Raw genomic sequence first — 129,866 nt, forward strand, 5'->3', positions numbered from 1 at the left:
CCGCCGCCGTCCGGCCTCGCGCCGGGGCTCGGCGCCAAGGCGCCCTCGGGCGGTGCGGGCCGCGGGTGCATGCCGGCGGCGCGGCGCCGGCGCCTCAAGGGCCGGCCGCGGTGCTGCTGCCGGTACGCCGCGCGCGCAGAAGCCCGCCGACCGTTACCCGGCTCTGCGCGGCGGCCGAGGAGCGGCTGTGGCCCGGCGCTCGCGGAGCTGCGTCCCCGCCCGGCTCCCCCGCGAAGGCCTGGGGGACCGGCCGAGCCTTCCCGGGCGGCTCCGCCGCGCGCGCGGGGCGCCCCGAGTCTCGGGGCGGACTTGACCCGGCTGTCTTCCCGGGGCCGTGGCGTGGGGCTGGGGCCTGGCCGACCGGGCTCAGTGAGGGCAGAGGGCTGCAGAGCCAGGCAGGGGGGCCCTCGGGGTCTTCATCGAGTGTGTGTGTGCGCGCGCGCACGCCACTTAGTCGCATCCAGCTCTGCGACCCCATGACTGTAGCCCACCAGGCTGTGGGCTCCTCTGTCCCTGGAATTTTCCAGGCAAGAATACTGGAGTGGGTTCCACTCCCTTCTCCAGGGGGTCTTCCTGATTCAGGGATCCAACCCAGGTCTCCTGCGTTGCAGGTCTCCTGCGTTGCAGGTCTCCTGCGTTGCAGGTCTCCTGCGTTGCAGGTCTCCTGCGTTGCAGGTCTCCTGCGTTGCAGGTCTCCTGCGTTGCAGGCAGTCTCTGCCGTCACCAGGAAAGCCACTGGACCTATACGTCTGAAAGTCGCTCAGTCGTGCCCGACTCTTTGCGACCCAGAGTCGGTATAGCCCGTGGGATTCTACAGGCCAGGATACTGGGGTGGGTAGCGTTCCCTTCTCCAGGGTATCTTCCCGACCCGGGAATCGAATCCGGGTCTCCCGCGTTGCAGGCGGATTCTTTACCAGCTGAGCCACAAGCGAAGTCCATTGAACTTATTAAACTTAGTAAAGGGAACCCTCAGTGAACGAAAATTAGTCAAGAAAACCCTCAGGGAGGTGCAGCCAGGAGACCAGGAGCGGGAGCTCTCTCGCCCTAGGGGGCAGCCTCAATAGCACACCCCACAGGAAGGTGCTGACCTACGCCGCAGGCAGAGGGAGGTTTTCTCCTCGCTCGGCAACCGTTCAGCCAATGAGAGGCAGGGCAGCAAATAAAAAGCCGCCTCACTTCCGGCTCCCGGTTTTCTCCCATGGACCCTTGTTTAGAACAGCCCCGCTCTCATCTATGAAAGGGTTCCTTTTGTTCTCAGCACTTGCTGAAGGTCACCTTTGTTTGTTTTGGATTCCGGTTCTTAACTGTTCCACAATAAACCCACGTTGCTGGTAAAATAACTGGCTGTTTTCTTGTTCCAGGTCAACAGCCAGTTACAAAGCACGATGGAAGAAGGCTAACAGGAAAGAACCATCAACGACAGGCCCCCACGGACAAGCGCATGGCTTCTCCTAGAGGAAGTCACCTACCTCAGTGACTTAGCCGAGAAACCATCCTCACCCTGCAGTCACAGTCTTTCCCAGGGAGATTTCAGTAAAAACAATAACAGCAAAAAAACCCAAACCTCTCACCCTCCTCACTTTTCTCTATAAAATAACCATTCCTCTCCTGTTTGTTGGACTTACATATGGCTTTTGCTATAGCCTGCTGCTGCTGCTGCTGCTGCTGCTGCTAAGTCGCTTCAGTCGTGTCCGACTCTGTGCGACCCCACAGACGGCAGCCCACCAGGCTCCCCCGTCCCTGGGGGAGTGGGTTGCCATTTCCTTCTCCAATGCAAGAAAGTGAAGAATGAAAGTGAAGTCGCTCAGTCGTGTCCGACTCTTCGAGACCCCATGGACTGCAGCCCACCAGGCTGCTGCGTCCATGAGATTTTCCAGGCAAGAGTACTGGAGTGGGGTGCCATTGCCTTCTCCTTGCTATAGCCTGCGTGTCCCAAATTGCAGTTCCTGTGATGTTCCAACGTCCACTTTTGCTGGTGGAATAACCGAGTGCTTATTCTCGGCCAGCAGACTCCGTCGTCTTCAGAATGCAGCCAAGAGCACGGCGCTGCTGTGAGCTTCTTTCCCTCAACACACAGGGCCAGGGAGGCCTGCGCTGCAGAGGGCCGCGCGATTTGGGGCCCCGCCGAGTGGTCTCTGCAGCCCCTCCCTAGGGCTTTCCAGTGCCCAATGCCCACTCTCCCCATGGGGGAACCCATGGCTTCCTGCCATCCCAGCCATGACCTTCCCCAGGAGGGCTCCCCAGCACAGGCCCCTACTGCCCAGCACCTAGGCCTGTCTGCCCCTGACCCAGAGACCTCCCTCCCTCCGCCCCCTCCTCTCTAGGGGCCATCTCTGGGGCCGCTGCAGGTCTCCCACACGCACTCTGCTGGCATTTCCAGACATGCCCTCAGGACTCCTCCCGGCACAACCAGCCACCAGGGAAATGGTGGCATCTGGAGGAGGGTTTGTCATGGTTTCTCACCTTCCCCACCAAGAGAGCTGGTTGAAGGGACAGCTTCTGGACCAGCCCCCAAGGTGCCCGATCCACTGGGTCTTCCCAGCCTCCCTACAACCCTGGGAAAGAGCTGGATGGAGCACAGGGAGGTTCCTGGGCAGCCCAGATTGGGTTCAGCTCAGCCTGCGGGCTCTCGTTTCCGCAGGGCCAGCAGGCTGCAGCCCCTGGACAGATGCAGACCTGGGACACCCCGAGCTGCTCCTGCCACACTCGCTGGTGAGACAAAGCGCTCGCCAGGCCGGGCTGGATCGCAGCACCTTGTGTTGACTGGAAATCCCTGCATTCTGGGAAAACTGAGTTTGTCCATCTTCCAAAACTCAGTTGCTTCAATTAGCAGCTGTCTGAGTGAGAGATGACGGGGGCACGTGGCTCCTAAGGAAGCAGGAGGGAGGTGCTTGTAGCCATGGGACCCCCGACCCACAGGGAGCCTCACCCGGGAGAGGACTCAGCATGACCGGGGTCTCCTGGTCACAGCGTCCTCGCATCGCAGAGGGACAGACATTGCAGATGGCGAGGTGTACCCGGGGCCTCTCTGCGCTGAGCGAAACCTCACGCGAAGGTGTAATTATTTGAAAATAAAAAGGTTTTGTGAAAGCAAGCTGTTTTAATAGTTTACCCAACAAACTCGACTTGGCAGTGAGGAGCCCCTGGGCCGGGCGGGACCCTCAACCTCTCCTCCTCCTTGGTGACCCTCCTCTGCCCAGGCCCTCTGCTCGCCTGGGGAGCAGCTGGGAGAAGGCAAGTAAGGCACAGGTTAGGACTGACGGCAAAGCCTGGATGGAGGCACAGCCGTCCTCTGGGCCCTGGGCCTGGCCCTGACCCCGCCGTCACACCCGGGGAGGGAGGCGTGGACGAGCCACTGGGCCACTCCAAGCCCCTGGGAGGCTCACTGCCACTGAAGCTCCCGGGACAGCACCCTTCCTGGGGGAGTCGGCCGCACGTGGGCTGGAGGAGCAGGGAGGGGCGGGGCGGGCCTGGCCGAGCTGCAGGCCGCACTTAGGACACTCGTCACAGGAGGGGGGGACAGGCGCCCTGCGCTGCTCTCCAGGCGGGAAGCGGGCAGGGCCCAAGCAGCCAAGCCCGTGGAAAGAGACCAGAGGCAGCCGGCTTCTCCCTACCTTGACCAGGCCGAGGGTGTGCAGTGAGGGGCTGTGCCCACTCCTCCCTGGGGGGGCTAAGGAGCGCAGGCACTGTTGTCAGAAGCTCCCTGTAGGCTTGGGGCGGCGGGGGGCGCCCTCCACAGGTCCCACTGTTTTCTGGGGGCTGAGGCTTTGGACGGAACTCGAGAGAACTCTGTCAGGCGTGCAGGCCAAGCTTCCCAGAGAGCCAGCTCTGGACCTGCTGTGGGCCTCAGCCGGGCAGGGAAGGGGCGCCCAGCTGTGACCCCCAGACTCAGCTGCCAGGGAGGGAGGAGCAGCCCCTTCAAACACAGTGCCGTGCAAGGGTTTGGATAAAATGGAAAAAATCCTAAAAAGATACAAATGACCGAAACCGATGCAAGAAGAAATAGAAAACATGAATACATGTCTAAGAGAATTGGGTCAGTGATGCAGCCTCCCCCCAAGAGGAAGCCCAAGCCCCGGCGGCGCTGCTGGGGAAGTCTACCAAACACTCAAAGGAGAATTAGCATCAACACTCACAAACTTCCAGGAAAGAGAAGAGGACAAACACTTTCCAGCTCATTCTATGAGGCCGATATTGACAATACCAAACTGGAACGAGGAATCACTAGAAAACTACAGACCAATATCTCCCATTCAGAGAAATGCAAAAATTCTCTACAAAATGTTAGCTAAAAGAATTCAGCAATATTCAGGAAACACTGTACATTTTGACCATTTTCCCCAGGGATGTAAGCTTGGTTTAACATCCATAAATTGATGTCATACACCATGCCAATAAAGCACCAAAGTGACACAATCGTTTCAATAAATGCAGAAAATAAGCATTTGAAAAATCCAGTACCTATTCACAATTAATACTCTCAACAAACTAGGGAAAGAAGAGAACTTCCTAACCTGGTACAGTTGCCTGCAAGACCCAATAGCTATTATTGTACTTGATAGTGAAAAATCAAATGCTTTCCCTCTGGGATCAGAAGTGAGGCACAGATGTCTGCTCTCACTGTTTCAGTCTTGGAACGAGAGTTTCTGTCTAGTTCATTCTCCCAAGAAAGACACAAACAGCTCCCAGACCAGGAAGGAAGAAAGGAAACCACCTATTAACACACAGACAGCGTGATTCCTACAAAATGCTCGGGAGTTGAGAACAACCAAAACCTACTAGAACTAATAAACAGGTTCAGAAAGCGTAAAACCTACTAGAACTAATAAACAGGTTCAGAAAGCGCACAGACACAAGATCGATGCTCGAAAGTCAGTTTTATTTCCACATGCATATTACTGATGACAGGCTGAAAATAAAGAAATAATTTCATTCAAAATTGCAGCAAAAAAAAAACAGGAATAAATTTAATGAAATAACTGCAAGTTTTTGTACATAACAATCTACAAAACACTGCTGAAAATAAAGATGTTCTAAATATTAATAAGGGATTGAAAGACCCCATTTTTTAAGACTGCAATTGTCTTAATTAACATATAAATGTACTGCAATCTTTATCAAATCTTAGCAGAAATTGACAAGATGATCCTGAATTATATTTGTGATTACAAAGGACCCAGACTAGCCGAAACAACCCTGGAAAAGAATGAAGCTGGAGAACTGACACCAGCTGTGCAGAGTTGCAATTATCAAGACAGCGCGGTCCTGGCACATCAAGGCATGTAGGTCAATGGGGCAGAACCGAGATTTTAGAAGTAGACCCTTACATTCATGGTCAACCAACGTCCGACAAAGACAGTAAGAAAGCTCAGTGATTAAAGGATAGCTTTTTTCAACAAATGGTGCTGGGTCAATCAGATACCTACATAAAATGAATGAATTTGCCCCTGGACTTATGCCACATAAAGGAAAGAGCTCAAAGTGGGTCATAGACCTAAGTGTGAGAACCCAAACTACACAGCTCTTGGATGAAAACGTAAAATAAAATCTTTGTGGCTTTGGATTGGGCAAAGATATTTTAGATATACCAGAGCACAATCAACTACCAAAAAGTTTGGTAACTGGACTTCATCAACATTTAAAAGTCTTGCACGTTAAAGACCACATTAAGAAAATGCAAACACAAGTCACAGACATGGAGAAAATATTAAAAAACATAATATCCGATAAAAGAGCTTTATCTAGAATATAAGATACGTACAACTCAATACGAAGAAGAAAATTAACACAGTTAATATGGGCGACATATTCGAATAAACATTTCTCCAAAGAAAATATACAAAAGGCCAATAAGCACAAGAAGAGATGCTGAACATAGTCATTAAGGAAAATGCTCAATAAAACCACCCTGAGGAACATTTACATTTATCAAAACACTGCACCCAACAGCAGCAAAATGCACAATTTCCTCTAGGTTCACAGAATATTCACCAAGAAGAACCACCTTATGAACCATAAAATAAGTCTCAATATATTTAAGATCATACAACACATGTGCTCTGTAACATATGTGATCAGTAGCAGAAACACATTCAGAGAATTTCCAAATATTTGAAAATTAAACAACAGACTTCTAAATAACCCATAAATCAAAGCAGAAATCACAGGAGAAATTAGGAAAACTATGCAACTTAATGAAAACAAAACACACAGCCTGTCAAAGCATGCAGGATTTGTGGCCTAGTGGGAGCTTTACAGGAAAATGAAAAGTCCTGATTCTTGCTTCAAAACACCTCCTAGACCTGCGTGTGTCTCTTCCTCACGGTGGTGCCGGCATTCTCTCAGCTGCTCAGCACGGAAACTCCGGAGTCATTCTTGGCTCCTGACCTTCTTGTCCCCTGTCTTGCTGCATCTGTATGTCTACACTGGACCACGAATTATCCCAGTAACTTCCTGGGTGGCCACCCCCTTCTGCTCTCAGTATCCACATAGCACCTGGATGGTTCTCTCTAAAAGTTAAACTGAACCATGTCCCTCTCCTGGTCTAATCCTTCCGATCTCACACAGAATTAAGCCGGGCCCCATGAGGGCTCCCCACCTCCACGGCCTCTTTCCTGCCTCCCCTGCTCCAAGCTCTGGCATCCCCGTCCCTGGAACACTCTTTCCTCAGATATTTGCACGGCTTGCTCTCTCATTTCATTCAGAAAAAAATCAACCTGCATTGATTATTTAACCATCCATTGATCAAAACAACAATAAACACGCATTTTGTCTCACAGTTTCCGTCAGGAATTCTGCAGCAGTGTGCAGAATGGCTCAGGCCCCAGGTCCCTCACGAGGTGACACCCAAGACGTGGGCCACGCTCAAAGGCTGGGTGAGTCCGGAGGGCGCCTGGAGTGTCCAAAGGGGTTCACACCCACAGCTGGCGAGTCGGTGCTGGCCACTGGCAGGGGGCCACTGGCAGGAGCGCCTGTCCACACGGGCCTCCCTCGGAGCAGGTGACCCCGGAAGGATGGCACCTGAGCACAGCTGTTCCTCGGACCTCCCCTTGAGAGCCACACGTGTCCCTCTGCCACACCCCTCTCGGAAGCAGTCTGCCAGTCCCACCACATACAAAGAGAGAGACTGGGCACCCTCTGAAGGGGAGCACGTTGAAGACGTCACAGGGGTGCGGAAACCACCCCACGGCCCCATCGAGCTCTGTCCTCCCCTCCTCTCTCCTTCTCCTCAGAGCATGCGACACTGCGGGAAACGGTCTGAGATCCTTATCTGCTTGCCGTGTGCTAGGTCAGGAATCTCACTTTCCCGCTGCTGGGCTCCAGTAACGTAGAGCAGTGCCTGCCGGGCCACGGGAGCCCAGCAAATGTCTGTGGGTGAATGAAATACGGAAGATCCCCTGCAGTAGGACCTGTGGGGACATTGTAACGTCGAGAAGATGCGTGCCTGCACGCTCAGTCGCTCAGTCGTGTCTGACTCTTTGCAATCCCATGGACTGTAGCCCACCAGGCTCCTCTGTCCATGGAATTTTCCAGCAAGAATGCTGGAGCGGGTTGCCATTTCCTCCTCCAGGGAATCTTCCCGACCCAGGGATCAAACCTGCATCTTTTGTGTCTCCTGCACTGGCAGGCAGATTCTTCACCGCTGCACCACCTGGGACACCTGTTGGGAAGACAGGCTTGCCAGAAAGTTAGGGTTTGGAAAGCCAGTGAGGACAGGGACAGGAGGATCTTGTGGGGGCGGCGGGCAGAAGAACCATCTGGACATGGTGTGCGACGGAAATCAGCATGAGGGCAAGCAAGATGGCACCGTGGGGGTCTGCAGCCGTGCTGGTGAGGGCCCTCAGGCTCCCCCAGGTCGAGGACGGAGTCCCAGGGGCCAGGCCTGCAGACGGCCAGCCCCAGCTCCCCAGGCCTGGTCTGGAGGCAGGCCCTTGACTGGCTGCAGGCCAGGAGTCTGGACACAGCACAAACGCTCCACCTGCCTGTCAGCGTCCTCCTGACGGAAGTGTCCACAAGAGACTCAACTTTCAGAGATCGGTTCTCACCCCAGTGACTGATTTGGTCAAAATCCTCGGGGAAAACCCTGAGGCGGGGGGGGGGGGGGGGGGGGGGGGGGGGGGGGGGGGGGTCCTGCTTGAGTCACGTGACTCCCTCTCAGCCAATGGACCAAGGCCAAGGAGGGGCTGTATGTGTGATTGACAGCCCTTGCTAGAGCCCCTGGGTTGGAGTCAGGGAGGAGGGGAAGCAGTTCCCTCCACATGGGGAACCAGGTTGGGCTCCGGTTGAGCCCCAGGCCTGGCGGTGCAGCTGGAGGTTCCCCCTCCTCCCCCTGGATGGACAGGACCTCTCTCCCACTGGAGGCCAGAGGCGGCACCCCAGCATTCCTCTGTCCTGACCACAGACTCTGATGCACCGGACTCAGGGGTCCAGTCCCGGCGGCATCTTGTGTGTCTGTGTGTCTGTGTGAGTCACAGGTGCATTTAATCGCGCCCTAGGGCAGCAGCAGTGCTGTGAGTCAACACCACGTCCCGCGTTCCCACAACCCAGCCAGACTGACGTCCCACTTAAGTGAAGCTGCTTAGTGATGACCGTGAGCAGACGCAGGCCTGGAAGCTCTCAAGCCTTTATTTCACTTTTTTCCCTCTTTCTCTTTCTTCAGCTGCACTTGACCTTCGCGCAGCGCACGGGCTGCTGCTAAGCTCAGGCTCTCGCGGGCTCCGTTGTGTGGTTCCCTCGGGCTTTTCTAGCTGTGGTTCCAGAGCTTTGCTCTGCAGCATGGGCTATGGAACAATCCTTCCCCTGTGTTGGAAGGCAGACTCTTAACCACTGGACCAGCAGGGAAGTCCCAGGCTTTCCTTCTTTTATCAGCGCTCCTGATTTTATAAGCTGCTCTGCTGCTGAGTCACTCAGTCGTGTCCGACTCTCTGTGACCCCATGGACGTAGCCCTCCAGGTTCCTCTGTCCCTGGGATTTTCCAGGCGAGACTGCCAGAACAGATCGCCATTTCCTTCTCCAGTGGATCTTCCCGACCCAGGGATCGAACCCCAGTCTCCCGCGTCTCCTGCACTGCAGGCTCATTCTTTGCCATGAGTGCAAGGAAGCCCATTAACCCCATTCCCGCCCAGATCTCCTGGTAAGCTTAGATATGGTGATCCAAATATTCTTAATAAGGCTTTGACGCATCTTGGCATCTGCTCAGGCAGCCTCAGCCTGCGGCAGGATCTTTCATGGCAAGCAGCAGGGTCGAGCCCTTCTGCAGCTGCACCCCTCTTGCTGGGGGCGTGGAAGAAGCCCAGGAGGTGAAAGGGGGTGCAGAGCCCAGGAGAGACTCAGCATGGGGAAGACTGAGGCCTGTGGCATGCGAGGGCCTCTGGCAGAAGCTTGAATGCCGGCAGCCTGGGGAGGCAGTGCTGGGTTGGCAAACAGGCCTCAAGGGTAAGAGGAGTGCTGGCGGCCGCAGGCAGCACCCATGGGGTGAGTGCTCCAGCCATGGCCACGTTCAAGCTTCCAGCTGTGTGGCGACCAGCCCTGGGCCGGGGAACATGGAGAAATTCTCTTTCTAGGCCCCATAGGAGTCTCTCCAGCACCCCCTCCTGGAGGAGTGCGGTGGGTGGGAGGAGCCAGGCCCCCGGGTGGCTTTGGCCCCTGGTGAATTCCTTTCTCCCTGCACTGACCTGGAGCTGTCGGGGCCACACCAGAGCCAGCGTTGCTGGCGGCCTGTCCCCACGCACCCGTGCAGACTCCAAGCTCTGAGCCACCAGAGGCCACAGACCCTGTGAAGAAGGGACCAGCTCTGGGCCCCTGAGCACATCCCCCAAGCCCTCCTAAGACCACACGGCAGGCTGTGGACCTCAGCCCCAGAACAGAGGGATGTGTGGGTGCAGCTGCAGGCGGGCACGGTAGCCCCCAAGCAATGATTTCCTCGCGTTGAGAGAGAAGGGGACAAGACCGAGAGCATGCCAAGCGCTGCAGCCCTCGCCTTACAGCCAGGGTTCCCATAGTGTCTGTGCTGAGCTGGGGCAGGCCGGTCAGAACAGGGGTGAGGAAGGCAGAGGACGGGGCCAGGACCCTGTCGGGAGGGACTTGGCCCCTCCCCCCTCCACCCCTTAGGACATCGCTTAGGTGTGGGGACCACCCTGCTTTGTCCCCACTGGGGGCTTCTGCGGTTGGGTCTGCAGAATCCTCAGTTGCTATTGGAAACGGTGATGTCACTGGCAGTGGGCGGAGCTTCAGTCATCCTTTGAGTTAGGAAGAAGGAAGCACACCGCGGGGGTTGAGGGGGTTAGGACAAAGAATTGGAATCTTGAGGACTGGAAGGACAGGGTGGTTCTGTCAAGGGGCAGGAGGGGTGCTGGGTGCCAGGAGTGCACCAGGAGAGGGGAGAAGTGTGGAGACAGGGTGTGCACAGGGTCTGCATCAGCAAGGCCTCCTCCCCTCTGGCCCTCCTCCCACCTGCTGCAGACCTGAACCCCTCTGGCATGGCCTCTCCACAGCTGGTTGGGGTTCAGACCCTCAGACTCTCCTGGAAGATGCAGCTCAACATGGGGTGGTCACTGTGATCCCTCCATTCTTCTCAGTTCTCCAGGAGGGAGCCCGAGTCACATGGCCAGGCAGCCAGGGCCTCGCCCCCATTTTTGAGCCTTCTGCCTCCCGCAGGGGCGCGGCTCAGGACCTCTTCGCCGGCCTTGCTTTCCAGCCGGCAGAGTCAGGCCCCGAAATATCACTGACTGCGGGTGAGGACTCGTGCACGCGCGCGCGCACGCACACACACACACACACACTGGCGCGAACACATTCGGTCCTGTTAAAGGACACAGGCGGCCGCCTGCGCTGACACGGACTCTCCTCACCTCCTCACGCTCGACTCCCTACAGGTGCGAGACAGCCTAGGTCTCACAGTCTCAGCGACCCGTCCACACGCGCGCACACACGCGCACACGCGCGCGCGCACAGGCGTCCCCCTCTGGCGCGCGCTCTGAAAATCGCTCTCACGAACGCAGGCGCACAATCTGGCGCGGGAGGCGCCCCCGCTCCCGCTCCGCGTTGGGAAGCGGGGGCGGCAGGAGGCGCAGGCGACGCTAGCCGCGCTCGCCGCTCCGCAGTCGCCGCAGCCGCCGCAGCGTCGGGACCGGGACCAGCGAAGCCCGCGGAGGAGCTGCCGCCGCCGTGTCCTCGCGGCGCGAGGCACCCGGAGCGGCAGCGAGACCCGCTTCAGCACCGCGGACAGCGCCCGCCGCCCGGGCCGCGCTCCAGGGACCCACGCGCTCCGGGGGCTGCCTGGCTGGCCGAAGCCTCGCGGCACGCGTCCCTCTCGCGGGTGTCGCAGAACTAAGGCTCCCGGGGAAGACGCGGCGCCCTCCGTCCGCGGGATCGGGCGCGCGCAGGACGGCCGGGGCTTCCCGCAGGGGATGCGCGGACGGCCCCGTGTTCGCGCCGCCCAGAGCCAGGGCGCTGCCCGGAGCCCATGAGCACCATGCGCCTGCTGACTCTCGCCCTGCTTTTCTCCTGCTCCTTCGCCCGCGCCGCCTGCGACCCCAAGATCGTCAACATCGGTGCGGTGCTGAGCACGCGGAAGCACGAGCAGATGTTCCGCGAGGCTGTGAATCAGGCCAACAAGCGGCATGGCTCCTGGAAGATCCAGCTCAACGCCACCTCCGTCACCCACAAGCCCAACGCCATCCAGATGGCCCTGTCTGTGTGCGAAGACCTCATCTCCAGCCAGGTGCCCGCCCCCCACTCACCGGGCTCACGCGGTGCTGGCCCCTCCCCTCCCCCACCCTTCCCCCCATCCTCCCTGCTTCAGCCTCCTTCCTTGCCGCTGTCCTCGTTTCATTCCATCCTTCCCTCGCCCTCTCGCTCCCCTTGAGAAAGGACCCAGAGGGCTGGTCTCGCCAGCAGCTGAACACCGGGCATCAGCTCTGTGTCAGCCCCAGACCAATCGCCTGTAACCGGGGCTTGCCCTCACCAGGCATCCAGCTGGTGTGTGTGGGCGTGTGGCTGTCTGTTTGGTCACTGTGTATCTGGGTGGTGGCGGGCACCCCAGGCCGCCCACGAGGCGCTGGCCTGGCCACACGCAGGACGCAGGGCTTTAAACCAGATGGGGCCCGGGGCCATCTTTATTCCTTCTTGGAGACCGCCATCCCTTCACCCTCCCCCACCCCCATCCACAGTCCTGCCTGACAGGGGAAGTGGCCCACGTACTGAAGCAGGGTGCTCTCTACGGTGGGGATGGGGACGACCTGTGTGGGAGACACCAGGGCTCAGCGGCTGGCAGCACACACTCCGGGGGGGAGGACACAACTGGCGATTTTGCCTGCGGAGCTGTCCGCCCCCGGCTCCGCACCTGCTGCACCCCAATGAGACAGCCCGATCACTGCAATGCAGCCCTTTATGTAAGAGGCGGACCGACCCTGGGCCAAGTGCTGCTCACACACACTCATCCACGGACACTCATGCTCACATGTGCGCACATATTTATCCACGTTTGTGCACAGAGATGCCTAGACTTAAACTAGCACTCACTCATGCATGTTGGCATGGGGTAACCCACTGCAGACTCATTAACACAGACGCCCAGCCCCACGCATCTCCATGGGCACATGCATTCCTGTGCCAGATAAGTGAACACACGCTCAAGTGTGCACACACATGCACACACACACAAGCAGACACGCCGGGGCATGCTGTACACACACACACCCAGCACACACTCGTGAGCACGGCATAGCCACACACGCACACGCATGCTCGGGCACACACTGACCAGCCATCTCTGGGTGCAGATGGGGTCAGGGAGGGAGAAGGGGTAGGGCCCTTTATGGGGATCCCTCCTCCCACTTACAGTTTTGCTGCCTGTGGGCACCATTCTCCCAGGGATTGCCGGGAGCCGTGGCAACAGCAGTAGCTCTCACTCACTGCCGTACACTGTGGGCCAGGCGTGGGCATGGCAGCCGTCACCCCCACCAGCACACTCCCACCCATCTGCAGAAGCAGAGGGCCCTGTGGCTCAGACAGGGGAAGGCACAAATGGGACAGACAGGGCCTTCCAATCTGAGGGCAGCTCAGAACTACCAGGCCTTCTGCCCCATCTCCCTGCCTTGGAGGTTGAGCCACTGGTCCAGGCGGGAAGTCCAAGCCTCCTTGAGGATGTGGCCAGTGCCCAAGTCAGCACTGTGTCTGGTTCAAACCAAGCGGGGCTCAGCCTGCTGCTGGAAGACATCAGCAAGAGGCCTGGGCCTCTGGGTGGCTCCTTGTCCAGCTTCTCCCACTAGTTCCTAATTCTCGGTCTGTAATTGTCCCTGCAGGCCTTCTGGAGACACCCTCCATCTCTGGAGCATTAGCCTCTGTCCACCTCTGACCCAGGATGGGGGTCAGTGGGGCTCTGGGTGTGGGTCTCCCCAGCCCACAGCGTGGAGGCGTGTACAGCCCCAGACAAGACAAAGACTGGCCTTCGTCCTCCCGTGCAGCTCAGGGCAGCCCCCCAGTGTGAGGGGCAAGAGGGGAGGCCCCGGACAGCAGGAGCATGGGGAGGGGCCTGTCGTCTCTCTGTGTGTCTTCTTAGCCCTTGGAGTCTTGTTTTTAAATTATTTTCTGTTTGGTGGTGCTGGGTCTTAGCTGTGACACTCGGAATCTTTAGTTGCAATATGTGGGATCTGGTTCCCTGACCATGGATTGAACCCAGGCCCCCTGCACTGGGAGTGAAGCCCCAGCCACTGCACCACCAGGGAAGCCCAAGTCCCTGGAGCTTGCCCTCTCTCTGCCTCCAGACGAGGCGCAAGTGCCCCCCAGACACACCCCTGCCTGCCGTGCTCCGCCTCTGCTGCTGCTGGCCAGCCGGCTCTGGGGCAGGGCCTCCCACTCCCAACTCGAGCTGACTGTGTCCCCTGTCCCCGCAGGTCTACGCCATCCTAGTTAGCCACCCACCTACCCCCAACGACCACTTCACACCCACCCCCGTCTCCTACACAGCCGGCTTCTACCGCATCCCCGTCCTGGGGCTGACCACGCGCATGTCCATCTACTCAGACAAGGTAAGCCTGACCGCGGTGCCCCTGTTCGCAGACCCAGGGCTGCCAGCAGCTTCCTGCGGAGGGGGTGCGGGGCATAGGCAGAGGGGCTCAGATCACGGGCTTTGGGCCCCAGATGATATATTCAGGCACACTCACAACTCACACCAGAATACAGTCTCACAGAGACACACAGACTCACCCACATACATGCACACCGGTACACACTCATAGCACTCACACTCACACAAACTCACAGATGCGAACATATCTGTACACTCGCGCCTGTGTGTGCACAGTCACACACAGTCACAAGGCCATTCACCTGCTCTTACATACGCACACACTGATGTTCACACATGTGCTCACACCATCACCCACTCATTCATGCTTGTTTGCACCCTCACATAAAACCACCGTGTTCACTCCCCCACACTCAGGCCCATCACACACTGTGCCAGGCACACACACACTCTCACATGCACACTCACAGTAGCACACACCCGCACACACTCCGGCACACAGCCCACTGACAGGTGACAGGTGCCAAAAGCAAGCCCCGGGGAGCAGCAGAGGCCCTTGTGGGTCACAGGAGGGACAGACGGGACAGCTTCCCCGATAGCAGAGCAGGGGCCCTTGGGAGAGGGGGTTCTCCAGGAGGAGGAGACGCCTAGAGGGGCGGCGCCACCAGGGACCAGTGAGGGTGTAGTTTCCAGGCCCCCCAGAGGACGCAGCTGGAACAGGATTGAACTCGGTGCCGGGCGAGCCGAGGAGGCAGCTGGGGGCTGGTCTGGGGGTTGCGGTCCTCAGGGCTGCCTCGTGGCCCTCGGGCTGGGCATCTGGCCGGAGCCGTCTAACCGTGGAGCAGCAGCTGGGAGAGCAGAGGGGCCCCCGAGTCGGGCTGGCAGGAAACTCGCCCCCGAGCAGTGAGGAGCGGCGCTGGCTCGCACACAGCTCCCCCGCAGCGTCTGCGCCAGCTCTGGCAGGACCAGTCAGCTGGGAGCAAGCGCCACCAAGAGGCCGGGACGGTGGTCGGCCCGCTCCACTTTCCCCTTCAGACCTGGGGCTTCCTGCATGCTCAGCCGCTCCATCGTGTCTGACTCTGCAACCCCGTGGACTGAAGTCTGCCCAGCTCCTCTGTCCATGGGATCCTCCAGGCGAGAACACTGGGGTGGGCCACCTGCAGACAGACTGTGGACGCTGGCTCGGTGTCAGCACAGAGGCAGAGGGCTGGGCTCTTGGGAACCTTCCAGCTCTCCCCATCTTCTCCAGATTCATCCTGTCCGGAGCCCTGAGCTCTAGATAACCCACCTGAATCACAGAGGTCATCTCAGCCAGGCCTGGGGTGTCCAGGGAGGTCAGGGACGACGGCAAAGACAGAGCAGAGTGAGGGGTCCTCTGGGACGACCCCTGTGGGAGGAGGCTCGCGGAGGCCGGGCACCCCTCTTCCTGAGGCTCTGAGAACCACAGCCGCAGCAGAGCCTCCCGAGCTGCTCAGAGGCACTTCCCCCTCAGCGGTGAGTGGAGGGCTCCCTCCTGTGCCTTCCAGCCTCTGCCTTCCGCACCTCTCTGGGCGCCAGGCCCGAAAAGTGCCTCCAAGGAGGACAGCAGCCGGGCGCCCGGGGAGGCCGGGGAGGGGAGCTCTCTCCCAGGCATGATGCGGGCTGTCACGGACTCCCACCCCAGATCCAGACCATGGCCCAGCACGAGGGCACACCTAGCAGCTGGACCTTAGAGCTCCACCCTGATCCTTCCAGAGCAAACCCCTGACCGTATGTGCCCAGAAGGCAGGCCAGGACAGCCCAGGCCAGAGCCAGCCCGACACCCCAGCCACAATGCCCTGCAGCCGTGCCACCTGCCGGAGGACAGACAGAGGCAAAGGGGCATTCTTGAGCCCAGAGGCCAAGGCACGGAGAGGGAGCAGATGAACCCCTGGTTCGGGGTGGTCCCCAGGAGCCCTGCTCCCTGCACAGACGCGGAGGCTCCGCGCTGAGGGGGGCGGAGCCTGCTCAGCCCCTCACCCACAGGCGGCACCCTCAGAGCAGGCAGGGCCAGGGTGAGGGTTAGGGCAACAACCCCCAGCGAGGCCAAGAGACAGGCGCGTAGCCCCAAGAGGGAGGTCTCCTCAGAAAGACGGTTATACGAATTCGAGACGGACCCGTGGGGGTCTCTGAGATGCTGGGCGTCAGCAAGAGCTTTCTGAGCCTGAGTAGCTGAGCTGGGGTGTCTGTGGGGAGGTGGGGGAGTCACCCCAGGAAAAGTTCCACAGACCCCCCGCCCGTCTCAGTCAGGGGGCTGGTGGGCAAGCCGAGCCTGTTTCTCAGATGAGATGATGTGGGGTGTGGGAAGGAGTCGGGGAAGCGAGGCCCCCGGGTCTGGGGTCTGTACGTAGCGATTAGGAGCAGAGACCTGGCGGGGTCTCCGGCCGCTCGCGCTCTGGCGGGGTCTCCGGCCGCGCGCGCCCTGGCGGGGTCTCCAACGCGCGCGCCCTGGCGGGGTCTCCGGCCGCGCGCGCCCTGGCGGGGTCTCCGGCCGCGCGCGCCCTGGCGGGGTCTCCAACGCGCGCGCCCTGGCGGGGTCTCCAACGCGCGCGCCCTGGCGGGGTCTCCAACGCGCGCGCCCTGGCGGGGTCTCCAACGCGCGCGCTCTGGCGGGGTCTCCGGCCGCGCGCCCTGGCGGGTCGCGCCGCCCTGGCGGGGTCTCCAACGCGCGCGCCCTGGCGGGGTCTCCGGCCGCGCGCGCCCTGGCGGGGTCTCCGGCCGCGCGCGCCCTGGCGGGGTCTCCAACGCGCGCGCTCTGGCGGGGTCTCCGGCCGCGCGCCCTGGCGGGGTCTCCGGCCGCGCGCGCCCTGGCGGGGTCTCCAACGCGCGCGCCCTGGCGGGGTCTCCAACGCGCGCGCCCTGGCGGGGTCTCCAACGCGCGCGCCCTGGCGGGGTCTCCAACGCGCGCGCTCTGGCGGGGTCTCCGGCCGCGCGCTCTGGCGGGGTCTCCGGCCGCGCGCCCTGGCGGGGTCTCCGGCCGCGCGCCCTGGCGGGGTCTCCGGCCGCGCGCTCTGGCGGGGTCTCCGGCCGCGCGCCCTGGCGGGTCTCCGGCCGCGCCCTCAGCCCTGCTGTGCCTCGCAGAGCATCCACCTGAGCTTCCTGCGCACCGTGCCGCCCTACTCCCACCAGTCCAGCGTCTGGTTCGAGATGATGCGCGTCTACAGCTGGAACCACGTCATCCTCCTGGTCAGCGACGACCACGAAGGGCGGGCGGCCCAGAAACGCCTGGAGACGCTGCTGGAGGAGCGCGAGTCCAAGGTGAGGCGCGGGCCGGGGCGCGCGCGCAGGAGCAGGAGCGGCGAGCCGCCGCCGTGTCTGTGGCCCGTGTGAACACCCTTCTCTTTCCATCGTGCGTGGTCAGCACCACTCCGTCTGGCGAGCGCCCGCCCCAGCCTGTCCTCGGCTCATTTCACTCGCTTTTGCCATTAGTCGAAATCTCCTTCGTGTCAGTCCCTGCGGGGCGAGGGCAGGACCACCTGGAGCTCCGCAAACACCCCGCCCCGCCCCGCCCCCTCCCCTCCCCCAGCCCGCTCAGGCCCCAGGCTCGGAACTCACTCGGGGCGCCACCTCGCCCCAACGCCGCCCCTAGGGCGTCCCCTCAGTGCGGTGGCCCCACGCGCCGCGTCCCTTGCACAAAGGCTCGGTCCCCTCTGCTGTGACCCCTCCCGTGTCCTCTTGCTGGCCTCACTGCGCAGCTGCCGTCCGCCTAGCCGCTGCCCACCAACCTCACAGAAGCCCTATCCAGGGGTGCCTGCCAGCCCCACTCCCAGTCTTGGCCCTGCCCCTCTTCGGCCCCTTCTCTCCTTCCCGCCCAGGCTCTGGACCCCTCCTGGGGACCAGTTAGGTGCCTGGTTCTAATTGACTGTTCTTGCCCAGCTGACCCCCATCCCTGGGGCGGTGGCAAGACCAGAGTGGTGTTTCTGGGGGTCCAGGTGACCCCCCCATCCCTCGTTGTCCACCCCCACTGCCAGAGGAAGCCCAGGGTCCCGCCTCCACCCAGCCCACAGCCGCGGGTGCTCGGCACCCGGGCTGTGCCCCTCCCGGGTTGGGTGGTGGCCAAACCAGGCAGAGAGGCCCAGGCAGGGGAAGGCCCTGGGAGGCAAGACCCAGGGATGGCGGGCTTACGCGCTGTGTGCAGAGGCGGAGTTGGCTTCAATAAGCTGAGTGCCAACCCAGGTGCCCCAAGGCGCCATAGGGCCTGAAGGGAAGAGCGGGCATCAGCTGGGGGGAAGCAGAGGGCAGACCCAGAGGGCCCTGGGGGTCCTGCTTTAGGGGACGGGCTGAACCTAGGAGGGAGGGCTGGCTCCCAGGGCTGCACCAGGCGAGTGTGTCCCCTCCCTTGGTGGCTGCACGTGTGCCCAGTGCATGCTCACACACACGCTCCCTCCTGCAGGCACGTGCGGTTGCTCCCAAGACCATCCACTCACACTCCCGCTGTCCCAGACTCAGGCCCCAGGGGCCCTCCACCGCCCCCCCCCCCCGGAGGTCCAGCAGGCTCACAAGTGGCGTGTGCCCATGAGCAGGCTCACCCCGAATTCACACTCAGGTGCCTGCACGCACACATGTGCTCAGACGCGCTGACCCTCATCCCGCCCCTGCCGCAGGCTCACTAGGCCGACAAGCGCACGTGGACGCCCGCAGATGCGCCTGTGTCAGGAACGCCCGCCACAGCCGCTCAGTGCCCGCGGGCGGCGGGGCAGGCGCCACGCGCCAGCGAGGGCAGAACCCTGGGCCTCCCAGAGGGCAGAAGGGGTGCTGGGGGAGGGACGCCGCCCCATGCAGGACTCCCGTGGCCGGGGGGGTGCGGCGGGGACCCCATGGCAGGTGCATGGCAGGGTTGGGGGCAGGAGGGGTCCCCAGGGGGTGGGTTTCGCTTGGACGCAGACAGGCCCTCCCTCTCTCCTGAGCTTGACTGTTTCCATGAGCGCAAGTCCACGCAGGCAGGGAGCCTCCGTGGCCCCCGCGCCCCGCATCCCTGCCCCAGCCCGGCCCGGCCCCAGCCCCGCCCTGGCCTAGGTGTTTGCGAGCTCCAGGTACGTGCCCGTCTGCAGACGTGCCGAGGAGGTGGTGTGATTGCTTTAGCGCCGTCATTTTCAACCGTTTATAATCTTCTTCTGTGTCTGCATATTCTCTCTGTGCACATTATTCATCAGAGTAAAAAAAGGAACTATGAAAGCCTCGACCAACTGTCCTATGACCACAAGCGCGGACCCAAGGTATATATGCATGGACGTGCACGCCACCCACGACTAGGGAGCCCCGGCCGGGCGCCTCGGCCACCAGGGCTGCCGTGGGCCCAGCCGCGCCATGCCGCGGCCGAGCAGAGAGGAAGGAGAGCCAGGTCCAGAGCAGGCAGCCTAGGCAGGAGAGGCCGGTGCCGGCCGCCGGGCCCCCGCCCGCAGGCGGCCCGCAGGAGGAGCGGCTCTCTGGGGAGTGCATGTGAATCTCCGGGCCCCCGGGTTTCCTCGCGGAACCCAGGAGGGAGCCCGCCCGCCCGCCTGCAGTCCAGTCCGGGCCGCTCCCGCAGGGCCGGCGGACAGGCCCCGGAGGACCTCCCGAGGTTTTGGAAAAGGCGGCCGTCTCCGCCGTTTCGGATTGCGTTCCAAAACTCTTTCCTGTTTCCTGCCCGCTGCACGCCTCTTTCTGAGTCTCGGTCCACTTCAACTTGCATGCTCAGTGCAAAAGTGAGGCCAGGAATGAGAGGAGGAGAGCGCGGAGTGCAGAGAGCGGGCAGGAGGAGGACGCAGGAAGGCCGGCGCAGCAGGGCAGGCAGCTGGCAGCGCAGGCGGCAGGCGGGCCGCGGCGGCCCTAGGGCGCGGCCTCGGGGATCCTAGCGGCTGCAGCTCGACTCTCGCCCCTGAGGCGCTGTGTCCCCGCCCCGGCCGCCTGCTAACACTCCCGCTCACACTGCAGGCGGAGAAGGTGCTGCAGTTCGACCCGGGGACCAAGAACGTGACGGCGCTGCTGATGGAGGCGCGGGAGCTGGAGGCCCGGGTCATCATCCTCTCCGCCAGGTGAGGCCAGGCTGGGCCGGCCACCCGGCCACCTCGGGGCCAGGCCCAGGGTGTGCCCTGCTGATGCTGGGCTTTGCCTCCCAAACGCCCCCTTCACCACCCCCACGCACACACAGGGCCTTGGGGATGGCAGAGGGATAAGCCCCTGCCCTTAAGAAGGCAGAGGTGGCCTGGGCGGTAGTGGCTGACCGGGGTTCTGGGAGCTGGTCGGGGAGGGGTCCCGGGGAGGGGATGAGGGGCCTGCAGAGAAGGTCCACGGCAGGGAGAGGCCGGGGCCCTGGGGTGGAAGGGTTGGAGCGGCCAGACTAGGCAGCTACGAGAAGGGAACCGGTTAGGGACCTGACCACCTGGCTGCTGCTGGAGGGGCCTGGCCCCACCGTGACCTTGGAGCTGAGCCCCAGTAAAAGCCTCCCTTTGTGCAAATGGCTCGTCCTGTGAAGGGAAGGCCAGGCCACCAGAAATAGGAGACGGAAGCGCCCTGCCCCATGGGACATGGGGGCCTGGGGAGACCTGCCCCACTGTCCGCCTGTCCCAGAAGCTTTGCAGGCTCCAGCAGGGGTGGGGTGCCCTGCCTCCCGTCTCCCCCGGATAGAGCCTGCTCCTTGGGCTGGAAGGCAGTTAGCAAGCACTAATCCCCCACACAGGCACACGCACTCGCACTCACACACATCCACTGAACACACATCACACACATGCTATCTACACGTGTACTATACACACACGTGTGCATGCAACCTGCTTCTCTGTTCTCGTGTACACGTCTGTGCCATATACACAGGACATTCATACACACACACAGGCACACCACCACACACCACACACACGCACTCAGGGACACTCATACGCACACACAGGCACACAGCCACACACCACACACACACACACTCAGAAGATACTCATACACACACAGGCACACCACCACACACCACACACACATACACTCAGGGACACTCATACAAACACAGGCACACCACCACACACCACACACACATGCACTCAGGGACACTCATACAAACACAGGCACACCACCACACACCACACACACACACATAGGCACACAGCCACACACACACACACACACACTCAGGGACACTCATACACGCACACAGGCACACAGCCACACACACACGCACTCAGGGACACTCATACACACACACAGGCACACAGCCACATACACACACACTCACAAGACACTCATACACACACAGTCACACTGCTACACACACACACACGCACTCACACGACACATACGCACACACAGGCACACAGCCACACACACACACTCGCCACTCATACATACACACAGGCACACAGCCACACACACACACTCGCCAGACACTCATACACACACAGTCACACCGACACACACACACACACACACATGCACTCACAGGACATTCATACACATACAAGCACACTGCCACACACCACACACACACACTCAGGGACACTCATACACACACACAGGCACACAGCCACACACACACACACACACACTCACAGGACACTCATATGCACACAGGCACACCACCACACACCACACACACGCCCACTCAGGGACCCTCATACACACACACAGTCACACCGCCACACACACATAGGCACACAGCCACACACACACACACACACGCACTCAGGGACACTCATACAAACACACAGGCACACCACCACACACCACACACACACACATAGGCACACAGCCACACACACACACACACACACTCAGGGACACTCATACACGCACACAGGCACACAGCCACACACACACGCACTCAGGGACACTCATACACACACACAGGCACACAGCCACATACACACACACTCACAAGACACTCATACACACACAGTCACACTGCTACACACACACACACGCACTCACACGACACATACGCACACACAGGCACACAGCCACACACACACACTCGCCACTCATACATACACACAGGCACACAGCCACACACACACTCGCCAGACACTCATACACACACAGTCACACCGCCACACACACACACACACACATGCACTCACAGGACATTCATACACATACAAGCACACTGCCACACACCACACACACACACACTCAGGGACACTCATACACACACACAGGCACACAGCCACACACACACACACACATGCACTCACAGGACACTCATACACACACAGGCATACTGCCACACACCACACACACGCACTCACAGGACACTCATACACACACAGGCACACCGCCACACACCACACACACACACACTCAGGGACACTCATACACACACACAGGCACACCGCCACACACACACACACACATGCACGCACAGGACACTCATACACACACAGGCACACAGCCACACACCACACACACAGACACTCAGGGACACTCATACAAACACACAGGCACACAGGCACACACACACACACACACACACTCAGGGACACTCATACACACACAGGCACACCGCCACTCACCACACACACACACACTCACAGGACACTCATACGCACACAGGCACACCGCCACACACCACACACACACACACTCAGGGACACTCATACACACACAGGCACACCGCCACACACCACACACACACACTCACAAGACACTCATACACACACAGGCACACCGCCACACACCACACACACACACACTCAGGGACACTCATACACACACAGGCACACCACCACACACCACACACACACACACTCAGGGACACTCATACACACACAGGCACACCGCCACACACCACACACACACGCACTTACAAACACGTGCTCACCTAGACACAAGAGCAGACACACCACACCGGCACACGCCCCACACCAGCACACACGTGCTCACAAACATAGACTTGTGTGCCACACACTACCCAGGGCACAGGCCCCACACATGCACATACACGGCCCGTGGAGGCACAGCGTTCACCGACCACACGCCTACCTCTTGAATCCACTCGTGGCCTCTGGATTCAAGCGGGAAGGAACCCCTGCCCTCACACACTGGCCCTCAGAGCAGAGAGGCCAGAGTCCCACTGCAGGGGACCAGCTGGCCGGGCACAGTCTGCCCCTGGAGCCCAGGGATGCCAGCAGGCCCCTGGGCAGGGCCGCTGCCGCCCTAGCTCACCCTGTCCCCCACCCGACCCCCCGGCTCCTCCTCACGAAGCCTGTTGAGAGCATTTTGCAGAGCGACTTCATTAAGCCAGTCTTAACTTTTGAGCAGTTTTCTCTTGAGCATGTCAGAATCTCTAATTTGTTTCCAAAACGTTTTTTTAAAGTAATCCTCCTGAAGTTGTCTTTACGGGATCAGTTATTTCCATAAAACAGTTTGATGTCGATCAGGCTTTTGTCTGCAACTGCTTTACTGAAGGTATCGATTTACACAGACACAAGCATAGGTGTGTGCTCACCACCAGTCCAACCTCACAGACCTGGATGGTGTCAAGCAGACAGGCCCCTCCACCAGGCTTTGGGGGAGCCACGCCCCGACATGCATGCACTGGTGCCACCAGCCGTCTTGGCTGGGTGCAGCCTGAAGCACCTCTCTTTGGGGTTGCGTTCTTGTTTAAAGCAAACATGAACGTTTGCATTTTTCCCTGAGAAAATTGGGGGCTGACTCCTAGGGTCCCTAGGGCTGCCTGGGTTTCCCACATCAGCCGTTGTGAAAATAACGCCCCCCCAAGACCATCTCCCGAACTGCATTGTCTCCCGCTGCCCATGCATTAGAGAAGCAAAGTGTCCGTCATGTCTGGGGTCAAGTTCCACCCTGCAGGGAGAGGAGGTGGGAGTGCCATCAGGCCCAGGGTGCTTGTCCTGACCAGGGGGATCCCATCCCTAGGGGGCGGGGTGCACAGAGGCTCAGCTGTGCGGAAACACAGGAGCTCAGGGCAACGTGTGCCTGCAAGGTGAGGCCTGGGCTCTGTCCTGCCAGGGGCTCTGCCCTGGATGGTAGGGAGAGCACCCAGGGCTGGGCACCCAGAGATGCTTGTTCAGACTCCAAAAGGGAGAGCAGGTGCCCTCAGCGCCCCAGTGGCTTCTGCTGCGATGCTCAGGGCAGCGCCCTGGCATTTGGTCCCAGCAGCATCCAGAAAGATCCCAGCCTCTCAGTTCACACGCTCAGGCATGGAACCAGAGGGGTGTGGCTTGCCCAGGAAGCTGCAGGAGCACGGGCTCAGGGGTGGATTATCAGACACAGACCCCACCCTCCACTTCCCACCGTGCGCCTTGGCTCCTCAGTCCCTGTCCTGCCAGGGATCCTGTTCTGCCTGCCTCACAGGGAGGCTGTGAGAATTAAATAGAAAGGTGCATGGAAAGCATTCAGAATAGTGTCTGGTATGGGTGAGCAAGTTACCCGTCAATAATGGGCCATCACTGCCTGTGTCATGCTAACCCTGTCCACAAGAGCAGGGGGCCAGTAAGAGGCCTCTGGCAAGCTCTGGGGGTCTGGGCCCCACCCCATCACTTCGGGGCTAGTCTTCGGGCCCACGTGCAGTGCCGGCTGGGGGAGGGGCCAGGGTGGGGGCTGCCCCCCATCTCTGCAGTGCCCCCAGGGCTCCCTGCAGACCAGGGGCGGGAGGCAGGGGAAGGCCACACTGTGGAGGGGGACCTGGGAGTCGAGCAGCCGCCGCCGGCCGCGGGTGGGGAGAGCTGGAGTCCTGGCCGTCACCCCGCTCTGCCCCACAGCGAGGACGACGCTGCCACCGTGTACCGCGCAGCCGCGATGCTGAACATGACGGGCTCGGGGTACGTGTGGCTGGTGGGGGAGCGCGAGATCTCGGGGAACGCCCTGCGCTACGCCCCGGACGGTGAGTGCTGGGCTCCGGGGTCCCGGTGGGCAGGCGTCCCCCGCGGGCTCTAAGCCAGCCCTTGCCCCAGGCATCATCGGGCTGCAGCTCATCAACGGCAAGAACGAGTCGGCGCACATCAGCGACGCCGTGGGCGTGGTGGCCCAGGCCGTGCACGAGCTGCTGGAGAAGGAGAACATCACCGACCCGCCGCGGGGCTGCGTGGGCAACACCAACATCTGGAAGACCGGGCCGCTCTTCAAGAGGTGGGCGGGCCAGTGGGCGGGGCCGCCCCTCAGGGTGGGCGGGGACGTTCTCCGAGGTGGGCGGGACCGCTCCGTCTGAGGGGGTGGGACGGCTGTTCCAGAGTGGGCAGGGCCGTTCTCTGTGGTGGGCGGGGCTGTTCTTCAAGAGGTGGGTGGGGCCACTTTCCTGGGTGGGCGTGTCTGATCCGTCTGAGGCGGGAGGGGCCACTCTTCCAGGTGGGCGGGGTCGCCCTGAGGTGGGCGGGGCCGCTCCGTCTGAGGGGGTGGGGCCGCCCGTCTAGGGTGGGCGGGCCACCGTTCCGGAACCCGAAAGAGTCGCTCCAGCCCAGCGTGCTGCGCCTACAGACACAGTCTCCTTCCCCACTCCTCTCTGCCCCCAACCTTGACTCCATCCTCACCTCCATCCCCGCTGTGATAACCATCTGGTCCATTTCCAACACTGACACCATCGCCTCGAATGTCACAGAAGCATGGCTGCCTCCATTGCCCCTGTCCCCACCTTTAAACACTGAAGCCAACGTGAGACCCCACCCCAGTCCCCAGGGTGACTAACAGCCCTGGGGAGGAGGATCCTGCCTCGGGCGGGCACTGGGAGCTTCCTCAGGCCCAGGAGGTCAGACAAAGATTTTGGGGATGGCACCCAATCCTGCTTCCCTGGTGACTCAGGTGGTAAAGAATCCGTCGGCAATGCTGGAGACCTGGGTTCGATCCCTGGGTTGGGAAGATCCCCTGCAGGAGGGCATGGCAACCCACTCCAGTATTCTTGCCTGGAGAATCCCCATGGACAGAGGAGTCTGGAGGGCTACAGTCCCTGGGGTCATGAAGGGTTGGACAGGACTGAGTGACTAAGTACATCCGAGGCTGCCGAGAGCCAAGGTTGGCAAGAGACACAGTGGGTGGCCACAGCAGGGCAGGAGTTAACACAGAGAACCCTGGACACCGCGCCACTAGTGTGGGGAGGCCCAGTCGGTCACCAGCACCCACCCCCAAGTAGCAGGCGCAGAGTCCTGGCCGCGGTGCTCACAGCAGGAGCACACACAGCTGCAGACACGCAGCATATGTGCACACAGGCACACACGTGTGCGTGTAGATTCGGAGAGGCTCACGGAACATCACACCTGTGCCACAGCTACACGCACAGGGCTGCACCCCATACAAAGACCTGGTGTGTGACACATATATGGCCCAGTGGACACGCCACACACATACACACACGCGCGCGCGCGTGTGCACACGCAGGAAGATGAGCCCTCAACCCAGCCTCCTCCACTCACTGGTGAGCGGGCCACCGCGTCCTCCCGGGGCTTCTGCCACCTCACCTGTAAAGCTGTCAGAATCAAACGTCCCAGCCCACAGGAAGCCCTCAAAACAGGGTCCAGAGCCGAGGAGCCGCTTGACTGGCGTGGCTGTGCCGTCTGTCTGGGCTCGCCCTCCAGGCGGCTCTCAGTGAGAGCAGGGAGTGCATCCCTGATGGCCCAACCACACTGCCCTCTCCAGGGTGCTGATGTCTTCCAAGTACGCAGACGGGGTGACCGGCCGCGTGGAGTTCAACGAGGACGGGGACCGGAAGTTCGCCAACTACAGCATCATGAACCTGCAGAACCGCAAGCTGGTGCAAGTGGGCGTCTACAACGGCACGCACGTAGGTGGGGGTCATGAGGGGGTGGGGGCTGGGGCCTTAGGGCCCTGGGGCCGAGACCCCTGCGTGGCCACCTCCATCTCATACTCCCACCCCCAGGTCATTCCCAACGACAGGAAGATCATCTGGCCGGGCGGAGAGACCGAGAAACCGCGCGGCTATCAGATGTCCACCAGGCTGAAGGTGGGGCCCCGCCTCCCTGCCCCGGTCTCCGTGCACCATGGCCTCCATCCTGTGCCGAGGGTGCAGTGAGGGCCCTGAAGTGACTAAAGGTCCTGGGACCAGCCCAGCACCCACTGCACACACCTGGCGCGGCGGAGGCGCTGGGAGAGGCAGTGGGTGCAGGAGAGGAAGCCCAGCCGCCCGGCCCCTCCTGACCCCATCCCGCTTAAGCCTGGGGCAGCCATGTGGACCAGGGCTCCCCTGGGGACAAGGGACAGACCGGTGGTCTTTCTGTGGACTTCAGTACTCTGAGTGCTGAGCCCCAGTCCTGGAGATGATGCCCCCACACTCTTCGTCACTCCTCCAGGTGGTCTCAGCCCACCGCTCACCCTTGGCCTTCCTGGCCTCCTGCTGGGACTGGCTCAGACTGTCCTTCTGAGCCGGGTCTCCCCGCGCTGGCCAGCCCCTCTGTGACTCACTGGGCCTCTGGGAGCCCCTCCCCTGGGACCTCATCTCTCACAGCTTCTCTTCCACGTCCCGACTCTGGTACGCTCCTTCAGGCTCATCCCAGGATGCCTCCCAAGAGTCCCTCCCAGACTGACCCACACCAGGACCAGGCTGGTGCCCGAGCTCACGAAAGGCAAGGAGCCTCACACCGCACTTCTTGTGGTGCCCCCAGGTCCTCTCGTGACCTCCTCTGCTTTCTGAGCTACCCCACCCCATGGTCTCTCACTGGGCCTCTTTGTCTGCACCTGCCCACAGGGCACCCACCCTCTCTATGGGCAGAAGGGATTTCCCCAAGCCAACACTCAGGAAAGACGCCTGGTGTTGAAGAGTCTGAGTGTAAAACAGACAGAACAGATGGCCAAGATGGTCCCCTACAGGCTTCGAGAGCCGGAAGGCCTCTTAGAACTTTTCGTGTGTCGCTTATTTTTTTGCCACTTAACTGTTTATTTTCAACTTAGTTCTCATTGGAGGATAGTTGATTTAGTGTTTGTTTCTTCTGTACAGCAAAGTGACTCAATTATACACACACATATAGCCACTCTTTTTAGGTTCTATCCCCATATGGGTCACTGAGCGCAGTTCGCTGTGCTATGCAGTAGATCTTATTAGCTCTCTATTTTACGTGCAGTGGTGTATGTATATGTCAATTCCAATCTCCCGGTTTATCCCTCCTCTGTCTCACTGATTTTTTTAAAAGCATGAGCATATTACTTGTATAATAGAAATGGCGATGAAAGTTTTAAAGGCAAATAAGCCCCTTCAGGGGCTCCCAGTCCCCTGCCCTTGGGGGAGCTGGTCACCCTGCAGGAGAAGGGGCCTCTCTCACCAACCCCATTCACCTCATAGACTCAACCCCAGCACCATGTCCCCCGGGACCGCTGATCCTGTGCAGTGACTGGCTCAGCTCCTCTGCCTGCGTCTATCCTGCCTACTCCCAGCCTTCAGGGCTCTGAAGGACAGAGAGGAGAGAGTGCCCAGCGTGAGCCCCAAGGAGCCCCTGGATTGAAGAGGCTACGGCAGAGAGGGCAGTGATCGGACAATGACCCACTGCGGGTGGAGGCTGAGGCCAGGAGAAGCTGGAAGAGACAACAAGGGCAGTCCCTGCGTGTCCCTAGTCCTGGGCAGGCTCTGAGTGGACATGCCCCTGTCTTCATGGCAGGGGTGGGGGCAGGGGGTAGGCTCTGGGCTGGGACAGGGAGGTCCTCAGCCTCAAGAAGTCAGAGAGGGGGCTCAGGGCAGACTGGACATCTGGCAGGCTCCACTGACCAAGGGACTGTTCCGTAGGCCAGGACCCGAAGGAAAAATGGCCAAGAGAAGGCACGGTGTTCCAGGAGGCCAGTTGCCCTCTGTGCACTGGGCGAAGCCTTGGGGTCTGGCGCCCCTCCTGGGGGCAGCAGGCTGATTGCTGCCTGAAGCAGCATGGGGTGGGGTGGGGTGGGAAATGTCAGGGATCTGGGGAGGGGGGCTCCAGGGAAGTCTGGGTGCTGAGAAAAGGGCAGCGCCCAGGACAGCCCAGGGCTGGTGGTCCAGGCCTTATGTCCCCTCGTCCCCAGATCGTGACGATCCACCAGGAGCCCTTTGTGTACGTCAAGCCTACGCTGAGCGACGGCACGTGCAAGGAGGAGTTCACCGTCAACGGGGACCCGGTCAAGAAGGTGATCTGCACCGGGCCCAATGACACGTCGCCGGGCAGCCGTGAGTGCGGGGCGGGGGCCAGGGGCACTGGCCTCGGGCGGGCAGGGACCACGTGCCGGCGAGCCCCTCGCTGACCGCACCGCGGCCCCGTTCGCCAGCGCGCCACACTGTGCCTCAGTGCTGCTACGGCTTCTGCATCGATCTGCTCATCAAGCTGGCGCGGACCATGAACTTCACTTATGAGGTTCACCTGGTGGCCGACGGCAAGTTCGGCACGCAGGAGCGGGTAGGAGTGGTCCCTAGGAGCCGGTCCCTAGACCGGGGCCTGCTCCCTGGAGGGTCTTCGGGGGGCGGGGCCTGAGCCTGGGAGGAGTCTGGAGTGGGTGACCCATGAGATGGGTCGGGGCGGGAGCCTGTCTGGGGAGTGGGGTCCGCGGTGTCCGCGTCCCCACCGGCGGGTCGCCCCACAGGTGAACAACAGCAATAAAAAGGAGTGGAACGGGATGATGGGCGAGCTGCTCAGCGGGCAGGCGGACATGATCGTGGCCCCGCTGACCATCAACAACGAGCGCGCGCAGTACATCGAGTTCTCAAAGCCCTTCAAGTACCAGGGCCTGACCATTCTGGTCAAGAAGGTGCGCGAAGGCCCGGCGGGGCGGGGCGGCGTCCCCGGGGGGCGGGGCGGCGTCCCCGGGGGGCGGGGCGGCGTCCCCGGGGGGCGGGGCGGCGTCCCCGGGGGGGCGGGGCGGCGTCCCCGGGGGGCGGGGCGGCGTCCCCGGGGGGCGGGGCGGCGTCCCCGGGGGGCGGGGCGGCGTCCCCGGGGGGCGGGGCGGCGTCCCCGGGGGGCGGGGCGGCGTCCCCGGGGGGCGGGGCGGCGTCCCCGGGGGGCGGGGCGGCGTCCCCGGGGGGCGGGGCGGCGTCCCCGGGGGGCGGGGCGGCGTCCCCGGGGGGCGGGGCGGCGTCCCCGGGGGGCGGGGCGGGGGGGCTGCCCTGACGGCCTGTGGCCCCGCAGGAGATCCCCCGGAGCACGCTGGACTCGTTCATGCAGCCCTTCCAGAGCACGCTGTGGCTGCTGGTGGGGCTGTCTGTGCACGTGGTGGCCGTGATGCTGTACCTGCTGGACCGCTTCAGGTGAGCGCGGCCCGGGCACCAGACTCCTTTACCCGCGGGCGGGCGGGGCGGGCGAGGGCCGGGGCAGGCTGCCCCTCCCGCCCTCTCCCGCCCGCCCTTTGCGCCCCCGCAGCCCCTTCGGCCGGTTCAAAGTGAACAGCGAGGAGGAGGAGGAGGACGCGCTGACCCTGTCTTCGGCGATGTGGTTCTCCTGGGGCGTCCTGCTCAACTCAGGCATCGGGGAAGGTGAGGCGACGCCAGGCCAGGGCCCCAGCCCGCCCCGCCGCCCGCCCCGAGCTGACGGTCCTCTGCCCGCAGGCGCCCCCAGAAGCTTCTCGGCGCGCATCCTGGGCATGGTGTGGGCGGGGTTCGCCATGATCATTGTGGCATCCTACACCGCCAACCTGGCAGCCTTCCTGGTGCTGGACCGGCCGGAAGAGCGCATCACCGGCATCAACGACCCGCGAGTGAGGCCGGGCCCGGCTGGGGGCTGGTGAGGGGGGCGCTCAGCCCCTCCGCTGCGTGGGGTGGGGCGCGGCCGGGGAGCAGCCACGAGCCTGGCTCTCTGACCCCGCAGCTGCGGAATCCCTCGGACAAGTTCATCTACGCGACGGTGAAGCAGAGCTCGGTGGACATCTACTTCCGGCGGCAGGTGGAGCTGAGCACCATGTACCGCCATATGGAGAAACACAACTACGAGAGCGCCGCGGAGGCGATCCAGGCCGTGCGCGACAAGTGAGGGGCGGGGCGGGGCCAGCGAGGGGCGGGGCCATCCAGGCCGTGCGCGACACGTGAGGGGCGGGGCGGGGCCAGCGAGGGGCGGGGCCATCCAGGCCGTGCGCGACACGTGAGGGGCGGGGCGGGGCCAGCGAGGGGCGGGGCCATCCAGGCCGTGCGCGACACGTGAGGGCCGGGCGGGGCACGAGTGAAGGGAGGGCTGGACTGGCTGGGGGCGTCCACACCCACACCCAGTGTCCCGGCCGTGTGGGAACCACGGGGAGGGGACAGACGGTGGGTCCCCAGCTGGCAGGAGGAAGGCTCGCGGGGAGCCAGGGCCACGTGGAAGCGTGACCCCCGTGACCCCGCCCTTGCCCGCAGCAAGCTGCACGCCTTCATCTGGGACTCGGCGGTGCTGGAGTTCGAGGCCTCGCAGAAGTGCGACCTGGTGACCACGGGCGAGCTCTTCTTCCGCTCGGGCTTTGGCATCGGCATGCGCAAGGACAGCCCCTGGAAGCAGAACGTCTCCCTGTCCATCCTCAAGTGAGCTGGCCTCACCCGCCCCCTCTCCGCCCCGCCCCGCTCTGCCCCGCGAGCCCCTCCCGAGGCCCACCCCGCCCTGTCCCGCCCGGGCTCACACGCCTCGTCCATCCAGGTCCCACGAGAACGGCTTCATGGAAGACCTGGACAAGACGTGGGTTCGGTACCAGGAGTGCGATTCGCGCAGCAACGCCCCTGCTACCCTCACCTTCGAGAATATGGCAGGTGGGTCCCCTCCCCCCTCCCCCGTCAAGGCCCCTGCTGAGCCTGGATGGACGCCCCAGGGGGCCGCAGCGGGAGCAGTCACAGCTGAGGCACTGGGTGTCCCCCCCAGGGGTCTTCATGCTGGTGGCTGGGGGCATTGTGGCCGGGATCTTCCTGATCTTCATCGAGATCGCCTATAAACGGCACAAGGACGCCCGGCGGAAGCAGATGCAGCTGGCGTTTGCGGCAGTGAACGTGTGGAGAAAGAACCTGCAGGTAGGGCAGGCCGCCCTCCGAGGCCTGGTGCCCACGGCCCGGCCCGGCCCGGCCCTCCTCCATCCCCGCAGGCGGAAGCGCTGGCTCTGGCTCCCAGGAGCCCAAGTGGCGAGGACTGGAGCTGGGAGCCACAGCCGAGGCCGCAGTGCTGGGGGCCGCCTGTGGGTGGCCGCCTCTGCGAAGCCGGGCTCCGAGCGTCCACCTGGCCCCTCTGTCTCCAGAGTCACCCACCGAGGCCCATTCCGTAGGAAGGCAGACTGAGGCAGGGTAAGACAGGGACCCAGCTGGGTGTAGTGTGTGAGTCCAAGGCGCAGTCCGCCATCCCTCGCCGCCCCACGCCCCTCCAGGGCCCGGTTCCCTGCCGCCCTGCTGTGCTCCATGCAACCGCATTCTGAGCTGGTCAGCCGGCCCTGCTGGGCACCCCAGGCTGCACCCGTGGGGCTTTGCCGGCAGCAGGGGGCGGGCTGCCCACAGCCCACCTGGGCCGGGCTCGTGCCCCACGGGCAGCCCCGGGCTGCCCCAGCTCTTCTCTTCCTCTGGGTGCCTCCCCAGAGCCTGTGTCCTGGGAGGAAGCCGGTGTTGCCGAGAGGGAGGGCCGGGGCCGGGGTCGCCGGTGTCCCCACACCTCTCATCTGCCCACCCTTGCTCTTGGGACCTGGCCGCTGCTCCCAGTGGCGGGCGCAAGGCCCACCTGGCCATCAGACCTGAGGCCAGGGTCCCAGGAGCCGCCTCTGTCTCTTTCTCACTCCAATCCATCTCGCCACCTGCTTTTAGTTCCCTCAGCCCCTTCCTAAATCTCGGTGCGCTTCCTCTGAGGTCAGAGTGCCTGGTGGGGCCTGTGGGGGTGACTCACCCTGTGTTCAGGGGGTTCCTCCTCCTTGGGGCACCGTACAACAAGGGCACCTTGGAGCCAGGGAACCAGGCAGAGCTTCCTGGAAGATAGCCAGCTGAGGACCCCACCCCGCCTCCCCGAACCCAGTCCCAGCACAAGGAAGGTCAGGCCGGAGACCCCGGCAGCAGCAGAGGCCTCCTGCGAGCGTGGGGCCTGTGGCTGGTCCGTCCAGGACAGGGAGGCAGGCAGGAGCGAGGGCCCGCGCGGCCAGCCAGGCTGGGCAGCAGCCCCCAGGAGCAGGCGAGGGCAGGTGTGGCCGCCGCCCTCGGCCGTCTAATCACTTGTGCGTGTTCATTTTAGGATAGAAAGAGTGGTAGAGCAGAGCCCGACCCTAAAAAGAAAGCCACACTTAGGGCTATCACCTCCACCCTGGCCTCCAGCTTCAAGAGACGTAGGTCCTCCAAAGACACGGTAAGGGGAAGAGCGCCCAGTCCCACGTGTCCGACTCTCCCCTCGCCCCCGTGTCTGTGTCCCGTGCGTCAGGCCCGCCCTCGCCATCCCACCATCCGCCTCTGCCCGCGCGGCCCTTCTGCGCTCACCGCTGCCCGCCCGGCACACTAGGGCCTCTCTCGGACTCTGGGCCCCTCTCTCGGCCCTCGCCCGCGGGCCCGCCCGCCGGGTTGTCTTCCCCGTGTGTCTCTGCGTTAGTCTGCCCCCCGTGCCATGACGCCACGCGCCATCTTAAAGCCATGTCATGTTGTTGGTCAGCCAGCCAGCCTCCCCACTCAGGGCTGTGCCCGCAGCCCCGGGCTCGCAGGGCCACCCCGTCCCGGGCTCCTCAGCCGTCAGGAGGCCACACCACCTCCCTGTCGCGCCCGTCCCTCCAGCTTCTCCCAGGGAGAGGCCCACTGCCCTCGCTCCCTCCCTGCGACGTCCGTGGAGGGGAGCCTGTGACGTCCCACCGTCCATCTGTCTGGCTGCCAGCCCTGCCACCCAGACGCCTGTCTCTCGTGCCTCACCAGAGCCATGCCTGTCGCATCCCCTCCGTGTGGTCTCTGTGTGGGCCGGGGCTGGGGGGCCGGGCCCGGCTCCATCTGGGTGGACGGCTGGGGCCTGGAGTTGGCACAGGCCCCTGGCCACAGGGGCCGTCAGATGGGGAACGGGTGGGACCAGAGGCGGCGGCTCCCACCCCAGGCCGAGCAGGGGCCCTGCGGGAGGCGTGCTGGCAGCACCTGGGGGTCTGAGAACGGGGCGGGGGGGTGGCCCCGAAAGCTGTGGCTGGCAAGCCTTGGGCACCGAGGCTCAGGGAGGGGAGACCCCCATGGAGGGGAGCAGTGCTTCAGCACCTGACCCCTAGCCCCTTCAGAGCCTGAGCCAAGGGTTCCCTGCCTTCCCCCTTGGGCAGCCTGTCTCTGTCCCGAGTGTGTGTGCTTGAACCCCAGGCCTCCAAGACTGGCCTAGCCCTGCTGGGAGCGTCCCCAGGTGAGGAGGGCCCGCCCAGGGCCAGCACAGCCCTTAGCCCATCAGCTTCCCTGCGGTTCAGGGGCGGCTTGTCGTCCCGTCCACAAGGAGCCCCCAGTTCACAGGCAGCATCACCCCAGTCTTACGATCCAGGTGGAAGCAGGATTTGTAGCCCCTGCCCACAGCGCAAGGGAAGAGGGGCAGACGCAGGACACACAGGGCGCAGCGCAGAGCCATCCAAGTCCGGGGTGAGGCCACCACCTGCCCCAAAGGGGCCCTCGAGGCCTGGCTACTCCACTGCTAGGGCTCAGCACAGGCAGAGTGGCTGGACAGGGGTGGCCCGAGGGGCAGAGCACAGGCCTGGAGCCCTGCAGCTCGGGAACTGGGTGGGGCCTGAGCCAGGGGCCCCGCCGGGGGCTGGGAGAGCCAGCAAGGACCAGTGGTGGGGCAGCCGGGGAGGGGGCGCCCAGCAGACAGAGCTCTGGGGCCAGGCAGGCGAAAGGAGGGGCAGGAGAGTTACACAGGCAGTGGGCCACTTTCCGAGGGCAACAGAATCCCACCCCCGTCCCCGCCCAGAGCCCACTCACAAGCCCCTTAGCTGGCCTGGGCACAGCTCAGAGACCCTCAGGGTGCCTGTCCCGGGACACGCTCCCAGCAGACTCCTTGCCCGAGCCTCCCCGGGGACCACCCTCCAGGCCAGCTCTGGTGCCACGTGGCATCTGGGGCTGGCCGGCCCTGCAGGGGTGACTGGGGACACTGCCAGCTGGGGGCTGGGCGGGGGAGGGCAGCCCAGCCCCCCCACCGTTTCTAGCTGGGCACCTGCTCGGAGGGAGGCCTGGGTGGGGGGCTCTGTCGGGAGGGGTGGGGTCAGTGCGGCCGCTGAGATGCGCTGCCCCTGTCCCGTGGCTGGTCTGGGCCAGGGCGGCACTGGGCGCTCAGGGCTGGGTCCCTGGTGGCCGGCGGGGCCAGCGGGTATTGATTGTTGGTTCTTATTTATAGAGCACCGGGGGTGGACGCGGCGCTTTGCAAAACCAAAAAGACACAGTGCTGCCGCGACGCGCTGTTGAGAGGGAGGAGGGCCAGCTGCAGATGTGTGCCCGGCATAGGGACAGCTGAGACGCCCTGCCCGCCCTCCTCTGCCCCCTCCCCCGCAGACAGACAGACAGACGGACGGGACAGCGGCCCGGCCCACGCAGAGTCCCGGAGCACGACGGGGGCGGGGGAGGAGCGCCCCCCAGCCTCCCCCAGGCCGCGCCCGCCTGCCCGCCGGTCGGCCGGCCGGCCGGCCCACCCGTCCCGGCCCCGCGCGTGCCCCTGACGGCCGGGCTAACGGGCGCCTTGTCTGTATTTCTATTTTGCAGCAGTACCATCCCACTGATATCACGGGCCCGCTCAACCTCTCAGATCCCTCGGTCAGCACCGTGGTGTGAGGCGCCCGGAGGCGCCCACCCGCCCCGTTAGCCCGGCCAAGGACACTGAGGGGTCGTGCTGCTCGGGAAGGCCTGAGGGAAGCCCGCCTGCCAGAGACTGCCCACCCCGGGCCTCCCGTCCGTCCGTCCGCCCTGCTGCTGGTGGGCAGCCCCTGCTGGACTGAGGCTCGGACGAGAGCCGCTGAGGACGGGCCAGAGCTGAGCTGGCTGGGCAGGGCCTCAGGGCGCTCCGGCAGAGGCAGGGCCCTGGGGTCTCTGAGCGGCAGGGGGAGCAGTTGACTCGGCCCGGCAGAGGGGCTTGGCGCAGAGACTGGAGCCCCATCCTTCCCGGCCACTCCCAGAGCTACGGTGGGCCTTAGCCCGGGCTGGCTGGGCCACCCCTCCCGCGCCCTCGCACCTCACGGCCTCCACCCCACCTCCCCCTTCCTGCCTGTACCCCTTCTCCGCTTCACCCCATCCTCTGAGCTGGCCCTGCCCTTCCTGGACTGCAGACCCTGAACTCCACCCGCTGGCAGCGCCTCCCTGGGGCGCGCTCGGGCTCCCCACTGCTTCCCACCTTCTCCGGACCCTGCGAGGGCTGAGCCTTCTCTTTGCCTCCTCCGCCCGCCGCCCACGGTGGGCTTCGCAGACGCGGGCTCGGGACTAGCCTCAGCCCCGCCGCGTGCAGGCCCGGCCCTTCCGCGTCCGGGCGCGCCTCCCCCGTGCGGCCCGGGCCCTCCACCCCAGGGGCCCGGCGCGCGCCGACCCCCGCCCCGCCCGGTGTGTGCAGTGGTGATGCCAAAAGGAATGTCGCGAAAATTTCGAGCTGAGTCGCTTGTTGACGCCGTCAGGAATGCGGGAGGGGCAGGCGGGTGGGGAGAGGTTCGAGGGCGGCCGCGGCCCCTCAAGCTTGGGCGGCGGTGGCCGCAGGTGAGGCTGGGCCGGGGCCAGGATCCGGCTGCCGCCTCTGCTGGCGGCGGGCGGCGGCGCGGCGGCGGCGGCGGCGGCGGTGGCGAGCGCCGCAGGCAGTGAACGCGGAGCCCAGGGCCAGACAGGCGGCCAGGCTAGCGAGGAAGGAGACGGGCCCGAGAGCATAGACCACGGCCAGATCCTGGGCGGCAAGGGGCCGCGCGCAGTGGCTGAAGGCGGCGTCCGGGAAGGCGGTCAAGGGGCTGAGCGTCAGGCGCCCCGGCGATACGCAAAGCAGCGTCTCGGCCTCTGCGGGACACGGGCGCGGCGTCAGACGGTCGCGGGGGTAGCGGCCCGCCCGGCCCGCCCGCGCCCCCCAGGGCTCACCTGGCGCGTGCCGCGGGTGTCCGCGAAGCCAGGCGCAGAGCGGGCGCAGCGCGCAGCCACAGGTCCAGGGGTTGCCGCGCAGGCGCAGCGTATTGAGAGCCGGCAGGCCAGCCAGGAGCCCGGACGCGAGCGCAGGCAGGTCGTTGTCCTGCAGGCTGAGCGCGCGCAGCAGCGGGAGCGCGCCCAGCGCCGCGGGCTCTAGGCGCGCCAGCCGGTTCTCAGCCAGCGAGAGGGCGCGCAGAGCGCGCAGTGGCGCGAAAGTGCCGGGCAGCAGCCCCTCTAGCTGGTTGGCGCTGAGGTCTAGCTGCTCCAGCGCGCCCAGGCCCCAGAAGGCCCGCGCGTGCACCCAGCGCAGTCCGTTCTCGCGCAGGTCCAGGCGGAGCAGCGCGCCGGCATCCACAAAGGCGCCGGGAGGCAGCGCGTGCACGCGGTTGTGGTTCAGCAGCAGCACGCGGACGCGCCGGTTCAAGCCCCCTGGCACGGCGGGCAGCGCGCGCCCCGAGCAGTTGGCCTGGCCCCCCGGCGCGCACACGCAGGCCTCGGGGCAGTCTAGGGCGCCCGGGGTTCCCCAGGAGGCGGCTGCGGCGGGCGCCTGGGTCCAGACTGGCCACGGCAACAGCAGCAGCAGCAGCTGCGGCGGCGGCGGCCCCCACGAGGGAAAGGAGGGACCCCGCATGGGGACAGTCGTGGAGGTCCGCTGTCCGCGTGTTGCCAGAGCCTGTCCGACCCTGCGGCGGCCGCACAAATATCGACTCTCCGGCCTGAGCACAGGCAGTTCCTGTCCCACGGCTGGTCCTGCGCCTAGGGTGGAGGCTGGGCACACAGCCAAAGGCAGGGCACTGCCAGCCACCTGTCCCAAAGCTCTGAGCTCCACTTGGCTCCGGGCCAGCAGCGCTGTAAAGACCGCGCCCCCTCCTCACCTGTGTGGTGCGCCATCCCGTGACCCCAGGAGGCCTGAGCAACTGGACCACGCCGTCCCCCACAATCTCTCCCCTGCCCAACTCAGCAGCGACACAACGTAGGAGCCAGTGCGCCCTGCTGCGCAGCCCCCTCTGTCTCCACTCAGCAAGTGATCCCAGGGCGCACACAGCAGTCCCCACCTAGCACGGCCCCATCCCCATGGTGGACGGCTGAGGGGCCCCTGAGCCCGCAGTCCAGGAGATGTGGTGGGGGGCGGGGGGAGGGCAGCACTCCTGAGGAAGGGGAGGCAGTCACCTGCCCCCCGCCACAAGGGCTCTCCCGGAACCTCAAGGAAACTCATGGGTGGGGCAGGGCACGCGGCCCAAGTGCTCCAGTCACATGCTGCTTCTCTGGACGCGGGCGAGTCACAGGTCCTGTCTTAGTGTTTTCCCGGGGTGGGGCAGGGGCCGGGGCCTGCAGGCTTCACGGGACAAAGCAGCAGGCAGAGGCAGGGAGGAGCCGGGCTGAGGCATGCAGGAAGGGCAGACACCCAGAGGTGTGGACCCCTGCCCGGAGGGTGGACAGCGCGAGCCTAGAGCGGGCTCCCCAGTGAAGAGAAAGGGGGCGACCAGATGCGTGCAGGGCCCCCCCACCGCGGAGAGCCCCCGAGGGGCCCAGGGAGGACAGCACAGAGTAACTAAATACCGTTTAATTCCCCTCCCCCTAGCGCCCAGAGCCCTACTCAGGTGGGGGGGGCGGCTCCTCCAGAGTCGAGTCCATGGTGATGGTCATGAGGCCATGCTCTTCCAGGGGCTGTATCATGGGGACCGCCGTGTCGGGGTCCATGAGGTGAGACTCCACGTGCACCGTGCGCAGATCCATATGGTCTTCCTGCAGCCCGAAGTGCCCCACCATCCTGCGCAACACGGCCCGGGTCAGGCCGGCTGCAGGCCACCCCGACCACCTAGGCCTCCACCTCCCAGGCAGCGGCCACCTCCCAGGGCGCAGCTCACCCTTGGGGCCCTCCCCTGGGAGGAGGAGGACTCACTCACCTGCTGTCCATGTGTGCAGGGCACGTTTCACTGGGGTGGGGGGACAAAGGTGAGGCGTGAGTCTGTGAACAGCTCAGCTGGCCTCCAGGCACCCAGAGGTGCCTCCCTCCACCTCTCCCCACCCCAGTCTGGGAGACATCCTTCCCAAGCCCTCCTGCTGACCTCACCCGGTGAGACCGGGAGCCTGGGGGAACAGCCTAACCCACAGTCCCCACCCCCCCACCAGTCGGCCCTGGGATTCACGCACCCCTTGGCTCGAATGACACCAACGGCCACGATGACCAGGGCGCAGAAGCAGCTAGCGCTGATGCCTGCCAGCACCACCAGCAGGGCGATGAGGGCCTCGCGGCTGAGGCCAAGGCTGCACTCGCAGTAGCCTCCAGCTGCAGAGACACGGCCCGGGCGGCCAAGGGCCCGCGTCACCCGCCAGTGGCTGACCCCTGAACCCCGCCCCCATGGCCCCCGGGCCTGGCTGGGGGAGGCCGCACCTGCAGCAGGGATGAGCAAAAGGGACAGACATACGAGGCCGAGGGGACCGCCGAGCAGGCAGGAGTCGGGCTGGGGACAGGCGGCCATGTCCAGCCCCCGGCCCGCCGCACGCCTCTGGCTGGAGCTCGGCAGAAGGCGCTGACCTCACAATGGAGCTGTGAGGCAGGGAGGGCGGGGGCAGGGCCTGTCCTGGAGCTTCGCTGCCCTGGGCATTGGGGGCCTTGGGGAGCCCCAGGCAGGAGGCTCCAGGATGGACAGGGCTGGTAGGGCGGCCTGGAGTGCCCCGGCCAGATCTGAGGCAGGGCGGCGGCAGGGCTGCCCTGGCCTTGGGGGAGGACCACTTCACCTGAAGCAGTACCACCTGTACTTGTGCCCCTGGGGGCAGGGAGGTGGCGGCCTGGAAAGCCAGAGGTCCACAGTGGGCAAGCCCCAGCCTCCATTTGTCGGGATGAGGGCTGCAGCAGCTTGGTGGCGAGAGGCTGGCCTGGGGTGCAGCTGCCTAGTGTCCCCACACTCCCCCCAAGACTGAGACAGGCAGGAGGCCTGGGCCTGGACCCGGCAGCGTTTGCAGAACACCCTCGAGGAGCAGGCGGCTCTGAAACCACTATGACAGCGTCGGGAGCTCTGGGTTAGTTGTGTTGTTAGTTAGAACTCATGGCCAGCTCTGCGGTCTGTTCCCCGTGTGACCTTCCCGCACACCAGGCAAGTGCGGCTCGCGGGAGCTCAAGGTTAACCTCAGCCCTTTCCCTCTTCCCCTAAGGACCTGCCAAGCAAACTCAGGCAGCAGGAGGAAATACCTGTCCCACACCTGACCCTTCAGGGCACTGGGGGCTGGAGCCAACCCCTGGTCACCGGACCCTCGCATGGTGCCGCCTCCTGGATGCGGCTCCTGGCACACCTCTGCACCCGATGAGTGAGGCAGCGGCTTGAGGTGCTAGGTCTCACCACACTCGCCCACACACTGAGGCCAGAGGGACTTGGGGCAGGTGTGTCCACACCCAGGGGCTGGCAATGCCACCCTGCCAGGCAGGTCCAGCCGGTTTCACCCAGGCTAGGAGAATGAGGACAGGCCAGGCCCAGTGCCAGGCAGGAAGTCCTCTTCCCGTGACCACAGCACAGACCCCCGGCAGGCCAAGTCCAAGGGGCACACCTGCCGGCCTCTCAGCATCCACAGACCACTCAGGCTCTGTGAGGCCCTCCACATCTTCCTTCAAACCCCACCCCAGGGCGTAAGGAGTCCTAGAGTGAGCTCCTGGTGGCCTGGCAGTCGGGACTCTGGGTGCCCCGCCATGGCTGGGGTTTGGTCCCTGGTCGGGGAACCGAGACCCCAGATGGCCCTCGGTGCGGCCAAAAAAAAGAAGAGTCCCGGAAGCAGAGCCAGCACTGGGGCCCTCGAGCAGAGCAGGGCAGGCGGGGGCGCTGGGGTGCAGATCGAGGGAGCCGGGGGGCCGGGAGGCCCTGCGGAGGGGGGTGGGCGGAGCAGACACTTGTCCTGAAAGGGGCCTTTGTCACCTGGCGGGGGGGGCACTGTCACCAGGCTTGAGCGGGTCCAGCCAAACAAGCTGGATGAATGAAGGTTGGGCTGCGGTGCCCATGGTGCTTAGCACAGCTTGAAGGCCTCAGGCCTGGCACCAACACCCACCCCACCGCCTCCTGGGAGCTGGGGCGAGGCCAGTGCTGGGCCCCCAGAGTGGCTGGACAGGGCCTGTGCACAGCCCTGGGGGCAGCTGGCTCCCTGGGCCCGGCCTCTCCCTCGGGGGAACTGCCAGGCTCCCGGGCGTCCCCAACCACACCTCAGGCGTGGGAGGGATGGGTTTTTCAGGAAGCACGCCTCACTGTCAGCCCCCAGCACTGACTGCTGGGCCACAGCAGGGACGCAGGCAGCCACTTGTGCTGCAGACGCGACGGGCCGCCTGTCTGCTCACTTGCCTCTCACGTTCTAACACCACACTGGGCCCGCAAAGGAGCCCTGGGGCTCTCAGCCCAGCACTGGGGGGCTGGACCCTCAGGTAGAGTAGAGGGAGGGGAACCAGAGTTCTCCCAAGGGCCAGAGGGGTGAGGCCAGGGCTGGGGGGCCCTTGGGTGGAGATCCAGGAGGTCTGCTTCCCAGGTGGCTGGCCCCTCGTTGGCTGGAGCCACGAGCCTGACGTGGGTTTTCGCTAGCCACGGTGACTGGACACTCACGTGCCGGGACTCCTCCCGGCCTGGAGCCCACACAGGGGTGCAGCCCCACCTGCTGGGGGGCCCCGCTCCGCCCGGATGTGGGGAGGCCAGTGTGCAGAACTGGGGCACACGCCCACCCTGGGGCCACAGAGCCGACACGACACGGAGGGTGAAGAACCATCTTTACTCGCATTCTGGAGGGCGGGCCAGGCCCGGCGGCGGCTCAGCCACAACTCTTGGGCAGGCGGTAGACGCCGGCGGAGTAGACGAGCTGCTGGTCGCGCACCTTCCTCTGCAGGAAGCCCTGGAGCTCCTGCAGGTCGATCTCGGCCAGCGCGGGGCCGGAGACCACGAACATGCGCAGCATGCTGAAAATGCGCTCCAGCGACAGGCTCTCCAGATTGGTCAGCATGGCCTGGATGTACGTCCAGAAAAGCTGCGGGAACCGCCGCGGTCAGGCCGCCCCGCCCCGGCGCCCCGCCCCCGGCGCCCCGCCCCGCCCCCGGCGCCCCACCCCCGCGGCGGGCAGGGCGCACCAGCAGCTCCTCCTCCTTCTGGTCGGCTTGCGAGGCCAGGCCCGAGTCGCTCTCGTCGTCGCTGTCGACCAGCACCATGTTGTCCCGGTCCTGCGGCCGCTCTTCCTCCACTACCGAGAAGGTGCCGGCCGGCTCCTCGCGCAGCACGCCCTGCTGCAGCCACACGGACAGGCGGCGCCGCAGCAGCGCGGCCGGCATCTTCACCGCCTCACTCAGCTCCTCCAGGCCCCAGCTGGCTGCGGGCAGGCGGCGGGGCGTGGGCGGGCGAGCTCCGCCGTGCCCCTCACGGGCCCAGCTCAGAGGGGCTGGGGGCGGGGAGCCGCCCGGGCCCGCCTTCCCTCCTCGGGAGACAGGCCGTGTTCTCCTGGGGGTGTGGCCGAAGCGGGGTGGGGCGCAGCTGGGGAGCTCACCTTGGTCCTGGAAATACAGCAAGACCACAGCCTGCACCGGGGTCACCGCCACGGACAGGGTGCGGTCAGCCAGCTCCACGTCCATTGTCACCAAGCCCAGGGTGTACTTCCAGCTGAGCGTCCGCATGGCCTGGGGAGGACAGGGTCAGCGCGGGCCGTTCGGCGGGTCCCGCTGAACCAGGCTTTACAGCCTGGGACCAGGCGGGAAAGGGCTCCCATCCCGACCCAGCGGGTAACAGGTGCAGTGGCAGCCAAACCAGCGCCCGGTGGGCTCCCAGCTCCCGCCCTCAGCCAGCAGCAGCCAGCAGCCAGGCCACGTGTCCCTCCGAGACACGCCCACTTCTTGATCCCAGGACCTCAGACCATGACCTGCCCTGTGGATGTCCGTAGGGAAGACAAGGTCTGGGAGCGACGCGGACCCTAACCTAGTAGACCAGTGTACCTGTCAGAGGGTGGGTGGTACGCAGACACGGGAAGCAGAGCGGGGCTGGAAGACGGGGGAGGGACTCCTCTGCAGCCTCCAGGAGGCCCGCAGCCCCGCCCAGCCCTCCACCACAGACCCGGCCTGCAGGGCCAGGAGCAGGTCGTACCACTCTGCCACCTGGCGAGCAGGCTTTGTCACGGCCACCGCGGAGCGGCGGTGGACTTCAGTTCGGGCGGAGCGTGACGCTGGAGCAAGCACCTTTCCCAGAAACGTGCCTGTGGCTGCGGCGCTGGGGGAGGGGAGGACTTGGAACCTTCTGAGCTGCGTGCTCGTGAAAGCTGGGGTTGCCCTGGGGAGATGACCGGGGGAAACCCGACCCCAAGGCCCCTTCTGGTGAGGCCTGTCGCAGCGCCGCTGGACATGACTGCAAGGCAACCGCTGAAGGAGCAGCAGAGACGAGCTCCGCTGGGGCGAGCAGGGCTGGAGGGAGGTGCGGGGTGCTGGGCTGAGATTTCACGTGAAGCGTAGGAGGAGCAGCCTGCAGCTTCCTCACTGCTCGTGTGAATCGAGGGGGAAACCGAGGAGGGCCGGCGAGCCCAAAGGAGCGCACCACTCCACGCACTCTGTGGCAGAGCCCACGGGGCCCGAGAGGTGAGCTGTGTCAAAGCCACATCAGCCAGCCAGTCCCGGGACTGGCATGGGGGGCCCAGGAGAGGAGTGGGCGCCCTGGTCCGGGCACTGGACGCTGAGACCTGCATGGATGCCCACACAGGCTTAGGCCTCAGCAGCAGGGCAGGGGTGCTGGCCTGGGTCCCTAAAGGCAGCTTGTCAAGGTGCGGTCACGCGGAGCGGGGCCTGGGGTCCTCGGAGGAAGAGGGGACTCTGCACACAGACCCTGGGAGAGGCCGGGTAACGCGAGCCAGGGCCAGAGTGGCGCACCACAGCCAGGAGCCACCGCGAGGCCAGAGGCCCCTCCCGGAGCCTGTGGAGGGGCACGCCCTGCTGACACCCTGACCTGAGTTTCTGCTGGCATCACAGATGCTCAACAGCTGCTGCAACTCAGAAAATGGCTGTCATGTTCAAGGCACCTGTCTGTCATCTTTGTTACGGCCGCCACCGGGGACACTGGTAGGGTGACTCTGGGCCAAGCGCTGCTCCCGAGTAATGCAGCCCCCACGGCTCTGAAGGGGGCATGACGCTGAAGCTCTCCACAGTCGGCAGCTGGCCAGGTCCTAACCAGGCGCTGTGGCTCGGAACCGTGACCTTCTCAACCCCAACTCGGGTCTGCAGCAGAGGCCATGGCCACCCCCGCGTGTGCGGCGCTGGCCTCGGGCAGGAGACCCGCTGCGGGGAGCAGAAGCCCCCCAGGCGCCCCAGCACCCAGCTGGAGGACGCACCAACCTGAGAAGGGGGCCGTGTCTGAGTCCACCTTCAGACCCAGGGGGACGCCCCAGAGGAAGCTGGCAGGGCCTCTCCTGACAGGCGCGCTGGGTCACAGAGGGAGGCTGGGGAGGGCCCCTCAGATGTCTTTAGCCAGGAAGGGGTGTGTGGGGCTGAGGCGGGGAGTACAGGCAGGCTCCAGGACCCCGCCCCCCGCCGCCCTCCCCTGGCTCTGGAAGGAAGCCCCTAGGATCAGCTCTCCGGCGCCAAGCCTCTCCCCACTCAGGACCTCACATCCTCAGCCTTAACCCAGCCCGCCCCAGCACCGGCTCACAGCAAACCCAGAGGAGCCGCCGAACACCCCAAGAGAAGCCAGGAGACCCCCTGGAGACGCCCATGGAGGGGACACAGCGGGTGTCCTGGGCCGAGCACCGATACCAGTGCAGGGTTCTGAGAACAGGCGGGCGGGCGCTGCAGACGCAGCTCAGGGTCAAGGCTCGCGCCAGCACCGTCAGGCCCCGCAGAGCGTGGAGCGTGCGCACACGCCCAGACGGCACGTGTGCACAGGCGGACTCCCGGGAGAGCGCAGAGGGCGTGGAGCCCAGAGCACAGATGCAGGACTCGCCAAGGCGCCCGCAGCCCCAGCAGCGCAGCCCTACCTTCAGCTTCTCATACTTCCGGCAGTAGACCTCCAGGGCCTCCCTAATGTCCTCAGGGACCTCCAGCTTCTCATCCTTGAAGGGCGGCCAGAACTCGCTGGACAGGATGACGGCATAGACTCCGAAGGGTGGCTGCTCCTCAGCGGGCCGCTTCTCGTCCTCCTCCCGGATGTTGGCGTTGATGCGGCGTGAGTCCGCCATGTCCTGGGGAAACGGGCCTCCTGAGGGTCTGGGCGGGGGCGGGGACCAGGTGGCTGCGTGGGGCCCGGGCGCCCACCTTGAGCATGACCTCACAGAAGTGCATCGGGGCCTCGCCAAAGCGCAGCTTCAGCAGCTCCACGTTGCGGATCTCCCTGCAAGGATGCGTCTCTGAGGGGTTCAGCACCCCCGCCCCAGGCAGCCCCTACAGGGCAACACCCCCTGCCCTGCGCCGTCCCCAGAGCAGGGACGTCCCTAGCCCGGGAGGCCAGGCGGCAGCCCTGGGAGCAGCCACCCCCAGATGTCTTTAGCCAGGAAGGGGCGTGCGGGGCTGAGGCAGGGAGCACAGGCGGGCTCCAGGGCCCCGCCCCCCCGCCGCCCTCCCCTGGCTCTGGAAGGAAGCCCCTAGGATCAGCTCTCCGGCGCCGAGCCTCTCCCCACTCAGGACCTCAGGTCCTCAGCCTTAACCCTGTGCTCCGGTTCTCCGGCCGTCCCCAGGCACCCGGGGCAGTGGTCAAGCACCGGCCGGCCCCTGCCGGGCCGGGGACCGTGCTCGTCTCCGCTGTGCCCCGGGGCTGACAGAGCCCCGGGGCTGACAGAGGCCTGCTGCCCCGAGCCAGGGCCACGCCTCCCCTGGGCGCAGGGCGCGCCCGCAGGCCTCACCGCTCGGGGCTGAAGCTGAGCTGGTGCAGCAAGCGATCGGCCAGCAGCGAGCGGTACTCGTTGATGAAGAGGTCCTTGCTGCCGTAGATGCTGACCAGCAGGCCGATGATGTCTGAGGAGCGCCGCTGGGAGCTGGACTTCCCTGGAGGCCAGGCACACGGGCGCCTCAGACACGGAGGTGGCGCCGTCTGTGCCGAGCAGCCCGCCCACTGCACCCCTGCGTGAGGCCTGGCTCTGGGTCCCTGGTGCGGATGTGCAGAAACGTGCCCCTCCTCCAGCGGAAGCAGCAGGGCCAGGGGGTGGGGGGCAGTGGGGCAGGCAGGGCACCCCTTAGGGCTCTGATGGGGGCCACCACCCACATGGGCCCAGCCAGCCAGAGGGAGCACCCTGGGGAACCAGGCCAGGTCGGGCACTGACCAAGGACCTCCTCAGGCTCGAGCACGTGTCGCGACAACCCGAACTCTGACCCGACCGGGCCCCCCGCGACCCCAGGCCTCGCAGAGCTGCCCAACGCTGACCTGGATCCGCGTCCACGGGGTCGGGGACCCAGTCCTCCGGCTCGCCAGAGTCATCCTCACTGTCCTGCCCGGTCTCCAGGCTTGCAGGGTCCGTCTTGGACAGCTCAACAGCCAAGTCCCCCGTCCCATCCGAGTCCCCGGTCAGCCCCGCCACGATCTGCCGCACTGTATCCTCCCGCGTCCTGGTGGACACAAGTCCTCGCTGCCTGCTCCAGCTGACCCCGTGACCCCACCGACCCCCACAGGCAGCACCCACCAGTCACATGCTAAAGGCAAGGCCATCCGACTCCACTGCCACCCCCCAAAATTAAAAAGCCACCGTTTTCTGCATCAGGGGCTGAGACGACAAGACAGATCCGGACCAGGCCATGCAGGGCCAGGGGTCAGCAGGCTCAAGTCTCTACTGCCCCAGGGGCTCCTGGTCGGCTGCGCTCCCTGGCCAACAGTCAAGAGGCTCTGTTCCTCGGGGTGGAAAGGCCAACACAAGACCCACCCTTCCCATCAGCCCTGGGCCAGCTCGCAATGAGGCAAAGCTGAGCCTGTGCATCTGTCTGTGCTAACCTGGCCCTGGGCCTGCATACGGGTGCGGTGGCCCTGGGCTGCAGGCCCACAGCCAGCACCGGCAAAAGGAAGGTGCCCAGCTTGGGCTGCCCGACCTGGGAGGACACCTGGTGCCCAGGGGACCACGTCCTTTCACTCCACCAAGGCCTACAGGGGGCTCAGCAGCACAAGTGGGGCTGGGGGCCCTGAGGGTTCCCTCAGCTGCCCCGCGCTCACCGCAGGTACCGGCGAATGGGCTCACAGGCCACCTCCAGGACAACCATGGACGGGTCCAGCACGCGCAGCGCCTTGATGGCGGAGATGTACAGGGTGATGATGTCACACGTGTTCACGCCTGCGGTTGGGACAGGAGACCCCGAGCAACACGGTGACACGGAGACAGACACCCCGGTCGGGCGACCCACAGGCCCCACTGCGGCGGCACCCCGAGACCCCGTGACCTGAGGCACTGCCCCCTCAACCCGTACTGAAGAGCGGCTCTGTCCTCACAGGGCGGGGCAGAACCCCACCCGCCAAGGGCCGCAGAAAAGGCTCCTAACCCCTCCCAGGCTCTACCTGGGTGGAGCAGCCGCGTCTCCAGGGCAGCCTTGAGGGACACAAGCAGCTGCGGCCTCTGGTCTGTCCTCTCCAGGCAGTACTTGAGGTCTTCCACAGCGGGCCTCGAGTCCGGGAAGTCTGTGGGGAGAGGCTGACCCTGGCATGCGCACACGTGGTGCGCCCACAGACAGCTGGAGGGAGGCCTGGAGGGTGAGCGGCCACACCTCCACAGGCTACAGGGAGAGACCCTGCCCGGGGCCTGCTGTGGCCCCTGTGCTCTCAGAGGCCCGCACCCTTGAGCACAGCCACCCTGAGGGGCAGATGGGCGGAGCAGAGCCCAAGGGCCAGGGCAGAGCTGGGGGCAGATTCAGCGCCTCTCCTGCCCAATGCGGATGCGGGGTGGGGCCCGGCTGTGCTCCAGACGCGGGGGTCCTGGGCTGCGGGCAGGGGCGAGGGCAGGGGCCCCCGGCGAGCGGGCTGACCTCGGATGATGCTGAAGAGCTCCTCGATGCGCAGGCCGGCATAGATGCGGTAGAAGAACCTCTGCACGTGGCACCGCCAGCGCCGCAGCGTGGCGCCCGGCTCCGGGGACGCGGGCCTGCTGGGGCCGTCCTGCAGGAACACCTTGCCCAGCCAGCCAACCACTCTCTCGATCCACTGTCAGGAGAGCACAGCTGTGGGGCTCCAGGGCCCAAGCCCAGAGCAGGCGTGCAGCTACCTGCCGCGGGCTGGCCCTTGGGAACCCCAGGGACCTGTCCCAGACCAAGAGCACAGTGAAATCAGCAGATGGGGGCCTGAAGAGGCCTCCCAGGGCCTACCCCATGCACACCAGCACCAGGCTCATCTCTGACCACAGCAGCTCTCACAGGGCGCTGCGTCTGAGTGGACGGACACACCCTGGGGACCGGCCACCCAGCCACCGGCAAGACGGCCGGTACGGTCTGCTGCCTGGGGACAGCACAGCTATCCCCGGGCCTCCAGGCGCGCTACAGCCCACTTCGGGGACCCTTGCACTGAACACCACCCCCGCCCTCAGCATTGCAGCGCACACGCGTCCTCAGGAGGCAGGTGGCAGGATGCAGCGGAGTGGGGAGGGTGGGAAGTGAGGCAGGCTCAGAGCCCCACGGTTGGGCCCGGCTCTCCCACAATGCTGTGCAGCACAGGGCAGCCCCCAGGCCACGCCCCAACAGCATGGACGCCCCAAGGCCCCGAGCTGGGACAGCCCAGACCTGGGGGCTGCCTCTGGCCATGTGGCCCTGCACAGATCTCAGGAAGCATGTCAGGCTCTTCCTCGCTGGCGCCAGGGTGGGCCCAGGATGCCCAGCCTCCACCCAGCACCAAGACAGCTTCAGTCACCAGCAGCATCCTGATTCACCCAGGTCACCACACTCTGCCCACTTCTAAAGCCAAGGCACCTAGTCACTTTTGCCAGCAGCCTCTTCTCGTCCGCGGGAGGGGCCTCACCTTGTGGAACTCGCGCAGGAAGGAGCGTTCGTACTCGCCCCGACAACGGTCCTCCATCCGCTCCCGGGTCACCTGGTGCAGGGTGCTGGTCACAGCCTCCGCGCTGACCCGCTCCAGCAGACTGAGCTTGTGCCTGGAGGAGAGCCCCGCCCACGTCGCACGCAGCGCACGCACCCGCCGCGCACCCTCAGCACAGCCTCCTGCAGCCCTCCCGCTGGGGCAAAACCGCCCCGGGGAACTCAAGGCAAAGCCGCTGAGATGGCAGCACCGGTAAGGCACCTCCCGCTCTCCCCAAGGGGTCAGCACCTCTGGCTACTGGGGCCAAGGCCTCGTCCACCTCCTAACAATGGCCCTCAAACAATAGCTGGAGATATCACTACTCCGGCCACGTGAACACAGATGTAGCAGTCTCTGCTTCTCAGTGCTGATCCTGACCCATGATGGCAGAAAAGCCCAAGAGAACCAAGCTTCTGGGGAGCACGCCACACCGTCAGCCCAGTGAGAAGACTCTGACGGCTGCGCAGCCGCCACTCCATTCACACTGACAGTCATCACAAGGGGCCACAGAACGTCCCAAGCGGTCCAGGGGTTAAGAATCCTCCCAAAGCAGAGGAGACAGGTTCAATTCCTGGTCAGGGAACTAAGATCCCACGTGTCGCGGGGCAACCAAGTGCACACTGCAGCCCAGCGAAGGCCCCGTGCGCCACAGTCCAGACCCGACGCAGCCACGCCAGCAACAGGCGAACAGGTATTTCATACAAGCAGCATCCAGAGAGCCGGGGACCCGCACGACAGGACCTGGGTCTGACAACAGAATCCTTCCCTCCTCACAAGGCTAGAAAGGCCATCAGTTTGCCCAGCATGCTGGTCTAATCTCTGACTTGCTCTACAGAGAAGAGATAGCAAGCGTATCTTTCTCAATTCCAAGACAAACATCATTCCACTTCCGAGAGCCTACAATAGGCACAGCAGAATTCTGCACAGCCCGGGAAAGTAGAATCAAGCAGTCTTAGCGTAAGCAGAGTACAAAGGTGAATTCACCTGAGCCAGGGTGAATAACAGACGCACCTAGACAAGGACAAGAGGCATAAACTCATAGAAGACACATATCCTGAGAACCCTTGGGAACCAGGGCGAGCGGCAGAGACCACCCCCAGCCAGCTCACCAGCTCTCTGCAGGGGCCGGCGGGACCCAGAGGGGCAAGCAGGAGCCAGGAGGGACAGGGACACAGGACACGCAGGCCAAGTACTCACAGGACCTGGCTGAGCTGGTGGAACTGCTCCAACGCTTGGCGGCACCAGCACTGCTGTTTGTCACTGCCGCACCCCGCGCACAGCGGGCTCTGCAGAAGGCGGTAGTACCGGCGGCGGGCATACCTGCTGTCCAATTCCCCCTCCAGTTCCGGGTCTGTGCCTCCTTCCCCTTTTCTCTTACTCTGCATGTAAACTCTCAAGAAGCGCCCGTAGAGGCGCTGGATCATCTCCTGAAAAGCTCTGGGAGTGGAAAAGAACAGGACGCCCCGCAACGTGGTGTGGACCTTCTCCCGAAGCCCCTGAGCACCGGTGCCCATCAGCAAGCCCAGGCGAGTCCATTTCTCCAGGAGCTCTAGACTACGCAGGTAGGGATCCAGGCGGCTCTCCAGCAGACCGAAAGCATCGAGGAGCAACAGAAGGCACTGGGGCTCGTCCGCACAGTTCTCGCGCTGAGAGATGGCATTCCAGAACTCGAGGGAGATGTTGGCCTGCAGGTCGGTCTGCAGCACCTCTACGAACCACTCCTCCAGGACCGAGTGCAGACCGTGGCCCCTGAGCACCTCCACCGCCGCCCGGAGCTCCTCCTCTTTTGGAGGGACGGCACCGCTGGTTCGAGAGGATGCCTGCAGTACAGAAAACCATGAGAAGGGGACGCAGCGCGGAGGCGGAGAGGGTGGAGACAGGTGAGAAAAAGCGGGAAAGGGACAGCGCGGATGGAAGGCCACGGGAACCCCGCCGCCCTTCCTCGCAGGGACGCAGGCCCACGCGAGGGAAGGGCTGCGGAACACGCAGGGAAGCCAGGACGGGCGCCGGCGGGCTCGGGGCCCCGGGCACCCCGCGCCGGCCCGTCGCCCCATCTCGGGCCTCACCAGTCCCAGCGCGGCCGGAGGCACCAGCCCGGTGCTCACGGTGTTCCAGGCCGCCAGCAGCTCCTGCGCAGGCCCCGAGTCACGGCCCGCCTCCGTCGCCGCCGCCATCTGCGCCCACCAGCTCTCAGAGCCGCTCGGCGAGGCGCGCCGCGATGACGCCAAATTGGGCGCGCGCGCGCGACGATGACGCACACGGTGCGCGGCGAGAGGCGCAGGGGCGGTGACGCGACCGGGGGCGGGGCGAGCGGAGATCGTGCGCAGGCGCCGAGGGGGGCTGCGGCGGCGGTTGGGGCGGCGGGGCCCGGCGGCGACCATGACCCAGCAGGGCGCGGCGCTGCAGAATTACAACAACGAGCTGGTCAAGTGTGAGTGGCCGCGCGGCGAGGCCGGCGGGCAGGCTGGGAGGGCGGCGGGGTCGCCGGCCTGCGGGCCCGGGCCGGCGCTGGCCCGCCGCGCGCGGCTGTTCCGGCCGGAGCGGCCCGGACGCCGGGCGGAGCCGCGGAGTGGCCGCCCCGAGAGCCGGCCTCTATGGCGCGAGCAGGGTGCGGGGGCCTGGGCGCGCTCAGCCGCACAGACAGCACGGGGGCTCGCGCGGGGCCTCCTGAGACGGCGGACGCCCTGGGCCGCCGGCCGCCGGCCTGGTCTGGGCGCCCGGGCCTTCGCTGGCCGCTCGCCTCGCGCGCTGGGGCCGGCGCTCCCGTGCCCACCGCGGCCCCCGGCGCCCACCGCGCCCGCTCCCCGCTCGCCGCAGGCATCGAGGAGCTGTGCCAGAAGCGGGAGGAGCTGTGCCGGCAGATACAGCAGGAGGAGGAGGAGAAGCAGAGGCTGCAGAACGAGGTCAGGCAGCTGACGGAGAAGCTGGCCCGAGTCAACGAGAACCTGGCGCGCAAGATCGCCTCTCGGAACGAGTTCGATCGGACCATCGCGGAGACGGAAGCCGCCTACCTCAAGGTGGGGCTCGGGGTCCGGGTGCTGGCCCCGGGGCGCCTAGACAGGTCGTCGGCCCCCGTGGAGTGACAGCGCGGCCTGGGTCCTACTGTTGGCGTCATGTCGCCGTGTCGCTGGCTCCAGACTGAGCAGCAGCGGGAGCGGGAGCCGACCGGGGCCTGGATTCCCAGGGTGTGAGCAGTGGGCTTTGGGCTATACTCAGAGGGGAGCAGGGTCCGGCGTAGGAGAGGGCGCCGGGCTGTGGCAACTTTCCGACGGGGCGGGGGCGGGGGTGGGGGGGGTGGGGTGGGGGAAGAGTGTTAACTGGCTGGCGTCTCTGTCCGCAGATCCTGGAGAGCTCGCAGACTCTGCTTAGTGTCCTGAAGCGAGAAGCGGGGAACCTGACGAAGGCTACAGCCTCAGAGCAGAAGAGCAGTGGAGGCAAAGAGAGCTGATGAGGCCGCGGGTGGGGGTCCTGCCTGTGGCTCAGCGCCCCCCGAAAGCCTGTCTTTAAAGCACCTTTGTTCTTCAGGGAAGCAGCTTTCTCCGTTTGTTGTCTTCGGTGCCGAGAGGGGCAACTGCCAAGCTTCAGTGGCTCTGGGTGACAGGATGGCCCTGGGTGTAGCCCACCCAGTGGGGGGGTCCTAGTCCTGCACTCACGCAGGCTCTGGGGAGTGTAGCTCTGCAGGGCCCCCACACCACCCGGGCTGCAGGGAAGGCCTGCTTCTAAACTTAGCAGGGCGGGAGTCCCCAGACTTCCTTCCTCAGCTGGTAGGTGCCCAGGCAAGTGGAGGAGGGGCTGGGGCCCTTCTTCACCTCAGAGCTTGCCCTGGAGGCCTGTGACTGTCAATAAAGTTTGTCTTTGTAAAGATCCATGCCACCCTGCTGCCTGTGTAGTGTGGGGCTGCCAGATGCAAACCGCACACACACACACCCGCCCCCCCCCCCCCCCCCCCGCCCCCCTGCCCAAGTCAGAACACAGAACTCTGGCCCGGCTGTCATATGGTTCCTTGTGAAGGAGAGAAGAGGGCCTGGAGTGACTTTCCCTGTGTCCAGCCTTGTTGGGGTAGAGGTAAGGGTGCCCCTGAGCGTTTCCTGTGACCTCTGCCACACCCGCTTCCTCTGAGCCTAGCACATAGCCCACACTGCACTGAAGGTGCCGCTGCTCCTGGCCTCTAGCATAAGGTCGGGTCTAGGGAGCCTTCTTGGTCCTTAGAGCCCTGGGAAGAGCTGCACTCCAGCCCAGTGACTCCGAACGCTGCGGGGCAGCACAGCACCCATGCTTCCCACTCTCTCTGGTCACGAGTGGCGTCTGTGCAGCCTGGGGCCCAGCCATCCCTCCTGAGTCTTCTGGGCCCATCTCCTTGGCCTATCAGCCCCGCTGGGGTCCTCACAACTGCTGTCTCTTGAGGTTGGGCAGATTGGGAAGCGTGTGTCAGTTGAAAAGGTCTACAGAAGTCTGGGCCCACCCCTTCCAGGAAAACACCTTCCTCCCTCCCAAGCCTGGCCAGGTGGCATTTCTCCTGGGCTTGACGTTCCAAGAGGAAAAGACATGCCTTCAAGGGCTGGATTGTGAATGGCCTGGCTCCACACAGGCAGCCAGTCCAGCCGGGAGCCGCTCCTGTTCTTGTCACCTCTTGGCAGTTTTCCCTGCTAGCGGGACCCCAAGCGAGTGGTCAGCTTGCCATGGCCTTTCTGCAGGCCCTAGTAGGTCCGGGAACTTTCCAGTCTAATCAAGCAGCGAGGCTCCCTGCCCTGCCCTTCTGTCCACCCCCAGCCCTTTGCCCTTCAGGAAAGCCTTCAGACCCGACAGCTATAGTGCCCCCGCTCCCAGGCCTGTAGGATTCCAGCCCCTAGAAAGCTTGCCTGGCGTCCCGCCTCCCACCACAGCTCTCGCTGACCTGCTTCTGGGGGGCAGGGGGAGCCCTAGAGACCAGGGGTATGCACAGGGCAGACCCTCGCCCAGCCAAAGCATGGCTGGGAGGGGAAGCAGGGCAATGAGGGCCACGGGTGGGGAGGAGCCTGGGCCACACTACGCGGTGTGGGGCATTATTCAGGGCCACCTCCCTGGGCACACACGCCACGATGGTCCTCCACCCGACCCCAGGTGGGCGGCCTCCGCCACGCTGCCTCGATGTAGCCTCACGGACCGCACCTCGATACGCCCTCTCCCCAGCCCAGGACCGCGCAGGAAGGTGGAGGCAGCTCATCCGGTGTCGTTTATTGGGTCCGTCATCAGAGGCAGGGAGGCGTGCCGATCACCAGAAACAGTGGCTGATGTGGGGGTGCGGGTGGGGAGATCCAAGTCCCACCGGCCTCCACCCGGACACAACTGACGGCAGGAGCAGCCCTCCCCACAGGCAGTGCCTGCAAACCAGGATCGGGAGTCCCGGGCACCCCAGGCTCGGGCCCTGAGCACCAGCCTGCTCGTGAGGCCCCAGGCAGGGCGAGCAGGACGTGGGTGGGCAGAGCCCGGCAGGCCGCAGGGCGCGCAACCCCCGGACACCGGGGGCTCAGCCTTGGCCATGCTGGTCAGGGGGTGGGAGGTCAGAAGTAGAGGGCTGGCTCGCTTCGGAAGTCCGAGAGGTCGTTCTGACTGGCGGGTGTGAGCTGAGAGAGGGGTGTGGAGGCAGTCAAGGGCACGCCCAGGCGTTAGAGCCCCCATCTTGCCCACCTTCCCTGGGCGCCCATCCACCACCTGTCCCTGCTCACCATGACCTCCTTGGACGGGGCCTCCTCCGCACTCGGAGCCCGCTCCAGCACCTGCTCCGGCCACTTGCTGAAAGCCACGGAGTGCTTCGGCGTGTAGCTGGACAAGCCTGCAGGCCGAATGGGTGGACATATGGCTGCAGTCCCACGGCCTGGGCCGCCCCACCCCATCCTGCCTGCCCGCCCTGACAGGCACTCACCGGAGCTGCCGTCTGGCAGCCGTGGGCTCTCAGGCCCCACGCTGCTCACGAACGTGGCCCGGGGCAGGAACAGCGTGAGGGGCTTCTCCGCTGCACCATCAGGGCCGTAAGCCTCCGCGTCCTCCGCTGCGTCCTCCTCCTCCTCCTCCTCTGCCTCCGCCTCCTGCAGGGAGCTTTCAGGGGGGTACTCAAACGTGGTCTGCAGGCTCTTGTCGTTGAAGGAGATCTTCATCTGGGGGCAGGCGGCGCGTCAGCGAAGGCCCTACTGCGGGCCTTGGGGGTCCTCTAGCTGGACGGAGCTGGGTGCAGGGGGCCCCCAGGGTGCAGTGGGGATGTCAGACCAGAGCAGGAGCCCAGCACTCCATCGCCCTCACGGTGGGGGCTGCCCCTCATCAGAGAAGACCCTCCACCTGGACCCTCAGGCCGCGGTGTCTGCCTGTAGCCTGGGCCCTGCCCCTCCCTTCCTGTCCCCTCCCACCCCAGGGTCCCCTCACTCCTAGTGACCATTGGTCCCAAGGCCCAGACCCCAGCCAGCACCAGGAGCCCTAAGGCAGGGGGTCTCCAGATCCCTCCAAGGCGGTCCCCAGGGTCGCAGGTCTGCCTCCCGAGGGAGTCAGGGCACCAGCCACATCTCTCAGCCTGACACTCGCCAGCAGGAACAGGTCCAGCTGAGGCCACACCCGGGAGCCCACCTCTGTGCTTCCAGCAAGCCCCTCCTGTCGGCTGGGGCCTTCCTCCAGGCCTGCGTTCACAGCCCAGCTTGCCAGGCACCGGGATGATCCTACCCGCCCTGCTCAGCACAGACCACCACGGCTGGGCCAGGGCCTGGCACGCCCACAACCAGGCCCCCAAGGGCCCACATGAGCTCAGGCAGCCGCTCTGCGCCAGGCCCAGGAAGGGGCACCGGGGGCTGTCACCGTTCTGCAGAGCGAGGCGGCCGGAAGCTGTGCCGGGCAGGGCCAGTGGCCCTCTTCTCTCACTCGGCCTGCCCACACGGTCTTCACCTGCCCTGTCCGCTCGACAGGCCCCAGGAGTCTATGCTGGGGAAAGTCCTCTGCTTTCCACCCACAGGCCTCGGAGCCCAGACTGTGCTGCGGGTGGGGAGGGCCCGTGGGGTCTGGACCCTCCCTCTCCGGGGCCCAGGGCCAGGCCCCCACCGCCTGCTCATGGGCTCAGCCGGCCAGGCGGGGTGGTAATGAATACGGGAGCCGCCTGCCCGCAGCAGATGTGAGCAGCCCTACAGGAGCTCGAAATATTAAACTCCAGGGCACAGGACACCACAGCCAGCTCAAGTTCCTCCTCCTCCCCTGGAAGGAGCCAAAGAGGCAGCCAGGCCCCCGGGCGAAGAACCTTGGGCCTGGGGACAGCGGAGAGCAGGGGAGGGTCTCAGAAGAGCTGGGCTCACGGTCCTGGGCAGCAGAGGGCCCAGCCTTGGGGGACATGCGCAGGGCTGCCCAGGAGCAGCCGGCACTGCCCTGCTGAGCCAGGGTCCTGCCACCTCCCATGGGCACACACAGCTGTGGGCAGCCTTGCCTGCCTCTGCCCGGCCCGCAGGCACAGACGAGCGGTCAGGGAGATGGGCATACCATCACCAGGGCCAGGCAAAAGTGGGATCGAGGTGCTCGTCCCGAGACAGAACTCCATCCCTGGGGATGGAGTCAACTGGCCACCCCCCATCCACCGCCCCGGGAACTGGCCCTCTGAGACCTGCGGCCAAAGACCCCAGGAGGAGCCCAAGGCAGGAAGGGGCTTCCGGCACAGGGGTCACCCAGCCCAGGCCCGCAGGGAGCGTGCCCCTGGATACACAGCGCTGTCCCGAGGACCCCAGGCCCTCTGCGCCCATCCCCCGCCACTGGGGACAAGGACGGGCTCGCTGCCAGGGCCCAGCGGATTAGCACGCTCTCATTAGTCCGCGTGACCAGCTGCAAGCAGGACACCAAGGGGGCTGGGCGCAAACAGGCCCTGAGCCTGGCACGGCCTGGCCAGGCAGCGGCCGGGCGGGAGGGGTGGGCCCACAGGCCTGCCTCAGCCAGCTGGGGCACGCAGGAGGTCACGTCCCACCTCCCTTCAGTCCCCAGGCTCCACGTGAGCTCAGGTCTGTGGGTCACAGGACGCCCTGTGACTTGTGCGCTGGTGGGACCTGTCTCCAGACCCGAGGAGAACAGAAGGAGCAGGGGCTGCAGCCAGAGGCACCTGCACAAGCCTGGTCAGCTGACCGGCGGGGACTTTGCCCCAGGTCGCCAGCAGGTGGGTCCTGGCTCCGCCCACTTCACCCTCACCGCAGCCCGTCCGGCATGCCCAGCTGGTTACTGGAGAGTGTCCACCCTGCACTCTGGGCTGGGAGTGGGCTCCAGCAGTCCCAGCCGGGGGTGAGCACCCACCCCACTCCGTACCCCTGCACCCACCATCTCCCACTCAGCCCAAGCTCCAGGGGGCCACAGGACCACCCCACAAGGCCCCAGAGGAGTTCCCACGACGGCTCAGGTGGGATGCCCTGAGTTAAGGGCAGCCCCACCCCCACCTACCCCCCTCCCCGCCATCAGTGAGGAAGCTGAGAGGAGGGACCGGGCCTGCTCCAGCGGTCCCGGGCTCTAGAAAGACCCGAGGACCAGAGGGGTGGGTGGCCGGGGGCTTGGGCATGGAGGCTCAAGCCCTGTGGGCATCGTGCTGGGCTGGGTGGGTGATGGGCAGGTGAGGAGGGCAGAGGGGAGGGGAGGAGCTGCCAGACGGGCACCTCCCAGGGGAGAGGCCCACAGTGCAAACCCGGAGAGCCTAGGGCTGGGGCAGGGCGAGAGGGGCGTGGCCGCCCCCTCCCCTAGCAGCCAGGGAGAGGAAGGGTATCTGTGCTTCTGCCCAGAAATAACTAACTGGGGGCCATGTGCGCCCCCCGGGCACGGCTGCAGGGTGCGCAGCTGGCTGGGCGCCCACGCCCATGTGAGGAGCTGCGCCTCCCTGTCCCTCGGAAGAGGCGGCGGTCTAGCCCCCACCCCACCCAGGAGGCCCCCGATGTCCTGCTGGACTCCAGACCCCCACATCCCTGGACCGTGGGGTGGGAGGGGACCGGGAGGGTGATGAAGCCCCAGGCTGGCTGGAATGGGCACAGGGGCCGTGGGACCACAGGGGGCGGCCATGGCCGGAGTGGCCCGGGTCACTGTGAAGGGCTGGGCGGCCCCACGCCTCCGTCCCACCCAACGGGCGTTCCGCTCTTCCTGGAAAGGGCAGCTGGTGCTCGCCCAGGCATAAACCACTCCCAGCAGCTCGTGCTGCTATGGCAGGGCCCTAGCCAGGCTGCTCACCATCCATCTGGACCCCCTACCCCTGAGGCTGGCACCAGGACAGAGACCAGGCTGGTCCGAGGGCCAGGCCAGGCCGGGGCCTTCTTCCTCTCGAAACTTCCTGGCGTCCTTCTCACCCCCACTCAGCCACTGGTGACCCCCACAGCCCTGCCCCGGCTTTGGGCTGCAGCCCTTCAGGCCCAGGAGACAGCAGAAGGCTCCCAGCGTGACGGCCGTGGGGCCATGGGGCTGGGACGGGGGCTCAGCAGAGAGCTCCGCGGCCTCCAGTGCCCTCAGGCCCACCCTCCGCATGGCAGGGTGGGAGCTACCGCCTCCACCGCCCGAGGCCAGCAGGGGAAAGGAGCCTCCAGCAGCAGTTGGGGCCAAGGGTCAGGACGCAGGAGCTGACGAGGGAGGGAACAGGCACGGGCGTGGGGCCGTGACCGTGGCTGCCGGACGCGAACAGAGGGTGAGGCGAGGTCAGGCGGGCAGGACGGGGCAGGGGCGGGGGGCGCCGGAAGCGCGGCGGGGGATAGGCGCGGCCTGACCGGGCAGATGGAGCGGCAGGAGAGGGTGGCGCAGGGAGTGACGCAGTGCCAAGGCCGACCCTGAGGCAGGAAGGCCAAAGGAAGCGGACGGGCGAGGTGCCGCGCCCAATTAGACAGCGCCAGCAGCACGGCGGGCGAGGGGGCTCCAGGACGCCAGCATGCCACCGCCCCCCACGGCCCCAACCACGGAGGCGAAGGGCAGAGGCAGCCTCAGGACGAGCAGAGGAGGAGAGGGCGTCAGCCCACGGCACCTGCTGACCACAGTCATGTGGAGCTGGCCTTGGAATCCGCCCCGGGGTCACACACTGCTGCCGAGACGACCAGGAAGAATCTGAGGAACGTCTTCCTGTGCCCAGAGGGTGTCAGGCCTCCCCAGTGAGGGCAGCCTTTTCCTCACTCCCCAGCAGCTCAGCCCAGGCTCGGACCAGCCTGTCAACCCTCACTCAAAGCCAAGTCCTGCTAAGCATGAAGCCAGTATGCTCTCTGGGGAGCTGCGCAGGAGTCCCACCCCATCCAAATCAAAGGGCTTCCTGCCCCTTCCCACTTCCACCCTGGCCCCGGCTACCTGCACAGGCCAGGACCCGAAGAACATGCCAGGCCACTCCTCAAACCTAGGGCCCACCTGGGACAGGACTGCCCAGCCAATTCCAGAGAGAGCCACGAGAGTCAACAAGAAGACACAGCCCTGGCTAGACCCACAGTCCCCACCAGCCTCTCAATGTACAGAGCCCCTGGGTCCCCAGGATCCCACTGGAACCCGTGCCAGGGACTCCCCCAGCCCAGACTCTCCTGGAGCATGCACAGCCACCGGCCCCCTCTGGTCCACGTAGACGCCATCCTGCACCCAGCCCAGGTGTCCTGAGAACAGGCCACGTGCTACACGCACAGATCTGTGACCTGCCACCTCTCCCCCTCCCTGCTGGGGACCCTGCTCCCCGCCACTCACCTTCTTTCTTGAGGAGCCAGCCTTGGTGAGACAGGACTTCTGCAGGGCCAGATAGCCACCGATCACCTCGATCTCGTGCACGGTGGGGTAGCGCTTCTTCGGCGAGGTCCCCACGGCAGCAGGGGGCTCTGAAACTCTGCCTGGCTCCTCTTCCTCAGCCTCCCTTGGCCTGGCCACGCCATTGGCCTGGACGGCCCCTGGCTTCCTCTTAGGCACCACTGTGAAGGTGTTGCCACCCCGACGCTGGAGCTCTGACAAGTGCCCAGGCCTGGTCGGATGTGGGTGGTACTGGGGAGGCGCGCCAGCCCCGGAGCAGGGCAGTTTGGCTTCTTGGGGAACCTCGTCCTCCGAGTCCACCTCATCAATGAAAGTGATGGGCAGCCCTGGCCGCCCAGGCTCCCTGCCACTGTTGGCCAAGCCAGGAGTCTGGAAGCCCTGGGCAGGCTCAGCTTCAGTGGCGGCCCGTGGAGACGGCGGTGGTGAGGGCGGCCTCTGCCACCTGATGGCAGGGTCCACAAGGGCAGTGGCGGGTGCGGGGCTGCCCCCCTCCTCGATCCTGGAGGGGCTCCTCCCCGCTGCAGACACATCATCCACTCCAGGCACCTGCTGGGCTTCAGGCTCCGGGTGCTGGGAGGCCCAGCCAACTTCTTCCTCTGGAGGCGCCATGGACCGCCTTCCTTCCCCAGGAGGAGCCCCAGAGGTCTTGCGCCTGGGGATGACTACGAAAGAGTTTGGAGAGTTCACTCGAAGGCTGGCCAGAGCCCGGGCCTGGAGATCCCCAGCAGGGATCCTGCCCATGTCTGGCTTGGGGGCTGGCTGGATCTCGAAGGAGTCATTGGCGCTGGCGGCCGCGGAGACCCGCTGGCGCTGGCTGGGAGTGGCACTGGAAGGGCTGAGCGTGGGCAGGGCCGGAGCCGCGGCTGGAGTGGCACTGGGGGTCCCCTGGCTGGGGGACTGGTGGGCGGGGGCCTCCCCCGACTCCACCTTTGGCTTCCACTCGCCTGGCCCAGGCGCGGAGCCCTCAAAGCCCTTGGCAGCGCCGGCCCGGGACTCTGGGGCCGCGGGCCCGTTGGGGAGTGGGCGAGTGCCCGCGCTATGGCGCAGGCCCCGCGGGTGGACAGTGAAGGAGTTGCTGCTGGTCTTGTGCAAGAAGTCGCTGCGCCGGGGCCTGGGGCCAAGGCCTGAGCCGCAGCGCTCCGGATCGGACTGGAAGCAGGCGGCGCGCTCGCCCACGCGCGGAACGGCCGGGCCCGGAGAGGGCGGCGGCGTGGGGCGGACGCGCTCCGGGCTCCCGCGGCGGCGCGGCGCGGCCGGCGGGTCGAACTTCTGGAGCAGGCGGCTGACGCGGCCGGGCGGCAGCGATGCCTCGTACACAAGCACCTCCGCGGCTCGGATGCGGGCGGTCCCGCCAGGACCGAGGCCCGGGCTGGGCGCGGGCGCGGGCGCGGGCGGAAAGCCGGGCGCCGACTCGATGATGAGGATGTTGTCGGCTCGGATGGTGCGCACTCCGGGCACGCAGCAGTACAGCTCCAGCAGCTGCTCCGCGGGCCGCGCTCCGGGCCCCGCCACGCCCGCGCCCCCGCCGCGCCGCGCCCCGTGCCGCCGCTCCGACTCGAGCCGCATGAACGGGTTTTCGCGCAGCGGGCCCAGGCTCTCGGCCAGCACCAGCGGCTCGGTCTCCGGCCCCGCGGTCTCCGTCGCGCCCGCCCCAGCGACCAGCGCCGCGCCCCCGCCCAAGGCCGCCAGCTTAGCCCGCTTTCGCTCGAGGATCTCTCGCTTCCAGGCAGGCATCGCGGCGCGGGGCGCTGGGCCCGGCCGCCCCAAGCCGGCCATGCTGCAGAGCGGCCGCCGGAGCCAGCGCGCGCCGGGGACTGCGGCCGCCGCCCGCCGCCGGCCTTCGCGCAGCGGCCCCACCCCCGGGCCGCCGCCCATTGGGGGAGAGGCCCGTTCAGGCCCGCCCCCGCCCCGCGGCCCCACCTATGGCAGGGAGGGTAGCCGACCACGCTGATTGGAGAGCGTTCTCGCCGCCCCCGCCCTCCCGCCGACCTCAGTGGTCAGCGCCCCGCACCGGAGTGGGCCCCTATTGGGGAGGCCCCCTGGGACGCGCCCGTGACGCCTCACGCCCCTCAAGGGAGGCCCACACTTCCGCCTTTGCTCCCGAGGCCGGCCGCGCTCGGAAGGCGGGGCCAGGAGGGGGCGGGTTCTGCCCCTCAGGCAGTCCGGACCCCCGGCCCCGCGTCGCGGCTGACCTTGGCTGCGCTTGGTCTGTCCGCCTGTTATCCCGCGGAAAGCGCGGTGGAAGAAGGGCCAACCCAGGACTGGAAGGCTGTCTCGCTCCCGTGAGCGGCGCGCCGGTTGTACGCCAGCCCCCTTCTTCCTGGCCCAGGTGCCTATGGGTCCAAGGACCGCCCACCTGCGGTCCTCGGTCTCCTTCGGGACTTAGTGGAGACAGCAACGGCTGGAGCCCCACCCAGTGCTGAGTAACCGGTTTCTCAGGAATCTCTGATTTTTGCTGGCCCCTAGAATCCACTATTGTTGCCCAGACAAGTAGTGGAAACTATCCACCCTTGGTCATCCAGAGCCCACCAAACACGGATGGGAGTGTGGAAGCCCATAACGCACACAAGCAGGCCCACAGCAGTCCAAGGCACACAGGGCAATAACAGCCGGGGCACATTCCATTCACCTGATGAACCGCCCAGTCCCAACACTGACTTTGAGGGCACACCTTCTCCGTGTACTTGCCATGAGGAAGTTCACTGCCCCGGGAGGGCTGCACAAAGTTCACCACATTCTTTCAGGCCCTGCTGGAGCCAAGGAGAGACGGACAAATTGGGGGCATGGGCAAGGACAAGTGTCACCTGCCTTTCCAGCACCTGCCTACAGTCAGCAGATGTTCACAAACGACACTCCTGCCTCCCACTACACTCACTTTTCAGAGACAAGGCTCCAAGAGCACCTGGGCCTCTGCAAAGACCGGGGCAGGTTTCAGCCCCAGGGCCCTTCTCCACTTGTGTCCCGTGGCAGTCTGCAGCTATCACTACAATAACTGTAACTGCCCAGTCTATCCAGCTGGAGAAAAGAAACTGGATTTCAGCCTTCCAGAGCTCAAGTGTTCCTTCAGGACTCTCCTCAAATCACCTTCCCCAAAGGAAGCTGAACATTCTCGCACTCATCCCTCGTAGGCCGACAGGATCACCTGATCCCGAACTGCCAGAATCCAACAGGGCAATGACAGAAGACACAGACTAAGAGCAACATTAAGAGGAGAGCCACCCCCAAGGGTCAGCTTGCATCTGGTTTTGACACAGGTTATGCCGATGCTGGGCAGGAGTTGTTTCTGTGGCTGTGGCACAAACTAGACCAGCCTCCAACTCAAGCATCTCAGTGGCTCAGGCCGTGCAGCAGCCATCCTAGGAAAAGGGTCCTGAAGCTGTTTCACTAGAACAAGAGTCCAGAAAACATGTTCTGTAAAGGGCGAGACAGGGAATAATTTAGTCCAGTGGTTCTTACTAGGAACAGCTTTGTCCCCCAGGAGATGTGGCAATGTCTGGAGACACTGGGCTGTCACAAGTGAGGGGTGCTCCTGGCATCTGGTAAGGGGAGGTCAGGGGTGCCACTGAACACTCTATGATGCCCAGGACAGCCTCTCCCTGCACGCACACAAACAAAAGTGATCTGACCCAAAGGCCAACCGTGCCCAGATCACAAGCCCCGTACACCACAGGCCACACTCACTCTCTGCCATGGTGTCTTCACAACCCTTTGAAAATGCAAGTTATTTTTAGCTGAGGGGCAGTACAAACACGGGCCCCGTGTCATAGCCTGCTGACTCCTGCTCTGCAGTTCAGTGAGGCCTACAAGGCCTCTGATGGCACACGCCTGTTAGCCCTCAAAGTGGGCCCACCCCCAGGGTGTCTTCACTCTGGCTCCCAGGCAGGGAGCAGGGATGCTCCGAGGGAACTACGCTGCCATCCAACCAGAAGGCTCGAGCCAACTTCCAGCCCTCTCTCACCACCTCAGCTCTGTGACCACACACACCACACAGCAGGGAGTGGCTCAGCATTGACCCTCAAAAGGTCAGGCAACCACCGTGTGTTTCAGCAAAACACTCTCTTACTTTATTTTCATCTCAGCAAATGTTTTCATTTGGCACCTAACTGGCATCAAACCAAAGCCCTCAGGGTGACAAGCGTGGGCTGAGACCAACTGCAAACTTCCCATGTGTAGGTCTCAATGCCCATTCGCATCAGAACACCTGTTCCTCTCTGGTCCCTCAGAGTGGCCTCAACGTCTCAGGTGCACTAACACTGCCGGCCACAAGGTGGTGGAAAAGCTGGGATAGGAAGCCAAGCAGTGCCTTGAAAGCAAGTTCTTTTCTCAGGTGACAGATCTCCGGATAGGGTCCGGGTCACGCTGATTTAACATCCTCCTGTCTGCCTGGGTTGGAATGAAGAAAAAGCTATCCTCCGCAGTGCCACTGGGGAGAAGACACAAGCCGGTTTACACTTTTTAGAGCTCAAGCATCTAAGAAAGTCTAGTCTGGGGAGATGGGGACAGCAAGCGCTCAGGTCAGCACTGCTCGCCAGGGCATATCCCGAGTCCAGCTTTGCAGCCTTTGCACACGGCGTACTTTGCCAGGATCCATGAAAATACTCAACAGCCCATGAGGATATTTTACTTATATGCAGTTTCTGTCAGGAGTTCAGGATTGTCTGGCCTTCTCAGGATCCTTCTCGGGATCTCAGTTCAAGACTAGCTAATCAAAGCATGAAGTAAGAGAAAATACACTTTAAGAATCAAGGCTTCTCCTTTTAGCCCAGCTGAGGGAACAATTTCAGACACGACTGATCGAAAACCAGGCACGCAGCAGGGCACAAGCTGGCCCTCAGACTCAAGATTTCTCTGGTGCGGCAGACACGGGGACTCCGTGTGGGCCCCAGCACTCCAGCCTATCTCTTCTGCGAGGCTAGTTGACCCGGCAGGCGCGGATCATGAGCAGCTGCAGGAGAATGAAGGCCGGAGACGTGATCAGGCCGAACCAAAGCTCTCGCGTTTGCTCCACCAACTTCTGGCACAACAGCATCTCGAAGACGAACTTGAGGCTGAGAACTGTGAGGACCCAGAAAAGGCGGAGCACGGCCAGCCGCTTCTCTCCATCCTGGAAGAGTCGCACGGAGACGATGGTGGTGAAGTAGGTGCTGAGCCCGTCAGCAGCGAAGAAGGGCACAAAGACGTTCCACCAGGAGAGGCCAGGAGCCAGGCCGTCCACACGCAGGGCTAGCAGCACAGAGAACACCAACAGGGCCAGCAGGTGCACGAAGATCTCGAAGGTGGCGAAGCCCAGCCACTGCACCAGCTCCCGGAGCGAGAAGAGCATCGCGCCGGTTGGGCGCGGGCCGGGGTCCGGCCGAGCGTCCCAGCTGCCGAGCTACGCGGCCGCGCCCTCCTAGCCTCGCTGGCGCCCGCCGCTGCCGCCGCCGCGGCCAACGAGAGGCAGCAAGCGGCCCCACCTGCCCCTGCCTTCGGCCCCGTCGCGCGGCCGACCCCCCGGCCCCGACCCGGGACCCCTCACAGACCACCCGCCGACGCCCGCCACGCTCGGACGCCATGCCCCGCCGGGCGCGGCCCTAGGGCGTCACTTCCGGCCGACGCCAGAAGCCGGAAGTTGGAGCCGGTCGCGGGGGCCCGGGGCGGCGGCGGGTGCTGCGGGTCACGTCAGGATTGCGGGGTTCCCCGGGGTCAGCCCATGCCGAGCGCACGACTCCTGGTGCTCTTCGGCAGCCAAACGGGCACAGCCCAGGATGTGTCGGAGAGGCTGGGCCGCGAGGCCAGGCGCCGGCAGCTCAGCTGCCGGGTGGAAGCCCTGGACTCCTACCCCGTGGTGAGGGCTCCTCGGACCTCGGCGGGGGTACCCGGCGGGCTTGGGGCGCCGGCCCCCGAAGCGCTCGACCCCAGGGGGCTGCGTTTCGTCTGAGAGCGGGCCCTTCCATTACGGCAGATTTAGGGGCCGGGAACGCTTGGGAGCAGCGGCCAGTTTAACGCATGGAGACAGGGGAGCGGTAGCCGAGGAGCCTGAAGGAGAAGGCAGGCCGGCCGCTCGCGAGCGCTGAGTCCCTTTGCCCCATTCCTCTGAGAGAAGGAGGGGAGCCAGGCTGCTGGGAGGATGCCTGGCCATTACAGCCCGAGGCCTTACATGTGTGTCTTTTTGTTGAGGTGAATCTGATTAATGAGCCCGTGGTGATATTTGTTTGTGCAACTGCAGGCCAAGGAGACCCCCCGGACAACATGAAGGTAAGGCTGACCTGAGGTGCGCTCAGGAGCTCAGCTCCCTGCCCTTGGCCCGCACCCTGGTTTCGTTGCCTGGAAAGACTTGAGAAGCACAGTGGATAATTGTTCTCCTGTGGATTTGGGAGGAGATCTCTGGGTGGAGCGGGGAGCTCTGGGTGTCCTTCCTAATAAACTCTGGACCGCTTTAACTTTTCATGTTTTTTCCAGGGCTGTATATAAATCTGGTATGGGTCTTGTGTGTATTTCAAAGCTCAGCTTCAGGGAACATTCTTCCATTCTTTGACCATCTTTTGAGCACACATTGTATTCCAAGTATAATCTCATGCTGTGGATCCAGCTATGAACCCAGTAGTCACATTTCTACCCTCGTGAAACTCAGAACAGCAAAAGCAAATGTTTAATGGGCAGTTACAATGTCAAAAAAATGCACACTGCAAGAGAAAGTGCTTGATGTTTAATGGGAGCATTAATAAGGGCTGCCCCCTCAATCTGGAGGTTCAGGGAGAGCTTTCTAGAAGAAAAGAGGCTAGGCTAAGTCTTGAAGGATAAGTGGGGGCTAGCCAGGCACCAGGCAAGAGGGAGCAGCCTCTGCAGAGGAGAAAAAGAGCCCAGCCATGGAAGAGTGGAAAGCGGTTCAGGATGGTCGAACCAAGGAATGAATCAGGCTTGGAGGGAAAAAGAGCGGGCAGCCAGGTTGGATCCCAAAGAGGTCAACAGCCACAGGGAGGCAGAAGGATTTGAAACGAAGGGCCGTGGAACCCGTGGGGTGATGCAGTCACGTGTGTATTCCAGCAAAACCAGCCCTTGTCTGCAGGGGGAGCAGGCTGCAGGAGAGCCGGAACGGGGGTGGGGGTGGGGGTGGGGGTGGGGGTGGGGGTGGGGGTGGGGGTGGGGGTGGGGGTGGGAGGTGGGCACAGTGCAGCCCAGAGCCTGAGGCTTGGGGCAGGATGGTGGCAGAGCAGAGAGGGGCAGACGCCCTCCAGAGGTGCTAAGAAGGTAGAGTTGATTGAACATGCAATCGTGGAATCTATTTCAAAGATGAGAAAGAAGATAGAGTTAAGACAGAGATTTGAGCCTAGCTACTAGGATGGATGATGGTTCCACGCACAGAAGCAAGAGAATCGGGAGGGTGAGGTGCCCGGATGTTGTCCAGGTGGAGATGCGCAGTCGGCCTGGAGCTCCAATGAGGATCCTTAGTGGAGGCACGTTTTGCAGTGGCCAAAATATGGAGGCGAGAGGAAGGAGGTGCCTCCCTCCCCCAGGACGGGCTGCCCTTAAACACAAAGCCAGTGAGGAGCAGCAAAGAGGCCCCGCCAGCGAGAAGGGGGAGTGGACCGTCTCCAGGGCCAAGGGCAGAAGGGTGACTGTCTCCAGAGGGTGGTCTCTGGTGCTCAAAGCTGCAAGGAGTTGAAGTGAGGTCAGCACAGGGATGGCTGGCAACCTCAGGCACGGAAGCGTTTAAGGATGTCTGCACGTGAGACGACTCAAAAACGCTTATGCTGTGGGGGGTTAAGGGATTAAACAGAATAGCTGTGAGAGAGAAACCCAGGCCTGTATAAATGCTGGTAGGTGCAAAAGGCAGAAGATTGAGAATAGGCTTGGAGTGGGCACACCATTACAGGAGGCGGCGCAGGAGAGGAGGCAGGTCTGGGGAGATCAGGGCAGGAGGCGTGTGGTGGGTGCCAGAAACCAGGGTGTGGAAGGGGTGGGGGATAGAGACCCCCGTGGGGCCAGCTGGGCAGAGGTCCTGACTTTGCCGCAGAAATAATAGCATGAGCGTGGAGACGGTCACACCGGCATGAGGGTGGTTACCGGAGGGCCAGATGCCAGGATGGACACCACGGAGGCAGTCAGGATGGGGCCCTCCTGACCCAGCACGGCACAGGAGCAGGGGACCCCAGCCTCCTGGTCGCCATCGGACACTGGCCGGGCAGGCCCCTCTCTTGGCCAAGAAACCCACTGGTGACAGGCCTGAGCTTGAGGTTTTCTGTCATCTGAAGCACAGATAGACCACAAAAAACGACCACGTGCTCAAGGAAAGACCGCTGCGAAGGACGGGGACCAGGAGAAGCACACGCGGAACCAGAGGAACAGGCAGAGCAGAGCTCCCATCTGTGAGGGGTGGGCGAGCCGGCGCCCTGGGGCCAGAAAGCAAGCCTGGGCAGAGCAGGAGCTGAGGAGACCACCTTAAAATGATCCCAGATCAGAAGATAACGCTGAGAAATTCTCCCAGAAACCATAGCAAAGTTAGGGAACAAGAAAGATGACATCAGGAGCCCGAGATTTTCCCAGCAGCCCCGCAGCAGGAAGGAGACTGGTGAGAGAATCACCGCGGAAAGTGTCAACAGGGCTGAAGGCTGGATCTCGGGCCAACAAGCCCACCATGTGCCCAGGAAGGGCCGGCAGGGCGTGAACCGGGCCCCCACTGACACCTGACTCGTGTGGGTTTCAGCTGTTGGGCATGCAGAGTGCCCAGGCATCTGGGATCAGAGCAGGCCACAGAGAGACACTGGCTTCCCAGCAGCGACCACCCAGCTGGACCATCTCAGAGCAAACTTTCAGGGGCCTGGAGAAGACAGCTTCAACCTGAAGTGAGCCCCACTGTCTGCCGGCAGTGCAAGGGGAAACCTGGCATTTTCACACCGAAGCTGTGAGAATCGCATCTTCCCTGGACCCTTTCTCAGGAAGTACCTGAGGCTTTCCATAGCCTTCAGGAGACAAGGTCTAAGCAGGAGATCTCAGAAGCGCCTCTGGGCCTGCGGGAAGGCCAGGCCAAGACCTGGAATGGGAGGCACTCCCGCACAAGCTGCCCAGTGGTGACCCTGTGGTCAGGGAAGGAGAGGGACTCGGGCTCCGACCTGGGGGCCACCTGGGATGAGTGGCAGCATGGAGGCGAGGGTGCCCCGGGGGAGGGGAACAGTGTGGAACCTGGGCTGGCTCCACGGGGGCAGGGAACGGACACGGAGCAGCCTGATGGCCGGTAGCTCCAGGCCCAGGAGGGAAGATCCCACTGAGTGGGGAACCCAGACCAGAGAGGGGTCTCAGGGTCTGCCGTGCTGGCCCAGAGCCTCTGTGGCTGTGAGGCCCGAGGCGGGGCTGAGAGCTGCCGGGGCCGTGCTGCCCGCATGCTGGGGGGGGAGGGGGGCGAGCCGGCAGCTGCCCTGCTGGTGACAGCCCCACCTGGCGCCCCCGGCCCTCTGCAGGGAGCACTGGAGCCCAGCTCCAGCACTGCTGCCAGGGCGGCTTTCTTCGGCTTTACCATTTTCTGCCTTTGCCCAACTCATTCACTGCTACGGTAGAACGAGAAGCGGTCTTGTAACAAAAGCGTTGCTTAGGAGAGCAGAGCCCTGGGGAGGCCTGGGCCCTGGGGAGGCCTGGCCCGGTGGCTGGGAGAGGCCCTGAGCACCCCTCTCCCACTGCAGAGTTTCTGGAGGTTCATCTTCCGGAGGAGCCTGCCGTCAACCGCCCTCCGTCAGATGGACTTTGCTGTGCTGGGTCTTGGGGACTCGTCTTACGCCAAGTGAGTGAGGGAGGGTGGGCCTGTCCCCTGCGTCCACACAGTGGCCTGGCGGAGGGGTGCGTGACCTAGCCCCCAGGGCACCCCCTTGAGGCCGTGGCCCTGGCCACGCTTCCTGGCCCCACAGACACTCCTTGGTGACACCTTCTCCGTGGCCAGAAGCCCTGGGCGTGAAGGATAGGCTGGTTCATGCAGGAAGTGAGCAGGACAGCCGGGGCGGGGAGGGGGCTGGCTGGGGCCACACCTGAGACACGGTCCAGGCAGGAACTGGTGTCCAGAGCCAGACTCCAGGGCCTGAGCCAGCGTCCTCTGTCAACATGTGACATAGGGCAACAAGGGAGCCCGGCTCACCCCGCCTTCATAAGCAGCCTTCGGGGAGGGGTTTGAGCTTACGACGAGCGCGGAGAGCAGGCAGGGTGCAAAGAGCCCGGCCCCGGGAGCCATCCGTGGCCACCGCTGCCTGCCTCCGCTTTGCTTTCTCTCACCATTTTCACGACATGTCTGTGTCCTGAGCGGAGTGCCGTCGCTTTGCACTATTTCCCAGGGAAGTTCTGAGGGCTTTGTGTTCAGGGCCACACACGGCGTGGGGCTCCTGCAACATTACAACTCCTAACTCTTCAGCTCGGAGCTGAGGGAGGGGTCGCTGGGTACAGATGCCTCCAGAGCCAAATGCAGCCCGGCGCCCGGACCTGTCCGGGTGAAAAGGACGGAAAGTGGGTGGCCTGTGACCCTCGCCTGGGAAGGGTCTGGGGGCTTTGTTTACTGCAAACGTAGACGTCTGTTCCCACTGCCGGGCACACCCACGGGGGGGGTGAGAGACCCTTCTGTCCTTCAGGGAGCCAGCAAAGGAGCCTGCGGGGCCTTGGGAGCCCCCACCCTGTGCAGCCCACTGGGCGTGTTCCTCCCGCCTGTGCGGGGCCGGGGCCAGCACCAGCTCTGTCTTCTCTGTAGGTTCAACTTCGTGGCCAAGAAGCTGCACCGCCGGCTGCTGCAGCTTGGAGGCAGCGCCCTCCTGCCCGTGTGCCTGGGTGATGACCAGCACGAGCTGGGGTGAGTGGGTTGCGGGGTGGGGGTACCCTCCTGCGGGCCCAGCTGGGAGCAGGGTCGCCAGAGGGGTGTGTACCTGCTCTCTGCAGGCCCGACGCCGCCATCGACCCCTGGCTGCAGGATCTGTGGGAGAAGGTGCTGGGGCCGCACCCTGTGCCTCTGAACCTCGACCTGAGCCCTCCTGGAGTCCCGTAAGTGTAGCCTTGGGGTGGCACCCACCCGCACGGCAGACCTGGCCAGCGGTCTGAGAGTGTCTGCCCTTTCACAGTTGGCCCTCCAAGTTCACCCTGCAGTTCCTCAAGGACACCCCCACCTCGGGCCCTGAGGAGCTGTGTGTGGCCGGAACAGACCCTCAGGGGCCCCCTTCAGAGCTCCAGCCGTTCCTGGCGCCCATGGTCAGCAATCAGAGGGTCACGGGGCCCTCGCACTTTCAGGACGTGCGGCTGATTGAGTTCGACATCTCGGGCTCTGGGATGAGGTGCGGGTCGGCGCCGGGGGCCCGTGGAGGGGCTGCGCGGGAGCCCCAGTCCAGGGTTGAGCTGCTCTTCTGAAGTGGGTGCACGTCAGGGCCGAGAGCAGGGACGACAGCTGGGGAGGCAGAACCCCTCTGTCCAGGGGCCCCTAGCCTCCCTGGCCGCTTGCCTCCTTCCTCTGCAGCTTCCTGGAGCCCCCAGTGTCCTCACCCCGCAGGCGGGCCCCTCCCCAGGTCCTGGCTGTTCTTCCCCCACAGCTTTGCAGCTGGCGACGTGGTGCTGATCCAGCCCGAGAACACGGCCAGCCACGTCCAGCAATTCTGCCAGGCGCTGGGCCTGGACCCCGAGCAGCACTTCACACTGCAGCCCCGGGAGCTGGGTGAGCCCCCGAGGCCGCGGCACTCGCACTGTGCGCTCCCCCACGCCCCCCGGTGCCCGGTCCCCCTGTGCCCGCCCCCCACAGCGTCCCATCCCCTGCAGGCGTCACCTGCCCCGCGCGGCTGCCCCAGCCCTGCTCCATACGGCGTCTCGTGTCCCAGTACCTGGACATTGCCAGTGTCCCCCGCCGCTCCTTCTTTGAACTCCTGGCCTGTCTCTCCCCCCACGAGCTGGAGCGGGAGAAGCTGCGGGAGTTCAGCTCTGCACAGGGCCAGGAGGAGCTTTGCGAGTACTGCACCCGGCCCCGCAGGACGGCCCTGGAGGTGGGCAGGGGCCGGGGAGGGCCTGGCCCCACGGGAGGGGCCTGGAGGTGGGCAGGGGCCGGGGGAGGGCAGGGGCCGGGGAGGGCCTGGCCCCACGGGACGGGCCTGGAGGTGGGCAGGGGCTGGCGAGTGGGCCTGGGCGCCCTGCTGCAGTGCGTGTGGCCCTGCCAGCCGCGGCTGCCCTGCCGCTGCCCCCCCAGGTGCTAGGCGACTTCCCCCACACGGCTGCTGCCATCCCCCCAGACTACCTGCTGGACCTGCTGCCCCTGATCCGGCCCCGGGCCTTCTCCATCGCCTCCTCTCTGCGGGTGAGAGAGGAGGGCCAGTCTCAGCGGCGGGGGTGGGGTGGAGGGGTGGCAGGGAGCCAGGCAGGGGGCCCACGGGGCAGGCTGCCTACTGTCCCGTCCCCCAGGCCCACCCCTCGCGGCTGCAGATCCTGGTGGCCGTGGTGCAGTACCGGACCCGCCTCCGGGAGCCCCGCCGCGGCCTCTGCTCCAGCTGGCTGGCGTCCCTGGACCCTGTGCAAGGTGACCCTGGCTCTTTGGGGTGGGGGGATGGGCCCTGGGCCTGGGAGCCTCTTCAAGCCGCCTCCTTCACGCCATAGGACCTGTCCGGGTGCCCCTGTGGGTGCGGTCTGGGGGCCTGACGTTCCCAAAGACTCCAGACGTACCTGTGATCATGGTGGGGCCCGGCACCGGCGTAGCCCCCTTCCGAGCAGCCATCCAGGAGCGAGTGGCCCAGGGCGAGACTGGTGAGCAGAGTCTGGGGTGGGGAGGCGGCCAGCTGAGCTCCGCGGGTGCAGGCCCAGGCTCAGGCTCCTGCTCCCCACCCCCTCCCCCCAGGAAATGTGCTGTTCTTCGGCTGCCGCCGGCGGGACCAGGACTTCTACTGGGAGGCCGAGTGGGAACAGCTGCAGGCGAGGGGCTGCCTAACTCTGGTCACGGCCTTCTCCCGGGAGCAGGTGTGTGTGCAGGGGCGGGGAGGGGCACGGGCCGGGGCGCCCAGGGTGCAGGCTCAGAGCGCCCCCCGCCCCCCGCCCCGCAGGAGCAGAAGGTCTACGTGCAGCACCGGCTCCAGGCATTCGGGCCGCTGGTGTGGGAGCTGCTGGACGGCCGGGGCGCCCACTTCTACCTGGCAGGGTGAGCCTGGGCCGAGGGTGGTTGGAGGGATGGGCCCCGTGGGGACCCCAGCTGTGCTGAGCGCTGTCCTGCCTGCCCTTCCAGCAACGCCAAGTACATGCCGGCCGATGTGTGCGACACCTTGCTGTCCATCTTCCGGGAGGAGGGCGGGCTCTCTGGCCCCGATGCGACCGCCTACCTTGCCCAGCTGCAGCGGACACTGCGTTTCCAGACTGAGACGTGGGCCTGAAGGGCCATCCTGCTGTTGGCCGCAGCCACCCTGCCCGACGCTCTCTGGGGGCCGTTGTTGGCTCTCACCCTGTCTCCCAGCTGGGAGGGTGGTCAACTCGCCTGCACAGACCCCAGCAGAAGGAGGCCCTGGGCAGCACACACCTGCCCGCTCAGTTCCAGGAAAGCCTCAGCAATAAACGCCGGGCTCTTGGTGGCCGCTTCCTACCTGCTCTTCCTTGTGTGGGAGTGGGCCTCGGGCGGTGGGTGGTCCAGAGCGGGTCTGGATGGAACAGCCCCCTCCACTGGGCACGGGCACCGTGGCTCAGCCCACACTCCGGTGCGTGAGTCTGATGCGGGTGCCGGCCATTTGCCCACCTTGTGTAGACTCTGCCCTTGCCCTGAGGGAGGGCCAAGCAGGAAAGGCACCCGGCCAGGCTGGTGTTGACCATTCCTTACCAGCTCAGGGTACAGCTGCCCAGGGCCCTCAGGAGAGAGGGAGGGGGCGTGGCCTGGGTTGGAGGGAAGGGGTGTGGCTCAGGCTGGTGGGGAGGGAGGTCTGACTGGCGTCCCCACCCCTGGGTGGGGAATTCCTGTTGGAGGAGTTGGACTGGCCTGCCCACAAGGCCACCGCCTAGAATCCAGCTGGCCGTCCCTGGCTGACACAGGGACTGCCTTGCCCACGGCTGGGCTTGGGCAGATCCTGTCGGAGACGGCACACTGGGCCCAGGAGCCGGCAGGGGCACGGGGACCCAAGTGAAGTTTCCTCGAGTGGGGCCCGGAGCCAGAAGGAGGCGGCGGTTGCTGCAAGGTCAGTGCCAGAGCCTGCCCCGGCTGTGGAGGACCACGCTGACCTTCAAGGCCCCAGCCACCCCTCTGCCACCCTGGGGTCCCCACCCACCCATCCCGGGCCCTGCCCTGGAGGCACCGCCCCTGAACTGTGCCCTGGGGTCCCTGCTGGTGGCCCTGCTGGCCGCAGCTCTGGGTTCACCAGTCGGCCTCTGGGCCCCGAGCACGTGGACCCACTGCACCAAGTGCTGGTAGAGGATGGGCCGGGCAGCGGGGCCCTTGGGGAGCCCGAGGGTGCCAGGACGCCGGACAGTGAGCCCCTGCTGGGGGCCGCGGCCCCGCCCTGGTCCAGCCGCACGGAGAACGAGGAGGTGCAGCAGGAGGCGGAGGAGTGCCCCGTCTGCACAGAGCCCTACGGGCCGGGGCAGCAGCGCCGGGCCCTGCTGAACTGCGGCCATGGCCTCTGCACCGGCTGTCTGCACCGGCTGCTGGGTGCCGCCCCCGGCGACCTGGGCCACGCACGCTGCCCGCTGTGTCGCCAGAAAACCCCCGTGCTTGAGTGGGAGATCTGCCGGCTGCAGGAGGAGCTGCTGCGGGCGGACAGGGCCCCGCGCCCCGCGCCCCCCACCCCGCCCCTGCCTGCCCGCCGCGGCCGCGGGCCCTGGGCCTCCCTGGAGCACCGCTACCAGCTGCGCTTCCTGCCGGAGGCCCTGGGCGGCCGAGGCTGCCTGCCCTTCCTGCCCTGCCCGCCCTGCCTGGGTGCCTGGCTCTGGGCCCTGCGGGGACACGGGCCCTGCGCCCGCCGCCTGGCACTGCTGAGCCTGCTGGCACTCGAGCTGCTCGGCCTGCTGCTCGTCTTCGCCCCGCTCATGCTGCTGGGGCTGCTCTTCGTGCTGCTGGGCGGCTCCCGCCGCTGATGGCCACACGCCTGCAGCCGGCACGGCCTGGGCCCGGGCCTGGGCCAGCCGCGGCTGCCGACCGACAGGAGGCCTCGGTGCCAAGGCCCGCTGACCAGGACTGAAGAACCCAGGGCTGACCAGGGCGCTAGCCTTCATCCCGGGGCCTGGACAGGGCTGCCCTGGAACCTGCGTTCATCCTGACCCAGCCCGAGACACCTACTGCCCAGACACGAGCCGCCTGTGCCCAGCACAGCACTGGAGGAGGGCCGTGGCCAGGGCTCTGAGAGCCCCTCGCTGGACAGGCCCCACCCCGCTGCTGGGCCTCCCACCCGGCCGTTCTGCAGGAGGGGGCGCCATGGACCCAAGTGTTCCCTGAAGGTCAGACAGCCTGGGGGCCCCCTGCCGCACAGGCCCAGCCCACAAAGGGCCGCCTCAGAAGCCCGGCGGCCCCTAGCAGGCTGGGTGTCAGCACACACCCCTCCACTTCAAGGGCCCAGGGCCCCACCGGGTCCTGCAGCCAGAGAGAGACCACCAACTGGGCGCTGTCCTCCCGACCCCGCCGCACTGCTCCTCCCTGAGCCTGCAGCCTGCGCCTGATGGACACTGTCACAGCCCTGCCTCGCGGGTTCGTCGGTACAAGGGGCAGCTCTCAATAAAAAGACGCTGGGACTGATGCTGTCGTTCCTGCACCCCCTCCCCTCTACCCTTCCTTCACCAGCTGGGCGACAGTCCCTTCCTCAGATGCAGTCGCCCAGTACCGGACAGGAGGCCCTCAGGCCCTGTACCCCACTGTGGTTGCAGCCAGCTTTTGTCCCAGCCCCAGCTCAGACGGGCCCCCGGGCTGTGCCCACAGCGCCTCAGGGAGTCAGGCGGGCTCCGCGGCCCAGGTGGGCTGCCTCGTGCCCCCGGCTGCACTCACACCCAGGGCCCAGCGCAGAGAAGGTGCCCTCCCATGCCCTCCCTTTGTCCAGCCAGCCCTGCTCCGCCCAGCTGCTCCCACAGGCCTGCCCGGAGCACACAGGTGGCTCACACACGCACACACAGGCCCCGCCTGGGCCCCACTGAGCAGAGCAGGCTGACCCCCAGTATCTGGCCTCGCTCCGGTTGCTCAGCCTGGACCCCACCAGGGCTGCCGCTCTGCGTGCCCACTCCCCCCCGGGCCCGGGCCTGTGAGCAGGCCTCGGCTCCGGTGCAGGGCACGAGGTGCAGGCTTTGGCAAACAGTTTTAATGGCAGAGTTGGCTGCAGCGACAATGCCACGTGGGTGGGGCCAGAAGCTGTGGTGGGCAAGGGGTTAGCGGGCAACAGGGCAGGGCCAGATCCCTGAAGCAGCAGTGAGCAGGGACCGGCGGGCAGTGGCGAGCGGGCGGGCGCTACATGATGGAGCAGGCAGACAGCGGGTTCCGCGCATGGCACGTGCACGCAGCCCCGCAGTACTGCCGGAAGGTCTGGTAGCAGCTGCCCTCGGGCTCACCACCCCACTGGCCACCCGACGGGGCGGTCAGCGCCTCGGGCGGCAGGCGGCTCAGGATGGACGTGTTGATGGCCAGCGCGGCCAGGCCGTAGTCAGTGAAGAGCACAGTCTCACGGCGGCAGGTGGGACAGGAGATGAACTTGTACTTGGGGCAGGACTCATAGAGGATCTGTAGGCACTGCTCGCACACGGAGTGCAGGCAGGACAGCACGCGGGGCCGCCGCTGCGTGGCGTTGTACGTGTGCCCGCACGTCGGGCACTCCAGAGGCTCCCCCGGGGCCGCGGCCACCGCTGCCGCAGGGGCCCCTGGGGCCGCAGGGCCGGGCCGCATCACGTACTGGTTCACGATGACCTCGTCCGCCGGCGCCCCCCGGGGGAAGCCCAGCTCAGCGCTGCCCTTGGGGGGCCGCCGTGGCAGGGGCGGGGTGCAGGGCGCCCCTTCCAGGGCGGGCATGTCCCCCCCACAGGCCTGGTTGACGATGATCTCTGTGTCTGAGGGCCAGGCTCGCTTGGGCGCGAGGGCCGGGGCAGGCCGGGGCGCAGGCGGGAAGCAGGGGGCGGCCGCCTGCAGCTCAGGGAACTTCTCAGGGTGGACCATCTTCATGGCCTCCATCTTGAGGATGACATGCGGGCCCTTCAGGCAGGACATGAGGAAGCCTGGCCAGCCACCGCCCGCCTCGGGCCCCGGGTCAGCCGGCATCCGGCTGTCTCCAGTCAGACTGGGTGCTCGGGTGGCGGGGGGAGTTGGGTGGGGCCGGGGGGGCAGCGAGGGGACAGCATCCTGGCTGCCCTGTGGACTCCTGGAGGAGGCGGGCAAAAGCTTGGGGGGAAGGGCCCCCCCCAGCGGCCACTGTGGCTTCTCAGGTCCGGTCCGCGGGGGAGGAGGAAGGGGTGGGGGAGGAGGAGAGGGGCAGGGGGGTGTGGGCGGTTGCCCTGGGCCGGGGGTCGGGCCCAGGGGCTCACCCAGGGTCTCTGGCCTCTGAGGCTGGCCAGGGGGCGTTGCAGGAGGTCCCCCTGCAGCCGAGATCAGCCGTTCCGGGGCCCGGACATCCGGGCAGGCAGGGGCTAGGTGGGCCCCATGGCTCCAGGACAGGGCGCCCAGGGAAGGCAGCTAGCCTGAGCGCTGGCCGCCAAAGGACCCGGGCGGCAAGCTCGGGGTTGGCGGCGGAAGCACAGGAGAGGCCGGGGCTGGGCCGGAGCTGCAGGTGAGAGACGGCGTGAGGTCAGCACCTGGGCCCACCCTCACCGCGCACAAAAGACAGGGCGCCCGACCTCTGACCCCGACCCTCGACAGACTCGGAACCCAGCCCCTTCCGTAGCCCCTCGCGCCCGAGGCCCGACCTCTGCCCAGCAGTGGAGGCAGGCGAGCGAAGACCCCGCGCTGTCCCGCCCCGCCCGCACTCACCTGCCCCAGCCTGGCGTTCCCGGGCCGGGCCGCGCGCCGCCGCCTCCGCAGAGGTTGTCTCAAAGGCAGGCCTGGATGCGGCGCCCGAGCCTTGGCTCGGCGGCAACGAAGGCTCCGGCGGCGACCTCGGGCGATGGCCGGGCCGCGGCGGCTCCCGGGGGCGTGGGGCGCGGGCGCGGGGCTCGGCGCGGCGGCGGCGGCGGCGGCGGCAGGTGCGTGCGGAGCGTGGCGCGCTCTGCGGCGGAGGCGCGGGGACCGCAGTGCGCGCGGCGCCCGCAGCGCCACCCCCCGTCTGGGGACCCGCGCGGGGTCCGCGGGGCGGGGCCAGTCTCTCTGCCGCCCCTCGATCCGCCGCGGGCCTGGCGCCCGCTCTGGGGGTCGTCCTCCCCCTCCCCCCGCGGGCCCCGTGGGAGTCGGGATCCCCACGGCAGGCCGCCTCGCGTCTTCCCCACCTCCGGCCCCGCCTGCTGACCCTGGGTCCTGGTCAAGCCCCCTGCCCCGATTCTGGAAGGGAAGGAGTACCCTGAGATCTCACAATACCAGAGGAAGGAAGGGGAGAGGGAGCCCTAGGGTGGTCCCAGGAAAGCAGGCCCCGGGGCCCCACCGTCAGGCAGAGTCTCTGGAGGACTGCCTTCCCCTCGGCCCCTAGAGAATGCCTCCGGGCTGTTCCGGCTCACAGGTGCCCAGCTCAGGCCGGCTGAGGGCAGAAGAGGGTGAGCAGCGGTGGGCAAGTGTGCATCGAAGGAGTGGACGATGGAGGAACCCTGGCTGGGAGAGTGCTTCAAGGACAGGACGCTGGGACACATGGGTGGTGTGAGGGGTGCGCAGCAGGTCAGACCGATGGCAGGACAGGCCCCACGGGGCAGCTCACCGAGGACACGCACCTACACGGATGGGCGGGGAGGCCTTTCCGGCACCCTAGCAGGTCAGCAGGTGCCAGGCCATCAGACAGCTGTGGGCTAACCCGACCCCACCCAGCAAGGCCCCATTCCTTTCAGCTGCTTCCTCGCCAGACTTCCCTGCCCCCCCAGGACACACCCTCTGCCTGTGAGGAGCTGTCAGGTGAGAGGGAGGGCAGGGAACTGGAGCGGCCTGGGCCTCCAGAGTGCCTTTCCTTAACCTGCCATAGCCACGGCGTGGCTTGCCAGCGTTCCTTTGACCAGCACTGGGCCCTGCTTCTGACCCTGGACAGACCCAGCCCCTCTAGCCACAGCTGCTCTGCTCTGTTACAGGCCAGAGTGCCCCTGGCTATAGACCTAAGCCCAGCTCCTGCAGGGCAGCAGAGCCCAGCGCGGTCGGCATTCCTGATGAAGGGCCCCGCGTGGGCAGGAGGCCGGAAAGGCGTTCTGGGCCCACAGGCCCAACTTTCTCTCTCTGAGGCCTCAGGCTAGTGCCTCCCCTTCAGCGTCACCCACCACTCGAGTGTGAGAGCTGTGCACGTGAGCAGGTGCCCAAGGGAGGGGCAGCGAGGGGCCCTGGCCCGAAGGCCGGGACACTGAGGCAGCCTCGGCCGGGGGCGGGGCTCAGGGTCCAGCCTGGGCAGCTGCTCTACTCAGGCCCCTCCTGCCCCATCTCGAGGCCCCGCCCTGCCCGGGCCCGGAAGCTCAGCGCCGGGGCGGCCCAAGCCCGGGTCTGGCGGGAAGGGGCCCGCTGACCCCGAGCCTGGTCTTTGGGAAAACCCTCGAGCGCGGAGGCTTCTGGGACTACAGTCCGCACCCGCCGCCCGCTCCCTTCCAGGCCAGGTTTGCGCACGCGCCGGCCCCCGCCCCTCCGCCGCGGCGGACGCTGCGGGGCGGCGGGCGGCGCCCGCGGGGCCTGCGCGGTGGGCCTGCGCCGTCGGCCCCCGATTCCGGCTCTGGCCCCGTTCCCCCCGCATCCCGTGCCGCATCGGTAGAGTTTGTGCCCAGACCGGTCTGACTGGCCCCACACCGGCCGCGCGGGTCCGCTGGCCTCTGGACCGCGTCTGATTGGACCCCCCCCCCCTTCCCGGAGGCGCCCCCTGCCCCCGAGCGCGAAGGACGAGGGGTGCGGGCCCGGCCGCCCCAGGCGGAGCTCGCCAGCGCCAGGCCCTGCGCCGAGAGCGCACGTCCGCTGTGACCCCGCACACAGCGACCCCAGGGCGTGGCAGGCGCCAGGCGCCACCTAGGACAGGAAGCTGGGGGAGGTGGGAGGGCCGAGGATGCGGCCCCTGAGAGACGGGGGGTTGTCCACAGGCCCCCCCCCCGCGACCAGAGCAAAACTAGTTTCAGAAATGAGCAGGAAACGCCACTTGTGTATGAAACTCATGTTGCCAGTAGTGAGATAAGTAAGTTTTATCGGCAAAGGTATGCAAACCAAACATCTTTCATCAGTTAGAAACACAGTAAGCCTCCGAGCAGAGCAGCGTGCTCAGTAATGCCCTGGTCTCTGCCTGCGGGCAAGAGGCTCAGGTCACCGTGCAGCCCTCTCCCTCTGCTTCAAAGCGGTGGTTTTGAGACTGTGGGTGACGCCCAGGCCCCAGATCATCTGCGGGCCTGACCCAGGCTCCTGTCCTGCATTCCGTTGACCTGCCGGCTCCCGGAGGGCCTGGACATGCCCCAGATGGGTCAAGGCTGAATCAGCCAGGCTGGCAGGGTCCCCGGGAGCCCAGGCCTGGCCACCGCCCATCCAGGAAAGGAAAGGTGGGTGGCCGCTGTGCTGCAGGATTGGGGCCTCCTGGCATCTTGGGCACCCTGTCTTTGAGCCCCGCCCGAGGCCCCGCCCCTCCCCAGGAGGAAAAAGTCAGCTACTGGAGGCTCAGCTCACAGGCGCAAGGACCTGGGCAAGAGGACAGCTCGCCGCCACCGCAGCTCCAGGTGGGTCCTGGGCTGAGGGACTTCCCCACCCGCGGTTAGACCAGCCTAGCTGTGTCTCCCGGCCCCCGCCCCACTTCCAGCTCCATCACAGGGCCCTGCCACTCAGGGAGGGTGGCGGACACCTGGGGACAGCTGAGAGATGCTGGCCCTCATGGCCCCTATACTCTGCCATCTTGCACACACACACACACAGGCCTTGCACACTCAGGCGCTTCCACAACCTGGCTTACCTGGGGATGCAGCTGCTGCCCTCCCCGGAGCTGACTTTGTCTCCTTGCTCACCTTTGCCAGCAGGGCCATGGACCCCCATGAGACACTCGTCAAGAACCCGTATGCCCACATAAGCATCCCGAGGGCTCACCTGCGGCCTGAGCTGGGGCAGCAGCTGAAGGCGGGCTCATCCTCCGCAGAGTCACAGCCTCTGCCGATGAGCTCCTGCACCCTGGAGCCTCTGGAGGAGGCCCCAGGGCCCAAGGGCGCCAAGGAGGCTGCCTCCGTCCGGGGCCAGCCAGCCTGTCAGCAGCCCTGCAAGCCCTGTGGCAGCGGGCAGCGCCCGGCAGGACTGGCCTACGCCGGCCCGCCGCCCGTGGGGCGCGGCGACGACATTGCCCATCACTGCTGGTGCTGCCCCTGCTGCTCCTGCTGCCACTGCCCCCGCTTCTGCCGCTGCCACAGCTGCTGCTGCGTCGTCTCCTAGCCCGGCCCCCGCTGGCCCCGAGGCCTGGCGCCGCCAGCCGGCCTCCGCTCAGGTGGCCATGGCCAGGGCCTGGACAGTTGGGACCGCCACTGTGGCGTCGTCACGGGCACTGGCTGCTCCCCTCCCTGGACAGCTGCACCCAACCCACCGGGAAGGCTGACGTCGGCCCAGGCCCCTGGAATGGAGCCCTGGGCACTGCCCGTGCTGGGGGCACCCTTGACCGCCTCTTCGAGGCCCAGGCCCAAGCAATAAAGCTGTGCGAGCTCCATCCTGGACACTTCTTCCTTGCCACTGTCCCCTTGGGGAGGGTCCCAGGCTAAATGCCGCCAGAGACCGCCAGCCTCTGTGGGACAGTCACGGGCGGGGCAGCCCCAGGACAACCTGACCTGCGGCCTCAGCTTGGCCCGTGGGCTGGACAGGAAGGCCAGTTGGGGGCAAGTTAGACAGCAGGAGGATGCTGTGCGTGGAACAGGGTGCTGAGCCCGAGACAAGCCTCCCGGAGGAGGGCCCAGTTGGCAGCACGGTGGCGGGTGGGACCAGCGCGGGCAGGTTTCCGGGGGTGGGAGCCCGGGGCCCAGCACCTGGCCCGGCCCACCCGTGAGTCACTGCCCTGCCTGTGTGTCTTTCTGGTTTCCCACAGATCACCCTGGTCCCTGGCATCTGCCATGCGCTGTTCACCACTGTCCTGCCTCTGGGGCCCAGGCTCTGTAGCGGTGGGCAGACAGTGCTGGGCCAGACCCGTCCCCCAGCTGTCTGGGCAGCACGGCATGCCTGGGTGGGAGGCCGGGGGTGCTAAGCCCCTCGGGCCTGGGGTGAGGCAGGAAAGCGCGTGTGCCGGGGTAGCGTCCAGGCCAGCACCAGGTGCCTTGATGTTTCCGGGATGGGGCAGACAGCTGGAGGAGGCGAGCTGGCCTCGCAGGATGGACGGGTCCCGGTGACAGCCCTCCCCTGACCCCTGGTGACTGGCCGCGTGGCAGGACCGGTCTCTGGGTGTGGGCAGACATGTCATTGGCCTGACTACATGGGGACTCAGACATGCCAGGTTCCCGGCCCCTGCCCCTGGCTGGCCCCCACAGGAAGATGACCCCACCCGGGGCGGCCACAGAAACCCGTCCAACCAGCCCAGGAGGCCGAGGACTGCCAGGGTGGTGGGAGTGAGGAGGGGCCCTCTGGCCCTTGGCCTCCTCCAGCGGGGGAGGTTCTGGGGTCTGACCCCCTCCCAGCCCTCCCTGACACACCCCATCCTGCTATGCCACCAGGCTGGCCCTGGGGCCTTGGCCAGGTGTATGCCAGGGGGAGGTGGCCTCTGAAGGGGCGCCAGGGGCTTTCCACAGCACCCTGCGCCTGGGGGTTTCTGGGTGGTCTCTCCACTCCTGTGCTTGCGGGCCTCCTCGTGGGGCTAGCTTGTGATGGAAATGCCGAGGGGACAAAAAGACACTGTGACAGTTCAGCACGGACATACACGCAGTGGCTGAGCCACGGAGTGGGGGGCCCCTCGGGGCTCTGAGCTTGTGGGGGTCCTGGCAGGTTTCCTGGAGGAACCGAGTGCTGAAGAGCCCGCAGCACCCAGGTGGGAGCCAGAAAGCTTTCCTGTGGTGAGTGGCGGTCAAGTGTGAGTGGGCACAGGGCCGGGTCGCGAGGCAGGAAGCTGGGCTGCGCTGCGCAGCGTCGGGGGGTGGAGCAGGGGCGTCTCCAGCCCAGTTGGTGGTGTTGGTGGATCCAGTTGCAAGCGCTTTGAGGCTGAAAGGGGAGCCCACGCAGCCCACAGCCACCACCTGCCTCCCCGCTGACTGGTCCATGTTCAGCCAGTAACGTGAGCCCCAGGAAGGGAGCCCCAGGCGCCCCGGGTCCCCCCAGCCCGCCCCTGGCCACCCTCGTTCTGGACACAGCCACCTGGCAGAGCAGATGCAGGTAAGACAGACCTGGGGCTCGAGCAAGTGGCTGGGGGGTGGGTACGAGCCTGGGAGGGTGCCCGAGGGCCACCGAGACCGGGCCGCAGGCCAGGGCGCTGCCCGACCGGCAGTCACGAGGACTGAGGCTGTGCCCAGGTCCTGGTGTCGGCCAGCCCCACGGGCCACTGCCCACCTTTCAGGCCTGCAGAGGTGCTCCGTATCCCTCCCCAGGATGCTGCTGCCAGAGGGGCACTCAGCCTCTGAAGAGGCCTCGGCCACTGGGCCCCAGCACGGTGACTGCGTCGTCTGCTACTCGGCCTATGACCTCGCCGGGCACCTGCCCCGCCGCCTCTATTGCGGCCACACTGTCTGCCAGGCGTGCGTGCGGCGGCTGGCTGCACCGGCCCCCGAGCAGCGCTGGGTCCCCTGCCCGCAGTGCCGCCAGAGCACGCCCGTGCCCCGTGGAGGGGTGGCCATGCTGGACCTCGACCTGGCCGCCTTCCTGGCCATCAGGGCCCGGCGGGGGCCGTCTCGCCTGGAGCCGCATCCTCCCGGGCCCCGCAAGGGCAGCCCCACTGTTACTCAGCAACCGGCCAGGCTCCTCCCCGCGTCGGGCCCCCTGCCCCGCTTCCCCCAGCCCGGAGGCTGCTGCCTGGCCTGCCGCAGCCTCTGCTGGGATCCCCCAGGCAGCCCCCAGCTCTGAGCGTTGCTTGGTGCCGCCCCTCGGAAGGGAGCCTTGGCCTGCAGCACGAGGCACAGGCTTCCCGAAACAGCCCCGTGTTCTTGCCCCGGGGCCACCGTCTAAGGTGGTGAGCTGTGCCCACAGCGCTGTGCACCTCTGCAGGAGCTGGAATCCAGGCCAGGCCCCAGGCCCCACGGGGGTCTCTGTGCCCTGCGGGGGCGCTGCTGTCAGAGTCCCGCGAGCCCAGCGCAGGTCTGGATGCAGCTCAGAGGCAGCTCCTGCAACCGTCTGGGGGCCAGTGTCCGGGCCAGGGCTGCAGGCTGGGGGGCAGGCCCAGCAGAGGCCACTCCTGGCCTGCTGGGGGAGGGCCCCTCCTTATAGAGCCCTGAGCCCAGCTGGAGGGTCTCTGCCTTCACCCTCTGTGAAGCCCACCCGCTCACTGCCCCCAGCTCCCGGTGTGTCAGGTGCTGTTTGGGGAGGACAAGCATGGTGGCTGCTGCTGCTGTAGGTGTGCAAGGAACTCCAGGCCAGGGGGTGACTGCTGAGGGGCGCTCACGACAGCCGGCCCATCCCCGGGCCTGTGGCATCCTCTGCCTCCCGGGGGCGGCCACACAGACCCTCAGAGGGACCAGAGACAGACCCCACCGGTCTGACTGCCGCACGCCTACCTGCCCCCCGCGGGAAGGGGCTGTCGCTCAGGACCCCTGGAAGGGCCGAGGGGCCTGCCCCAGCCGTGGGGGGCAGGACGGGAGGGACAGGCCAGAGAATGTGCTGAGAGGACAGTCGGAAAGTTCCTCCTTCCTGGGGACAAAGTCCCCCAGCCCCGGCGGTTGGTGGACAGCAGGCAGGGGCTCGAGGCAGCAGCCGGCTGGGGCGGGGCTGGCCCCCCCCCGTGGGGCTGCTCACCCTCCCCACATACCCGGAGTGAGAAGGGGCCCGACTCCAGAAAGAGGCACCTGTGAATGAGGGGGCCGGACCAGCTGGGGAGAGAACCGGGTGGGCTCGGGTGCTGGGCTGAGCAGCAGTGTGGCCTGGAGTGGGAGAAGGCAGGGACGCCTGTGACTGTGACCGTTGCTGGCCCCCTCTGGGGCTGCGCCGCTGGGTGGGAGCTCTGCCAGGCCAGCCCTGAACTGGGTGACCTCAGGGGTTGCTGCCCTCCCCGCCCACCTGGTGCAAAGAGCTTCCTTCTGGCCACGTGACCGCGGCAGGACAGGCACAAGAAGGCCTGCAGAGATGAAAGCAGCCTTCCCGGGGGGTCCCCAGGACGGCAGGCCAGAGTGCCAGCATCCTGCCTGCCACAGGCGGCCAGCATGCAGCATCCTGCCATGTCCCTCAGGCGTCCACGTGCGGGAGCCCAGCTCTGGGGGCCGGCTGCCCAGCCCTGCTCACCCCTGGGTGACGGTGGGGCCTGGAAGAGGCCGGCACCCAGGGCTGCGATGGTACCCCTGGGGGGCCCTTGGCTGCTGGGTAAACATTAATGGGCTCAGTACACGGCAGGTCATGTGCGCGCCCAGCCGATCTTTGACCTGCAGCTGCTCTCGGCCCGTGTCTCCTCCCCGAAGGTGCCCCTCACTGCCCACACAGGTAGGAGCTTCTAGAACTAGGCGGGGGCCCAGGACACTGGGGTCAGGGCCCAGGGCTTAGCGCCCACCTCACTCTCCAGCAGCTGAGGTTGAGAGACCAGTTTGGGGGCAGCCAGAGGGAGGGGTTGCCGCAGGCTCCCCAGGACCCAGACCCTGGGGGTCCAGGCCCAGCAGGCTGAGGAGGGAGCCTTGAGGTGGGGTGGGGCGTCAAGCCTCTTGTCCTGCTCCCCATCACTGGGAATGGGCCCTTATCAAGTGGAGACGTTGCTGTTTGGTACCAAATGCCAAAGTCTAAGCTGTGACCGTCTGCAGTGGTCTCTGTGACACCCAATAGGAGACGCACCGGAGTCCTGGCCACTTCAGGCTACGCCATAGCACCCTGGGTCACCCACCAGCCCTTCCTCCAGCCAGAATCAGCAGCAAGCCAGGGCTTCCTCCACTCTGTCCCCCCAAACCGGACTGAGCTCACCTAACAGCCACCTGGGGTCACTGTAGCCATCCCCCTGCAGAAGGAGGAAGGGGGGACCGCTGAGGCCAACAGCAGGTGGGAAGGGGGGACGGTGGGAAGGTCTCAGGCCAGGACACCCCAAGAGCTGGCGGGCAGGGGGCAGCGTTGAACTGCCCTTCTCCCCGGCAGATCTGGGTTTGGGCCTGGGTCTGTTCCTGCTTGAAATCCATGCCGCATCCCCTCACCGGTGGCCCGGCCCCTCCCGCTCCTCTGGACACAGTTGGCCTGGTGGACCAGAGGCTGGGAAGCGCAGGTACCAGAGACCCAGGGTCCCAACCTCCACCGGCGTCCCTGCCCACCCACCTGGCCCCTGACTCATCACACTGGGGAAGCTGGGAGAGGGGCACCAGCCGGTCCCCAGGAGAGCCCACGGCCAGACCCTTCCTTCCCGCTGCCATCCCTCACCCCAAGCCCCTGTGCTGCGGGGCTGAAGGTGTCCAGAAGGTCCCTGGCCCTAGCTGACCCCGACCCCTGCAGGGATCTCTGGTTCTGCCTCCATCCTGGAAGACAGAGACATGGACCCCTGGGCCCTCCCTCAGCTGAAGGACCCCGGACAGGCCTGGAGAGGTAGGTTTGGAGGTGGCGGGTAGTCGGTCCAGCACGGCTCCACCTTGCCGGGTGTGAGTCTGGAGAGGGTTCTTAAGGAGAGAGCGAGGAGGGGCTTTGCTCCAACAGGCCCCCACGGAAGCGCACCGCAGACCCCAACCAGGGCACCCGGCCCTTCAGCAGGACGGCTGCCCGCCGCGCTGGCCCTCCTCCTCCATCCTGTGGGCAGTCAGGCTCCCAGGAGACCCCAGAGGGCTGTCGGCCTAAGCATTCTGCCAAGGGACAGACAAGGGGGATTGGGGCCCTGCCCCGGGAATAGGGAGAAAAGGAAGGGGCCTGGGAGGGGTGCACGGGAGGGGTGCACGGGAGGGCGGGACCCGCCAAGGACCGCCCTGCCCTGTGTCCTCAGAGCTCAGTGCGGCCGGCAGGGCGCTGCGGGTGCTCACCGGCTTCCTCAAGGCCTGCGGGCTGCTGGGTGGCCTCTACCTCTTCATCTGCTCCCTGGACGTCCTCAGCTCCGCCTTCCAGCTGCTAGGCAGTGAGTGACCCGCCAGGTGGCTGCGGGCTGCTGCCCAGCCCGGCCTCCCCAGCCTCAGGACACCTGTCTCCCGGGCGCAGGCAAAGTAACCGGAGACATCTTCAAGGATAATGTGGTGCTGTCCAACCCTGTAGCAGGACTGGTCATTGGTGTGCTGGTCACTGTCTTGGTGCAGAGCTCCAGCACATCCTCTTCCATCGTGGTCAGCATGGTGGCCTCCAAGCGTGAGTGCCCTTCCCCTCCTGGGATGGTGGGGGGGTGGCGGCGGCTAGCTGACACAGCGCCCCCACAGTGCTGACCGTCCGGGCCTCTGTGCCCATCATCATGGGTGTCAATGTGGGCACATCCATCACCAGCACCCTGGTCTCGATGGCACAGTCGGGGGACCGGGACGAGTTTCGGAGGTGAGCGGGGTAAGGGGCAGGCAGGGCCCGGGGTGGCAATCCGGGTGGTGGCCAAGGCCGGCACCCAGCTGCCTCTGTGTGACCCCAGAGCCTTCGGCGGCTCGGCTGTGCATGGCATCTTCAACTGGCTCACGGCGCTGGTTCTGCTGCCGCTGGAGAGTGCTGCAGCCCCCCTGGAGAGGCTCAGCGCGCTGATCCTGGGTGCCGCCAACCTGCAGCCCGGGCGGCACGCGCCCGACATCCTCAAGGTGCTGACCCGGCCGCTCACACACCTCATCGTGCAGGTGAGGCGGCTCGCTCCTTTCTGGCAGGACCCACAGGCCAGGGCCTTGCTGGAAGGGCTTTGCTGGGGAGACCAGTCTGGGCCCAGGGTCGGGTGGGGCAAGCACGGTGGACCTGGCTGCAGTCCTCCGAGCCCCAGGCCAGTCCTGAGGAACTGACGCCAGTCCCGGATCCTCTGTTCCCAGCTGGACGCTGATGTCCTTATGGGCAGTGCTACGGGCAACGCCACCAACCGGAGCCTTATTAAGCGATGGTGCGGCACCAGGGAGCAGACGGTGAGGCGCCGCTGATCCCTCACCCCAGACCCACTGAATTACCCGGCCCCGCCTGCTCTGAGCCCGTCCTGAGCCCCACCACCTTGTCTTCCCAGGCCGCGGGGAACAGCAGCCACTGCGGAGCGGCGGCGGGGGGCCCCTGCCCTGGGAAGAACGGCTCTGCGTCTGAAGGGCCCGTGCCCTGTGAGGCCCGGTCCCGCGCGCCCCCGCCGCCCCGCGCGCCCCCGCCGCCCCGCGCGCCCCCGCCGCCCCGCGCGCTCCCGCCGCCCCCGCGCCCCCCGCCGCCCCCGCCGCCCCGCGCGCCCCCCGCCGCCCCGCGCGCCCCCGCGCCCCCCGCGCGCCCCGCGCGCCCCCGCGCCCCCCGCCCGCCCCGCGCGCCCCCGCGCGCCCCCGCGCGCCCCCGCGCCCCCCGCCCGCCGCGCTTGCCCCCGCCGCCCCGCGCGCCCCCCGCCGCCCCGCGCGCCCCCGCGCCCCCCGCCCGCCGCGCTTGCCCCCGCCGCCCCGCGCGCCCCCCGCCGCCCCGCGCGCCCCCGCGCCCCCGCGCCCCCCGCCCGCCCCGCGCGCCCCCGCGCCCCCCCGCCCGCCCCGCGCGCCCCCGCGCCCCCCGCCGCCCCCGCCGCCCCGCGCGCCCCCGCCCGCCCCGCGCGCCCCCGCCGCCCCGCGCGCCCCCGCCGCCCCGCGCGCCCCCGCCGCCCCGCGCTGGCCGCGGCTCACCTGCCCCCGCCCTGCCCCAGGCCGCCACCTGTTCGCCGGCACGGCGCTCGCGGACCTGGCCGTGGGCCTCATCCTGCTGGCCGCCTCCCTGCTCGTGCTCTGCTCCTGCCTCGTCCTCATTGTCAAGCTGCTCAACTCCACTCTGCGGGGCCGCGTCGCCCAGGCCGTGAGGACGGTCATCAACGCTGGTGCGGCGGGAAGCGGGGCCGCCGCGGAGGTGGGGGCGGGGAAGCGGGGCTCGGGGTCAATGGGTCTCGCTTCGCAGACTTCCCCCGCCCATTTGGCTGGCTCAGTGGCTACCTGGCCATGCTCGTGGGCGCCGGCCTGACCTTCGTGCTCCAGAGCAGCAGCGTCTTCACTGCAGCCATCGTGCCGCTCATCGGTGAGCAGAGCCGGCAGCACCTGGGGGGTGGGCTCAGAGCCTGTGATGACCCCCGGCTCCCCCAGATGTCGGGGTGACCAGCCTGGAGCGAGCATCCCCTCTCTTCCCGGGTGGGTGGGGGGTGGGCTCAGGGCCCGTGATGACCCCCGGCTCCCCCAGGGGTCGGGGTGATCAGCCTGGAGCGAGCGTCCCCTCTCTTCCCGGGTGGGTGGGGGGTGGGCTCAGGGCCCGTGATGACCCCCGGCTCCCCCAGGGGTCGGGGTGATCAGCCTGGAGCGAGCGTACCCTCTCTTCCTGGGTTCCAACACTGGCACCACCACCACGGCCCTGCTGGCAGCTCTGGCCAGCCCCTCGGACATGCTGCTCAGCGCTGTCCAGGTACCGCCCTCCGGCACCCTCCCCGGCCTGCAGGCCCCTCCACTCCCAGTGTGGGGTGGGGCTTCCGCTCTGGGTCAGACCCCCTCCTGTCCAGTCCTGTAGGCTGGTGGTGGGACGTGTGTCCTGGGGCCTCAGGCCTCGGCTCTCCTGGACTCCACCTCTGGCTGCCCACTCAAGCCCACAGCCTCGCCTCCTGGGACCCCAAGGGCCCTGTGGGACTCCTCGGGGTCCCAGGCCTTCCCCTCTTCCCCTGCAACCTCGTCATTTCCAGGACCCTGTAGCCCCAGGCCTTCTTCCCGGTTCCAGCTGGCGGCTCTCCTGAGGGGCCACTGTGGCCTCAAGCCCCTCCATCTCACCACCTCTGGGATGCCCTCCACCCCCCAGCAGCCTAAACGGCACAGGTCCCCACTTGGACAACTCCCCAATCTCCCTCCGTGCACTCCTACCCAGTCCCAATTCTGCCTCCAGGACGCCTCCCGCCAGCCCCCCAGCTCTGAGCCCCACGCCCAGTCCCATCCAGTCCCCCTGGTTCTCTACAGGTTGCCCCTTGGGCCCCACTGCCTCCATCCCAGCGCCCTCATAGGTGCGGCTCTGGAAGGCCTGGATCTCACTGGGCTGCTGCCCACAAGAAGAGATGAACCCCAGCGCTCCCCAACTCCCACCTGCTCTCTTGCCTTGGCTCCATCTCTGTCCATTTAGAACCTCCCAGTGCAGGGCCCTGATCCCCCTCCTCCAGGAAGCCCTCCGGAATGCACCCACCACAGCGACTCCTCAACTTCTCCAGCAACCCCTGGAGAGAGTGGTGTTCCCTCCATGTGTAGCCCTGCAACTCCTCCTCGCAGGAGCCAGGCCAGAACCTGGGGCTGAGTGGCTAAGCCCACTGAGGAATGAGCATGAGTAGGGTCGCCGTGGATGAAGCATGGGCAAGTGAAGCCGGCTCAGGGGAAGGTGGAATCCACAGGGCTATCAGAGACACAGTTACCACATGGCAACGCCGCACTGGGCTCCCAACCTGCAAGGCACAGTGGGGTGTGGGGAGAGCATGCCCACCACAGTGGCCATCTCAGACAGACCTGGACGCCTCCCCTTTCTGCCAGGACGGGGAGGAGCATGGCTCCCACGGAGCCCAGGCTCCTGAGCCCCACCCGCCCATCCTCCCTCCCTCCAGGTCGCTCTCATCCACTTCTTCTTCAACCTGGCGGGCATCCTGCTGTGGTACATGGTGCCCATCCTCCGGCTGCCCATCCCGCTGGCCAAGCACTTTGGGAACCTGACCGCCAGCTACCGCTGGGTGGCCATCGCCTACCTGCTGCTGTGCTTCCTGGTGCTGCCACTGGCCGCCTTTGGGCTCTCCCTGGCGGGGGGCGCAGTGCTGGCTGCGGTCGGGGCACCCCTGGTAGTGCTGCTGCTCCTCTCCGCCCTGGTCACCGTCCTGCAGCGGCACCGGCCCGCCTGGCTGCCCCGCCGCCTGCGCTCCTGGGCCTGGCTGCCCCTCTGGCTCCGCTCTCTGGAGCCCTGGGACCTCCTGGTGAGACGCTGCTGCCCCTGCAAGGCCTGCAGCCCCCCTCAGGCTGTGGCCAAGGAGGCCCACTGTTACGAGAACCCCCAGGTTCTGGCCTCCCAGCAGTTGTGAAGGGTGGACGTGCCTCACCCGCTCGCCCCGCTGGCCTCTGGCGGCCCAGGGGGATCCCAGTAGCTGCGGACTTCTGAGTCACCTGGGTTGCCTTCTTTGCAAATAAAAAAAGCCTGTACCCAAGTGTGGGCCGTCTTCTCTCCCCAATCCGGGGCTGCATGGGGAGGGCCCCCCTCGACACCCAACTTCCCTCCACCCCACCTTCGACCCCAAACTTTCCCCACCCCCCCCCCACCCCGCCCGGTAGGGAGCTGGGGGTGGGGCAGTGCCTTTGCCGCCCCCCAGCGGACACTCGGGGGCCAGCGCCGAGCCCGAGTAGGAGCTGGAAGTCCCCGGAGGTGCGGCCAAACAGCCGAAGCCCGAGCTGTGACTCTCTCCACGGCCGCCGGCGGCAGAAGGCCCTGAGTGCGGCCGATCCGGAGCGGGGAGACCCCGCAGCAAGAAGCTCGGAGTCCAGGGAGGCTGGACGCGCCCGGGGCCTTCCCTGTGGTGCAGGGAGGGAGGGCGGACGCGCGGGCAGCTCCGGCGCCCTGCAGCCCCTGTCGGCGGTCGGCCTGGAGGGCGTCACGTGGCCGCTGCGGGGCCCCGAATTCCGCAGGTGCGTCGCGGAGTGGGGGGGCACGGGTGAGGACCGGGTGGCCCCGAGGCGCCCCGCTCCCCCGCGTCCCCGCCCTCCTCCCGCGGCGCGGCGCCCACCGCTGCGGGGCACGGGGATGCGGGGGCGGCGCGGGGCGGCGGGTCGGGGGCGCAGAGCCGGCGGGCCAGTGCGCGGTTACCCATGTCCGCCGGCCTGCACCGGGGCGGCCAGGGGCGCCACCCCGCCGTCCTGGGCAGAGCAGGTGCTCAGTGCCCCCACCCCAGGAAGTGGGTCCTGCCCGCTACGCCCGGCGCAGGTCGCCCCTGGAGGCAGCACCTAGGTAAAACGTCTCTGGGCCAGGTGCCCACCCGGGGCTGACTCCCCTCCCCCTCCCCCAGCCCCCCCCCTGCCCGCGCCGCGGGTTTCCACATAGGAAGGCTTTTGTCTGGAGCCCGGCGCTGGTAACCTGACCCCGCTCCGGCTCAGGGCTGCCCCCAACAGCAGCCGGACCCTGTGCCGCCACAGCCCTGAGAGGAGAGCGTTGGCAGATCCAGTCTCTCCCCCAGAACTCGGGCGCCTTGGTGTGCCCATGTGGGGGGGAGGTGGGACCCGCGTGGGGGCGGGGGTGGGAGTGTGGGGGGGTGGGGGTGGGTTGCCTGTTTCTCGGTTTGCAGCTGCGACCAGTGATCACCTTCTGATCCAGGGATGCTGCCCCGAAGATGGGGGCCACCTTCCTTCCCAGCCCCCCAGGTGTGCCTAGCCAAACCCGATAGGGGGACAGGTGTGAATGTTCAGGAAGATGAGACCGGGACCCCAGAACCAATTCCTGTCCACAGTGGCATCCTCTCACTCGGGTTCTCACAGACCCCCCTTCCCGTGTCCCCCAGCCCCTCTCAGCTCCATGTCTCCTGTCCTCCCAACAGGCCTCTAGGTCTCCTGAGCCTGGGGCTCACCCTGGCCTCTGGAGGAGCGAGCCGCCTGCTCTGAGACCCACAAGGGGCCTCGTGGGAACAAGACCCCTGGGGCAGGTCCATGTACCTGTTTTTGGCTTCCTCCCACTTTTGTGACCTCAGGACACACCTGCCCTTCTGACATCAGCCTGACTCCCATGGAAGTCCCTGAGGAGGGGCTGGGCCTGGCTGTTTCCCCAGGGACACAGTGGGGGAGGGGGCTCGCCCTCCCAGTGGTGGGAAGGCAGTGAGAAGGGAAGCAAGTACCCAGTGCGTGCACCTCTCCTTCCGGGGGCGGGTGAGGCCGCCCACAAAGGCTGACTGCTGGGTCCTTTGAGGCCATGAACCAGGCGGTAATGCAGCCTCCCGCTGGGACCATGGCCACCGGTAAACAGAGCTGTCGCTGAGGACGCCTTCAACAGCTGCAGGCTCGGGCGGGAGGGCCAGGTGCCCGGCACTCCCACAGCCCCCGCCCACTCTGCCTTGCGTCCCGCTGGGCCACAGAGCCCCACTGGGCCCAGACCTCCCCCCAGCCTGGACCCCGTGGCTCACTGGAGCCCACCTCCACCCTGCGGCAGGAACACCCTTGGTCAAGGGTGGGGACCTGCAGGGCCTCCCCCCCCCTGCCCTGTGCAGCAGTGCCAACTGTGGTCCTTGGCCGAGGCCCACGGGCAGGCCTGCCGCCTTGTTTCCGGCCAGTGTTCACTTTGGGAGAGTGAGGTGGGCAACCTGGTGCCGCGAGGGGCCCTGGGGCTCACACCTGGGGGGTGACACAACTGTTTTGTTACCTGTAAAGCAGGGGTGCCACGCTGAACTCCCGGCCTTGCGGGCACTGGTCACAGGAAGCAGAGACTTCTGCCAGTGGGGGTCTCAGCCCAGGGTGGGGGGCGAGGAGGGCAGGCTCTGACAAACATTTCAAAGTGCCCCAGCTCACTGGCTCCCTTGGAGCAAAGTCTGAGCTTTTCCTTTTCTCGCTGATCCGTGACGACTCGGTGCAGCCTCCCTGCTGCAGTGCAGGGCCTCGCAGGCCTGCTTGGGCAGCTAAGCTACTTTGCAGAGCTAGATGCCAGGCAGGGACCCTGCACACACGACAAGCCACTGCCTGTGGCCAGCACCAGCCGGGCCCACCTTCCTGGACTGGTGCAGGGGAAGGGGCTGGCCCCCTAGGCCCTTCAGGAACTATTACTTTGACATGCTGACTCACGCTTCAGGTCAGGTTCAGGACTGCAGCTGCAGACCACTCTCAGGGTATGGAAAGACTCATCCCTATGCCAGTGTGCTATCTCCCAACCGCTTCACCCCCAGATTAAGTATACCGTGAAGTGCCCTAAATGCTGCAGCACGCCAGGAAACGGCGGTGTCATGAAGTACACGGTGAAGAGCAAGCACAATCTCTCTAGGTAGAAATGACCAGGGGTTGCCCACAATATCCATGGGCTGGAGAGCAAAGGAGGGTAAGAACCTCACTGAGAAAACCAGAATCGAGAGAGGACCCGTGGCCACAGCGAGAGAGACTGTCCATGGCGAACATCACGAAAATATAATGCAAGCGTACTGTTTTTAAAATGATTGATTACAAGTGTGACTACATGCAAGTTAACTGTTTTTTTTTTCATAAGTTGTTTTTTTTTTCCCCTCCAAACAAAATTCAAGGAAAAGTACAAGCATTTGTTCAGCCAGGTGTACCTATCTGTGGTTGCCCAGAGACCTGGGCGCGGCCCTCGTGTCTCCACGCGGGTCTGTGAGCTCCTGGGGCCAAGGCACCAAGGCAACAGGCGCCAGGCCAGCGCGGTCTCCACAACAAGCTGCAAGCCGCTGCCGGGCAGGGCCCCGTCCTGCCCCGCCCGCCCCGCGCCCACCTCTCTCCAGCCGGGCGCCGCGGCCCCACGCGCTCGCCCACCTGCCCACGACCCGTGCGGGCCTGAGGACCGAGGAAGGGGGCAGGCGGCCTCCAAAGCTCAGGGGGCGGACCAGGCGCCGCCGCCCCTCGGCCCCCGATCCCCGAAGGAGTCCGTGTGAACGGCGCCGAGCCCCTCCTCCGCTCCAAGACTCCGCAAGATGAGCCTGGCCGCCCTCTAAAAGGCGCACAGCGAGGCCTGTGCCCGCGCGAGGGCCACGGGGCGCGCCCCGCCCGCCTGCCCGCGGCTCGGCCGGCCCCCGCAGCGCCCCGCCCGCGCCCGCGCCCCGCCCGCGCCGGTCCCCGCGGCACTGCGGCGGTTACCAGGACGCCGGCCCCGCCAGCCAATAGCGGAAGGCTGTCGGCGTGCTCTGCGGAGCCAGCCAATGGGAGCACAAATCAATCATTTGAAACAGCCAATGGTCAGAAGACCGCAGAGCGAGGGGGGGACTTGGATAGGGAGTGAAGAAGCCGCGACGGACCAATAAAGGGCGAGCGGCGTCGCGAAGGCGGGCCCTGGGCAGCCCGATTGACGGGATTACAGCCAATCAAACGAGGCCGCTTGCCAGCCTCGCTCTGGACGCCCAATAAGAGGCTGGCGGGGGCGGGCGCGGCGGGTATATAAGCGCCGGCGCAGCGTCGGTTGTAGCACTCTGCGCGCCCGCATTTAGGCTTTCGCTCGGCTCTTTCCTCCGCAGCCGCCCCCGCTGCAGCCGCCGCCGCCGCCATGAGGGAGATCGTGCACCTGCAGGCCGGCCAGTGCGGCAACCAGATCGGCGCCAAGGTGAGCGGGGACGTCTGGGCCGGCGCGGGTCCTCCGGGCGGGGCGGGCTGGCGGCGGGAAAGATGGCGGCATCCGGCGGGCGGCGCCCCCGCATTGCGGCCCCTCGCGGCGCCGCACCCGGGGTCAGGGCGGCGGGCAGCGGCTGGGGTCGGTGGGGACGGCCGGGCGGCGGGGGAAGGGAAGGCCGGGCCGCGCCGCGCCGTCCGGGGCGGGGTCGGCTCCGGGCACCTCCGGCGTGACTCAGCCCTGGACCGGCCCGCCCGCGTCTCCCGTAGTTTTGGGAGGTGATCAGCGACGAGCATGGCATCGATCCTACCGGCACCTACCACGGGGATAGCGACCTGCAGCTGGAGCGAATCAACGTGTACTACAACGAGGCCACCGGTGAGACCCCGCGCCCCTTCCCCACCCCCATGCCGCCCCGCGGCCCTCCCCTCGCTGACGCCCTCCCGCCCCCCAGGTGGCAAGTATGTGCCCCGCGCTGTGCTCGTGGACCTGGAGCCGGGCACCATGGACTCTGTGCGCTCGGGGCCTTTCGGGCAGATCTTCAGGCCGGACAACTTTGTCTTCGGTGAGCCGCGGATCGGGGTGGGTGGCGGCTGATAGACAGGACGGCGCAAAGGTCAGGGGGTGCCCAGTGTCGCCATCTTCAGGACTCGCAGAGCCGAAGTTCTGATCCACTCTGTATCCTCAGTAGAAGCGGGGTTCCAGGACGCCCTCCTCCTCTCGAGAGTTATTCAATCCCCTCACCTAAAGCGGCTTTGCCGAGAAGGCCCAGCTGTCTGCCTGCCGGGAAGGAGCAGGCAGATGTAATCTCCCTGCCGGGAAGGCTGAGCTGGAGGCAGTGGCAGCTCGTCTGCTCTTGGGAGTTGGCAGAGGCTGCCCGTGGGAGGGGCTGGTTTGTTGTTTAACCATGTTAGCGTGACACCTTGGTGTTTTTTCGGCTACGTCGCTACCGTATCCGTCTGGGGGCCTGTCTGCTACACCTGTGGGGTGGGTTTTGTGTGTCATCCACACGGTGTGTTGTTTGGCCTTTTTGGCACGAGTGATCAGTGGTGAGCACACGCCTGGCTGAGTAGCAACCGGCTGCCCTCTCTTGCAGGTCAGAGCGGTGCCGGGAACAACTGGGCCAAGGGACACTACACGGAAGGGGCGGAGCTCGTCGATTCGGTGCTGGATGTTGTGAGGAAGGAGGCGGAGAGCTGTGACTGCCTGCAGGGCTTCCAGCTGACCCACTCCTTGGGTGGGGGGACTGGGTCTGGGATGGGCACCCTCCTCATCAGCAAGATTCGGGAGGAGTATCCAGACAGGATCATGAACACCTTCAGCGTGGTGCCCTCGCCCAAAGTGTCGGACACCGTCGTGGAGCCCTACAACGCCACCCTCTCAGTCCACCAGCTCGTAGAGAACACAGATGAGACCTACTGCATCGACAACGAGGCGCTGTACGACATCTGTTTCCGCACCCTGAAGCTGACCACCCCCACCTACGGGGACCTGAACCACCTGGTGTCGGCCACCATGAGCGGGGTCACCACCTGCCTGCGCTTCCCAGGCCAGCTCAATGCCGACCTGCGGAAGCTGGCTGTCAACATGGTCCCCTTCCCGCGCCTGCACTTCTTCATGCCCGGCTTTGCCCCGCTAACAAGCCGGGGCAGCCAGCAGTACCGGGCACTGACAGTGCCTGAGCTCACCCAGCAAATGTTCGACGCCAAGAACATGATGGCTGCCTGCGACCCGCGCCACGGCCGATACCTGACCGTGGCCGCTGTCTTCCGGGGCCGCATGTCCATGAAGGAGGTGGACGAGCAGATGCTCAACGTGCAGAACAAGAACAGCAGCTACTTCGTGGAGTGGATCCCCAACAACGTGAAGACGGCCGTGTGCGACATCCCGCCCCGCGGCCTGAAGATGTCAGCCACCTTCATCGGCAACAGCACGGCCATCCAGGAGCTGTTCAAGCGCATCTCGGAGCAGTTCACGGCCATGTTCCGGCGCAAGGCCTTCCTGCACTGGTACACGGGCGAGGGCATGGACGAGATGGAGTTCACCGAGGCCGAGAGCAACATGAACGACCTGGTGTCTGAGTACCAGCAGTACCAGGACGCCACGGCTGAGGAGGAGGGCGAGTTCGAGGAGGAGGCGGAGGAGGAGGTGGCCTAGAGCGGCCGGAGCCAGAAGGCTGAGGCCGTGGGAACTCTTTATTCACTCACAGCCCGCTCTGATAGTCTGTCTCACTGTGTGTGTGTTCTTTCCTGTCTCGGCATCGCGTGCTGTACAGCCACCGCCATTAAAGCGTTTTCATAGTGTTGGGCCGCGCCTCTCCAGTTCCTTCCGATAGGCCCTGCGGGTGCTGTTGCCGAAGGTCAGTGCGTAGTTGTCCTGCATGGCTGTGAGGGGGATGCTGCTGCTGAGCCCCTGGGCTCATTGCACGCATGGGGAACACGCAGGGCTGCTGCGGGGGCCGGGGGCTGCCTCCCAGAGGTGGGCCCAGCCTGTGCACAGGAAACCCCCAGGAGGCCAGCGTGTGGTCTGCAGGCACTTGGCCTTTTGGCTTTTAGTCAGGGTTGTCAGTGAGCCCCTTCTGCACTGGGGAAGGGGAGGCACTGAGGGAATTTTGGCTTATCCTGTCCCAGGGGAACCGTGCCTGAGGTTAGGCCTGGCTAAGAGGGCCCAGCCCCTGGCCCCGCCCCACAGTGGCCTGTCACCACGACGTCTCCCAGGAGGCGCCCCCGGCACTCACATGGTATGAAGCCCATGTAGAAAGGGATCAGGCCCTGGCTTCTGTAGACGGCGTTGCTGGGCCAGTGTGTGCTGGGCAGCCTCTCGCCCAGGGCACAGATGGGATTTCTGAGCAGAAACTGGGGAGACAGGCAGGTCAGCGCTGCCATGTCCTGCCTCCCCAGCTGGAAACCACAGAGCAGAATGTCCCGGGGGCGTGTGGCTGGCATTCTGGGAAGTGAGTGGCTCGGGTCTTCCCTTCCCACAACACTCCAGACCTGGGAGCCAAGACCTAGTCAGAAGGAAATGGCTTGGGAGGGGGGCGGAGCGGAGGGGATAGCTTCTCTGGGCAGAGCTTCCTCCAGGGAAGCCAGAGGGTGGACACGGCCTTGCTCACCCAGGGGTGGTGTCCACACACCTGGTTCTTGTCGAACTCATCCATAGCCTGTGTGACCCCATCGCGATAATTCATCCCCATCACCCAGGCAAACCGAGGGACAAAGCCTGCGTAACCTGGGGAAGGAGGAGATCAGGGTCCCCTGCAGGTCCCCACTTGCCCCGGGGGTCTCAAGGCAGTCTGTGTAGGCTCCTCCCTCTTTCTAAAGAGGAGTGGGCCCTCAGGGCGCCCACCCTTGGGAAAGGCCCAGGGGCAGCCTCACTTGCTCTCCCCCAGGCCCTTGGGGCCTTGGTGGGGAGGGCACGCACCTGAGATGGCCTTGCGCTGGATCAGCTGGGGGTGGTCTAGCTGGGGCAGCCTGTGGAACCTGCCCACGTCGAGTGTCTCCTGCCAGTGGGCGAGGGGTGGTGACTCATCCCTCCTGCAGTGGTACAGCTGAAATGGGGAGGCGCAGGTCACCGCCCAGCCCCTGCCCAGGTCTGGCTGGGGTGGGGCCTGGTGCCCATGTTCCCGGGGTGTCCCTCAGTTACCTGGTACTGCCCGGGGGCCTTGCAGGCAGGGGCGGTGCTCTTCCAGACCTCTTCCCCTAATGCCAGCCGCAGCCCCGGGTGTCCAAGGTCCCTGGAGTCCCCCTTCCTGCCCGGGGGGCAGGGGGCGTAGGGAGAATAGGGCATGAAGCCTGCAGGCAGTGGGACTTGCCTGGATACATTCTCACCCCCCAGGGACCCCTGGGCATCCGCCTCCTGGGGTGGGAACTGGCCCAGCATCTCAAAGTTCTTGTAGGGCTTCAGACCTGTGTGGGACAGGGCAGCCTTGAGCCACAGCAGGCAGGAGGGCATCCTGGGGCATGGCGGGGCCGGGGCTGGGGGCGTGGGCGGCTCACCAGTGTAGTGGGGTACGTAGGGCTCGGTCAGGTCACGGCAGGGCACAGACGGTGGCTTGGGCTCGCTGAAGTCCTCGATGAACCTGGGCTTGGCGATGGGGGCCAGCACGGAGCAGGGGCTCTTCTGCACGCTGGGGTCTGTGAGCAGCTGCGCCGTGGTGCGCCCATAGGTGTCCCCCACCCGGTAGCGCAGCTGCGGGTAGAAGCCGGCATAGCTGCAGAGGCGAGAGGGCGAGGCCGGGCCCCACCAGCATGTGTGGATCTGGCCTGCTGGCCTCAGACGAGAGCCTCCACCTGCCTGCAGAGCGGGGTCACGGCAGCCCCACCACCTGGGGCTCCTGGGGCTTGAGTGGGCCGCTCAGGCCAAGCACCGCGAATAGGCCTGGCCCGCGGGAGGGGAGCTGCGTCGTCCTCCCCACCGTCTGCGGGCCATCCGCCAGCCATTTTCCAACAAGGGGCGGAAAGAGAGAATAGGGAGCTCTGCCCGCCAAAACGTCGCAGGGAGGAGACGGGCTGGGCCTTGGGCTGAGGCACACGGGAGCCGGCAGGATCCCGGGAAGGTGTGGGAGGACGCTGCTGGTGGGGGAGGTTCAGGCCTGTGGGGAAGTGGTGTGGGCGCCACGGCTAAGCCCCGAGGAGTGGCCTGTGTGCCAGCAAGGGGTGTGTCTTTTTAAAACTTGCCTGGGGGCACAGTGCAGGGGCTTGGGCTCAACCCCTGGTCTGGGAAGATTCCATGAGCCACGGAGCAACCCACAGGCACGGAGCCTGCCTGCTGCAGCTCCTTGAAGGCTGTGCGCCTGGAGCCCGTGCTCCGCCAGACAGCACTGCGCTGAGCAGCCAGCCGGGCACTGCCGCAGAGCGGGGCCTCCGCTCGCCACGGCCAGGGAGAGCCCGTGCCCAGAGACCCAGCGCAGCCACAGGTAGCAGATGCCAACATACATATAGAAAATAAAATCTATCAAGACACCTGGCTCAAGTGGATGCAGGTCAGTCAGCGAGCTGAGCGAGGCTGAGCCTGAAGGTCAGGGCCTCTTCAGTGTCCCCGGAGTTGACTCTGTTCTTACTAGCCTTTTTTGGCGTGTGGTCCGAGTGTCTGTCAGTGTGCACACTGTGCGTCAGCAAGGAGGCCCATTTCTGTTTATCTTTGGTCACGCTTTGTGGCAGGCAGGATCCTAGTTCCCCCACCAGGGATCGAACCTGTGCCCCCTGCAGTGGAAGCTCAGTGTCTTAACCGCTGGACCCCCAGAGAACTCCCCATTTCTGTTTTTGATGTGGGGACACTAGCAAGGCGGCCTGAAGGCCATGCCTGTCAGTTCACCCCAGGTGCTCATCTCCTCTTTATCTTTTTATTTTTTCATGTTTTGGGGGCACAGGGCATGCAAGGTCCTCGTTTCCAGGACAGGGGTCGAATCCTTGCTCCCTGTGGTGGAAGCAGAGTCTAACCCCTGGATGGCCAGGGCTGTCCCAGCTCAGCTCTTTAAAGCGGGACACACTCTGGAGGGAGAGGCCAGTGCACCCAGCTGTCACGCCGTCCCCAGCCTCTGCTCTCCGCAGACGTGCGCCCACCTGGCAAGGCTGCACCGGTAGGGCGGGCTGGCCAGGCCCCCGCAAACCTGCCCTGGCTTTCCTGACTGGCCTGCAGCCTCACCCCACTCCCCAGGCACCCCGGTTCCCAGCTCCTGCCCAAGGACCAACCCCCCCCACCAGCCCAGCCCCGCTCTGGCCTCAGCTTCCTGGAGACACAGCTCTGGGGTCCCCTGACGCCCCAGCCATGCTCCGCCGACCCCGGGGACCCCAGGCCCGCCCCAGGGCCGTGGTGCTTACCCAGGGATGTAGTGAGGTTCTGGCGAGAAGAGGTTGTGCTTCTGAGTGGCCGTCATCACGCCTCGGTTCTGCGGGGCTGCCTCCAGCCCCGCGCCTGCGCCTGCCACCTTCCAGAGAGGAGCCCTGTTGCCTGGCAACCATTGTGAGGAGGACTGACTGCTGAGTCGCCCTGCCTGCAGCACTGGTGAGCACTCCCGCCTCAAGGCGGGGCCACAGGCTGGGGCTGTCACACTGGGGAGCCCCCTGGGTAGAGAGGGGCAGGCCCCGGCCAGGACGCTCACAACCCGCAGGAGGCCGGGAGCCTGGTGAAAAGCAGCCCCTCGGGGTGAGGCTAAGTGAGCCCCCTCCTCGTGCACGAGGCGCTGGCCACTCTGGAGGCACCGCCGCGAGGTTCAGCAAGCGAGCCTTCTGAGCCAGGGGGCCACTGGGACCCTGTCCTCGGGGGTCTTTGCTCTGGAGCTGGCACTGCTCTTTAAGTCACCAAGTCCAATTCTTTGCGACCCCAGGAACTGTAGCCCACAGGCTCCTCTGTCTGTGGGACTTCCTCAGGCAAGAGGACTGGAAAGGGTTGTCATTTCCTTCTCCAGGGGGTCTTCCCGACCCAGGGGTCGAACCCATGTCTCCTGATCTGTCACTATTTTCCATTTAAAACAAATCCTGATTTTTTGGGGGGGGTGTGTGTAGGGAGGACTTCCTAAGCGTAAAAATGAAGACAGGTAGCATAAAGAGGACGGTTAGCAGGTTCAAGCACATGTCAAACAACAGAATAATCAATACTAAGAGACAGGTGACAGAGTGGGGGAAGTGTCTGCAGCAAGTGCTGTGTGCAGATACGGTATCGGTAGAAACAAGCTCCCAAAGCAAACCCATGAGAAGTTAACACCCAACAGAAAAGCCCGTGAAGCGTGCCCACAGTGAGGACAGAGCCTCAGTTAAACGAGTGAGGGCGCTGGCGGCCTGACCTCACCAGCACAGAGACCACCTCTCACGTGGGGACGCCGGCGGCCGGGCTTTGACCCGCTGCTTCCACTCGGTCCCGAGGAGACGGCCCGCGGAGCACAGGTGTGCGTGTCATCCGCCGAGGCAGGGTTCTTCCCGGGGAACCCGAGCTGCTCCCCAGGGAGCAACCTTGGAGCAGGCGGGGAGCCCCTCGCCCTGATTAAAGGTGTGTTTCCTCAAGCGAGTCGCTACCACTACCGACAGGAGCGCCAGGCGGGCCCGGCGGCGCCGGATCGGGGGGCCTTGGACAGGGAGAGACGGGCGTGCATGGGGGACTGGGGGATGGGACATCCTTGGCTGCGCTGCCCGGGTGAGGCCAAGGCCGGGGAGGGGGGCGGGTCAGCTGGTCGGCTCCGAAAGGCACTGCGGCGGCCTGGCGCCCACCTGGACTCCCGCTCACCCGGCCTCACCGTGCCTTCGCGTTTCAGCCTCAGCAGCCCTTGTGTCTGTGATGACGTCCAGGCTCTGTGTCCCCCAGAGGACAGTGTCCCCCAGCCTCACCTGAGCCGCCAGGCCTGCCTCCCCCTTCCCTGGGGAGTCCCCTCTGCCCTCCCCCATGTCTCCTTCGGCTGGCCCTGCAGGCTCAGCAGCCCACAGCCCCCGCCTCCCTCTCCACCCTCTGCCAGGGCCTCAGTCCTTCCTGAGCACTATTAGAGTGGGCCCCAGAGCCCCGGGAGACCCAGAAGTCCAGGAGATCAGACGGGTTGGAACAAGAAAGGGGAGGAGGGAGAGAGGGCAGTGGAGGTGAGAGTCACTGGGGCCTGCTGGCTGTGGCTGAACCCAGGCCAACCCACCGTGTGGGTCAGCGGAGGGGTCACTTCTGGGCTGGACAGTGCTTCCCAGGGGGTCCCTGGCAACGGGGGACCCATGTCCAGTCGGTGAGGTCACAGAGCCCTGTGATGTCCCTAGGGGAGGGGAGCCAGAGGCCCTGATAATGAATTTTGACCAGAAGGCGGTGAAATTCCTGGCAAATTTTCACATCAATGGAGGCAGACACTGGACCCATGGCTCCCTGAAGCAGAAACCACCTGTGACTTCCCAGTAACTGCCCGCGCGGTGGGCTGGCTGGGGGGCAGTGGCCTGGGCGGCCCTCCGGCTGCGTGGACGGTGGCTGCTCGTGTCTCCCGCAGGCTCAATGCTGCTGCGGTGTTGTCAGGCCTGGAGCTAGGGCTGGGGGCCGCCTGGGAGGAGACGTGGCCCCCAGCGGTGCAGGAGCTCCAGGTGGGGCTCAGGACGCAAGCCAGCCCCCTCCCGGAGCCCCTCACTTGGAACCTGAGGGAGCTGTGTAAGTGAGGGCTCGGGCTCCCCAGCCCCGGGCCGGTCGGGGGAGCAGGCGGGACGGGTGGGGGCCGCTGGGAGGACCCAGGCCCAGGGCTTGTTCCGCCAGTGCTGGAGCAACGCCCGCCTATCCTGACCGACCTGCATGTTCCCGGCCCCACCAAGTATCAGGTGCCAGACGCATCGCTGCGAGAGTCCTCCCCACACCCCCACTTCAGCATCGGCCGCAGGCACCCCACCCATGGTGCGTGCCCCTCCCCCCGCCCCCCACCGCCCGCCCTCTCACCTGGAGAGGGACCCTGGCCATAGGCGCCCCTGTGGCCCTGTCCCCACTGCAGAGGGCGGTGGCCGCAGGGCGTGGCAGACCGTGTGGTTCCAGAGTGAAAGCCCCTTCACCCAGAAAGCTGACTTCAACCGAGAACAGAAGGTGGGGGCTGGCCTGGCAGGTCCTGGGCGGGGTGGACCCCCCCGAGGGGCAGGCCTGCATCAGCCGCATCTCCCCACAGTGGCCATCACCTGCCGACTATCAGCTGCCCAGCCCGCCTGCCTGCCCAGCCTTCAGCTTCAGGGGCCGCCCTGCCTCCAGGCCACCTGAAGCCCGAGCCCGCCAGGGGGTGCTGCAGGGCTGGGGCGCAGGGCCCGGGACCCAGCCCCTCCTGCAGGCCCCTCCGCCCACAGGGGAAGAGACGGGCCCTGGCCCCAGCACCTACAACATCCTTCCGGGCTGCCGTCTGAAGGGCCCGTGCCCACCCGCCTTCTCCATGGGCCGCTCGCCCCTGCTGGCCTCCTGGCTGGGCTCCTGTAAGGTGGGGGGGAGGCGGGGGGGCGGGAGGGGTGGGCCTGGGTGGGAGGGGTGGGCGCAGTGACTGCACCCGCCTCCCCTCTGCAGCCTGCACCCCAGGCCCGGCCGCCTACGACGTGGAGGACTGCTACAGCTCACGGTTCCCCTCGGCACCTGGGGTGGTCATCCAAGGCGTGCGGAGGCCCAAGCGCCACGATACTGGCCCCTTCTGTGCGCTCTAGAGCCCGCGGGGTACGCCGGGTCGGCACATGAAACCCTGCCCCCCGGGGCCTTGCTGGGCCTCCCTCTGGAACTCAGTGCCCCCACCCCCGGCCTGGGCTTCTGACTCTCTGGGCACTTCTGATCCACGCTCCTGACCAGCCAACCCCTCTGAGCTGTGGACGAGGAGGGCCCATCCCCTTGCTATATACCGAGGTGCTGTTGGTTCGTCCGAGTTGTGTGTGCTTGGCGACCACTGGCCCTTCCCCTGAACCGTCCTGCAGAGTGGCCCGCAGCGGACCTGCTGCGTCTGCTGTCCCCTGGCCAGGTCCCCTTCTCTTTCCCTTCAGTGCTCTCTTCTCTAGAGTGGCTGGGGTTGCAGCCTGAGCCTGGTGGGAGGGGTCTCTGGGCCGTGTGGACGCCCCCACCTAGCTGTGCCAGCCAGTGGAGGGATCCAGCTGCTGGTCTTCCTAAGGGTCGGGCTGCTTGCCGAGCTGAGGAGTCAACTGTTGGGGTGGAGGTGGGAGTCAGCTGCCGTCCTGAGGTGGGGTCAGCCTGCTCCCCAGCCAGGGAAGGCCCAGAGGACCTGCTCATTAGGGCCTGGCTCCACTTCTCCCTGCAGCTGCCCAAAGACCCTGTGAGCACAGCCAGGGTCGTGCAGACCAGGCTGCAGCCAACAGATGCCCTGGGCTTCACCGTGAGGCCCTGCCTCACCCACAGCAGTGGCCTGGCATGGGCTCTCATCGCCACCGCCCTGCCCTCCTGCCCAGGGGTCGGCCCCACGCCTGCCTCCCTGCAGGGGCCTCCTGCAGTTTGAGGTGGCTCCTGTCCCCGCACCAGCTCCTCCAGGGGCCTCCCCGTGTCCCCGAAGCCCTTGGCCAGACCCCTCCTCTGTCTCTTCTGTCCAAGCTCAACCCTTTCAACAGGCACCGCGAGAGCTACCCCCACGGTGCTGGCATCATCCCTCTCCACAGGGAAGCCAAGAACAAGGGAGCATGAGCGCCATGCACCTGGGACCTCCCCCAGCACCAAACCAGCTGTGGGTCGAGCCTCAGCACCCTGGGAATCAGAACGGTGGGACTGCAGGCTGTGGCCCTGGGCCCTGGGCTGACCAGCAGCCCAGAGGGCAACAGAGTCAGAGCAGTGGCACCCGGCCCGAGGTCAGGCACGAGGAGCCCTGCTCACAGGTGCGCCGCCAGCAGCTCCTAGGACTCCAAGCCGGGAGAGGGACCAGCAGGCAGGACCGAGCAACGCCCCAGCTGGGCTGGGGAGGGCGGGCTTCTGGGGCAAGGCTTTCGAGGGTGAGCCAGAGTTTGCTGGGCGGCAGGAAGGGGATTTCTGGCAGAGCAAACCTTGGAAGCAAAGGCACATGGAAATGGAGCAGATGTTACATCTGGTGCGGCCAAGCTTGGGAGGGCGCAAGGCTGATGGGACGGGAGGGGGCTGTGTGCGAGTCCGGGGGCTTGCACGCTCAGTGAGGGAGCCCGCGGAGGCTCCAGAGCAGGCAGTGTCTCCCGCCCTCGACGGGCTTCTTGTGTTGCCAGGGGGGCTGTTGAGCGGGGCTGGACCTTAGCCTGAGGGCCTGGCACTTCGGGTTAGTCAGGGGGTTAGATGCTCAAGGCAATGAGAGGACAGCCACCGCTGGCGCACTGTCACTGCGTGCCCAGGCCTCTGCTAGGCACGTCCTGCTTTGAGGCACTTCCCATTAGTTTGGTCTTCGTGACAGCTCTGCGGCGCGGGCTTCAGCAGGTTGGACAGGGAGGAAACCACATTCCAGGATGAGGGTCCTGTGGGCGCTAAGGTCAGCAAAAGGGTTTCTCATGATTATTAAAACGCAGATCCTGCGAGCCGCAAAGACCCGGCACAACCAAATCAATATTAAACGAAAGCCACTTGGCGGTACAGTGGCTAAGACTCCACACCTCTAACGCGGAGGGGCGCGAGCTTAGCTCCCCCGCGCGGCCCAAGGCCCAAGACTTCCTCAGTAGAACGCGCCCGCTGAAGCATCGGTCCTGAATCTCCTGGAGCGGGCCAACCCGCCGGCGGCACGGGCGCCCGGCGTTCCAGCCCGGCGCGCGCCCGCTTCCCCGGGGCCGCTCGCCGACGGCGTCCCGCGCGGCGACCGGAAGCCGGGCCCGGGCGGCCGGGCGGGGCCGCGCAGGAGGGCGCGGCGGGCCCGGGGGGCGGCGCTTCGCCGGCGGCCCGTGCGTCCCCCGGGCCCCGCCTTCGCGCGGTCTCTGCGGGGCGCGGGACGCGGCGCTCCTCCCGGGAACCCCTGCGCGACGTCGGCGGCGTTTCCGGGGAGCCCGCTGGCGGGCGGACCTGGCGGCGCGGAGCGGAAGCGGGCGGCTGCAGGGCGAGCGGAGCGGCGCCGCGGGCGGGCCTGGCCGAGCTGGAGGGCGCCGGGGAGCGGAGCGCCGGCGGCCCCCGCGGCCCGGGCGAGAGGACCGCTGCAGGGCCCGTGGCGAGCGCGGCGGCGCCGGGGGAGCGCGGCGGGGATGGCGCGCCGGGCCGGGTGGGGACCGGGGCCTCGGCCCTGTTTGCGGGGCTGCAGGACCTGGGTGTGGCCAACGGCGAGGACCTAAAGGAGACGCTGACCAACTGCACGGAGCCGCTCAAGGCCATCGAGCAGTTCCAGGTGGGGCTGGCGCGAGGGGCCGGGCGGGCAGGCGCGCGTGTGAAGCGGGCGTATCCGTCTGCTCCGCGGCGCAGAGGGGCCGGACACGCCGAGCTCGGGCCGCTTCGACGGCCGGCGGGCGGCTCCCAGCGTCTGCTGCCACAGCCGGCGCGGCGCAGACACCCTTCTGTCTGCCTCTTCGAGCGCTCGGGTCAGCCAGGGCGCCTGACCACGAGCGGCTGCGGCTGAGGTCTCTCTTGCCGCCCCGAGGAAGCAACGCCGACCTCTGCTTCCTTAGACAGAGAACGGCGTGCTGCTGCCCTCCCTGCAGTCGGCCTTGCCTTTCTTGGACCTGCACGGGACGCCGCGGCTGGAGTTCCACCAGTCGGTTTTTGATGAGCTTCGGGACAAGCTGCTGGAGCGTGTGTCAGCCATCGCTTCAGAGGGGAAGGCCGAGGAAAGGTCAGTGAGACAGGCAGCCCCCTCCCCAGCCAGGAACCCCCAGTTAGCAGCGCTCACCTCCCCATGGCTACACAGCCATCCTGAAAAAGGGGCCGCCGGTGACGCCGGTGGCACTGCCAGTCTGGGGACCCGCAGGTGGCTGCTTCCTCAGTAATGGGAGTTTTCCCAGGTATAAGAAACTGGAGGACCTGCTGGAGAAGAGCTTTTCTCTGGTGAAGATGCCGTCTCTGCAGCCGGTGGTGATGTGTGTCATGAAACACTTGCCCAAGGTAACAGCTGCCTGGCTGGCTCCCTCCGGGGAGGGCTCCTGAGCTGCCTGTCCCTGTAGAGACAGCTTCGGAGCACGGTTCCCTGCGCTGGCTTCTCCCTGAGCCAAGCTGACCCTGAAGCTTGGCATGTGCTCCGGGCTGTGAAGCCCTTTCTGGGGAAAAGCTGTCTGAGGTTCCTGCCCACGCCGTGGCCTGGGGGCCCGGTCCCAGGTGTCCCCATCAGTTGGGCTGGGATGGGTGTGGTCTCTGCCGTGGCGGTGCTGAGGCCTGGTTGTCTCGAGGGAGACTGCCAGGGCAGGGTGCTGCTGACGGTGGCCTGTCGATCATGGAGGTCCCTGAGAAGAAGCTGAAGCTGGTGATGGCCGACAGGGAGCTGTACCGGGCCTGCGCCGTGGAGGTCAAGCGGCAGATCTGGCAGGACAACCAGGCGCTCTTCGGCGACGAGGTCTCCCCGCTGCTGAAGCAGTACATCGTGGAGAAGGAGAGCGCGCTCTTCAGCACGGAGCTCTCCGTCCTGCACAACTTTTTCAGCCCTTCCCCCAAGACCCGGCGCCAGGGTGAGGTGAGGCGGGGCAGGGCTGTGTGCGGGCCTCCCTGGCCAGCCCCCTCCCGCCCCCATGAATGCCCGCCTGTCTGCTCTCGGAGGCCTGGGCTTGTCTGTGGGGCTGGCAAGGGGCATCGCAGCACCCTCCCTACACGTGGATTTTTCTGTCTTTTCTGTGTACTTTGCGCTGGGTGGCTTGGCTGACCTTTTCGGCCAGCTCTCTGTCTGCTCTCAGCCTTGAGTTCTTCCTGTGTCTGTTTCTGATTCGTTTGCTGCTGCACGAATGTGTTTTGGGCACTGACTCATTGCCACGGGTGCCTGGACTCTTCAGTGACCCCAGAGATCAGGGCACCTCCTGGGCTCCTCAGGCTCCCGAGGGGTGGACCCCACACATTAGATGTCACACGTCGGTCACAGAGAGAAGGCGGGAGCAGGGCGGCCGCAGCAGGCCCGACCCGACGTGGAGTCTGGGGCCCGGGCTGACGCCCTCTCAGAGGAGCCTCGGTGCCTGACGGTTCACCGTCCTCCAAACCAGAGTCGCTGCCCCCCAGCGTGAGCTGGCGTCCTGCGGGTCGGGGGTGAGGGGGCAGGGGGCGGGCGGGGTGTGAGGCCTGGCGTCCCGGCAGGTGGTGCAGAGGCTGACGCGGATGGTGGGGCGCAACGTGAAGCTGTACGACATGGTCCTGCAGTTCCTGCGCACGCTCTTCCTGCGCACCCGCAACGTGCACTACTGCACGCTGCGCGCCGAGCTGCTGATGTCGCTGCACGACCTGGACGTCGGCGACATCTGCTCCGTGGACCCCTGCCACAAGGTGGGCGCCCCTGGGCCCCCTCCTGCCCTGGGACGCTGTGGTCCCGGCCCCCAGCGGGGGGACCCAGTGTCGGGGCCCTCGACCCCGGGCCCACTGCCCTGTGGCGCCACCCCCCCCCCCCCCCCCCACCGGCTGCAGGGTCTGTCTGTCCACAGCATCCGGGCCAGCCCCACCGCCCTGCTTTCCTGGGGTCTGTCTCCCCCCTGCTCCAGAGCCCTCGTGGTGAGCTCTGTGTTCTGGAACAGGCCTTTCCGCACTGCCCTGTCCTGACGTGGACGCGGTGTGACCCCCCACGGCGTCCCTAGGGGCTTCGTGGTGTTAGACACTCTGACCTGGCACTGCCCACTGTGCAGTGGGGACCCCGGGAAGGCCCGTTTCAGAACACAAACACTTGGCCTCTTTCTCGCACTGCCCGGCCTCTGGAGACGTGGGTCCTTGGGCCTGTTTGCTTTGTGCAGTCCTGTTCCTCACGCCGAGCGGGTCCTTGGTGACATGCGATGGGGGTCCCTGGCTCAGCCCAGGCTTGAGCGCTCAGGCAGTGGGGTGAGCTGCCTGCAGGCGCGGTCTCTGGCCGAGCCCTGACCCTGCCTTCTCCCCGCAGTTCACCTGGTGCCTGGACGCTTGCATCCGAGAGCGGTTTGTGGACAGCAAGAGGGCCCGCGAGCTGCAGGGCTTCCTTGACGGAGTGAAGAAGGGGCAGGAGCAAGTCCTGGGGTGAGGGTCCGCTTGGTGTGGGTGTCTGTCCGCGGGCGTCCGCCCGAGCCCGCCGTGGCCGCCATCGGGAGCGGTGTTTTTTCCCGTGTGTTTTAGGGGGACTGAGAGGCCTGGCTGCTGGGGTGAGGCTGTGGTGTCTCAGCCGGGCCGGGCACCTGAGCTGGCCTGCCTGTGAGCAGACAGGCCTGCTGAGTCCAGAGGTGGCAGTCTGGCTACCGGCAAGGTGCTGTCTGGGTGGCCCCTGTCCCCGGTCTGGGATCGGGCTTGAAAGAACCTGACTGAATTTGTGGAGCCTGGATCAGAACCTTGACCAAAATGAGACCTCAATTTTTTTAAAAAACTTTGGTCTTTCAGTTTATTGAGCACGTTAAGGGAAAGTTGTGAGCCGTGAGCTTTTAGAAAGGGGGCCAGCGTGGGGTGACGTGGTCCGCAGGAAGGGCTGGCTCCCGGGCCAGTGGCTGTGCGGGCTGCGAGCCGCCCTGGCTGACGCTGTGGGCGTGTCCTCACAGGGACCTGTCCATGATCCTGTGCGACCCCTTCGCCATCAACACCCTGTCCCTGAGTACCGTCAAGCACCTGCAGGAGCTGGTGGGCCAGGAGGTGCTGCCCAGGGTGAGTGCGCCCGGCCAGCCGCACGCTGCCTCGGGGCGTGTGTGGGGGTGACCCTGGGGTGAGCCCACACCCCCTCCGGGCAGACGGCGCGTGGGCCTGAGCCCTGGGGGGGTGCGGTCAGGGCAGGACGCTGGGCGAGCTGCCGAGGCCTGCGTTTCCCTGCAGGACAGCCCGGACCTCCTCTTGCTGCTCCGGCTGCTGGCGCTGGGCCAGGGCGCGTGGGACATGATCGACAGCCAGGTCTTCAAGGAGCCCAAGATGGTAACAGGGTCAGGCGGGCTCCTCCGTGAGGGGCCCTGGGGTGGGGCTTGGGGGCGCCGGGCCTGCGGCTGGGGGGTGGCCGGAGGCTGGGGTCTGGGGCGGCCTGCCGTGCGACAGCTCCAGGGCCTGCGCCCCAGGAGGTGGAGCTGGTCACCAGGTTCCTGCCCATGCTCATGTCCTTCGTGGTGGACGACCACACGTTCAACGTGGATCAGAAGCTCCCAGCCGAGGAGAAGGCCCCGGTCACATACCCAAACACGCTGCCGGAGAGCTTCACCAAGTATGGCTGCGGGCGTGGCAGGGGAGGGCCCTGGCCCGCGGGGCCGCTCGGGGTCTGACGGCTCTGGGGCACAGGTTCCTGCAGGAGCAGCGCATGGCCTGCGAGGTGGGGCTGTACTACGTGCTGCACATCACCAAGCAGAGGAACAAGAACGCGCTGCTGCGCCTGCTGCCGGGGCTCGGTGAGTGTGCGGGCGTGGGACGCCGCCGTCCTCCCCAGACGCCCTCTGCCCCCGCCACAGCCTGCGCTCCCCAAGAGCCGGTGCCGTCTTTCCCAACGGGCGAGGGGCCCGGAGCCTCCCAAGCCCTTAGACCAGGGTGAGAGCTCCCCACTGAGGTGGCGGAGAGGCTTCTGGGAACCTTGCTCTGCACGCTGGAGGGGCCCTGCAAGCCAGGAAGGCTGGGGGCATCCGGGGGCCCTTCAGGAGCCAGCTGCAGGCTGAGCCAGGGTGCGGGCGCCAGTCGGGGGCACCCAGCCTGCCCAGCACACAGCAGATGCAGGGCCTCTGCTGGCTCAGTCCTGTCGGGGTGTTGTGGCTTCTGGAGAGGGCGTGACACTGCGCGCTCAGCGTGCACGTGGCCACTGGCGGGTCTAATGCTGCGAGTTGCTTCCAGGCTTTTCTTTATGGAGGAGACTGCTTGTCGTGGCTGTCAGTTTTTATACAGCCACCACCCAACTGATGAACGGGAACTTAATTAACTCTTACACTTCTGGGAGCCGGCTGTCTACACTGGGTCTCTCAGGGCTAAAGCAGGTGTGGGTGGGGCTTGCTCCTCTTGGAGGCCCCGGAGAAGACCCTTCTTGTCCCCTCCAGCTCCCAGAAACCCCGTCCTTGGCCCTGGCCCCTTGGCAGCTCATCCGCCCAGCTTCTCCCGTTCCCGTATCTTTGGCTCTGACCTGGCCCTCTCGCCGTCCACCTCTCTCTCTTAAGGGGCCTGCCTGGGGCACGGTGGACCAACTTTCCCCGCAGGGCCCATACCCCAGGGGGGCAAGTTTGCCGGCTCCAGGATCAGCATGGGGAGTTCTCCAGGGCGGGGGAGTTCTTGGCTGGGAGCCTTCCAGGGGCACGGTTCTAGGAACTTGGGTTGACCAAGTTCTTCCTGCTCATTTGGGAACTGTTGTGTCTTTCTTGTTGAATCGCGTGTGTGTGGATGTGGGATATCCTGGAGGTGGAGTCTCAGCATCGCCCGCCTGATGGACCGGGTGCAGGTCTGATCCCACCCGCTGGGCGGGTGCGGGTCTCCAGTTCTGGAGAGGAAGCTGCTGCTTTGTTACTGCAAGGTTCTAGTAAAAATGGGTGTCGGTATTTAAAAATTCCCTTTGCTTTTAAACGTTTTTTTTGGTGGGAGTCTTTTATGAACTCAAGTGCAGGCTAGTGAAGCCCAAGGCCCATTGCCCACCTGCAGGGGGCTCTGTGTGTGGCTTCCGTCCCCTCAGTGACGGGCGGGACAGAGCCTGGACCCCAGCAGACCAGATCGGAATAGCCCAGCAGGTGTCCTGATGGGACGTGGACTCTCAAAGCCGTGACTGTGGCGCGGTTAGTCGGGGTCCAGGCTCTGATGGTTTCCCCTGTTGTCGCGTGATGTTTTCGTGCAGATGGTCTGTTCGGATCAGGAGTCAGACAGGGGCCTTCCTTCAGCTCACTTCTGCTGCCCCTCAGGTCTTGGGGTCTGCAGGGCTTCATGGGGCGTGTCGGGGGATCCAGGGCACCTGTTCCCTGGCGGTGGCTTTGCTGGCCACGTCCCTCGGCACGCTAACCACGTGCCCACCTCAGTGTCTTGTGAGCCAGGCGAGGCTGTGGAGACCTGCGTCAGCTGTGGCGGGTGGGGTGGGGGGTCCGCCTCGGCACTGTGTGTCTGCTGGAGCCCACTTCACCCCAGTCCCCTTGGCCGCTGGGCGGAACCCCAGCGACAGGATCTTGTCCCCTCCCCACCTCACCCTGGGACCTTCCCTGTTAGGCCCAGGCCCGCCGGACGCCCCCAGCACTTGCCTGCCTGCCTGGGTCGGTTCAGGCTCAGGCCCGGCCGGGGAGGTGGGGGCAGCTGGGGGACGCCTGCTGTGCTTGCAGTGGAGACCTTCGGCGATCTGGCGTTCGGGGACATTTTCCTGCACCTGCTCACGGGCAGCCTGGCCCTGCTGGCTGACGAGTTCGCTCTGGAGGACTTCTGCAACAGCCTCTTCGACGGCTTCCTCCTCACCGCCTCCCCAAGGTGCGTTCTCTCGGTCCTGTCCTTGGCCACTGGTAGAGGGGTGGGGTGGGGTGGGGGGCGGGGCCTCTGGGCCGGGGGCGGGGCCCGTGGGCCGCCCGCCGCCCGCCTGCTCCTCCCCCAGGAAGGAGAGCGTGCAGCGGCACGCCCTGCGGCTCTTGCTGCACCTGCACCACCGGGTGGCCCCGTCCAAGCTGGAGGCGCTGCAGAAGGCGCTGGAGCCCACAGGCCAGGTGTGTCCCCCACGCCTGCCTGCGCCCTCGGGTTGCGCTGCCTGTGCTGGCCCGACCCTGCGCATGGGCGTGTCCCCGTGCTGGCCTGCCCGTGTGTGTGTGGGGGTGTGTGTGCGCGCACGCACACACACACACACACGTGCCCTGGGCCTCCCCCGCAGAGCGGAGAGGCAGTGAAGGAGCTGTATTCCCAGCTTGGAGAGAAGCTCGAGCAGCTGGACCACCGGAAGCCTAGCCCAGCCCAGGCCGCAGAGACGCCAGCCCTGGAGCTGCCCCTGCCCGCTGTGCCTGCCCCTGCTGTGCTCTGAGGCTCTGCTTGGGACCGCTCAGGGCGGGCAGGGCCCCTGGTGGGGTGTGGCCCTGGTCATTCTGGAGAGGCTCCGCATTCCTGCCCGAGCAGACCCTCTCCTGGAGGCGCGTAGGCCGTTCCTGGGATGGGGTGCGGGCTGAGCGAGACCCTGGGGCCTCCTGTGGGCAGGGCATCCCTGCTCTGCACCTCACAGCCTTGCCCTGAACTGGGTCTTGGGTGGTGTACACCTCCTGTGTGGGGCCTCACGTTCCCGCTGGTCTCCGGTCCCCAGCCCTGCTCCAGGCCTCCCCGGCCCTCCCACTCCCATGCCGCGGAGAGCTGCCTGGTTGGTCCTCCTCGAGTCGGAGGCTTCCGCTGCTGTTGGGCAGACAGACGGGCCAGGCCATAGCTGGGACTGGGAAAAAGTCACCAGTTTTCCCAGGGGTGGGGTGGGGCCTGAGCCCCACAGGGAAGAGGGCAGGCCAGGATGGTTGGCACCACCGATTGGCAGAATCACACAATTTGCTGGCAGGGCCGTCTGCAGACAAAGCCTAGCTCTCTCTAAGGAGCTCCTGCCCCTGCCCCCAGCCCCGGGGAGCAGGCATTAGGAAGACCCAGCGCCGCCCCCACCCCGCTGCCTCCGCTTGCCCTTGGAGCACACGGCCAGGCTGGGGTCAGCTGCGGCTCACACTGCGAGTTCACTCTTGTAAATAAAAGGTGTTTCGGTAAATCCAGCAGCTGAGCGGTTCCTGTGCACACAGGTGTGGCGGCAGCGCGGGCCAGTGAGAGCTTTCCTGGAGTGTTTGTCTCCCCGGGGACGGCCGTGATGCCTGGCCCCCGGGGGACAGCAGCTATGGATGGTGGGGCCGGGGCCTGGCGGCACTGGGGGCTACAGGACTCGAGAGGGTTGGCCCTGGAGGCCCTTTGCTGAGGGTCAGGCTGTGTGGAGGCCACTGTGATGTTGACAGGTGTGCTCTGTGGGGCGGGGAGGCAAGGCCTGGGGGTCAGGAGGAGCCCAAGTGTCTAATGAGTGAATGGGGAAGGGGTGTGGGAGGGACAGGCTGGGGTGTCACCGAGTGGGAGTGGGGGGCCATGCCAGGCGCCCCTCACAGGTGCAGGGTTCTCAGGGAGGAGGAAGGTCTGGGCTTCGGGCACCGGATCCATTCCGGCTGTGGCTTTTCCTGCAGGAAGCAGGGAGCTAGGTCCTGGGCAGGAAGTCAGGACAGGTCACCGAGGAGGGAAGGGAAGGAACTGGGCCCGGGGAGGGGCGAGCGCCCAGGCGGGGCCCACGTGACCCACCTGAGGCTCGCAGTCAGTGTGGACAGACAGGCCAGCGGGGCCAGGCTCCTGCCCCAACAGAGGGACCAGGGACCGGACAAGAGAGTGGGTGGCGTCCTGCTGGCTGGGGGCTTGGTGGGTAGAGGGCACGATCTGCAAGGACTGGGTGGGGGGCTGCAGGAAGGAGGAGGCCCAAGTGGGCAGGTGGGAGGGCGCAGCTGAGCTCAGGGACCCTCAGGGCTGCGAGGTTCCTGAGGCTTGACCGGGCAGGGTGGCGGGAGGCTGGGGGCTGGGAGGTCTGGTCTGAGGAAGGGAGTGTCCACGCAGAAACTCGGGGAGGAGAGGAGCACGTGAGAGGTGGGGGCTCTGCCCACTTCCAGGCCAGCCGTTTGGGAATCTTAGCGCCACACTGGACTGGCAGAGGGGTCAGGGTGGGCAGCAAGGTGAGGAGGGGTCTGCAGAGACCAGGTTAGAGACGAGGACCCGAATTCTGGGCTGGGTGGGGCGTGGGCTGGAGGAGGGGTGGGAGTACCTCCTAGGGAGGGTGCAGTGGTGTGGGGTGGGGGGTGAAGGGGAGACGTCCCCATGGAGGCGGGGGAGAGTGCAGGGGGCAGAGGGAAGAGGCCTTAAGGGCTCAGGTTCACCCTTGACCCGGCCGCGGTGGGCCCTCCAAGGCCTGACTTTACTCCTGCCGCACCCCATACCCCCTCCTTACCCCCGTGGGGGGGTTCTGGACCCCAGAAGTTTTGGCAGACCTGGCCGCACTCCTCCCTATCCCCCCCCCAATCTTTTTCTGCATCTGCCCTTCAAGCCTCCTGCCCTCCCCTCAGGCAGAAGTGTGGAGACTACAGGAAGCCTGAAGATCCTGAAGCCCCACGCCCAGCAGAGGCCTGAACGGATCACAAACACCCTTCCGTCCTGTCCCCCTGAGTGGGGGCCACATGGGGGACGCCCAAGGGGTGCCCGGGCCCCTGGCTCAGCGCAGAGGCAGCAGGCTGGTGACGGGCAGGTCCGAGGCTGGGGCAGGGTGTGGAGCAGCCCTGGCTTCTCAGTGAGGCTGCCTGAGGGCGCAGACACGCAGACATGCAGGGCCGTCTTCTGGGCACGGCGGAACCCCCAGCCCATGACCGATACTTCCCTGAATGCAGGTTGTGCAAGGAGGCGGAGGGAAGCTAGGGAGAGGGGAGGGGTGGTGCGCTGGGCAGAGGGACCCGTGTGGAGGAGCAAAGACAGGGAGGATGAGGGGTGGTGGGCAGGACAGGATGGGGGGCTCAGGTCCGCCAGCGCCCGTGGTACACAGCTGGGTTAGGGTTAGGGGGCACTACTGGTTAGCAGACCCGCCCCGGGTGGCCTGCAGACACAAGCTCCTGAGCAGAGGGCGCTTCAGGCTGGCCAGCCTGCTCTGGCAGGGCCGAGTCTCCACCTGCCAACTCTTGGCCCAAGTTTTTGCTGAATCTGCTCTCCCGCTGGGGCCGGAGCCAGTGCGGGCTTTCTCCCCAGTCCTAGGGCTTCTGTCCCAGTCTGTGCTGCCCTGTCTCGGGGAGGGGGGGGGACTCTAGGCTGGGGTACAGGGGACGAAGGCAGAGATGAGTGGGGACAATGGAGCTCGGGTCCTGGCAGAAGAGGGGGAAGAAAGGGAATGAACCCTGTTTTGCGGGGCCCCTGGACTGGGCTTGGGGGAGCAGAAGAGGGAGAGGACCCCCCACCCCCTCCGCTCGTGCGAACAGGTGGCCTGGACACACCCATCCCCCTCACCACGGGCCCTGGGGTGTCAGATGCAGGAGGTGTCCCTGGGGAGCTTGGGGTCCATGGCCCCAGGGGAGGGGAGGTGCATCCTGGGGGTGTCCTGGGCTGGGCAGAGTGAGGTGGTCTGGGAGGGCTGCAGGGCCGAGGAGGGTAGGTGACCCACCGGCGGGGGACCTGGGCAAGCCCGCCAGGCCTCCCCTCTGGCGCCGCCGTCCAGCCTAAGTCCCGCCCGCGCCGCACCCCTGACTCACTTCCTTTGCAAAGAAGCGGAAACCTCCCCAGGGCTTTCTCCAGTCCGGACGCTCCCAGGGTGCCCGCAGGTGTCGCTGACCGGGTGAGGCCCCTCACCCCGCCCTGACCTGCGCAGGGAAGCCGGCGCAGTCGGCTTCCTGAGTGGCAGGCCCCAGCCTCGGGCGTGGGCAGGCGTGCCGGTCTGGGGGCCAGTGAGAGCCTGATCTGACGCAGCTGCAGGTACTGGGGTGGGCCAGGGCATCACCCGCCCTTCTCCAGCTGTCTCCTCATGGACCATCTCTCCTTCTCCGAGTTTTGTCTTTCTGTCCATCTTTTCACCACCCCGCGACCACCACGCTTTAGGAGCTCCCCACCGCACCCCCCCCCCCCCCCCGCCCCCTCCATTCGTGTGTCCACCGGAGGGATGTTGGGAGGATCCTCGTTTGGGGCTGGGAGGCCTGGGCTCAGCTCGGGAACGGAGCTCGAGAGCAATCTGGAGAGAAGTCCCCCCCACACCCCCGGAGCCCAGGGTTCTTGTGTGGGACACCTACGAGCTCCGGGGTCTCGGACCTCTGCTCGCCTTGGCCCCTTCTAGGGGCCCGGCAGGCGAGCGGCGGCAGGGGCGGGGCCGGCCTTGACCCTGCTTTACCCCTAGTTGGCGCCTGGCCGGCAGGAACTCCTCCTCCAGGAAGCCCGGGCGGCCTGCCGGCCGATAAACTGCGCCCCCCACCCCCACCCCGCGCAGGCACTTCCTCAAGGCCCGAGGCTGTTTATGCGAGGACCCGAGAGATTTGCATTGGGGCCCCGCGGGGAGGCGTTTCCTGGGCTGAGGCTGGTCCCGGTCTCCAGGCAGCAGGCCGCCCTCCGGGGGCCTCGCGGCGGGGGTGAGATCCCGAGGGAGGGTCCCAGTCGGCCAGGCGGAAGTCTGCAGACCATCCCGCCTTCCTGTTGCAGGGAGGGCGACCTGCATGCCAAGCGCCGCCCCTGCACCATGCACCGCGGCCAGTCCAGCCCGGAGCCCCCGGCCCCGGTCGCCCCCAGCCCGAGCGTGATCGCCCCGGTGCGCGCCGTCGTCCGCCTGCGCCACCAAGTGCGCCTCCTGCGCAAGCGGCGGCCGCCCCCGCCGGCCGTGGCGCCGGACCCCGGGGCTGCGGCGCCGCGCGTCCACCAGGAGCAGCCGCAGTTCTTCACCTTCGACGGGCCGGTCGAGCGGGCGTCGAGACCCGCGCGGAAGCGGCGCCGGCGCAGTCGCCTGGTGCTGTACCCCGAGACCTCGCGCAAGTTCGGGCCGCGCGCCGAGCGCCAGAGCCGCGCCCAGCGCTGCCTGCTGTTGCTTGTGGCCATCGTGGGCTTCCAGGTGCTCAACGCCATTGAGAACCTGGACGACAACGCGCTGCGGTATGACCTCGACGGGCTGGAGAAGACGCTGCAGCGCGCCGTGTTCGGGCAGCCGGCGGCCGTGGGCCGCCTCGTGGCTCTGCTGCGGGACTACCTTGCCACGCACGTGCACAGCCGCCCGCTGCTCCTGGCGCTGCACGGGCCCAGCGGCGTGGGCAAGAGCCACGTGGGCCGTCTGCTGGCGCGCCACTTCCGCGCGGTGCTGGAGGACGGCGCGCTCGTGCTGCAGTACCACGCGCGCCACCACTGCCCCGCGCCGCGCGCCGCCGCCGGCTGCCGCGAGGAGCTGGCGCGGCGCGTGGCCGACGTGCTGGCGCGGGCCGAGGCGGAGGAGAAGACCCCGCTCCTGGTGCTGGACGACGCGGAGTTGCTGCCGCCGGCGCTGCTGGACGAGCTTCACGGCCTCCTGCAGCCGCAGCGGCCGCCGCGCTTCCACAACGCCGTCTACGTGCTGCTCAGCGGCGCGGGCGGCGCTGAGGTCACGCGCTTCGTGCTGCAGAACGCGTCCCGCGCGGGGCGCGCCGACGGGGCGGAGGAGCTGCGCGCGGCCGAGGAGGAGCTGCGCTCCAGCCTGCACACACTGCTGGTCCGCCAGCACCCGCTGTGGGAGGCCGCGGCCATCGTGCCCTTCCTGCTGCTGGACAAGCGGGACGTGGTCAACTGCTTCCGGGACGAGATGGCCGGGGAGGGCTTCTTCCCCGAGCAGGCCCGCGCCGAGCTGCTGGCCGCGCAGCTCAGCTACTACCGCGTGGCCGGCCGCGAGTTCGCCGTCACCGGCTGCAAGCAGGTGGTGGCCGCGGTCAACCTCTTGTAGCGCAGGCGCGCCTGGACACGGTGGCTCACTGCGGGCACCACGGGACATCGCTGTGGCCGTGGTCGTTGGAGGGTGGGGACTGCGGGTTTGCTGTGGCCTGTGAGGCCCGAATAAATCTGTCCGCAGCGGCCTGCCACCGGCTCACGCTGGGACCTGGAGTGGGGGGCCGGGCCGGGTCAGTTCTGACCTCTTCTGCCAGTGCCAAGCCCCTCAGCCCCCATCTGCCACCTGCTGGTCCATAACTCAGCCTGCATCTCCAACGCCAGTGTGTCCCCTGAGGCCCACACCCCAGGAGTGGGCCATCTGTCCCTGTGGTCTAGTGGACGGATGGCCACAGACAGCGAGCAGCCCCCCGAGGGTCTCACAGTGGTCCCCGCAGAGCTGGATATGAGCACGACTCCAGAGCACCTGCAGCGGCCACACCCGCACTCGCGCGCACGGACCCCCCACCCCACCCCACCCCACCCCACCTTCCTGGCCGCTTCCCTGGCAGGACCACCTGGGCCGGCCTGGACTTCTTATGGCCTCCTGGGCCCAGGGGCTCCCCGAGAGGAAAAGGGCTGGGTGGGCGCTCCACCCAATGAGCTGATCCAGGGGAGCCCCCTGAATGCTCCAGAAGGGGTGTGACCCAAGTAGGCGGGGGGCCCATGTGGGAGGTCCTGCCCACCCCGCCGCCCCGCCGGCTCCAGGGTGCGGGACTCCTGGGAGGCCTCTAACAGAGCCCCCTCCCTGGTGCCCAGTGTGCCCCAGGACTGGGGCCGGGCCTCATGTCTGCCGTCCTGGCTGCTGCCAGCCTGGTGCCTCCCCAGCCCTAGGCCCTCCAGGCTCCAGCCTCGGAGCTGGGGCAAGACTGCAGGAGCCTCGGTGGCTCCTAGGGGAGGGGGCGGTGAGCGCTGAACTTGGGGCACCTCCTATGCTGGGTTCCCAAGGGGGCCGGCGTGGTGGTTTCAGCGCTGCTCCTTGATGGGCACAGGGTCAGCCTGGAGCAGCCCCCTGGGAGGAAGGTGCAACCCGGGAGGCAGGGGTCCTGGAATGCAACTGGGGAGCAGCAGCGACCCAAGAAGGGGGCCGGGGAGGGGGCGGGGGTGCTGCCAGCAGGAAGGGGGCTGTGCCAGGGGCTCCAGACCCCACCTCCGCACTCAGCCTGGCCCCTGCCCTCATGAGACCTCAAGGCCCACAGGGGCTGATACCTCTAGAGCCCCTGACAGGTCCCTCCCTGAGGGTCCCCCAGGGTCAGAGCCCCTTCCTTCACCCGCCCTCTTCGTGGTGGTCAGCTGCAGACGGTGCGCCGTCTGTCCAGGAGGGGATGGGGACCCTCCAGGCAGAGGGAAGTGGCCGGCCTGTCCAGCCAGCACGCAGACCCTGGGCCCCAGCAGGAAGGGATGGGGAGGGAGCACGTCCTGCCCCGAAAGGCCCCTCCTCCCAGCTCCGGGGCTCCCGGGGACGCCCAGACTACAAGCTGGTTCTAAACTGGAGCCGGACCTGGAGGCATCCAGTTGGACACACCCGGAAGAGCGGGCTGCCAGGTGATGGTGCTGTGGCCGCCGTGCTTGCCCTTTGATTTTCTCTCTGGGTCTCTACTTCCCCAGAGCCTTTCAACCATTTCAGGAAGAGGGGTTTGCCGTTGCAGACACCTGCTTGCTCAGCAGGTAGTGATCACAGGCACGCGTTTATCCAAAACCACTGTGGCCGATGGGTTAGTGACCGTGGCTGAGCCGAGACTGCCTTGGAGTCGGCTAACTCTCCTAGCGTCCAGGAGGGATTCCTGATCATACGTTTGCTGGAGCTCACTCCTGTCCACGGGAGCAAGGGTCTCCCTACAGAGGGAAACCGAAAGGGACGTCGCTCAGTCGTGTCCGACTCGGCGGCCCCGTGGACTGTAGCCTACCAGGCCCCTCCGTCCATGGGGTTTCCCAGGCAGGAGCACTGGAGGGGGGTGCCATTTCCTTCTCCAGGGGTTCTTCCCGACCCAGGGATCAAGCCTGGGTCTCCCACATTGCAGGCAGATGCTTTACCGTCTGACAGGGAAAGGTGTACAGCAACGTGAATCAGTCACACACACACACGTTCACTGGTGCTCACTTCCGTCCGCGGGAGGGAGGGTCGTCCTGCAGAGACAGAGGCGGAATCTCAGCTCCGTCCAGGCGCTCAGGCATGCCCGACTCTTTGCCCCGTGAACCGCAGCACGCCAGGCCCCCCTGTCCATCGCCAACTCCCGGAGTTCACCCAGACCCATGTCCGTTGAGTCGGTGATGCCATCCAGCCATCTCATCCTCGGTCGTCCCCTTCTCCTCCTGCCCCCAATCCCTCCCAGCATCAGGGTCTTTTCCAGTGAGTCAGCTCGTCGCATGAGGTGGCCAAAGTACTGGAGTTTCAGCTTCAGCATCAGTCCTTCCGACGAACACCCAGGACAGATCTTTACGATGGACTGGTTGGATCTCCTTGCAGTCCTTGGGCCTCCTGCAAATCCCTGCTTAATGCAGTTACAGACGTTTAACGGGATGGATCCACGTGAGGCTTCCGTTCAGTTATGCAGGGTGAACAGAACAGTGGGCAGAGCAGGGCACACCGTTCCGTTTTCCAGCTATCGAGACAGGAGGCTGCCCAGGCGCAATGGCTCTCCCCCAAACTGCCACAGGAGAGGGCGCACGCATGGAGTGTAGGTACACAGAACTTCGACCAGCGTGGTGGAACCTGAATCCCTTCACCAGTCAGAGGCACTGACATCACTTCCCCGAGGCTCAGAGATGTGGTTACACACCAGAAAGTTCCTTAGATATGCCGGTGTGTCAGCAAATCTACAGGTGACTCACCTTGCATGGGCAGCTCCATAGAACTTCCCATGCAGGCATTCAGAAGATCTTATTTCCCCATCCCAGAGTCAGGTCACATTGAAGCAAGGAATATTTAGGTGGGCTCAACTCTCTAGCTCTATCAGGATACATTTAGGCAGGCTCGGCTTCCTAGCTGTATCACATGGGCCCAAGGAGCAGTCTGGACAGACAGCAGCGTCTGGAGCTCCAGTGAAAGGACCTAGAGAGTGAACCAAAGAGTCCTTGCTTCGTTGGGTGGGCTGAGGCTTCCGATGGCAAATCGGGCAATCAGACAGGTGGCCCCCTTCTCCAGAAAGGAAAGTGTTAGTCACTCAGTCATGCCCAGCTCTTTGTGACCCCATGGACTGTAGCCCATCAGGCTCCTCTGTCCATGGGATTATCCAGGCAAGAATACTGGAGTGAGTAGCCATTCCTTTCTCTGGGGGGGTCTTCCCAACCCAGGGATCGAACTCAGGTCTCCTGCATTGCAGACGGATTCTTTACCATCTGAGCCGCCAGGGAAGCCCCCCTTCTCCAGGGATTGGGAAGTACGAACGAGGGAGCTGTCCTTCCGAGGAGGGAAGTGGTGGGGCTGTGTTGAAGGTGCACAGGCTGGGTCCGGACATTGTGGGGCAGCTGGTGTCCCCTGCCTCGGGTCCTGACGGGCGTTCATCCTCAAGTCTGCAGACGGCATGCAGGTCCAGCTGGGATTTGGTGACACGACCTGGAGCCTCCTCCCTGGAGTTGGGTGGCACAGCAGTTAGTGACCAGGCCCTGGCAGTGCCCTTCAGGCGAGGCCAGAGGGGGTCCTTTTAGGGGTACGTTTTCTAGGACCTCCAGCCTCTGGGGCATTGTGTGGGGGTCTTGATCTTCCGAGAGTGCACAGCAAAAGGGGTACTCTGCCAGAGCCCAGTGATTTTTTTTTCTTTGAGTTTTAAAACAAGTTGATTGACATATGATTGATTTACAATGATCCATTAGTTTCAGATGTACAGCGAAGTACGGCCCTCTGTGCTACCGAGGAGGTCCTTGCTGGCGATCTGTTTTCTTGGGCGGTAGTGTGTATATGTTAATTCCAACTGGTTATCTTCTTAAACTTTTTAATTTTTTGCCTCACCACATGGCATGTGGGAGCTTAGTTCCCCAGCAAGCGGTCGAACCCAGGCCCTTGGCAGCGAGAATGGGGAGTTCTAAGCACTGGACTACCAGGGCATACCCCCGCTGGTTATTTTCAATCGAAGCAGTTCGGAACCGCTTCTCCCTTTCTCAGCTGTGGGTCAGAGAGGCAGGAGCCACGTGCACTGGGTATTCTGTTCCAGGGAGAACAGACCCCAGCAAACCTGTGCGAATATGTCCACTGTCATGAAGAACTAATATTCAGTGAGAGTTTCAGAACTCTCGAGGGGCCAGGTAGGGAGAAAAACGTAAATGTCAACCTCTGATGGAAAGATGCACTTTACCAAACCGTGGGCCGCAGACTGCTTAGGCGTCCCAGGCAGCACGAGTGGTAAAGAATCTGCCCGCCAAGTGCAGGGGACGCAGGGGACTCGGGTTCAGTCCCGGCGTCGGGAAGAGCCCCAGGAGGGGGGCTTGGCAATCCTCTCCAGTCTTCTTGCCTAGAGAATCCCATGGACAGAGGGACCGGGCGGGCTACAGTCCATGGGGTCGCAGAGAGTGGGACACGACTGCGCGGCTTGGTGCACATGCACGTATAACAGCCTAAAGGGGAGGAGAAAAGGGACCCATTGTGTCTGGAAAATGAAACATAGAAGCAGTTGGTTTTCCGTGAGAGTTTTACAAATACTTATGCAGTTCACTCATATGAATTCAGTTCAGCTCATTTCAGTCGCTCAGTCGTGTCCGACTCTTTGCGACCCCAGGGACTGCAACACACCAGGCCTCCCTGTCCATTACCCACTCCCGGAGTTTACTCAAACTCCTGTCCATCGACTCGGTGATGCCATCCAACCATCTCATCCTCTGTCATCCCCTTCTCCTCCTGCCTTCAATCTTTCCCAGCATCAGGTCTTTTCAAATGAGTCAGTTCTTCGCATCAGGTGGCCAAAGTATTGGAGTTTCAGCTTCAGCATCAGTCCTTCCAATGAATATCCAGGACTGATCTCCTTCAGGATGGACAGGTTGGATCTCCTTGCCGTCCAAGGGGCTCTCAAGAGTCTTCTCCAGCACCACAATGCAAAAGCATCGATTCTTCGGTGCTCACCTTTCTTTATAGTCCAACTCTCACATTCATACATGACCACTGCAAAAACCATAGCCTTGACTAGACGGGCCTTTGTTGGCAAAGGAATGTCTCTGCTTTTTAATATGCTGTCTAGGTTGGTCATAACTTTCCTTCCAAGAGGTAAGTGTCTTTTAATTTCATGGCTGCAGTCACCATCTGCAGTGATTTTGGAGCCCCCAAAAATCAAGTCTGCCACTGTTTCCACTGTTTTCCCATCTATTTGCGGTGAAGTGATGGGACTGGATGCCATGATCTTCGTTTTCTGAATGTTGAGCTTTAAGCCAACTTTTTCACTCTCTTCTTTCACTTTCATCAAGAGGCTCTTTAGTTCTTTACTTTCTGCCATAAGGGTGGTGTCATCTGCATATCTGAGGTTATTGATATTTCTCCCAGCAATCTTGATTCCAGCTTGTGCTTCATCCAGCCTGGTAGTTCTTGTGGTGTACTCTGCATATAAGTTAAATACTCAGGGTGACAATATACAGCCTTGACGTACTTCTTTCCTCATCTGGAACCAGTCTGTTGTTCCATGTCCAGTTCTAACTGTTGCTTCTTGACCTGCATACAGGTTTCTCAGGAGGCAGGGAAGGTGGTCTGGTATTCCCATCTCTTTAAGAATTGTCCACAGTTTGTTGTGATTCACACAGTCAAAGGCCTTGACCTAGTCAATAAAGCAAAAGTAGGTGTTTTTTCTGGAACTCACTTGCCTTTTCGATGATCCAGCGGATGTTGGCAATTTGATCCCTGGTTCTTACGCCTTTTCTAAATCCAGTTAAATCTGAAAGTTCACGGTTCACATATTCTTGAAGCCTGGCTTGGAGAATTTTGAGCATTACTTTGCTAGTGTGTGAGATGAGTGCAATTGTGCAGTAGTTCGAACATCTTTGGCATTGCCTTTCTTTGGGACTGGAATGAAAACCAACCTTTCCCAGTCCTGTGGCCACTGCTGAGTTTTCCAAGTTTGCTGGCATATTGAGTGCAGCACTTTCACAGCATCATCTTTTAGGATTCGAAATAGCTCAACTGGAATTCCATCACCTCCACTAGCTTTGTTCGTAGTGATGCTTCCTAAGGCCCACTTGATGTTGCATTCCAGGATGTCTGGCTCTAGGTGAGTGATCACACCATCGTGGTTATCTGGGTTGTGGAGATCTTTTTTGTATGGTTCTTCTGTGTATTCTTGCCACCTCTTCTTAATCTCTTCTGCTTCTGTTAGGTCCATACCATTTCTGTCCTTTATCGAGCCCATCTTTGCATGAAATGATCCCTTGGTATCTCTAGTCTTCTTGAAGAGGTCTCTAGTCTTTCCCATTCTGTTGTTTTCCTCTATTTCTTTGCATTGATCGCCAAGGAAGGCTTTCTTTTTTTTCTTTTTTCTTTTGGTAAGAAGTGAAGTTAATCAGATACCAAGAGAAGCACACTCCGCAGATAGTGTGGGCCATCGCAGAGGGTGACTGCGGCAGCCTGAGAAGGCATTCTTATCTCTCCATCCATAGTTCATAGGGCACTCTGTCTACCAGATCTAGTCCCTGGAATCTATTTCTCACTTCCACTGTATAATCATAAGGGATTTGATTTAGGTCGTATCCGAATGGTCTAGTGATTTTCCCTACTTTCTTCAATTTAAGTCTGAATTTGGCAATAAGGAGTTCATGATCTGAGCCACAGTCAGCTCCTGGTCTGGTTTCTGCTGACTGTACAGAGCTTCTCCATTTTTGGCTGCAAAGAATGTAATCAATCTGATTTCAGTGTTGACCATCTGGTGAGGTCCATCAGGACGTTTGGAATCCATTTTAATGGCGCCCCTTAAGGTGGACTAACTTAAAACAAAATTCCCCTTTACAAACATAATTCATGATTTAGCGAGATTTCAACAAACAGCAACAGAAAGCGAGTTTTCTCCTAGGAGTTTTGGAGTGTATTTGTGTATTAGAGGAAATCGAGGCATTTGCTATTTTAATGTTTCTTTCTGGTTATTTATTTGCTCCATAGTTAGGGGTTTAGCAGTAGGATCCTAAGAAGATTGATTTTAAAGGGGCAGGTTTCCACAGCGGAGGGGAGAGGACGAAACCAAGGGAGTGGGGTCAGATACAAAGGGGCGGAGTCTGAGACAAAGGGGTGGAGTCTGAGACAAAGAGGTGGAGTCTGAGAAGAAGGAAGTGGAGACGACACAAGAGGGCGCCAGAGACAAACCCGCTGGGGGAGGAGGGCCTCAAAGAGCCCGAGGCTTCGGAAACTCTTTCCTTCTTTCCAAGTGTTTCAGCTGCTCAGGCAATTTAGAAATGTTATCTTGCAAACAAGCGATTAAGACTTTTGCGCACATTTGGAAATTTCCAGGTACCAATGAAAATAAATATCCCATTCCTTTTGTTTAATTTTAGAACCACAGCGCTCCAATTGAATCTTAAGAAAAATGAGTTTGGGAAGATCAAAAGTTCCCTGTAATGGCCATCTTAATTCCAGATTACTTTTAGTTTGTTTGGCCCACTTTATAAAAAATGAACATGTTGCGGGGGGAGAGCCTGTCAGGGTCCAAGCTTTTAAACATGGACCTGCCAGAACCCCTGAGGGAGGGCTGCCCTCAGGGGGATTGGATGCCCAGGATCCTTTTCCGTAAGTTCTGGAAGCCCAAGAAAGTTGCTGGAGTCCTAGACCAGACTCCAAAAGGAATAAGACAAATCACTGGATTCCAGTTAGCTCATCCCCCAAATAATGTCACTACTGCACTTTCCAGAAGACAGCCCAGTCCTCACCAAGGATGGAGCCTTGACCCAGAAAGGATGAAGCCTCCCCGTGAGAGGACAAAGCCGTTCCAGAGCCCGAACAAGTCAGAGAGCTCAAGACGCAGACAGAGTGGAGAGTGGAGTCCAGGACGAGACCCAGGGGAGTGATGAGCACGAGGAGCTCGCTCAGCTCCAAGGTCCATAGTCTCCTGGGGCTCACCTCCTTCAGAGCCCACTTCTGACACCATATAGATCAACCTTGGCAAGTGATAGCCAGTCACTTTACCAGCAAAGGCAAGTCTATTTGAAAATAGCAGAGGAGTTGCAATTCAGGGTATAAGAAGTGTCAGACCAAAGGCAAATCCAGAGAACAGGACGGGGAGCTCGACTTTACGGGGAGCAGGGCGGGTTGGCAGGGGCCGTGACAACCAAGGGGCCATCTGGAGGCGTGGCAGAGCAACTTCCCCGGCCGGGGACAGAGCCCGCGCCCTCGGCACTGCAGAGCCTTAGCAGAGCGCAGAGTGCAGGGCCTTAACCGCTGCGCCTCCAGGGAAGTTCTTCTCAGATTCTTTGAAAAGCCTTTTAGGATTTGATCAGAATTGCATTGACTCTACAAATCAATTTGGGAAATAATGATCCCTTTACACTATTTGGCACTTATTAAGGCCTGATTGAATGTCTTTCAGTAGAGTCTCTAATTTGCTGAAGACAGGCCTTGCTCATTTTTGCTTGACTATTCTCAGAAACAGTACATCTTTGGTTGGTATTGTTGTGTAACATAACACACATCAAGAAACGTGTGTGAAGCGAAGTGTGTGCTGACTGGGCAGCCCAGTGCACAGGACCCAATGCCCCGCCAGCCATGGCCCAGGTTCAGTCATTGGTGGGGAAGCTAAGATCCCGCAAAACCACACAGTGTGGCCGAAAATGGAATAAAGTAAAGCTTTGCTGTAAAGCAAGCGCTCGTGTGCTCAGCACCCAGGTCAGGAAATAGGACAGAGGCTCCTGGGCCTGCTGACCTGCCCTCTGCTCACCGACAGCCCCACGCCCTCTCCCACCCTGCCCTGTAACGCCCACCACTCAGGATGGTCACCACCTCGTTTCTTCGTGCTTCAGCCCCTAAGATCGCAGCCTCAATCAGTCCGGTTGAGCTTCTATTTTATGCTGTAGTTTTCTTGTCTGTTTATTAAAAAATAAAAAAGAAACAGTTTGAATGCGGTATCATTTCCATACCACAAAATTTACCCATTTTAAGTGGAAAATTAATTGATTTTTAACAATAAAATGGGCAAGACTAAAGACCTCTTCAAGAAAATTAGAGATACCAAGGGAACAGTTCATGCCACAATGGCTACAATAAAGGACAGAAATGGTCTGGACCTAACAGAAGCAGAAGGTGTTAAAGAAGTGGTGGCAAGAATACACAGAAAAACTGTACAAAAAAGATCTTCATGACCCTGATAACCACAATGGTGTGATCACTCCCCTAGAGCCAGACATCCTGGAGTGTGAAGTCAAGTGGGCCTTAGGAAGCATCACTGCAAAGTTAGGGGAGGTGATGGAATTCCAGTTGAGCTGTTTTAAATCATAAAAGACGATACTGTTAAAATGCTGCACTCAGTATGCTAGCAAATTTGGAAAACTCAGCAGTGGCCACAGGACTGGAAAATGTCAGTTTTCATTCCAATCCCAAAGAAAGGTAATGCCAAAGAATGCTCAAACTACCACACAATTGCACTCATCTCACACGCTAGTAAAGTAATGCTCAAAATTCTCCAAGCCAGGCTTCAAAAGTACATGAACTAAGAACTTTCAGGTATTCAAGCTGGATTTAGAAAAGGCAGAGGAACCAGAGATCTAATTGCCAACATCCACTGGATCATGGAAAAAGCAAGAGAGTTCCAGAAAAACATCTATTTCTGCTTTACTGACTATGCTAAAACCTTTGACTGTGTGGATCACAATAAACTGGAAAATTCTTAAAGACATGGGAATACCAGACCACCTTCCCTGCCTCCTGAGAAACCTGTATGCAGGTCAAGAAGCAACAGTTAGAACTGGACACGGAACAACAGACTGGTTCCAAATAGGAAAAGGAGTACGTCAAGGCTGTATATTGTCACCCTGCTCATTTAACTTCTATGCAGAGTACATCATGAGAAACGCTGGGCTGGATGAAGCACAAGCTGGAATCAAGACTGCCGGGAGAAATATCAATAACCTCAGATATGCAGATGACACCACCCTTATGGCAGGAAGTGAAGAGGAACTAAAGAGCCTCTTGATGAAGGTGAAACAGGACAGTGAAAAAGCTGGCTTAAACTCAATATTCAGAAGACTAAGATCATGGCATCCAGGCCCGTTTTCACGGCAAATAGATGGGGAAACAGTGGAAACAGTGAGATATTTTATTATCTTGGGCTCCAAAATCACTGCAGATGGTGACTGCAGCCATGAAATGAAAAGACGCTTACTCCTTGGAAGGAAAGTTATGACCAACCCAGACAGCATGTTAAAAAGCAGAGACATTCCTTTGCCAACAAAGGTCCATCTAGTCAAAGTTATGGTTTTTCTAGTAGTCATGTATGGATGTGAGAGTTGGACCATAAAGAAAGCTGAGCACCAAAGAATTGATGCTTTCAAACTGTGGTGCTGGAAAAGACTCTTGAGAGTCCCTTGGACTGCAAGAAGATCCAACCAGTCCATCCTAAAGGAAATCAGTCCTGAATATTCATTGGAAGGACTGATGCTGAAGCTGAAGCTGCAATACTCTGGCCACCTGATGCGAAGAACTGACTCATAGAAAAGATCCTGATGCTGGGAAAGATTGAAGGCAGGAGGAGAAGGGGATGACAGAGGATGAGATAAGGTTGGTTGGCAGCACCAGCTAGACGGACATGAGTTTGAGCAAGCTCCGGGAGACGGTGGACCACAAGGAAGCCTGGCGAGCTGCAGTCTTGGCGTCAAAGAGTCGGACACGACTAGCGCCTGAACAGAAGGAACTGGTTCTTGGTGAGTGTGCAGAATTGTGCACATATCACTGCGATTCAGGCTTAGAACGTTCCCGTCATCCAGAAAGAGCCATCCTGCTCATTCTCCACCTGTTTCTCTGAAAACCACCCATCCTCGTCTGCCTCTATAGGCTGCCCTTTTGAA

The 129,866-nt window shown here is 64.7% G+C and overlaps 18 protein-coding genes across 19 annotated transcripts; 11 read left to right on the plus strand and 7 right to left on the minus strand.

Annotated features, from left to right (window-relative positions):
- Positions 1-11,464: 11,464 nt before the first annotated feature.
- GRIN1 (glutamate ionotropic receptor NMDA type subunit 1) lies at positions 11,465-36,166 on the plus strand. The gene is made up of 21 exons (XM_052647487.1): positions 11,465-11,722; positions 13,896-14,030; positions 17,129-17,305; positions 19,201-19,263; positions 19,961-20,061; positions 24,730-24,851; positions 24,922-25,096; positions 26,594-26,738; positions 26,835-26,918; positions 28,958-29,099; positions 29,198-29,325; positions 29,510-29,674; positions 30,052-30,170; positions 30,283-30,395; positions 30,468-30,616; positions 30,727-30,884; positions 31,248-31,409; positions 31,522-31,631; positions 31,741-31,886; positions 33,079-33,189; positions 35,541-36,166. Exons 1-21 carry the CDS (start codon positions 11,465-11,467, stop codon positions 35,607-35,609), a joined length of 2,832 nt encoding a protein of 943 aa, XP_052503447.1. The 3' UTR covers positions 35,610-36,166.
- A 326-nt stretch (positions 36,167-36,492) lies between these two features.
- LRRC26 (leucine rich repeat containing 26) lies at positions 36,493-37,560 on the minus strand. The gene is made up of 2 exons (XM_052647493.1): positions 36,885-37,560; positions 36,493-36,806 (listed from the first exon to the last, which is right to left on the minus strand). The coding sequence occupies exons 1-2, from the start codon at positions 37,558-37,560 to the stop codon at positions 36,493-36,495; spliced, it is 990 nt and encodes a 329-aa protein (XP_052503453.1).
- A 962-nt stretch (positions 37,561-38,522) lies between these two features.
- On the minus strand, positions 38,523-39,412 carry TMEM210 (transmembrane protein 210). The gene is made up of 4 exons (XM_052648302.1): positions 39,325-39,412; positions 39,084-39,219; positions 38,837-38,866; positions 38,523-38,700 (listed from the first exon to the last, which is right to left on the minus strand). Exons 1-4 carry the CDS (start codon positions 39,410-39,412, stop codon positions 38,523-38,525), a joined length of 432 nt encoding a protein of 143 aa, XP_052504262.1.
- Positions 39,413-41,665: 2,253 nt separating this feature from the next.
- ANAPC2 (anaphase promoting complex subunit 2) lies at positions 41,666-51,276 on the minus strand. The gene is made up of 13 exons (XM_052647486.1): positions 50,962-51,276; positions 50,093-50,715; positions 48,839-48,971; positions 47,857-48,031; positions 47,393-47,512; positions 47,054-47,171; positions 46,277-46,458; positions 45,759-45,900; positions 45,175-45,250; positions 44,898-45,101; positions 42,435-42,564; positions 42,025-42,260; positions 41,666-41,924 (listed from the first exon to the last, which is right to left on the minus strand). The coding sequence occupies exons 1-13, from the start codon at positions 51,274-51,276 to the stop codon at positions 41,712-41,714; spliced, it is 2,667 nt and encodes an 888-aa protein (XP_052503446.1). The 3' UTR covers positions 41,666-41,711.
- SSNA1 (SS nuclear autoantigen 1) lies at positions 51,216-52,759 on the plus strand. The gene is made up of 3 exons (XM_052647498.1): positions 51,216-51,326; positions 51,713-51,912; positions 52,236-52,759. The coding sequence occupies exons 1-3, from the start codon at positions 51,275-51,277 to the stop codon at positions 52,341-52,343; spliced, it is 360 nt and encodes a 119-aa protein (XP_052503458.1). The 5' UTR covers positions 51,216-51,274; the 3' UTR covers positions 52,344-52,759.
- Positions 52,760-54,096: 1,337 nt separating this feature from the next.
- Positions 54,097-61,498, minus strand: TPRN (taperin). Its single transcript, XM_052647488.1, has 4 exons — positions 59,567-61,498; positions 54,798-55,029; positions 54,601-54,707; positions 54,097-54,498 (listed from the first exon to the last, which is right to left on the minus strand). The coding sequence occupies exons 1-4, from the start codon at positions 61,496-61,498 to the stop codon at positions 54,436-54,438; spliced, it is 2,334 nt and encodes a 777-aa protein (XP_052503448.1). The 3' UTR covers positions 54,097-54,435.
- A 2,166-nt stretch (positions 61,499-63,664) lies between these two features.
- TMEM203 (transmembrane protein 203) lies at positions 63,665-65,141 on the minus strand. The gene has a single exon (XM_052647495.1). The coding sequence runs from the start codon at positions 64,944-64,946 to the stop codon at positions 64,536-64,538; it is 411 nt and encodes a 136-aa protein (XP_052503455.1). The 5' UTR covers positions 64,947-65,141; the 3' UTR covers positions 63,665-64,535.
- A 98-nt stretch (positions 65,142-65,239) lies between these two features.
- On the plus strand, positions 65,240-73,161 carry NDOR1 (NADPH dependent diflavin oxidoreductase 1). Its single transcript, XM_052647491.1, has 14 exons — positions 65,240-65,450; positions 65,783-65,860; positions 69,280-69,377; positions 70,326-70,424; positions 70,511-70,612; positions 70,690-70,899; positions 71,152-71,273; positions 71,375-71,595; positions 71,796-71,903; positions 72,008-72,122; positions 72,200-72,346; positions 72,438-72,556; positions 72,640-72,734; positions 72,819-73,161. The coding sequence occupies exons 1-14, from the start codon at positions 65,316-65,318 to the stop codon at positions 72,961-72,963; spliced, it is 1,794 nt and encodes a 597-aa protein (XP_052503451.1). The 5' UTR covers positions 65,240-65,315; the 3' UTR covers positions 72,964-73,161.
- A 67-nt stretch (positions 73,162-73,228) lies between these two features.
- On the plus strand, positions 73,229-74,647 carry LOC128055768 (RING finger protein 225). Its single transcript, XM_052648303.1, has 2 exons — positions 73,229-73,285; positions 73,580-74,647. The coding sequence occupies exons 1-2, from the start codon at positions 73,229-73,231 to the stop codon at positions 74,645-74,647; spliced, it is 1,125 nt and encodes a 374-aa protein (XP_052504263.1).
- A 1,354-nt stretch (positions 74,648-76,001) lies between these two features.
- Positions 76,002-76,802, minus strand: RNF208 (ring finger protein 208). Its single transcript, XM_052647494.1, has one exon. It carries the CDS (start codon positions 76,800-76,802, stop codon positions 76,002-76,004), a length of 801 nt encoding a protein of 266 aa, XP_052503454.1.
- A 2,613-nt stretch (positions 76,803-79,415) lies between these two features.
- CYSRT1 (cysteine rich tail 1) lies at positions 79,416-81,299 on the plus strand. 2 transcript variants are annotated; one of them, XM_052647496.1, is made up of 2 exons: positions 79,416-80,341; positions 80,633-81,299. In XM_052647496.1, the coding sequence occupies exon 2, from the start codon at positions 80,640-80,642 to the stop codon at positions 81,036-81,038; it is 399 nt and encodes a 132-aa protein (XP_052503456.1). In that variant the 5' UTR covers positions 79,416-80,341; positions 80,633-80,639; the 3' UTR covers positions 81,039-81,299. The 2 variants fall into 2 exon arrangements, with proteins under 2 accessions (XP_052503456.1, XP_052503457.1); XM_052647497.1 differs by having other exon boundaries at positions 80,636-81,299.
- Positions 81,300-81,918: 619 nt separating this feature from the next.
- On the plus strand, positions 81,919-83,633 carry RNF224 (ring finger protein 224). The gene is made up of 3 exons (XM_052648304.1): positions 81,919-81,972; positions 82,566-82,633; positions 82,928-83,633. Exons 1-3 carry the CDS (start codon positions 81,919-81,921, stop codon positions 83,631-83,633), a joined length of 828 nt encoding a protein of 275 aa, XP_052504264.1.
- A 2,238-nt stretch (positions 83,634-85,871) lies between these two features.
- Positions 85,872-90,855, plus strand: SLC34A3 (solute carrier family 34 member 3). Its single transcript, XM_052648970.1, has 12 exons — positions 85,872-85,956; positions 86,181-86,270; positions 86,659-86,787; positions 86,868-87,011; positions 87,080-87,191; positions 87,280-87,475; positions 87,659-87,748; positions 87,844-87,931; positions 88,483-88,650; positions 88,728-88,844; positions 89,098-89,222; positions 90,391-90,855. The coding sequence occupies exons 1-12, from the start codon at positions 85,872-85,874 to the stop codon at positions 90,853-90,855; spliced, it is 1,809 nt and encodes a 602-aa protein (XP_052504930.1).
- A 4,078-nt stretch (positions 90,856-94,933) lies between these two features.
- On the plus strand, positions 94,934-97,372 carry TUBB4B (tubulin beta 4B class IVb). Its single transcript, XM_052647640.1, has 4 exons — positions 94,934-95,063; positions 95,339-95,447; positions 95,524-95,634; positions 96,166-97,372. The coding sequence occupies exons 1-4, from the start codon at positions 95,007-95,009 to the stop codon at positions 97,224-97,226; spliced, it is 1,338 nt and encodes a 445-aa protein (XP_052503600.1). The 5' UTR covers positions 94,934-95,006; the 3' UTR covers positions 97,227-97,372.
- On the minus strand, positions 97,323-100,944 carry FAM166A (family with sequence similarity 166 member A). Its single transcript, XM_052647641.1, has 7 exons — positions 100,889-100,944; positions 99,065-99,279; positions 98,712-98,974; positions 98,490-98,616; positions 98,203-98,297; positions 97,807-97,924; positions 97,323-97,453 (listed from the first exon to the last, which is right to left on the minus strand). The coding sequence occupies exons 1-7, from the start codon at positions 100,942-100,944 to the stop codon at positions 97,365-97,367; spliced, it is 963 nt and encodes a 320-aa protein (XP_052503601.1). The 3' UTR covers positions 97,323-97,364.
- Positions 100,945-101,594: 650 nt separating this feature from the next.
- On the plus strand, positions 101,595-104,188 carry STPG3 (sperm-tail PG-rich repeat containing 3). The gene is made up of 8 exons (XM_052648305.1): positions 101,595-101,604; positions 101,859-102,354; positions 102,797-102,928; positions 103,018-103,172; positions 103,275-103,409; positions 103,504-103,592; positions 103,672-103,966; positions 104,055-104,188. The coding sequence occupies exons 1-8, from the start codon at positions 101,595-101,597 to the stop codon at positions 104,186-104,188; spliced, it is 1,446 nt and encodes a 481-aa protein (XP_052504265.1).
- A 972-nt stretch (positions 104,189-105,160) lies between these two features.
- On the plus strand, positions 105,161-114,192 carry NELFB (negative elongation factor complex member B). Its single transcript, XM_052648306.1, has 14 exons — positions 105,161-105,239; positions 106,193-106,803; positions 107,081-107,244; positions 107,414-107,513; positions 107,845-108,075; positions 108,684-108,869; positions 109,471-109,583; positions 110,093-110,195; positions 110,361-110,456; positions 110,594-110,736; positions 110,811-110,917; positions 112,805-112,946; positions 113,068-113,176; positions 113,338-114,192. The coding sequence occupies exons 1-14, from the start codon at positions 105,161-105,163 to the stop codon at positions 113,482-113,484; spliced, it is 2,331 nt and encodes a 776-aa protein (XP_052504266.1). The 3' UTR covers positions 113,485-114,192.
- Positions 114,193-117,492: 3,300 nt separating this feature from the next.
- On the plus strand, positions 117,493-118,932 carry TOR4A (torsin family 4 member A). Its single transcript, XM_052649751.1, has one exon. It carries the CDS (start codon positions 117,493-117,495, stop codon positions 118,930-118,932), a length of 1,440 nt encoding a protein of 479 aa, XP_052505711.1.
- Positions 118,933-129,866: the final 10,934 nt, after the last annotated feature.

Source organism: Budorcas taxicolor, chromosome 11 (assembly GCF_023091745.1).
Source record: "Budorcas taxicolor isolate Tak-1 chromosome 11, Takin1.1, whole genome shotgun sequence".
In the NCBI taxonomy this organism is placed as follows: Eukaryota; Metazoa; Chordata; class Mammalia; order Artiodactyla; family Bovidae; genus Budorcas; species Budorcas taxicolor.

What these genes read in the sequence shown, in the direction of transcription:
- GRIN1 (XM_052647487.1), top strand. Translation starts at nt 11,465, where the DNA reads ATGAGCACCATGCGCCTGCTGACTCTCGCCCTGCTTTTCTCCTGCTCC. An exon ending in AAGACCTCATCTCCAGCCAG is followed by an intron (nt 11,723 to 13,895) that starts GTGCCCGCCCCC and finishes CTGTCCCCGCAG; the next exon opens with GTCTACGCCATCCTAGTTAG. An exon ending in CAACTCAGGCATCGGGGAAG is followed by an intron (nt 30,396 to 30,467) that starts GTGAGGCGACGC and finishes CTCTGCCCGCAG; the next exon opens with GCGCCCCCAGAAGCTTCTCG.
- LRRC26 (XM_052647493.1), bottom strand. Translation starts at nt 37,560, where the DNA reads ATGCGGGGTCCCTCCTTTCCCTCGTGGGGGCCGCCGCCGCCGCAGCTG. An exon ending in ACACCCGCGGCACGCGCCAG is followed by an intron (nt 36,807 to 36,884) that starts GTGAGCCCTGGG and finishes CGTGTCCCGCAG; the next exon opens with AGGCCGAGACGCTGCTTTGC.
- TMEM210 (XM_052648302.1), bottom strand. Translation starts at nt 39,412, where the DNA reads ATGGCCGCCTGTCCCCAGCCCGACTCCTGCCTGCTCGGCGGTCCCCTC. An exon ending in GGTGTCATTCGAGCCAAGGG is followed by an intron (nt 38,867 to 39,083) that starts GTGCGTGAATCC and finishes CCCCCACCCCAG; the next exon opens with TGAAACGTGCCCTGCACACA. An exon ending in CCTGCACACATGGACAGCAG is followed by an intron (nt 38,701 to 38,836) that starts GTGAGTGAGTCC and finishes CGTGTTGCGCAG; the next exon opens with GATGGTGGGGCACTTCGGGC.
- SSNA1 (XM_052647498.1), top strand. Translation starts at nt 51,275, where the DNA reads ATGACCCAGCAGGGCGCGGCGCTGCAGAATTACAACAACGAGCTGGTC. An exon ending in CAACAACGAGCTGGTCAAGT is followed by an intron (nt 51,327 to 51,712) that starts GTGAGTGGCCGC and finishes CGCTCGCCGCAG; the next exon opens with GCATCGAGGAGCTGTGCCAG. An exon ending in CGGAAGCCGCCTACCTCAAG is followed by an intron (nt 51,913 to 52,235) that starts GTGGGGCTCGGG and finishes CTCTGTCCGCAG; the next exon opens with ATCCTGGAGAGCTCGCAGAC.
- ANAPC2 (XM_052647486.1), bottom strand. Translation starts at nt 51,276, where the DNA reads ATGGTCGCCGCCGGGCCCCGCCGCCCCAACCGCCGCCGCAGCCCCCCT. An exon ending in CCCATTCGCCGGTACCTGCG is followed by an intron (nt 46,459 to 47,053) that starts GTGAGCGCGGGG and finishes TGTGTCCACCAG; the next exon opens with GACGCGGGAGGATACAGTGC. An exon ending in GCTGTATTTCCAGGACCAAG is followed by an intron (nt 42,261 to 42,434) that starts GTGAGCTCCCCA and finishes GCCTGCCCGCAG; the next exon opens with CCAGCTGGGGCCTGGAGGAG.
- TPRN (XM_052647488.1), bottom strand. Translation starts at nt 61,498, where the DNA reads ATGGGCGGCGGCCCGGGGGTGGGGCCGCTGCGCGAAGGCCGGCGGCGG. An exon ending in CTGGCTCCTCAAGAAAGAAG is followed by an intron (nt 55,030 to 59,566) that starts GTGAGTGGCGGG and finishes GCCTGCCCCCAG; the next exon opens with ATGAAGATCTCCTTCAACGA. An exon ending in CCCCGTCCAAGGAGGTCATG is followed by an intron (nt 54,499 to 54,600) that starts GTGAGCAGGGAC and finishes CCCCTCTCTCAG; the next exon opens with CTCACACCCGCCAGTCAGAA.
- TMEM203 (XM_052647495.1), bottom strand. Translation starts at nt 64,946, where the DNA reads ATGCTCTTCTCGCTCCGGGAGCTGGTGCAGTGGCTGGGCTTCGCCACC.
- NDOR1 (XM_052647491.1), top strand. Translation starts at nt 65,316, where the DNA reads ATGCCGAGCGCACGACTCCTGGTGCTCTTCGGCAGCCAAACGGGCACA. An exon ending in GTCCCTGGACCCTGTGCAAG is followed by an intron (nt 72,123 to 72,199) that starts GTGACCCTGGCT and finishes TTCACGCCATAG; the next exon opens with GACCTGTCCGGGTGCCCCTG. An exon ending in CGGCCTTCTCCCGGGAGCAG is followed by an intron (nt 72,557 to 72,639) that starts GTGTGTGTGCAG and finishes CCCGCCCCGCAG; the next exon opens with GAGCAGAAGGTCTACGTGCA.
- LOC128055768 (XM_052648303.1), top strand. Translation starts at nt 73,229, where the DNA reads ATGGAACAGCCCCCTCCACTGGGCACGGGCACCGTGGCTCAGCCCACA. An exon ending in CTCAGCCCACACTCCGGTGC is followed by an intron (nt 73,286 to 73,579) that starts GTGAGTCTGATG and finishes GCCACCGCCTAG; the next exon opens with AATCCAGCTGGCCGTCCCTG.
- RNF208 (XM_052647494.1), bottom strand. Translation starts at nt 76,802, where the DNA reads ATGCCGGCTGACCCGGGGCCCGAGGCGGGCGGTGGCTGGCCAGGCTTC.
- CYSRT1 (XM_052647496.1), top strand. Translation starts at nt 80,640, where the DNA reads ATGGACCCCCATGAGACACTCGTCAAGAACCCGTATGCCCACATAAGC.
- RNF224 (XM_052648304.1), top strand. Translation starts at nt 81,919, where the DNA reads ATGGGGCAGACAGCTGGAGGAGGCGAGCTGGCCTCGCAGGATGGACGG. An exon ending in CGCAGGATGGACGGGTCCCG is followed by an intron (nt 81,973 to 82,565) that starts GTGACAGCCCTC and finishes GGGTCCTGGCAG; the next exon opens with GTTTCCTGGAGGAACCGAGT. An exon ending in AGCCAGAAAGCTTTCCTGTG is followed by an intron (nt 82,634 to 82,927) that starts GTGAGTGGCGGT and finishes TTCTGGACACAG; the next exon opens with CCACCTGGCAGAGCAGATGC.
- SLC34A3 (XM_052648970.1), top strand. Translation starts at nt 85,872, where the DNA reads ATGCCGCATCCCCTCACCGGTGGCCCGGCCCCTCCCGCTCCTCTGGAC. An exon ending in CCCCGGACAGGCCTGGAGAG is followed by an intron (nt 86,271 to 86,658) that starts GTAGGTTTGGAG and finishes CTGTGTCCTCAG; the next exon opens with AGCTCAGTGCGGCCGGCAGG. An exon ending in AGCCATCGTGCCGCTCATCG is followed by an intron (nt 88,845 to 89,097) that starts GTGAGCAGAGCC and finishes CGGCTCCCCCAG; the next exon opens with GGGTCGGGGTGATCAGCCTG.
- TUBB4B (XM_052647640.1), top strand. Translation starts at nt 95,007, where the DNA reads ATGAGGGAGATCGTGCACCTGCAGGCCGGCCAGTGCGGCAACCAGATC. An exon ending in GCAACCAGATCGGCGCCAAG is followed by an intron (nt 95,064 to 95,338) that starts GTGAGCGGGGAC and finishes CGTCTCCCGTAG; the next exon opens with TTTTGGGAGGTGATCAGCGA. An exon ending in GCCGGACAACTTTGTCTTCG is followed by an intron (nt 95,635 to 96,165) that starts GTGAGCCGCGGA and finishes CCTCTCTTGCAG; the next exon opens with GTCAGAGCGGTGCCGGGAAC.
- FAM166A (XM_052647641.1), bottom strand. Translation starts at nt 100,944, where the DNA reads ATGACGGCCACTCAGAAGCACAACCTCTTCTCGCCAGAACCTCACTAC. An exon ending in AGGCCCCCGGGCAGTACCAG is followed by an intron (nt 98,617 to 98,711) that starts GTAACTGAGGGA and finishes TCCCCATTTCAG; the next exon opens with CTGTACCACTGCAGGAGGGA. An exon ending in ATGAGTTCGACAAGAACCAG is followed by an intron (nt 97,925 to 98,202) that starts GTGTGTGGACAC and finishes CTGTCTCCCCAG; the next exon opens with TTTCTGCTCAGAAATCCCAT.
- STPG3 (XM_052648305.1), top strand. An exon ending in TGTGATGACGTCCAGGCTCT is followed by an intron (nt 102,355 to 102,796) that starts GTGTCCCCCAGA and finishes TGATGTCCCTAG; the next exon opens with GGGAGGGGAGCCAGAGGCCC. An exon ending in ACTTCAACCGAGAACAGAAG is followed by an intron (nt 103,593 to 103,671) that starts GTGGGGGCTGGC and finishes ATCTCCCCACAG; the next exon opens with TGGCCATCACCTGCCGACTA.
- NELFB (XM_052648306.1), top strand. Translation starts at nt 105,161, where the DNA reads ATGAGCGCCATGCACCTGGGACCTCCCCCAGCACCAAACCAGCTGTGG. An exon ending in GGGCAGGAGCAAGTCCTGGG is followed by an intron (nt 109,584 to 110,092) that starts GTGAGGGTCCGC and finishes GTGTCCTCACAG; the next exon opens with GGACCTGTCCATGATCCTGT. An exon ending in CTGCCGGAGAGCTTCACCAA is followed by an intron (nt 110,737 to 110,810) that starts GTATGGCTGCGG and finishes TCTGGGGCACAG; the next exon opens with GTTCCTGCAGGAGCAGCGCA.
- TOR4A (XM_052649751.1), top strand. Translation starts at nt 117,493, where the DNA reads ATGCGAGGACCCGAGAGATTTGCATTGGGGCCCCGCGGGGAGGCGTTT.